Here is a 144,179-nt window from a genome sequence, read left to right as displayed (position 1 = left end):
GTCTCAGTCATTATCATTTCAAATATTTCTTCTGTTACTTTTCCCTTTCTCTTCTCCTTCTGGTTATTTGCATACATGTATGTTATACTTTTTGTGGGAGCAGTACTTGAATAATCTTCCTTTTTTTCAGACTTTATTCTCTTTGCTTCTTTGTTTCTAGGGATTTATTGATAATATCCTCTAGCTCAGAGATTCTTTCCTCAGTCATGTCCAGTCTACTAAAAAAGCTCATCAACGGCATTCTTCATTTCTGTTACAGTGTTTTTGATCTGTAGTATTTCTTTTGGTTCTTTTTTACAATTTCCATCTCTCTGATTGCATTGCTTGCCCATCTGTTCTTGCATGCTGTCTACTTTATCCATTATGGCCCTTAGCATATTAATCATAGTTATTTTAAATTCCTGGTCTAGAATTCCAACATCCTTGCCATGTCTGGTTCTGAAGCTTGCTCTATCTCTTCAAAATATGTTTTGACTTTTGGTATGCCTTCTAATTTTTTCTTTTTTTCTATTTTTTTAAATGTTTAATTATTTTAGAGAGAGAGAGAGAGATACAGTGTGAGTGGGGAAGGGGCAGAGAGAGAGGGAGACACAGTATCTGAAGCAGGCTCCGGGCTCTGAGCAGTCAGCACAGAGCCTGATGGGCTCGAACCCACGAACTGTGAGATCATGACCTGAGCTGAAGTTGGAGGCTTAACCAACTAGGCCACCCAGGCACCCCTCTAATTTTTTCTTGATAACCATATGTGATGTATCAGGAAGAAGAAACTGCTGGAAATAGGCCTTTAGTAATAGAGTGGTGAGGTGTAGGGAGAGGGGAGGCTTTTTATAGTCTTGTGATTAGGTCTCAGTCTTTCAGTGAGCCTGTGCCTCTGGACTGTGAACATCACTCAAGTGTTTCTCAGTTTTTTTCTCCCCCTTTAAATAGGACAGAATGGCTAGCATGGGCTTACATTAGGTATTTCCCTTCTCCAGGTCAGTTAGGATCTGATTAATACTCCAGCAGTTTAGGCTCTGGTTAACTAGATACTCCTTAGGGCAGGCCTCATTAAGAACAAAGTCCTCTGACTTATATCAAAATGATTCCCCTCTCTCTGCTGGAAGCGCAAGGAGATTTTTCCCCAGTATTTATACTGTGGGAATCTAGTTGAGCGTCTGCAGGTAAATCTCACAATATTGTTGGGGCCCACTTATTACTGGGTACCCCTGAAGATTTTAACACTCAGAGTTGTCCCCACTGAGCCTTCAGCAATTCAGCAAGTACAGTTTAGGTTTTACTACTTAGCACTGATTTTGTTGGCAGTTTCTGCTGGTGAGCCCCCACTCTGGTAAACTGCGACTCCCTCTGTTTGCCTGTTTGTTTCTGCAGTCTTGGGGGCAGTGGTTTACTCTCTGTCTTCTCTTTTCTTATGGATCTGAGATGTGTTAACTTTTCAGTCTGTTCATCCTTTTACTTGTTAGGACAGAGTGGCTACTTCCAAGCTCCTTACATGTGGGATGGAAATTGGAATTGTCTCATTTTTTTTTATTGTGTAAGATAAATGAAACATAATATCTACCATTTTAACCATTTTTAGTTGTACAGTTCAGTGGTATTAAATCTATCCAAAATGTTGTGCAACTGTCACCACCATCCACCTACATAACTATTTTAACTTGTAAAACCAAAACTCTATATCCATTAAGCAATAACTCCCTATTTCCCCCTTCCCCAGTCTTTGGCAGCCACCAGTCTACTTTATGTCTGTATGATTTTGACTACTCTACCTTGTATGTAGGTAGAATCATACAGTGTGTATCTTTTTGTGACTGGTTTATTTCACTTAGCATAAGGTCCTCTAGATTTATCTATGTTGAAGCATATGTTAGAATGGCCTTTTTAAGGCTAAATAATATTCCATTGTATGCATATACCACCTTTTATTTATCCATCCATCTCTAAATGGACACTTTGGTTTCTTTCACATTTTAGCTACTGTAAATAATGCTACTATGAACATGGGTGTACAGATATCTCTTTGAGACCCTGTTCTCAATTCTTTTAGGTATATACCCAGAAGTGGAATTGCTGGGTGATATGGTAATTCTATTTTTAATTTTTTGAGGATCTGCCATTGTTTTCCATGGTATAGTGGCCAAACCATTTTATATTCCTGACAGTGGTGCATAAGGGTTCCAATTTCTCCACATCCTCTCTAACACTTATTATTATCTGTTTTTAATTTTTCCTTTTTTTTATAGTAGCCATCCTAATCAGTATGAGGTGATATCTTATTGTATTTTTGATTTGCATTTCCCAAATGACTAGTGATACTGAGAATCTTTTTATGAGCTTATTGATAATTTGAATATCTTCTTTGGAGAAATAATCTATTCAAGTCCTTTGTCCATTAAACTTTTTTTTTTCATTGAGTTTTAGGAATTCTGTATATATTCTGGATATTAGTTTTTTATTTGATATATGACTTGCAAATTTTTTCTTAAATTTTTAAGTATATTTATTTTGAGAGAGAGAGGGAGCAGGCAGGGGAGGGGGAGAGAGAGAATTCCAAGCAGGCTCCACACTGTCAGCACAGAGCCCGATGCGGTGCTTGAACCCATGAACCATGAGATCGTGACCTGAGCCTAAACCAAGAGTTGGTCGCGTAACCAACTGAGCCACCCAGGCTACCCTGACATGCAAATATTTTATCCTATTACTCTGTTGATATTATCTTTTGATGCACACAATTTTTAAATACTCATGAGGTCCAGTTTGTTGATTTTTTTTTATTTTGTTGCCTTTTCCTTTGATGTCATATCTAAGAAATCATTGCAAGATTCAGTGTCATGAAGTTTTTGCCCTCTGCTTTCTTCTAAGAATTTTATAGTTTTAGGTGTTACATTTAGGTCTTTGATCTATTTTGAGTATATAGTGTTAGGGGAGGGCCTAGCTTTTTTCTTTTGCTAAGTGGCCATTTAGTTTTCCTAGCACCATTTGTTGAAAAGATTGTCCTTTTCCAACTTAATGGAAGATCTTAGCACCCTTGCCAAAAATATGAGTTATTTTTATTTTGGGGCTCTCTGTTCTATCCAGTTGATCTGTATGTTTTTATGCCATTACCACACTGTTTTGATCATTGTAGTGTTGTAAGTTTCGAAGTGAATGTCCTGGCTTTGTTCTTTTTCAAGATTGTTTTGGCTGTTTGGGGTTGCTTGAGCCTCCATATAAACTTTAGAATGTGTTTTTCTGCAAAAAAAAAAAAATCATTGGAATTTTGATAGGGATTGCATTGAATCCGTAGATCTCTTTGGGTAGTGTTGACATATTAACAATATTAGGACCATGAACATGAGATGTGTTTCCATTTATGTCTTCTTTAACTTCTTTCAGCAACATATTACAGTTTTTGTTGTGAAGTCTTTCACCTTCACGGTTAGCTCCTATTTTATTCTTATGCTACTGTAAATGGAATTGTTTTCATAATTTCCTTTTCAGATTGTTCATTGTTAATGTACAGAAATGCTATTTGATTTTTGTGTGTTTACTTTGTGTTTTACTACCTAGATGAATTCATTTATTATTTTTAACCTTTTTTTGTGTGCAATACTTGTGATTTTCTACATATAAGATAACCTGAGAGGGGTGTCTGGGTGGCTCAGTCGTTTAGGTGTCTGACTCTGACTCAGATCATGATCTCACAGTTCGCGGGTTTGAGCTCCACGTTGGGCTTTGTGCTGACATCTGAGAGCCTGGAGCCTTCTTCAGATTCTGTGTGTGTCTCTCTCTGCCCCTCCCCTGCTCATGCTCTGTCTCTCTCTCTCAAGAATAAATAAACATTAAAAAAAAATAAGATTCCCTGAGAACAGAGATAATTTTACTTCCTTCTTTCCAATTTGAATATCTCATTTATTTATTTTATGTAAATCATTTTTATTTTTATTTTTATTTTTTAACTTTATTTTTTATTTTTTAAAATTTACATCCAAATTAGTTAGTATATAGTGAAGCAATGATTTCAGTAGATTCTTTAATGCCCCTTACCCATTTAGCCCATCCCTCTCCCACAACCCCTCCAGCAACCCTCAGTTTGTTCTCCATATTTATGAGTCTCTTTTGTCCCCCTCCCTGTTTTTATATTATTTTTGTTTCCCTTACCTTATGTTCATCTGTTTTGTCTCTTAAAGTCCCCATATGAGTGAAGTCATGTGATTTTTGTCTTTCTCTGATTGACTAGTTCCACTTAGCATAATACCCTCCAGTTCCATCCACGTAGTTGCAAATGGCAAGATTTCATTCTTTTTGATTGCTGAGTAGTACTCCATTGTGTGTGTGTGTGTATGTATGTGTGTGTGTATATATATATATATATATATATATATATATATATATATATATATATACACACCACATCTTCTTTATCCATTCATCCATTGATGGACATTTGGGCTCTTTCCATACTTTGGCTATTATTGATAGTGCTGCTATAAACATGGGGGTGCATGTGTCCCTTCGAAACAGCACACCTGTATCCCTTGGATAAATGCCTAGTAGTGCAATTGCTGGGTCGTAGGGTAGTTGTATTTTTAGTTTTTTGAGAAACCTCCATACTGTTTTCCAGAGTGGCTGTACCAGCTTGCATTCCCACCAACAATGCAAAAGAGATCTCTTTCTCCACATCCTCGCCAACATCTGTTGTTGCCTGAGTTGTTAATGTTAGCCATTCTGACAGGTGTAAGGGGGTATCTCATTGTGGTTTTGATTTGTATTTCCCTGATGATGAGTGATGTGGAGCATTTTTTCATGTGTTGGTTGGCTATCTGGATGTCTTCTTTGGAGAAGACATTCATGTCTTTGTCCATTTCTTCACTGGATCATTTGTTTTTTGGATGTTGAGTTTGATAAGTTCTTTGTAGATTTTGGATACTAACCCTTTATCTGACATGTCGTTTGCAAATATCTTCTCCCATTCTGTCGATTGCCTTTTAGTTTTGCTGATTGTTTCCTTTGCTGTGCAGAAGCTTTTTATTTTGATGAGGTCCCAGTGGTTCATTTTTGTTTTTGTTTCCCTTGCCTCCGGAAACGTGTTGAGTAAGAAATTGCTGTGGGCAAGATCAAAGAGGTTTTTGCCTGCTTTCTCCTCTAGGATTTTGATGGCTTCCTGTCTTACATTGAGATCTTTCATCCACTTTGAGTCTCTTATTTATTTTTTGCCTAATTACTCTTGCTAGGACTTCTAGTACTATGTTGAAGAGGAGTGGCAAAAATAGGCATCTTTGTCTTGTCCTTATCTTTGAGGAAAATATTTTAGTCTTTCACCATGGAGCATGATCTTCTCTGTGGGTTTTTTATATATGGCTTCCAGTTTGTTGAGGCAGTTTCCTTCTAATCCTAGCTTATTGAATGTTTTTTATCCTGAATGGGTGTTGAATTTTGTCAAATGCTTTTTCTGTGTCCATTGAGATGATCATGTGTTTCCCCCCGCTTCTGTTAAGATGGTGTATTAAATTGATAAATTTTCATATGTTGGGCCATCCTTGTATTCTGTGAATAAATCTCGGTTGGTCATGGTGTATAATCATTTTAATATGCTGTTGAATTTGATTTCGGAATGTTTTGTTAAGGATTTTTGCATCAAAGTTCATAAGAGATAATGGTCTATGGTTTGTTTGTTGTTGTTGTTGTTTTTCCTTGCAGTGTTGTAGTCTAGCTTTGGTATCAGGGTAATCCTGGCCTTATAGAATGAGTTAGCAAGTGTCTCCTCTTTGTTTTTGTTTTTGTTTTGGAAAAGTGTGAGAAGGATTTGTAAAGATAAGTATGTAGTTAACCACTTAACTCTAGTATAGATGTTAAAGAACAATAGTATTAAAAACTATAGTTACAATAATTTGTTATGAATACCCAATATAAAAAGAGGTAAATTGTGACATCGATAAAAGGTGGGAAGTAAAAGAGTAGCATATTTGTATGTGATTGAAAGTAAGTTATTATCAGCATAAAATAGGTTGTTGTATCTACAGTGTTTTATGTGAACCTCATGGTAACTACAAAACAAAAACCTATAATAGATACACGAAAGACAAAGAGGAGAGAATCAAAGCATACCAACAAGAAAAATCATCAGTTCACAAAGGAAGGCAGCAAGAGAAGAAAGGAATAAGGGAACTACAAAATGGCTAGAAAAAGAAAAACAATAAAGTGTCATTAATAAGTTCTTATATCAACAATTAATTCTAAGTATAAATGGATTAAATTCTCCAGTGAAAAATCAGAGCGGCTGGATGAATAAAAAAACAAGACCCAACCATATACTTTCTATGGGAGACTTAAGGATACACATAGACTGAAAGTGAAGAGATGGAAAAAGATATTCCATGGAAGTGGAAACCAAGAGAGCAAGGCTAGCTGTATATCAGACAAAATAGACTTTAAGCCAAAAACAGTAACAAGAGACAAAGAATGTCATCATATAATGGGGGTCAATATATTAAGATATAACAGTTGTAAATATATATGCACCCAATATTGGAGCACCTAAATATATTAAGCAAATACTAATATATCTGAAGGGAAAAATAGACAACAATACAATAATAGTAGGGGAACTTCAATCCTCTACTTTTCACAATGCATAGATAATCCACGCAAAATCAGTAAGGAAATGGTGGATTTGAACAACACTAGACCAAATGGATCTAACAGACATATACAGAATATTGCATCTAACAGCAGCAGAATACACATCCTTCTCAAGTGCACACGTAATATTCTCCAGGATAGATCATGTTAGGCCACAAAACAATTTTCAACAAATTAAAGAAGGTACAAAACATTGCTGAAAGAAATGAAAGGAAAACTGAATAAATGGAAAGATATCCCATGTTCATGCATTAGAAGACAATATTGTTAAGATGGCAGTATGTCCCAAAGCAATCTACAGATTCAATGCAATCCCTATCAAAATCCCGATTTTTTTTTTTTTGCCAAAATGGAAAAGCTGATCTTAAACTTTTATGGACATTATGAATCTATTAGCAACAAATGGATATCTACTTCTCACCAAAGCAACCTGACTGTAGCCTCTGCTGAGTGTCCAATCTGCCAACAGTAGAGACCAACACTGAGCCCTCAATATGGCACCAGTATGATCACATTGGACTGCTTCCAACATGGAAGGGGCAGTGATTTGTTCTTACTGGAATAGACACTTTGGACACAGGTTTGACTTCCCTGTACTATGCTTCTGTCAAAGCTATCATTCTTGGCTTACAGAATCTGCTTATCTATCTATCAATCTATCTAAATTATCTATCTATCTATCTATCTATCTATCTATCTATCTATCTATCTACCATTATAGTATTCCACATAGCATTGCTTCTGATCAAGGAATTTCCCTCACAGAAAGTGAAGCCATGGGCCCATGCTCACAATAATTCATTGGTCTTACTATGTTCCCCATGTTTCTTGTGTCTCATCTCTTCCCTGTGCTGGTTCAGGGGCTCAATATTTAAGCCTCTATTAAGCATTGTAAGAAGAGCACATATTTGGGTAGCAACTCAGAACACCCCTGACAATGCTTTTAAACTAGGTTAACTGAAATTTTATCTGGTTTCAAGAGTTCTAATTACCCTAAAGAAGACAATTTTCACATTTCCTATCACAACAACCAATTAAAGGGAATCTGCTCCAGAAAAGTAAGGGAAGTCAATGATGTATTGGCATTCTTTTGAATCCTCTCATCTTTCACAGAGGGACACTGAAGTTGTTGACTTAGACTCTTCCTTGCTGAGGGATACCAGTCAAGCCATCTGGATGAGGAGACTGGGAGAAATAGGCTCAGAGCTGTGCATGTATGTGTATACTCTCACCTGCTTGCCATGAATCTAGCTTTCTCCATCCATGAACCCATAGGGTACTGTGCTTACTTAGAAGAGATTGGCAGATAAGATGCTGGGATCTCAGCCATACATGGTAGGGAAAACCCAGCAAGCTGGGATTGAGCACATGGCCAGGGAGGTTAACTCATCAATCTGGAGGGTCTTTGTGGAGGATTCTCTAGAGGATATTAGTGGATTGATACTTGATCCACTTCTATTAGCTGTATAAGCCCACTGCAATAACTGAAGTCCCTGGAATATATAATGGCTCAAATACACTCAAGTTTATCTTCATTCATATGAACAGTCTAAGACCTTCAGTGGTGGGGGAACTATGTTCTGCACAGGCATTCAGTGATCCAGGTTGATAGGTTCTGCCACCTTTAATACATGGCTTTCAAGTTTTCCCTGGAAATCAACACCTAGCCACTGGAAGGGGGAAAGAGGCACCTATAAGGTTTTGAAGGGCTAGACTTGGAATGCCATTTCTTACTTTCCTTGGTGGAGCTGAATTATATGGCCACGTCTTACTGCAAAAGAGACTAGGCTATGATCCCAAGAAGAAGGGAAAATGAATTTGGTGAGGACTAGCAATGTTGGATATATAGCATCTATATCAAAGGGATAGGGATGTGGTATCTGGAGCAGGGCAATAGGGTCTAAAGTCAAGCATTTGTTGGACTTCAGATAGGAGGCAGTATTCTCTTTGAACTGTTCTGGCCAATTTGAAGTAAGCCATTATCCACCTGCATGCATGGAGGTGGTTTTGGTGGTGGAAGTATTATTGATGCTAGACCCTGGGAAAAGGGGCTCCAAGAGGGTGGTGTCCTAGGACCTGAGCCAAGAACTAAGATGTAAGTCCAAGTTCTAATGGTGATATTGAAGGCCAGTAATAAGGACAGAGATTTGGGAGTAGGCTTACATGTGAGGCCTTGCCTTGGAGATTCTTTGCCCTTGACTGCAACACTTAATCCCAGGTCACTCCTGCTGGTGGGCATGGAAGTGTTTGGGCCAGGCATAGCTCTGGGACAGTATGAGGATGGTCATCTTCCTGAAATTTTCTTTAACATTGTCTTTTCCAGAGGGCGCTCACTTAAATTCTTCAAAGAGCTTAATCTTAAAAGAGAGCTGTCCTGCTATCTGTGGCCTCTTCAAACAGCCATATTCATACTCCCTAGCTTTTATGAATTTCCATTAAAACAATGCTGGGACACAGGTCTGAATTTCTGATGTCCTGTGATCTCATAGGACACATTCTGTCTCATAGTTTAGGCATGTAACCTACAGGCTAAATAATTACTACATTTTAAATAATGAATAGATTCTTTACAGAAAACTTACATGAATTACTTGCTTTGTTTGCTTTCTTCTTTGGAGGTAGCCAAAAAAAAAAAATCTTAACAATTGTTTAGGGCTTTCTGAAAATTGTCTTTTAAGGATGATACTGCATGTACTGTCTAGAGATGTTGTTGGAACAGATGTTGTGAGGCTCTTACACTATAATATGCTAAGAATGCCCATGTATCCCCCAGGTGTTATCACAGAAAGTCTGCAAACATATTCATTGCACTTCAGGGCGTTGCCTTCCACTTGACCCTTCCATTCTTTTGATTGTTCAATGCACAAGAGTTATTAAGAAGCTGAAAGATGATTATTATACTCTGTTGTGGTTGCCAGCCATATACTGGCAGATTTTTGAAAACATTCAGGAAACCACCGTAGGTTAATGACATAACAGAATATGAAGGTTCTAATCTTGGAATAAGCTAGCCTATTTCATAGAACAAAATATGGGCTAGGAAAGGAGGCAGTATATCAGAGTAGTTGAGCACAGACTGTAGTACATCTACCATTTTTTATTATTAGTTTTTAAATAGAGAACAGAGAAGAGGGGCAGAGAAGAATCGTAAGCAGGCTCCACACTCAGCACAGAGCCCAATACAGGTTATGATCCCATGACCCTGGGATCATGACCCAAGCTGAAATCAAGAGTTGCGTGCTCAGCCAAGTCCCCCAGGTGTGCTGTAAATCTACCCTTTAATGGCAGCTTGATCTTGGGCTAATTTTAACCACTTCAATATCTCAAGTTTTCTCATCTGAGAAATGGGGATTATAGTAGTATTCCCCTCTGTAAGATTATTGATAGAACGAAATGAGACAATGCATGGACACTGCCTATCATGATGCCTGGCATATAGTATGCCTTTGAAAGATATGTTACCTATCATTATAGGATAAGGTTTTTAAAAAATCTATCATCTGAGTAAGAAAAAAAATGGGAGATTAATCAGCCAATCCAAACATTTGTTCTTTTTTTAAAAAAAATTTTTTTTTCAACCTTTATTTATTTTTGGGACAGAGAGAGACAGAGCATGAACGGGGGAGGGGAAGAGAGAGAGGGAGACACAGAACCGGAAACAGGCTCCAGGCTTTGAGCCATCAGCCCAGAGCCTGACGCGGGGCTCGAACTCACGGACCGCGAGATCGTGACCTGGCTGAAGTCGGACGCTTAACCGACTGCGCCACCCAGGCGCCCCCAAACATTTGTTCTTAATGGTTAGCAGTGAATCCTTGAAGTTCTGCTGGTAAAAGGGAACATCTTTGATCATCTCCACCTGCATCAGCCCTTCTAGTTACCCTCTCAGAGAAAATATCAGACCAAATAGGGAGAATAGCCCAAATAAAAGTCTAGAGCAGAGGTTCTCATAGTGTGAGCCTTAGGTCAGTCACATTAGCATCACAGGGAACTTTCTAGGAATACAAATTCTTTGGTCAGGTACCTTAGACCTACTAAATCTGAAAATCTGGAAGTGGGGCCCAGCAATCTGGGTGTTGATAAGCCCTCTAGATGATTCTTAAGCGCAGATTTGGGGACCACTGGCATAGAGCCACCAGCGGTAAATTTGTTGGTAAAACGCAGCCTGCAGTCATTGCAGAGAACTCATGGAGGGTCGTGAGCCCATGCCTGCACTTCCAGCTGCCTTCACTAATCTCCACCTGAGCCCTTCCTGCCCCAACTCTGCCTCCTGTGGCATCTTGGTTAATGGTCCTGCGCCACGCCATCTCTCTGCCCACTCTTCTGGATCCTTCTCTCACTTTTCATCCATCCTGGCTCTAAGAACATGTTGATCTCCCTGCCTGAGTGTTTGTGGCTGTCTGCTCCTCTCACACTGCCTCTCACTGGGTTTAGGATGACAGTGTCACATTTTTGTTGTTTCTGACCTCTTTTTCTTTGGTTTCCCCAATCTTCTCTCTGCACTGCCATAGCGTGGCTTTACTAAAACATGGTCTTATTCCACCTCTTGAAAATCTTCAAATGCTATAGATAAGCTCCTTACCATGATATTCCAGACTCCTCACAACCTAACCAGAGATTACATTTCCAGCCTCCTCTTCCTGCCTGAGTCTCTCATACCATATACTCTAGCCACCTTACCTTTTAGTCAGTTCCAAGCTCTTCCATGCCCCCTTGCTCTGCATATGCATTTGTCCCCTGCCTCGCATATTCGTCTTCATTATCTGCTTATTGAGGTTCTATTTAAAAGCTCAGTGTTGGGGCGCCTGGGTGGCTCAGTCCGTTAAACATCTGACTTCGGCTCAGGTTATGATCTCACGGTTTGTGGGTTCAATCCCCACATCGGGCTCTGTGCTGACATCTCAGAGCCTGAAGCCTGCTTCCGATTCTGTGTCTCCATCTCTCTCAGCCCCTCCCCTGCTCGTGCTCTGGTTCTCTCTCTCTCTCTCAAAAATAAATAAACATTAAAAAATTTTTTTAATAAAAAAATAAAAATAAAAATAAAAAAAAACAAAAGCTCAGTGTTAACATCACTAGTCCCAGAACCTTCCTTGACTCTTCTAAGGAGATTTAGAATCTTTCTTCACCAGGAATATTGCATTTTTTTAAAAGCATTTACTACTCATATTGATGGTTTTCTTACTAGACTTTGAGTTTCTTAAGAGCCAGAAAAAAAAAAGTATTACCTTATTTACCTTTGCATATCCAGCACTCAACACAGTACTTAGGACTTATTAAATAGTTGCTTAATAAATGTTTGCTGATGGAATGAAGGAATGAAAATAAGCATATTGTTATAAGAGAATTTTCCTTCTAAGGAACAAAACCTCAGCTGCCAAGGCATAGAATATTGCTTCTGAGAGAGTGTTTATGTTCTGGATCACAGCGGCCATGGAAGAGGGATACATCTCTCAGGGAAACCATGGAAGAGTTTGGGCAGGTGAAATGTAATTATCCAAGCTGGCCCCAGGCCAAGGATTCTAGGAGCCACCGAGAGGCCAGGGCTAAACACAAATGGGTACGACCTTCATCTCGAATCCCTTCTGAAGTGCTGCCCCTCCGGCAGTGTGGAGCCCCCTAACAGCTTGCCGGGGCCTGGGGTCAGTCTCACTCACAGGGAAAGGGCAGCAGAGCCCTGTGACCCAGCTGAGCCGGCTGCTTGGCTCTTGGCTGCCTTTGGTCTAAACACAGCCTGTTGTGGGAACGGAAGCTGGCCTGTGATCTCTCTTTCATTCTTCTGGGCTGCTCTGCTGCATTCCTTCCAGCTGAAGTTAGCCACATGCACTTGCCTTTGAGGACACAAGACCCCAGCGTGTAACCATAGCTTGACCTCAAGTTACCGGCAGCCAATTCCCTCACCTTGTGTGTGTGTTTGTGTGTTTGTGCTTATTTCTAGAAACAATAAATCCCCTTATCCAAATGATCAGGCAGCACGTGCACAAATGCACACAATTGAAAAGCCTTATTTTGCAGATTACTTCAAATCTTTTCTGGAAGGAGGCTCAGGTTACACAAAAGGTGGCTGAGCTGGTATTTAAACACAAACTCAACTCCAGCCAGCGTCTGAGCTGTGAGACCCCCTGACTTTGCGGCGAGTTGGGCTCTCAGAGGATCTCCCTGGGAGGGGTGGCAGGTAGTAGAGGCCAACAAGCATAGCCAGGACGCCTGGCCCCTGGGTTTTAATAGAACTAAAATCATAGAGCCTAGGAGATTCTACAAGGAAATGACCTTGGAGGTGGCCACAGGAGACAGGCAGAAGAATGCAGAGCAAAGAATGAGGCACGTCCTTTATACAAAGCAATCTCACATTTAGTCCGTATTGTGCCTCTCAACCATTCTCCAGACAAGATTTTATGCCCAGAGCAGAGACTTTCCCCTAAACAGCAATATTCCTGTATGTTCTACTTTTCATTTCCTTGATTCTCCCTCCAAAGGTCTCCAAGCAATTTACAAACTATAGGTTGTGTTTGCAATTTGGACTCTTAAAGTTTATCCATCTTTCTCTCCCCTCTCACTTTTCCTTTGTCTTTTATGATTGTGATTGAAAAAGAGGCAGAGTTGGGAGACCAAAGCTCATGAATGTATATGAAGCCATTACACTGGTGGGTGAGAGGCATGCCCAGGCACTCTCTTTTAAGTGGTTGTCTCCGCATCACCAGAACTGCTTTGGAGCTTTTCCCTCCAATCCCACAAATTCATTATTTACTCTTTTACTGCATCTATTTACAAGTCCACATGGACCCTCTGGGAGCCCAGTTCGAGCTCCAGTAATGAAGCCTGGCTCACTCTACTTTGATATATCTCATTGCTACTGCTGCTTGGGGGATAGAGAGTGTGCCCATCTCTTTTTTGGAAGGTCAGCCTGACTGAGGACAAAGACTTTAAATTGTGCTCTGTGGAATCCTGGAATCCTGAGGAGGCTGCCAAGGATTCTAGGAAATACCAGTAATAAAATCAGCATGGGTGTTTTTTTTTGTTTTGTTTTGTTTTGTTTTTATTTTTCAAGGCACTGTGATTTTGGTGTGGTTGTTAAACTTTTTCTGAGGTTAAAATATATATCTCGTGCAAACAGACTGTGCTCCCTGAAGCTTCAGCGTTTATCTCAGGGATGGATCAAGTGTGTATGGAGGAGCCAGGGAAGAGTGGCTACTGGGGACGTTCTGTGGTAGTAACTTGTCCCAAATAGAGGTTTGCCTATTTGGCTGGGATGTCAGATCCAAGAGGAAGAATACCTGGCCGTCCTAGACACTCAGTAACTGTTAGCTGAGTGAATGAGTTTTCTGGGTGCTCTGTGTCCTCTGATAGCCCTACTTGCAGGCTTCATTATGCTCCAGGCCTTGTGCCCATTTTGACCAAGGGAGGAGTTTTGTCAGCAGCTTTGCTGTATATGTGCCTCACATGCTTAGAGTCACGATCCTCAGGCCTGACTGGGACTGGATGATCCCATCAGTGCTGCCCAAGTCTCCTTTGCCGTGCAACACTTGTCCCCCAGGGGAATCCCTGGTCTCATGGCTCACCTTCAGTCCTAGCTCTCCCCTCTCCCGGCTAGTGATGACTTGGGTGGTAATTCTGGTCCCTGCTCTCTAATCCCCCTGATTCAAGGACAGGAGCTCCGGGGTCCTGTTACCACTGAGTTTTTCTCCAGATAAATGCCTACTCTAACTCCAGAGTCTTGGCCACCAGCTGAGATGATCAGGTTCCTGGAACTGACAGCTTTGTAGCCTGGCTGTTCCCTGGAATATGCTTCTCTAGCTAGTGAAATCTCCCTCTTAGAGCTGAGCACAGGAGTATGGGGACTCTCTTCACCCATATGCTCTAGTCCCCCAACCTCTACTCTGCAGAAAGGTCAAGGTTCTCAAACTAGAGAGAAGGGAATTCCCTAACCTCTACCCAACTGGCCATACGTAAGTTAACAATAACACATGTGCCTCAACTAACACACATCTAGTGACTCTTTGGGAAAATATTGAGGCCCTTGGCCTGTTTGTTCTCTGAGGTTGCATTTGTAACAAATGGGCAAAATCACTACCAAAAAATTTCTTTATTATAATTGCCTTGGGAAAAGCACTCAGGGTGAAAGAGCCCCACTTCTTGGAGGATTTGGTCCCATTCCCTCCATAAGGAGTGAGGAGGAGTCTCATTCTACTGTGGTTCAGTGATGGGGGAAGCAGAAGTCCTGGCAGTGACTTTTGATGAAGATGGGTAGAGAATGACCCACAAGGATGGACAAGTAAAGAGCCTGCATGGACAAAACATGTGGGAAAGGTTCAGGAAAAGACACGGAAGTTTTTAGGGGAAACAGCTGCTGGAATCTAAGAATTACAAAAGAGTACAAAGGAAATTTTGAGAAGATTCACTTGGGTTATGATTATAATCTTCTTTAGTGGTTTTTAAGAGCACAATAAAAGGTTTCAATTATTTTTGGCTGTTGAATTAGTTTACTTGAGTGAGACACCATGCTGGAATCCAACTACTTGAGAACCAGGGATTTCATTCAACAAATATTCACTGCCAACTACTGGGCACAGAGCAGTGAATAAAACAGACCCAAACACCTTTCTCATGGAACTTATTGGAAGAGATAGAAAGTAAATAAAATAAGTAAATTATGTCATAAATTGTAAAGTGGTAAATTCTATGAAAAAAATAATAAAGTGGGGGTGGGGGAGAGAGAGAGAGAGAGAGAGAGAGAGAGGAAGTCCCAAGGGAGGAGCATGTTGAAAATTTTAAATATGGTAGTCAGGGAAAGCCTCCATGAGAGAGTGACATGGGAGCAAAGCTTTGAGGTCTGCAAAGGGTGAGCCAGGCCAGATATCTAAGGAAAAATCTCAGAGTTGGTGCCAGGGCAAGTTTGTTTTACAGCAAGGAGGCCATGTGGCTGTAGTGTAGGGAGTAAGGCAGTAGATGAGTGCAGAGGCCTGCTCACCAAGAGTTTGCAAGTCATTATAAGCCCATGGCTTGTCCTCTGGAGAGCTTGGAGAAGAGGAGCAATAAATATGACTTAAAGACGACTTAAGTTTTAGAAGGAGGAACTTAAAAGGTGGAAGGGGAGGCAGACATAAGGAGAACAGGTAAGAATTATTACAAACCTTCAAAAGATAGTCAAAGATGGTAGCAATGTCTATAGTAAGAAATGTATGAATTTGTTAGCACTAGGCATCCATTTATTCATTAATTATTTAATTTAATCATTTTATAAATGGTTTAATGAATATTTACTGAGTCCTCCCAGAGAAGACAAATAGTTAGTTAATCATAGGAAGCCCATCTATCTCCAGAATTCTAAAAGTCTAAGGAACCAAAGAAGGGTTCCTAACTCACACTTTTCCATCATAGAATCTACAGACAAACATAAACCAGAAGTGTTTGGCAGATGCCATTCACATTCTGTATGGGCAGAGGACTGAGCAGGGGCAGAGCCTCAGAGCCAAGAAAGCAGAACGCTGAAGAACACAATGTGGTTGGGGCCTGGTGTATGGGAGAGGCTGGAGGTTATGCCCCAAAGGCAGGTGGGAAGTGACTGTGGAGCATGGTGGTGAGAAAGCTGCAGGCTAGGTTGGGGTATGGGGGTAGGAACTCCCCTTGGCAACAGACATAGCAGTATACGAGGATTTGCTTCCCTCCTTCCCACCTGCTCTGGGGAAGGATACAGGTAGTGTGCCTGCAACCAAATATGATACTGAGGCACTGAGGCAGATAGTCAGCCAGAAGAGCACCCAGACATCACCCAGCCACATCCACTCATTATCTAGAAGATGGTATGGAAGCCCAGAGAGGGGAGGAATTTTCCAAGGTCACCAGTTAGAAAATGGCAGAGTGGGCTCTTAAGCCTGGGAAGAGTTCTCTCTTACTGCCCTTGAGTGAGCCAGACAGTGTTTTTCAGTCTCTTTTTTCTCTCCTTTATTCATTGGCATGTGGCCCTTTCTCTCTGGCATTTACTGGTCAGGACCCATCCATGCCAAGGATCTAGTTTCTGTCTTGGTAGGCAAATCATGGATAGCACAAACATTGCCTCGGAATCATGCTGGTCTTGGCTCTTTCTCAGGAGTTTTGACCTGCGGCCCTTTCTCACCTCTTGTCATCTGTTGGGACTCATGACTTGCTCTATAATCTCTTTCTTCTATGACAGCACATCTCTACCTGATGACCCATTTGAGGCTGTGCCCAGTTCTGTTCTCTGAATCTACCCAAGTCTCATTTTTCCCGATCCCAAAGTCTAAAATATTCTCTTCTAAACCCAGCATGTAAGGTGTCTTTCATCTCTGCATTATTTCTTTTTCTCTTGTCCTTAGTTCTGTTAGGGCCTTTTCTGTTTTAAATCCTGATATCTTCTCCCTCTTCTTGTTTATCTTTCTTGTTGATTATCCCACTATTCATAAAAACACCTAGGGATTGATTGGATAACTGGGCAAGAAAGAATCTTTTTGGGAATGAGGGGTAAGGAGGGAAAGAGGCTATAAATAGTCACAGCTTATTATTTTTGTGTCAAACCTGTGTCTCTCAAACAGGGGCCTGAATTTTAGGTTTGATCTGGACCGTGTAGAGTGGAACTGTTATGCCTCCTCTCCTTCCTCCTCCTCCTCCCTCCCTTCCTTCAGATTGTGACTTCAGACAGCCAACAGTGTGAGCTTCCTTATCTTTCTTTTATGTACCATTGCTAAATCATACCCTCTTGGTTTGTTGATTGGAATCCCTTTGTGTCATTTTCATGTTTCTAAGTCTTATCAATCTATAACTTCAAATACTACCTCTACTCTGATGGCTACCAATTTTGTACTTCTAACCCATATACCTTTCTAGATCTAAGACTCTTTAGATGGTCACTTCATTCTCTTATAACTGTTACAAGTTTGGGGTTGAGTCCCAGTCCCATAATTTTTTGGCTATCACCTAAGGTAAGTTCCTTAGATTTTGTGCTGCTTTTTTCCTCTGTGGAAAAATGGAGAGAATATGAATATCCGTCTGTGAAATCTGGTGGGAGAATAAAATGAGATAGTGGATGTAGAATTGTCTTATAACTTGCAGTGGATGTTAAAAAAGCCCCCAAATAGATGGCCAACAGACACATAAAAAAGTTTTTAAACACCACTAATTGTCAGGGAAATGCAAATCAAAACCACAATGAGATACCACTTCACAGCCATCAGAATGGTTAAAATGAAAAAGACAAGAAATAACAACTGTTGGGGCGCCTGGGTGGCGCAGTCGGTTGAGCGGCCGACTTCAGCCAGGTCATGATCTCGCGGTCCGTGAGTTCGAGCCCCGCGTCAGGCTCTGGGCTGATGGCTCAGAGCCTGGAGCCTGTTTCCGATTCTGTGTCTCCCTCTCTCTCTGCCCCTCTCCCGTTCATGCTCTGTCTCTCTCTGTCCCAAAAATAAAAATAAACGTTGAAAAAAAAAAAAAATTAAAAAAAAAAAAAAAAAAAAAAAAAGAAATAACAACTGTTGATGAAGATGTGGAGAAAAAGGAACCCTTATTGGTGGGAATATAAATTGGTGCAGCCAGTATGGAAAATAGTATGGAGGTTCCCCCCAAAATTAAAAATAAAAATACCATATTATCCAATAATTCCACTATTGGGATTTACCAAAAGAAAACAAAAACACTAATTTGACAGATATATGCACACTTGTGTTTATTGCAACATTATTTACAATAGCCAAGATATAGAAGCAACCTGTGTCTATTGATAGATGAATGGATAAAGAAGATGTCACACACATACACACACATGCACACACACACACAGTGGAATATTGCACAGTCATAAAAAAAGGATGAGATCTTGCCATTTGCAAGGTGGATGCACCTAGAGGGTATTATGCTAAATGAAATAAGTCTGACTGAGAAAGAAAAATACCATATGAATTTACCCATATATGGAATCTGAGAAACAAAACACATGAATACAGAATATAAAAGCAGAACCAGACTTATAATATAGAGAACAACTGATGGTTGCTAGCAGGAAGGTGGGGTTGGGGATGAGCAAATGTGTTAAGGAGGCGGGAGGTAAAGGCTTCCAGTTATGGAATGAATAAGGGGAATAAGAGAAGTTGAATCACTGAAACTAATTAACATTGTGTGTCAACTATAATAATAATAAAAAAAAAAGCCCACTACAAATCATTGTCTTATGACTTGTATTTGCAACTTCAGCAGATACCAGCTAAATTTAGAAATTGCCCCTGCAATAGACAGGTGTTGCCACCAGGTGGCAGGAGAAACCCGTGATGCAATCACAGAAGGACACGCTCCAAGAGAAAATAAGTTCTGATTGTTAATGGCAGAGAACTCTTCAGTGATTATTAAATAAAAAACAAAGCCTATTTATAAATCACAGCATACCTGAATAAACCAAATATAAATCCTGTAATACAATGTGTTTCAAATAGTTTTTTAGGCAATGGTGTTCATTTTCCAGATAAAATCTTATACAAAATTCCAAATATATAAAATAAATAAAAGTGGCAAGGATACTGGGAATCTGCTCCCTCATGCTCCTGTTTTATTCTTGAGCCACCTCTGCCAAACCTGAGATCTTCATGGGACATAGTTTCATTTTATTATGGTATTTTTGAATTTATTTATTTTATTTTTGAATTTTATTTATTTTATTAAGGTATAATTGACATACCTATTAGTTTCAGGTGTACACATAACGATTCAATATTTGTACATATTGCAAAATGATCACCACAATAACATCTGTCACCATACATAGTTACAGAATTTGGGGGATGGAGTTTTAAACCACTGTTTTTATATTTTCCCAATGCCTTGTTAAAACATTCTTTTATCATTATGAAAAAATACATAGTACTCTTTAAAAATATAGTTTTAAAGTTTATATAAAATTTAAATCATAAATATATAAAGTGTATATAAATTATAAAATTTATAGAGTTTGGGCCACCTGGCTGGCTCAGTCAGTGGAGCATGCGACTCTTTTTTTTTTTTTCCTCTTAAATGTTTATTTACTTTTGAGAGAGAGCACGTGAACAGGGAAGGGGAATAGAGAGAAGGGGACAGAGGATCCGAAGCAGGCTCTGGGCTGACAGCAGAGAGCCTGATGTGGGGCTCAAACTCACAAATTGTGAGATCATGACGTGAAGGAAGTCAGATGCTTAACTGACTGAGCCACCCAGGTGTCTGCATGCCACTCTTGATCTCAGGGTTGTGGGTTCGAGCCCCATGTTGGGTGTAAAGATTGCTTAAGAATAAATCTTTTAAAAATATATAGAATTTATAGAATATACAAACATATAGAATGTTTATAAACTCTATCTAGAATTAGAACATATAAATATAAATTTTTACATTTTGGAATAAAAACATTTTAAGACACTTAAGGAAAGTTTCTTAAAACAATATTCTTAATATTCTCAGCTGCTCTCAACCATTAATTGTTGGAAGATTTCTACTTAGCTTTCAGTCCAAGAGCAGACGGAGGACAAACGTTCAATCCCTTTCACCCTCAAAAGTATCAATATGATTTCACAGAACTAGAACAAATAATCCTAAAAACTGTATGGAAACCCAGAAGACCCCAAATAGCCAAAACAATCTTGAGAAAGAAGAACAGAGCTGGAGGTATCACAATCCCAGATTTTAAGTTATACTACAAAGCTAGAATAATCAAAACAGTAAGGCACTGGCATAGAAATAGACACAAAGGTCAGTGGAACAGAATAGAGAGCCCAGAAATAAACTTACATTTATATAGCCAATTAATCTATGACAGAGGAAGCAAGAATACACAATGGGAAAAGACTGTCTCTTCAACAAATGGTGTTGGGAAAACTGGACGGCTACATGCAAAAGAATGAAACTGGACCACTTTCTTACACCATTCACAAAATAACCTCAAAATGGATTAGAGACCTAAATGTGAGATGTGAAACCCTAGAAATTCCTAGAAAACACACACACACACACACACACACACACACAGGCAGTAGTTTCTCTGACATGACCTTTAGCAACATTTTTTAAAAACAATTTATTTGTTTTTTTAATTTACATCCAAGTTAGCATATAGTGCAACAATGATTTCAGGAGTAGATTCCTTAATGCCCCTTACCCATTTAGCCCACCCCCCCTCCCACAATCCCTCCAGCAACCCTCAGTTTGTTCTCCATATTTAAGAGTCTCTTATGTTTTTCCCCCTTCCTGTTTTTATATTAGTTTTGCTTCCCTTCCCTTATGTTCATCTGTTTTATATCTTAAAGTCTCATATGAGTGAAGTCATATGATATTTGTTTTTCTCTGATTGATTTCACTTAGCATAATACCCTCTAGTTCCATCCACGTAGATGCAAATGGCAAGATTTCATTCTTTTTTTTTTTAATTTTTTACATTATTTTTGATAGAGAGAGACAGAGCACAAGTGGGGGAAGGGCAGAGAGAGGAGACACAGAATCTGAAGCAGGCTCCAGGCTCCGAGCTGTCAACACAGAGCCCGATGCAGGGCTTGAACTCACAAACTGCGAGATCATGACCTGAGCCACAGTTGGATGCTTAACCGACTGAGCCACCCAGGTGCCCCAAGATTTCATTATTTTTGATTGCTGAGTAATATTCCATCATATATATATATATATATATATATATATATATATATACACCATATCTTCTTTATACATTCATCCATCTATGGACATTTGGGCTCTTTCCATACTTTGGCTATTGTTGATAGTGCTGCTATACACATTGGGGTGCATGTGTCCCTTCGAAACAGCACACCTGTATCCCTTGGATAAATACCTAGTGGTGCAATTGCTCGGACTTAGGGTAGTTCTATTTTTCATTTTTTGAGGAACCTCTGTACTGCTTTCCAGAGTGGCTGCACCAGTTTGCATTCCCACAAAAGAGATCCTCTTTCTCCCCATCCTCACCAACATCTGTTGTTGCCTGAGTTGTTAATGTTAGCCATTCTGCCAGGTGTGAGGTGGTATCTTGTCGTGGTTTTGATTTGTATTTCCCTGATGATGAGTGATGTTAAGCATTTTTTCATATGTTGTTTGCCCATCTGAATGTCTTCTTTAGAGAAGTGTCTATTCATGTCTTTTGCCCATTTCTTCACTGGATTCTTTGTTTTTTGAGTGTTGAGTTTGATAAGGTCTTTATAGATTTTGGATACTAACCCTTTATCTGATATGTCATTTGCAAAAATCTTCTCCCGTTCTGTCAGTTGCCTTTTAGTTTTGCTGATTGTGTCCTTCGCTGTGCACAAGTTTTTTATTTTGATGAGGTCTCAATTGTTCAGTTTTGTTTTTGTTTCCCTTGCCTCTGGAGATGTATTGAGTAAGAAGTTGCTGTGGCTGAGGTCAAAGAGGGTTTTGCCTGCTTTCTCCTCTAGGATTTTGATGGCTTCCTGTTTTACTTTTAGATCTTTCATCCATTTTGAGTTTATTTTTGTGTATGGTGTAAGAAAGTGGTCCAGTTTTTCCAGCACCATTTAGCTTTAGCAACATTTTTAAAGGTATATCTCTTCAGGCAAAGGAAACAAAAGCAAAAATAAACTATTGAGATAACACCAAAATAAAAAGCTTTTGCACAGTGAAGGAAACCATCAACAAAATGAAAGGGCAACCTGTTGAGTGGGATAAGGTATTTGCAATTGATATATTGATGAGGGGTTGGATAATTAATGATCACAAAACTAATGAAGGGAGTAAGAAAGAGGAAATGAAAATGAACCAACAGAACTGACTTCAGAGGAAATAAGGATAATTCAAGGAAAAGAAGAAAACTTTAAAAGGATTACTAAAGATGTGAATTAGTCAAGATCATATTTTTTAAAAATTTTTTTCAAGTTTATTTTTGAGAGAGAGAGAGCAAAAGCACAAGCGAGGGAGGGAGACAGAGAGAGAGAAACAGAGACAGAGACAGAGGATCAGAAGCAGGCTCTGCGCTGACAGCTTTGATATGGGGCTCGAACTCACAAGCCATGAGATCATGACCTGAACCAAAGTCAGGCGCTTAACTGACTGAGGCACCCCTTGGTGATATTCTCATTTTGTAAAAATGTCTGTTTATTTATTTGTTTTGAGAGAAAGAGCATGAGTGGGGAGGGGCAGAGAGAGGGGAGAAAGAGAATCCCAAGCAGGCTCAGTGCAGAGCCTGATGTGGGGCTCAAACTCACAAACTATGAGATCATGAGCTGAGCTGAAATCAGGAGTCAGACATTTAACTGACTGAGCCACCCAGGCACACCAAGATGATATTCTTATAAAAGGAGAAGAGTGTATTATGATAAAGAGGCAATCAGTGGCCAAAAAAATTCCAAGGATTTAAAAACCGTAGTTCTTAAATCAAAGCTGCCACACTGTACGATTCTAGGGGTGTAGCTGTATGAGTGGAGCTCTCTCAATGGCAGTGTACCGCCTGTGCGGCCATATACAATGGCCTGAGTTTGGAGGTCAGGCACCTGGATGCAAGTGTAGACTATGTCACAGCTAGGGAGATAGCTTGACTTCTCTGGGCCTTAGCTTCCTTCTGACCCTGAAATAGTGTGGGGCTAGAAATATATTCAAGGAAACCACAGCAAGAGACCTTTTCTTGTGTTTGGTTCCTACAGACGTTAAGAGACTCCTACAGGTGGTTCTGCCCCTTTCAAGGTCATTTAATCTCTGCATTTAGAACCTGGTGCAACTTTTCTCTCCTTTGGATCTGAAGCTGGAAATGTGAAGGAGTTGGGAGGGCACCCTCTTCCACTATCCCTTGCCCAAGCTCTGATTAGTCCAGAAGCAATTCTTTCTCAGCAATCCTTCAGTCCTGGATGAGGCAATATCTCCTTCATAAAGATGAGAATGGAACAAATTCAATATAAAGTTTATGGGAAAATTCTGTTGCACAAGAGAAGCATAGTAATGTACTGTGACTAAGCAAATTCACTTTCCCCTGAGATAGATTTCTTATAAGAAACTGAAAACACATTAAGTATATATATATACATATACATATATACATATGTATATATATATACGTATATATGTGTGTGTATATATATATATATATATGTATATATATATATATATATCAATTCCTAAGAAGGCATGCAAAGATACTTGTTTCTATTAAACTGACCCAGCTGTTATGGGGTAGGAAGGGAATAAGAAAATAAAAGGATGCACAGAAATGAGCAAATATAGTCGCTAAAATAAAATCTACATAGGAATCAAGAAAGTGGAGACAGGATGCTATTTTAAAAAGCAGTTAAGTGAGGTAGAAGACAAACTCTAGGTGTTCTCAGAACACAGAGGAAATGGGCAAAGATATTAAAGCAATATCAAAGAAGATGGCAACTATAAGCAATAGAAAGCAGAAATTAGCTTCATGATTAATACCCATTTGAGGAAAGAATCCACAATAAATGGAGTAGAGACAGTAAATATAGGAAAAAATAAAAACAGGATTTCTGATCTTAAAAAAATCTTTAAAAATTAAAAAAAAATTTGAATTATAAAGAAAAAGAAATAACCCAGCAAACATCCTGAGAATAAAGTAAAAAACCTATTTCTGACAAATGAGCAAAAAGCAGATTGATGCTAGAATTCTTGGCAACACTGAATGCCAGGAAACAATGTAGCAATGTCTATAGAATTTAGTGGAGAAGGCTGTGGTTCCTATGTGAAGGGAATAAGAAGATACTGTCGGATATGTTTGGTATCTGGAGAAATACCCCACCCACATAATATTGCTTAAAAAATTGTTCACATGGTGTCCCAGATCCTTGAGATGTGATATACTGCAGTGAGCATTGACACAGGTATCATTTAAGTAATAGTGACAGAAGGCAAAAGACTATATATAAAGAAATTATACATATTATATATATTTAAATGAGAAAATAATATTATCTGGATTCAAAATAAAAGAAAGCAGAATGGAAAGAATAGAGGCAAGAGAAAATGTCGGTGCTAATTTTCATATTTTCAATAGATTACAGTAAAAATTACAGTCTCAGTATTTGATATAGATTTGAGAGTGCTTTGAAAATTCTCCGTGCAATTTATTACTAGAATTCCAAATTTTTATAGAAGAGTAAAACAAAGATTAGCCTATAAAGAAAAGTGGAACATAAAGGAAATATCAAAGAAAGAAACAAACAACAGAAAGCATAAAATGTCATTAGAAAGATGAGCATAACAAGTATGAGAATAAATATAAATAGTTTAAAATTTCCTATTTAAAAAAGTTAAACTTTCTCCAATTTGATCATAAAATTCAGTGGTTTGCTATGTTCAACAATAAACTAAAAGGCAAAGATATATTAGGAAAACAAAAAAGAAAGGAGAGTGGTTATAGTAGTCACTACTCAGAACCGTTTTATTTTATATTTATTTTTAATTTTTTAATGTTTATTTTACAGAGAGAGAGAGAGAGCATGAGTGGGAAGGGACAGAGAGAGAGAGGGAGACACAGAATCTGAAGCAGGCTCCAGGCTCTGAGCTGGCAGCACAGAGACCAGCTCAGGGATCAAAGTTACGAACTGTAAGATCATGACCTGAGCAAAGTCGGTCACTTAACTGACTGAGCCACCCAGGTGCATCTAGAATCATTCTATACTGCTAGAACTGCTAATACAGACCAGTGGTTCTCTAACTCTAAGGTGCATCGGAATCACCTGGAGGGTCTGTCAACAAACAGATCCCTGGGCCCCACCCACAGGGTTTCTGATTCATTAAGTCTGGGATGGGACATGAAAATTTGCAAATTTAACATGTTCCCAAGTGAGGCTGATGCTGTCAGTCACCAAGAAACACTGATTGAGAGTGGAGATTTAATAGTAACACAAATGTTATGTACTAAGGAACAGTATCAAAATATACATAGCAAAAAACTATGGCAAATACAAAAAGATAAGAGAATAACAAATCTCAACATATTTTTAAAAAATAAAATTACTAAATCTCCAAAAAAAAAAAAAAAAAGAAAAGAAAACACACTCCAGGCTAGAGTAATTATGGATAATCTCCCCCAGTTGACAAGAATTGGAAAATTTTCCTATCCTTTGTATTGTTCTAGAATAGGGAAACTAATGAGTTTAAAGCCCATTAAAAAGTAGCATAATCTAAATATTCTCAACAGAGATGGATGAAAAGGAAACCTATAGACCATTCTTAAGAATCTTAAGTGTTAAAAAGAAAAAGTGAGTGGAGAATGACACCTTAGAACCAAACGAGGTTTATCCCATTAAGGGAAGGATCATTTTTAGGAATTTATTATAATAAAACATTATATTCATATAGTCACAGTGAGATTCCTAAAAAAAGATAAAATATTTTTGCTACCCATTTACTAGAAAACTTAGCCTTATTAAGGGTTGCTGTGTAAACCCAAATCATCCTTGTTAGTGATCAATAATGGTGATCTAGAGTTCCCATTAATCTCACAACATGAGTGGGAGCATTTACAGTTCTCAAAATAGAGGACTTGATTAGGTCAGTTTGCCCCCATTTATGTGGAATATATCTCTTTCCCCTTTCTTTCTTTCTTCTTATTTATTTTTTTGGCAGGGGGAGGGTTCATCACTTACACATAACACCCAGTGCTCATCCCAACAAGTGCCCTCCTTGATGCCCATCACCCATTTAGCACCACCCAACACCCTTCCAGCAACCCTGTTTGTTCTCTGTATTTGAGTCTCTTATGGTTTGCCTTCCTCTCTTTTTATCTTATTTTTCCTTCCCTGCCCCTATGTTCATCTGTTTTGTTTCTTAAATTCCACATATGAATGAAATCATATGATATTTATCTTTTTCTGACTGATTTATTTTGCTTAGCGTAATATACTCTAGTTCCATCCATGTCATTGCAAATGGCAAGATTTTTATCTCCAAGTAATATTCCATTGCATTTGTATACCACATTTTCTTTATCCATTAATCTGTCGATGGCCATTTGGGTTCTTTCCATACTTTGGCTATTGTTGATAGTGCTGCTATAAACATTGGGGTGCATGTGCTCCTTCAAATCAGTTTTTTTGTATCCTTTGGATAAATACCTAGTAATGAAATTGCTGGGTCGTAGGGTAGTTCCATTTTTAATTTTTGGAGGAACCACCATACTGTTTTCTGGAGTGGCTGCATCAGTTTGCATTCCTACCAGCAGTACAAAAGGGTTCCCCTTTCTCCATATCCTCACCAACAGTTGTTGTTTCCTGAGTTGTTCATTTGAGTCATTCTGACAGGTGTGAGGTGGTATCTCATTGTGGTTTTGATTTGTATTTTCATGATGATGAGTGATGTTGAGCAACTTTTCATGTGTGTGTTAGCCATCTTGATATCTCCATTGGAAAAATGTCTGTTCATGTCTTTTGCCCATTTCTTCATTGAATTATTTGTTTTTTGAGTGTTGAGTTTGGTAAGTTTTTTATAGATTTTGGATACTATCCCTTTATCTGATATGTCATTTGCAAATATCTTCTCTCATTCTGATGGTTGCCTTTTAGCTTTGTTGGTTATTTCATTTGTTGTGCAGAAGCTTTTTGTCTTGATGAGGTCCCAATAGTTCATGTTAGCTTTTGTTTCCCTTGCCTGTGGAGACATGTCTAGTAAGAAGTTGCTGCAGCTGAGGTCAAAGTTGTTGCCTGTTTTCTCCTCTAGGATTTTGATGATTTCTTGTCTTACATTTAGGTCTTTCATCCATTTTGAGTTTATTTTTGTGTATGGTGTAAGAAAGTGGTCTAGGTTCATTCTTCTGCATGTCACTGTCCAGTTTTCCCAATCCCATTTGCTGAAGAGACTTATTTTTTCCATTGGCTATTCTTTCCTGCCATGTCAAAGATTAGTTGGCCATCCATTTGTGGATCTATTTTTGAGTTCTCTCTTCTATTCCATTGGTCTTATGTGTCTGTTTTTGTGCCAGTACCACACTATCTTGATGATTACAGCTTGTAATACAGCTTGAAGTCTGGAATTGTGATGCCTCCAGCTTTGGCTTTCTTTTTTAACATACTTTGGCTATTTAGGGTCTTTTCTGGTTCCATACAAATTTTATAATTGTTTGTTCCAGCTCTGTGGTGGACTATGCCTCTTAAATAGTGTCTGTATCAAACGATCTTAAAATGTCCTGGCCAAAAAAAGAGGTTCCTGGCTTTCTTTCAATCCTTTGCAACTGCTCCCTGGTGCCATTAGCTATGGCTCAAATGGTAAGATTGTGTATGTGACACATATGGCTCCAACCAGGGCATGCATCAGGGAAAACCTGCTTGGGTTCCCTCTTCTCAGGAGGAAGGTGACCTGGAACACATTCCTAGGACTTCTTTTGCAATGTAGACAGTTCATGGATATGACTTTCTGAGCCATACAGCATCTATGATAGAAAAGAGTTAGGAAGGAAGAATGATGGAACATGACACATTTTTCCATAGAGGAATCCTTAAAAATACTGGTGATGGCACTGAACCTTCTGCAGCTATGTGGGTTGAAGTTTTGAACTATTTATCTTGCATATGAAATAACACAGTGGCTCAAAAGGCCAGAAGAGGGTCTGGGACAACTAGATACCCAAATGCAAAAGTATGAAGTGAACTCCTGTTGCACAAAATTAGGAAAATCAAAACAGATTAATGACTGAAATGTAAGAAGTATTCCTAAAAGATTCTTGAAGTAAACATAGATATAAATCTCCATGATCTCAGATTTGGCAATGGTTCCTTAAATATGACACTAAGAGTACAAGCATGCAAAGAAAATATAGATAAGTGGGACTTCATCAAAGTTAACCATGGTGCTTCAAAACATTTCAGAGGACACTATCAATAAAATGAAAAGATAATTCACAGAATGGAAGAAAACATTTGCCAATCATATATTTAATAAAGGATTTATAGCTAGAATATTTAAAGAACTCATAAAATTCAATAATAAAAAGGCAAAAAAATTAAAAATGGGCAAAGGATCTGAATAGATATCTCTCCATAGAAGATCTACAAATGGCCAATAAGTACATGAAAAGATGCTCAACATCATTAGTCATCAGAGAAATGCAAGTTGAGACCACAATGAGGCACCGTTTAATACCCACTAGGATGGCTCTAATTAAAAGGACAGATAACAAGTATTGGAGAAGATATGGAGAAATTAGAATGCTCATATACTGCGGGTGGGAATGGAAAATGGTGCTGTTGCTTTAGAAAACAATCTGTCAATTCCTCAAAAATTTAAATCTGCAACTGTCATATGACCCAGCGACAACTCCACTCCTAGGTATAAACCCAAGAGAAATAAAAACATACATCTGCCAAACACAAACAAACAAACTTGTATGTAAATGTTCACAGCACCATTATTCATGATAGCCAAAAAAGATGAAAACAAACCAAATGTCTATTATGTGGTCATGAAAAGGAATCTTGATACATGCTAAATGAATAAATCTCAAAAATATTATGCTATGTGGAAGAAGCCAGTCACAGAAGACCACATATTGTAGTATTCCAGTTATATGAAATGTCCCAAATAGGCAAATCCATAAAGACAGGAAGTATACCAGTGGTTGCCTATATTAGGGCCTGGTGGGGAATGAGGAGTTTCGGAGCTAACGGGTATGGAATTCTCTTGAGGGTGATGAAAACATTCCAAAATTGTTGGGGATAATGGTTCTGTGCATATGCTGAAAACCACTGAATTGTGCACTTCAATGGATGAATGATGTGGTATATAAATTATATCTCAATAAAACTGTTATAAAGTCTAGAATACTATGGACACTGGGGTCTTACATAGATTGAATATCTTCAATGTATTTTCCATATCTTCTTACATTTAAAAATATGTGTATTTTTCCTGCTTAGACTTTTAAATTCTCATGTCCCTTCCACTCTGGTAATCCAATTTTTTGCAGTATCTATCTGCTCCCATTAAAGCTTTAATTCCAGTTTTGTTTTCATGTTCATCAAATCTTTCTTGATGTCAAACTGTTACTTCTTCATGACTCTGTTTTAGTTTCATAGATTCAATATATTCTTGAATATTGCTGAGCAGATGACTCATAAATGCTTCAAAATTTCTCCTCAATTTCTACTCAAAATTTCAAAATTTTTGGAGTAAATCTATTTCATAAAAGCAATTTAAAAAAAAGATTTCCTCTTCTTCTGACCTGAAGTATTCTTATTTTATAGATGTGATGATTTTATTCTGTTTCTTCACTTGGGGCATCCCACCTCCAAGACTCAGCACTCTGCCTGTCTTCCAGAAAGTAACACAAATCAGCCATTTGCTAAATGTAGTACATGCCTTGGGGTAATGCCAATGTTAGTGGTCTTCATTGGGGTCAGTCTACAAATTGCTAATGGAGCGTTGACTAAATTTGCTTGTTTGCGAATGGAGACATCAAATGTTTGCTCTAAGTCACCATCTTAGCCAGGCCCCTTTCTGGTCAAAAGGAAATTTTTATTTTAAGCGTAGACTTGTTTTATTTGGAAATTTCAAATAAGAGTAAATTTTTTATATCAATGAATCCTTCAAAAGTCTTCATTTTGCTGTTGGCCAGCTTGGGACCCTGGTCACTCAAGCAGTGTGTGCTCTCTTCTTTCCGGTCAAATTTATTTGCTAAAAATTTAATGTTGAATTACCTATACATAGTTTAGAGAGATTGAGACTCAAAGATGTATTGATAGGGATTCAAATAATTGGAAAATCATTTGGAAACTTAAACTTTGAGAAAAAACCAACTTATCTTGTAATAGTAATTACAGGAAGAGGCAATAGGGAGGATTTTGTCAGAAATAATGTTAGTTAGACCAGTGGTATAAATTCTGATTACTATCATACATCAAAATGAATTCCAGATGGATTCAAGAGTTAAAAGAATGTACAGTCAGAAAACAGATCAATGTAAAATAGAGTTGTTATCACCTTTTCCCCAAAGAATACCTTACTGAAGCCCTGAAGTCACAGGAAAATAATAAGAGAAAGGGTTCCAGGTTCAGACCCATGAAATGAAAAACTTCTGTTCAACAACAAAAGTAACCAAAAATTTTAAAGGCAAACATATTTTGGATGTATTTGTAACGATAATGACACAGTCATGGTCATGGAATTTCATATCTGCATGGAACCTTAGGAACTACTTTGGTCAAATTTTAATGAGGTACAGTGTGGGATATTAGGTCCACACCGGCCTTGTGGCTAATAGGTGTACTGGTTAAGAGTGTGGCCTTTGGAATCTGTAGGCCTGAGTTGGGTTTCAGCTACTTGCTGTGTTACCTTGGGGAACTCATTTCTTCCTGAGCTTCATCTTCTTCATTTGTAACATGGAGGATAATGACAATCTCTATTTCACAAGGTTATAGGAAGAATAAAATAAGGTAGAGGATTTGGAGTACGTAACAGCATATGGAAAGATCTCAGTAGGTGGTGCCATCATCTTACTCATCACCTTCATCATTGATCATTACCATTCTCATCCACCTCATCCTCATCACTACCTGTGTTTGAATCCTGAATAAGCTTTACCTAAAGCTTTCCAGAAGCTTTTTGGAGTCTTCAAGTTACCTTGGAGGAAGTCAGTGCAACAGGTGGATGAAATGAAAATGAGGTCAGGTAGGGCAGAACATCACATGTCCCTGCTGTTGGTCTGTTCTGGTTCTTCTTTTCTTCTCTCTGCCGGTTTCCCGGTTTGGCATTATTCTCCCTAATTCAGACACTCCATCCCCTGGCCAATTTTGATGTTACATGACACTGTGCAACACTGGAAAGGTTATGAGACTTTTCTTTCTTCCAGTTTCCTCACTTGGAAGTTGGGAATAACAATTCCTACATCCTCATGGTTGTGATGAGAATTTTTTAAAGTGCATGATTATGAAACTTAGCATAGCAGCAGACATACTGTGGGTCCTCCAAACTTAATTAATTTTGAGAGAGGGTGACTTGATTAGTGTCACATATGTTATTGAACCAAGGAATGCCCTTGGGCACAGCATCTAACTATTGTTAGATTTATGGCCTAGTCTCATGTTAAATACGGAAGGACAGGCTGTTGCTTGGATATGCTCTGCTTGACCCATTTTTCTCAGAGCTCCATATCCATCTACTTTTGAAATTCCTGGAGTGGCGTTTCCTCACCCAGTAGAAATAGCCTTTTGGCTTTCTGTGATAGCTTTCTTTTCCTTTTTTTTCTTTCCAAATTACTTATGACCACTTGTTTTTTATACATAATTTAAAGAACCAAAGCTGACACCCCTCCCCCATGTAACAGTTGGCAAAAACACTAAAAATATGCCAAAACTTAATTTTATGTGTGTACTTTTTTTTTTACCCCCTAAGAAATAATAAAAAAATTATACTTGCAAAACATGTAGTGTGGGTCTTGAATCAAGTAATCAAGTTACTTCTGCCAGATGCCTTTGACAGCACCCAAAAAGGTCTAGATTCCTGGGAATTACATTCCCTGTGTGTACCCATCCACATATCTTCTCTTTGTGTGCATGCAAGGTGCAGGCTGGATGTGGCCCGCCCCTGAGGATACAATCCCTGGTATTAAAAGGTGATACTAAGGACATTTTTTTGTGTGTTTCAAACAGCATATTTTTGTCTCAACAGTCTGATGCTGAAGCAGACCTCTGGAAAAGCAAGTCTGTTTCTTGTGCAATTCCTCCTCAACCCCCTCCCACCCTAGCCATATGCTTTTTCTATCTAACTCCCATCTCTTGGATGCCATAAGGTTTGGCAGAATCTTGGCATGGGGCTCAGAGATTTGAAATTATGTTGGGTGTGATGTCTGACCATTCTCCCCTTGTCTGTCCAGCTTAACTTTTTGTGGTAATATGGATGCACATGGTAATATGGGTTTTCATGTATTCCTCTGGTAGTTGGAATCAATCACATCTCATTGATATTGATATGCTCACTCTGATTTAAACACCGCCTCTTAATTTAAAGAATTTTATTGCAAAGGTGTCCTTAGCATATGTTCCCAAATGACATTATTCTTCTGTAACTGTAATTCAGCGGGAACTGGATTCAGTAGGAGCTGCATCATTGCCCCTTGGTTGTGATTTCTCTGCCTCCAAGTCATAGTACCACAGTACCAAGCACCATTGACGAATGGTTGCCCTTGAGTTATATAATACCGAAGATGTACTCACATTGTTATGGTCCCTATGCTGCAAACACTCCAGGGTATGTTGCGAAACACTCTAGAAAGACCACAGTATCAGCTGCCATGTTGATATTAGCTGCCATCTTCTTTCCCTGAGCTCTGCCTTCCTCAGTAACTTCCCATTGGATTTCCTGATATCTTCCCCCTATAGGATCTCTCCTTCCTCAGGTCCTGAGCACATAATGATTGAGAAAGCTCTTGTACTCCTTTCCCTTAACACTACGACCCTTAAAAGGAATTCAACATCTATCCTAGATCCAGGCCCACCAGCTAGCCACCACTCCTTAGTATCTGCTTTACCCACACCTTAACATACCCGCTCAAGTCTGTCTGGTGCTAACCAACTTTTGGACCTATGTACCACCAGGAGCTAGTCCAAGGCACCTATGGAGCTTTTCATTTATCCATTTATCCATTTATTCACTCATTCATCTATTCATTTACTTTCTCATTCATTCAGGAAACATTTACTGAATCCCTGCTCCTAGATAGGCTCTTCTCAGGCCCTGTGATGGGAATAGAAAAATAAGGGGGCAATTATACTATAGTATGATACAGACTAAATTAGAGGGAAGCACAGAATGCTATGAAAACAGACAAAATTTTACATCTGGGGAAGAGGGATGTAGTTTCTGCCTTAGTTCTCTGCCTTGTACTTTATTGGTTGTACTACCTAATTCTTTAGTTCCACCTTTGGGTAGAAGTCCCTCCCTGAAACTCAGTGAATTTGGTTGGAATCCAGGTACCCTGCTTGACTGCTTTGGGCATTCCCTTCCCCTCTGGGAGATGGACTATGCCTGGTCCCCTGTCCATTCTCTGAAATCTTCCATAGCCCGGTCCACCACCTCTAGATTTCCAAGTGTTTGACCTCTGAGTCTTGGACCCCAACCCAGGTGTGTAGAGGACCGGACTTTGGGAGCTGGGCTGGGACCTACATCCCGGTCCACACCAACCTGATCCTGAGCCAGGTTAGCTTCCCCAGGCCTCTTCTGTCTGGCCTCACCTTCTGGCTTCTTCTCCCATCTCAGAGTCCACACTTAATACCTGTCTCCTCTAAGAGTCTAGTATGCCTTGCATCTGAGCATATCTGAATTACAAGTAGAATGGGCTGAACTTGGTAGAGTGAAATCCAAAAATAATTTTTTTTTTTATCAACCACTGCTCTTTAAAGCAGCTCTGTTGGGAACCCTTTTCCTATTCCTAGATAATATCTCAGAGATACTAGCTTTTCTGGCAATTTCAGGCATCAGAACAGACTAATTTGGGGAGTATTAAAAAGCTCAATTTGATTTAAATTAGGTTGGACTCATCTTCCTGCCTTGGAGAAGAGAGACGTGGTCTGTTCTTTTACCTTGCCTCTCAGCTCCTTCTCTACCACTTCTGGATGAGTGGGAAAGAGGAATAAGAGGGAAATCTTAATTCTTATTTGACAGCTGCTGGCATAATTGGCCTTGATGCTGTCTGTGTGGCAGATGCCCAAATGCTCAAAGAGAGACTCTGTGAGTCCTTGAAGCCCCAGCCCTGGCCCTCCCGGGGATCTCTGGCGTGGGCGATGCATCCTCCGGCTGGCAGCCAACAACCCCTCCTCAGCTCTTTCTCAGAAGGAATACCTCCAGACTCTTCCTGCTGGCATCTCTTCAGCCATCCTCCTGTGTGGGCTCTTTTTAAGATGGCTCCAGCTTAGATACTCTGGGTGAAGTCCATTTGACCCATGGGAACACCTATGTCTGCCCTTGCTTCACCTTCTGAGGAGGTGGAGCTCACCCCTGCTGGGGCATTCCTTCTCCGCAGGGAGTCATGGGCCACTCCCTGTGGGTTGAGGTGGGGTGAGTACCCCCCCCCCACACACACACTTCTTTCCTTTGTAGAGAGGGGACAGGGATGTCAGACACTTCCTGCCAGATGGGCAACTCTCTTCAAAGAAACCCTGACTCTGACTCTCATAAGCTTGGCGAGGCTGATGGGGGGTGATGAATTAAGAGATCCGGACCCTGCCAGTTTTGGGCTTCAACAACAAATCTGAGATATCAGGGAAATGCCCCTTTAACAGAGCCACACTATGGGGTGTTTTTAACTGAGAAAATGTACCAGCAGGAATAATGACAGACTTGGGGGGACTTGAACTTCAAGCTGAACTACATGGATTTGTGAACTGAGATTCCCTCACTCCTCAGTGAAACTCCTGTAGCTATAGCTGATGTCATAGTGGACCCTGTTCACCCAAGCTGGTATGAGTCTCCCCCAGAACATTTTGAACCCATAGGCTCTGGAAGGAAACAAGTGGCAAGCAGGAATTGAATAGAAAGATTTTTAGGTGGATCAACCCTAAACAACACTTGTTGCCCACTGTGGGCCACAAACAGGCTCATTGGCCAAAGGTAGTCATGGTGACTGGCAGTGTGTGTGCCACCAGGAAACATCAGGTGGGACTCATCTCTCACCGGGGCCTCAACCTGTGATGATGGGGAGGGTGTGTATTTCAGAGAGAGAGTTTGAGAGAAACAACAAGAGACGCTCTCCTGGAAAAGAATTTGAGTCTGTGAAGGGAAGTTGGGTGTAGGGAGAGAGGAAAAGGAGGAGAAAGAGAGACAAAGAGAAAGCTAGAGAGAGAAGGAGAGAGAAAGAGAATGCAAATCATAGCAAGAGAGCCAGAGAGTAGGTGAGGAGGCGTGAGGTCTGGCCAGCCTCCAGGAGCTGGGTGGAAGGCAGCCTCACAGAGCTGAGCCGCTCCGCAGTGGGTGTCGAGACCACATTTGTGCCACTTCAGTGGGTCATTCAGTTCTGAGCTGCAGGGTTGTGTCTGGCTTCCTGCCCACCCTCATGAGACTCATAGTCTATGTCCCAAAGAACATTAATATGAGGGGTTCGGTGCCAATTGCTTCAAAGGAAGTGTGGATCGGCAGGGGCTGGGGGAGGACCTGGGAGGTACCGACAGGGGAAGAGCCGGTATTTGGCCTGAGGCTCCAAGGGAAGGAATTAGGAAATGTGGTGCCAGGAGAGTGTTTCAGGAGGAGGGAGCAATAGCAGCTGCAGATGGCATGTCAGTGGAAACAGAACCCCTCACATCCAGCAGGAGAGTAGACTGGACCAAGGCCACGAGTGGTCAAGGGGCCAGGGCTCACCGTGGACTTGGTTCCTTGCCTTCTCTGACCTTTAGTGATTTCCAAGCCACCTGGTTTAGTGGGAGTTCAGGTGAGTAGCCGGTCCTATTGTCTCCTACAGTGAAAGGAATCTGATTGTCACCACTGCCTGCTTCCCGCTTCTGCCTGGCTCCTCAGCCAACTTCCCTAGCCGCATCTTTGCCTCTCCAGCCCACCTGCCACAGGTGGATGGGATGTCACAGAAGCTTCGTGGCTTTTTTAGTCAGCGTGGCTGCCTTCCCACCCCTGCCATAGCCACAGGCAGATAGGAGGCCCAGAAGGAACATTCCTTGAATGATGGAATGAAGGATAATGGAGGGGCAAGAGTGTAACTTTGGAGTCAGGAAGCCTGGGTTTGATCTCAACTTTATAATTTCCTCCTGGATGAGTTTGGGCAAGTCACTTACCTTCCTTGTTTCCAGTTTCCACTTAACCCCCTTGGTGACTGTGAGACTTGTATGAAATCACTGTTAAGTAATGCACAAATATCAGTTGTTAACAAGACTCTAGGACAAGGTGTTTAAAAAAACTATATAAAATTGTATTTTTGAGCTAAGAAACTTTCAGAAATTATTTACCATGGCATATGCATGACATCAGTGTTTTCCAACCTTTTCTGAAGGTAAGAATTACCTGAAGCTCTTAGAAAATACAAGTTGCCGGGGCACCTGGGTGGCTCAGTCAGTTGAGCATCCGACTTTTTGGCTCAGATCGTGATCTTCTGATTTGTGAGTTTGAACCCCACATCAGGTTCTCTGCTGTCAGTGTGGACCCCTCTCTCTCTGCACCTCCCCTGCTCACATTCTCTCTCTCTCTCAAAAATAGAATAAAACATTAAAAAAAAGAAAATACAGATTGCTGGGCTTCTTTCCAGAATTAGGATTTTCAAGGGAGAGGCCTGGTGATCTGCATATTTAGCAAGTGTTCCAGATAATTCATATCAGCAGTCAAGTTTGGCAAACTGGCCCTATGATATTATGTAATACTCAGGTGATGGGAATCCAGTAGAGGCAGTAAGAATGAGAAATGGAGGTTGAGGGTGGGGAAAAGAAAGGCATTCAATAATTATTAGAGGTGAGTGCCAAAGCCTTATTTTTTAAGTATTGGGCATTATAGTTATCATTTTTAGTCCTGGTTGTGAATCAGAGTCTGGAACCTTTGCACCAAGGAGGCTGACCTTCTTCTGTCGCTCTCATCCTGAAGATTAACAACCCCATTCTGCAGCAGCTGCACCTGAAGTCTGGGGCACTGAAAGCACGAAGACAGGGAAGGACACTGAGAACTGTTCACTTTAGTAGTTGCTGAAGACAGGGGCTCCTGCCCGTAGGAGAAGGAGTCTGGCAAAGAGCAGAATCCTTTAGTCAGGGTGGGCTTCAGCTTGACCCAAAAGGAGAGCTGGTCCAGCCCCTTCTTTCCCTTGTGGGTACAGAACTCACTTCACTGTTCTGGAATACATAGCCTGACCACTGAGGACAGAAAAACCACCTCTTTTTCTCTTGGGTTGTTGGGCTGGAGGAAACTGGCCCTCCTCATGAGGAGGAATATCACACTCTACTCACCTCTTGGGGAATAAGACACCTGCTGCTTTGTTTTCCAGTTACTTCTCTAGCACAGCCTGGCTGTGTCTGCTCTTCCTAGGTATCCTGTGGTTGGAAATGATGTTTGCCACATCCAGACCTGGGCATTACAACTTCTCTGCAATATTCTTGGCTCTCTTTTTCTTGTCTGAGACACTAGAGGTTAAAGACGCTGATTTGGTGGAATGACACAATGGAAGGATCCAGATCCCTGATCCTGGCATGAACAAAACCTCATAGACCTGCATGGGACTATGAGAGCAGTGAGAAATACACCACTGTGATTTTAGGGTTGTCATCATGATTAATACATCCCTATAGACTGGAAATTTTGTGATGGTGATTGATGTCCAACGCATCTGTATAGCCTCCATAGCTAGAGACAGTGCCTGGAATTGAGTACATGCAAATGAAAATACTGTAGGTTGAGGAAGGGGAGGAGTCATGAATACTTTGGCCACTAAAGCAAAACTGATGAAACTCTATTCTTTGGATAAAATGATATAATATTAAGAGCACAGATTTGGAGCCAGATTTACCTGAGTTCAGATTGCCACTCTGCCGCTGATAAATCAGAAACTTTATCACCTCTGGAAGCCTGTTTCATCATCTGTAAAATGGGCCTGAAAACTACCTAACCTGATTGTTTTGAGGATGAAATGAACTGACATTTTTGACACAGCTACAGGCTATCAGAATGTTCATTAATGTAATATATGCAGACTGGTTCCTACCTGTGACAATCCCTGTATCCATGCATAGATTTTTTTTTCTGGTTAGATTTATATAGACATAAATGTATTGGACCTGTCTTATGCCCAGAGAGGAATCTGTTATAACAGTGCAAAAGTTACTCATGGAGGCTAGAGTGCAGTTAGACTTCAGGGGCCTCTCTCTGCCCTTTAGGAGAGAGTGGCCCCTGTTGGGGCCACTGCTTTATTCTTCTCTCATTCTCCAGACCAGCTTACTCTGGTTCCTGGACCACACCTTCTGCTGCTAGAGTTCTCTATCCTAGAGATCAGCCAGAACAGACCAGTCTAAAGTTTTGGGGAAGGGAGCTCAGTTCACTTTATTAGAACATAAGCTCTGAGACGACAAAGATGCCATTTCAACTATTTGGTACTTGTCTCCCAGATATACAAAATTCATGCTATGACTTAGAAGAATTAATGTTGTTAAAATGTCCATACTACCCAAAATAATCTACATATTCAGGGGATACCTATCAAAATCCCAATGATGTTTTTCACAGAAATAAAAAAATTAATTCTAAAATTTATATAGAATTACAAAAGACCCAGGGTTGCCATAGGAATTTTTGAAAAAGAAGAATAAAATTGGAGGCACCACACTTCCTGATTTCAAATTATATTATAAAACTAGAGTAATCAAAACATATGGTACTAGCATAAATACAGACACACAGATCAGTGGAACAAAATCAAGAGCCCAGATAGAAACCCAGCCATATACAGTCAATATTCAACAAGGGCACCAAGAATATTCAAAGGGGAAAGTATAGTTTCTTCAATAAATGGTTGTTGGGAAAACTGGATATCTACATGGAAAAGAATTAAATTTGACCCTTACCTTACACCAAACATAAAAAAAACAACTCAAAATGAATTAAAGACAAATGTAAGAGCTGAAAGCATAAAACTCCTAGAAGAAAACATAGGGGAAAAATCTCTTTGACGCTGGTCTTTATTGATGATTTTTTGGATGTGACACCAAAAGTATAGGCAACAAAAGCAAAAATAAACAAATGGGACTACATCAAACTAAAAAGCTTCTGCCCAGCAAAGGAAACAATCAACAAAATGAAAAGGCAACATATGGATTAGGAATAAATATTTGCAAACCGTACATGTGATAAGGGGTTAATTTCCAAAATATATAAGGAACTCATACAACTCAAAAACATAAAAGCAAATAACCAAATTGAAAAATGGGCAAAGAAGTTGAATAGACATTTTGTATATGGAAGACATACGAATGGCCAACAGGTATATGAGAAGGTGTTCAGTATCAGTAATCATCAGGGAAAGGCAAATCAAAACTACCCTGAGATATTCCCTCACACTTGTTGGTATGGTATTGCCTATACACGCACACACACACACACACACACACACACAATTGTTGGTAAGGATATGGAGAAAGGGGGACCCTTGTGCACTGTTGGTGGGAATGCAAATTGGCACAGCCATTGTGGAATACAGTATGGAGGTTCCTAAAAATTAAAAACTAAACTACCATATGACCCAACAATCCCATATACTTGTGAGTATATATCCAAAGGAAATACAATCGATATCCTGAAGAGAGAACTGCACTTCCTGTTCACTGCAGCATTATTCATAATAGCCAAGATATGGAAACAATCTAAGTGTCTGTCAATGGAAGAATGGATAAAGAAATTGTGAAATTATATATACATATACACATATATGTATATATAAAACTTTATATTATTCTATAAATATACATAATATAAATATTATCTATATTATTATGTGTATAGTATATATATATTATTTAGCCGTAAAAAAGAAAGAAATCCTGCCATTTTTGAGAACATGGATGAACCTAGAGGATATTATGCTAAGTGAAATAAGCACAGAAAGCAAAATGCTGCATGATCTCACTTATGTATGGAATCTGAAAAAGTCACAGCCATAGAAGCATAGAGTAGAATGGTGGTTACCAGAGTGGGGAAGTATGGCAGGAATGGGAGATCTTGGTCAAAGGGTACAAAGTTTCAGTGTATGCAAGATGAATAAATTCTAGAGATCTAAGGAACAGTATGATGACTATAGTTAATAATACTGTATTATATACTTGAAATTTGTTAAGAGAGTAGACCTTAAGGGGTGCCCGGGTGGCTCAGTCAGTAGGCGGCTGACTTCAGCTCAGGTCATGATCTCACAGTTTGTGAGTTCGAGCCCCACGTCAGGCTCTGTACTGACAGCTCAGAGCCTGGAGCCTGCTTCGGATTCTGTATCTGCCTCTCTCTCTGATCCTCCCCCACTCACACACACACACACACACACACACACACTCTCTCTCTCTCTCTCTCAAAAATAAATAAACATTAACAAAAAAAACATTAAAAAAAAAGAGAGTAGACCTTAAGTGTTCTCATTACAGGAAGGAAAAACAAAGAGGTAACAGTATGAGGTGATGTTAATTAATCTGGCTGTAGTAATAACCATTTCACAATGTGTAGTGTATAGCAAAATATCATAGTATACACCAGTGAGATAATAGAAAATATATATTGGTGTCTGTCTTTGGTTCCTGGCACAGAGTTCCTGAAAACCTTGTAATTTCCTAGGTGATAGGAGTATCAATTTGTTCTAATGAGGCAAGTCTGGGTGGGCTCCTGGATGAGGGCTGGTCCCTGGCAAGACCCAGCCATGATTAAAAGCTTGGAATTTTTAGCCCCACTCACCATTCTCTTGAGAAGGGAGAATGGCTGAAAATGGAGTTAATAATCTGTCATGCCTACATAATGAAGCCTGCATCAAATCCTAAATGAAAAGAATTTGGAGAGCTTCTAGGTTGGTGAATACATGGAGATTTGTGGAGAGTGGGGTGCTCCAAGAGAGCATGGAAGCCCTGTGCCCTTCCCCCAGACTCTGCCCTGTGCATCTCTCCCATCTGTCTGTTCCTGAGTTATATCCTTTTATGATTAACTGGTAATCTAGGAAGTAAAATGTTTCTCTGAGTTCTGTGAGCCACCCCGGCAAATTAATCAAATCCAAAGAGGGGGTTGTTGGAACTCCCAGTCTATAGCTAGGCTGTCAGAAGCCCAGATCTGACTTGTGACTGGCATCTGAAGTATGTGTGTGGAGGGGGACAGTGTTTGAGGGCTGAGCCCTGAACCCGTGGGATCTGATGCGATCTCCAGGTAGAGAGTGTCAGAAGTGAGTTGAATTGTGGGATCCTCAGCTGGTGTCAGAACAATGCTTGCTGGTACCTAGACCCCATGAACATGGTGGATTTGGTACAGAACCTTTTAACACCTTAAATATATACAATTTTCATAGAAAAAAAATAGAGATTCCCCAGTACTGACAATAGTATCTGGCTCATAGAAGGCCTTTAGCAACTGTTGAACAAATGAACAACTAGTATATGGAGACACAAAGTTATTTTGTGATGGCTGGGGGTCTGTCCTGTACTAGGACAATTCCTAGCAAAGGATGGGCTGGGTGAACACTCTGATTATATCTCCCAGGGTTGGTGTTTTACAGGGCAATAATGATGGCCACCACTTACTGATCAAGTGCCACTTGGCAGGCATTGCACTACGTGCTTCACTACAGTCTGTGAGGCAGGTGCTATTGGTGTCATCATTATCCACTTTTTAGACAGGAAGCTCAAAGAAGATAAGTAGCTTCTTGAGGATCCACAGCTGGTGGGAGGGGAGCTGGGTCTTGACCCCAGGCAGTCTGACTGTAGTGTTGGAATTATTAACTGCAACACTTACCCATATCTCAGGTAGCCTGTGAGTTGCTGAATGTCTTTTACCGGAGGAATTAGTTTGGATCCTGAGGTTGCAATTTGAAATGGCACCCACCTGGGTGGCTCAGTCGGTTAAGCGTCCAACTTCGGCTCAGGTCATGATCTCGCGGTTGGTGGGTTCGAGCCCTGCATCAGGCTCTGTGCTCACAGATCAGAGCCTGGAGCCTGCTTCAGATTCTGTGTCTTCTCCCTCTCTGCCCCTCCCCCATTCACGCTCTGCCTCTCTCTCAAAAATAAATAAACATTAAAATAATTTTTGAAATGGCACTTTGTAGACAGCAGAAGATACTGGGAGGAGGGAGACCAGTCAAGAGACCAGGGGAGAGATGTAGTACGCATCAGGCCTGTGGCCAGGGTTCAGAGCGGAGACCCGGGAGGCAACATCCAATCTCAGACCCAGCAGCTTCTGGCTCCACACTCTTGGATGTGTGTCTCTGATGCAAGATCTTCAGGCCTAGGGCATCCCATTCAGCATGGTGGCCCTGTGGTGATCCCGTGGGTTTGCTGTACTCCCCGTGCTCTTGGGCTGGCACCTGGTGACGAGTAATGGAAATATTCTCCCTCTTGCAAAGGACCTTTCAGTGTTGGGTCTGCCCTGACAAACTTTCACTCAAGCACAGCTTTGGAAATTTATGATGTTGTTTTGCTGTCATTGGTCACAATTCCTTTCTGAACTCTCGAATGCTCTCTCTCGACTTCCATTAGAGTCCTCGTCCTTTTCTTCTACTTATATTTTCTCCTGCTTGATTTATAACAGTTGCCCTCCTGTTCCGTTCCATCCCAGAAACCCCTTCACTCTAGTTCAATACTGTCTGCCAATATTGTCAGCTCCAAGTGTTGAAAGAGCCAGGAACCTAGAATCTGGGAAAACCCAGTGTTCAGGGACAATTTGATAATTAGCTTGAATTCCTTGACCGTAAAATGAGGATAACTTACCTCACAGGGTTGTTCCGAAGGTTAAATGAGAAGATATTTGTAAAAGGGCTCTGGAAATCCCGTGGCGTTATGTAAAGGCTCATTAGCTTAAGTTCGATAGTTCATAATTTCTTCGCCTTTAGTAATCTTCTTCCTGGCTCTGTGGACAGGAGCTTCTAAAGTGCACAAACACCTACCTGTATGTCAGGTAGGACCTAATTTAAATCACTTGGTCAAGGAGATCCACTGGAACACTTTATCTTCCTGATTCAAGGTTGGGGCGCCTGGGTGGCTCAGTCGGTTAAGTGTCCAACTTTGGCTGAGGTCATGATCTCACAGTTCGTGAGTCAGGCAGACTCTGTGCTGACAGCTCAGAGCCTGGAGCCTGCTTTGGATTCTGTGTCGCCCTCTCTGCCCCTCTCCCACCCCCTCAAAAAATAAATAAACATTAAAAAAAAAATCAAAGTGGGCTTCTCCGTTTTAATGCAGTCCAAATACTTTCTTTACTGCTTAGATGGGCAGACGGCTTTCATTTCTAGTAATGCTTTCTTTTCTGAAATTAATTATAGCAGTACTTTATTAAAAGTTAATTGTCAGTCACCTTAGGGAGTTGTTTAATGATGTGGTGGTTGCGCTGGCCAAAAATACTTGAGGCCAAAATTAGTAGCCTCACAGGGAGGTGAAACATCTTGAAATTTGCAAGATGGGTTTGAATAGTATCTTCCCAATTTGCCTTGTTTCAAGAATAACCTGGAGTGCTCCGTGAAAGCACAGTTTTCTTGTCCCCACCCCAGAGCCAATGAATCAGCAGGCAACTTTGGAAAGCACTGATTTTGTACATCTGGGAGATATTTTTGATACCCTTATTAGGATTCCTACCTTAATCCCAAATAATAAGTCAATTTTAGAAGCTAAGAAGCTAAACCTATATATTATTTTAACAAATCCAGTGTGTGCATTTTTTTTTTTTTGCATATCCCCTCATATATAGCAAAAGTGAAACGTATTCTCTGGTAGGTAAAAATAAAAAATTTATAATATTCAGTTATGAAGTTCATTCAGTGTTTACTTTCTTCCTGTTTATTCTCAACCTAGAAAAAGATGAGCTTCCTTGCTTTTTTAATTCCACCAAAGAATTTATCCAAGGAACTATTTCCTTACATCTACAAAAGTAATCATGGGCATTAGAAGTTAGATTATCACTTCAATGGTTTCTGACAGTACGGGATTTCCAAACTATTTCCATCAGGCTGATTTGAAGATTCAGATTAAAAAACAGGCACTTTGCTGGGTGATTTCCCATATATAATCTCATTTAATCTACATGGTGATTTTGCAAGATATTATTATCTCCATTTTGCAGGTGAGCAAATAAGGGCTGAACATTTAGGGAATTCACCCCAGGTTCTGACACTAGTAAGTGCTGTGACTCTCTTGAAAACCTCATTAATAAGAATCACCTTTATCCCTAAAATGAATTAATATTGAGTCTGGAGAGTTGACTTCCAATGTGCTTCTTTGGGAGATTAATGATTCATGTTAGTATTAAGAATAATAGCAAGGATATTGGTAACATGCAGAAATATTTTTTCTGTAATAGAAAGAGAGCAGGTTTTTGCGGTCATAAAAAAAAAATACCACTTAGTAACTAAGTGACCTTGAGCAAGATACTAAACTTGTCTGAAACTCAGTCTCTGAAAAATGAAGACAACAGTGCCCAATTCACTCTTCGGAGATGGTTGTGAGAAGTGAATGAGACAAAGGATTTAGGGTCTGTGAGTGTCTGTCACATGGTTAATGCTTAATAAAGTTGAATTGTTTCTTCTTTTCTCCTTCTGCTTGCGATTTGAATATCTTCAATTTAACCCATCCATTATATATTTTCTTCTCAGACTTTCCACCAACCCCTTTCTAACTGTAGTAGGATTCTTAATAATAGTACTTAAATGTATGGATAAGAAGTAACATTTATTGTGTGTTTCACGTGCATTATCTCCTTGAATTCTTACCACAACTTTTTGAGGAAGATATTATTATTTTTTTAAGTTATAGATGAGGAAGAAGGCAGAGAGAGGGAAGTGGTTGTCCAAGGACATTTGAGTAAATGATAGAGATGAGATGAAAACCGGATCTGCCTTTATTATTAACTGCCATGTTGCCATGTTACCATATTGCTTCTGTAAAAATAACTACTTGCCATTTTTTCCATGCCTGGAGAGATGGCTTCCTGGAGGGGCAGCATGGGTTCTCTGCTTTTCCTGAGACCAGGACTGTCAACGTTGGTTCTGAAGGATGAGTCGTCTTCGTTATGTCTTTCTTTGGGAATTGACATCTTGTGATGGTTAATTCTGTGGATCAACTTGACTGGACCATGGGGTGCCTAGTTTAAACAATAATTTCTATGAGAGTGTCTTTGGATGCAATTAGCATTTGAATCAGTACACTTGATAAAGCAGATTGCCTTGCTTAATTTGGGTGGGCATCGTCCAATCCATTGATGGCCTGAATGGAACAGAAAAGCAGAGGTAGTGGGAGTGAATCCTTTCTCTGACTGACATCAGTATTTTACTCTCAGGCTGGAACTTATACTATCAATGATCCTTGTTCTCAGACCTTTTGGAACTTATACCAACAGGAATTTATACCATGAGCTTTCCCGGGCCAGGCTCCAGCTTGCAGATGGCAGATTGTGAGACTTCTTGGCTTCCATAATCACATGAGCCAACTCTTCATTATCTGTCTCTCCTCTGAAAAGTTCTATGTCTCTGGAGGACCCCCACTAATACATATCTAATCAGGCTAATTTCTAGTATGATGCTTAATCTCCTATCATGATTTTTCCTGGAGTTTTCTTGTGACTTTTCTAGGTGACAATAGTAGCAATGGCAGCAGAACCAACAACAAAATGGTTTTAAGCATTTACAGATTCTACAACTTCACCCAGTGTTTCCAGAACAGCAAAAGGGCTTATCAGAAAAAGCCCGCATCTGTGTTATTAATGCCAATGTTTTATCACTGATTTCTTTTCACCTTTCATAAAGGTTCTTTTTCCCAACAAAGCTACCTCCCAGATTCTTCAACTTCCCTCACCATTTGCTCTAATATCTTCACTATGTCTTCTTTATGCATGGTGGGTAATAACAACAAGTAATGTGAATGGAGCCCTTTATACTTTATAAAGTACTTTCATCCATATAATTTCATTTTGTCCACATAATATCATTGCCCCTGCTGTGCCTTCTATCTGGAGCACCCCTTTTAGGTCTGGCAAACTCCTATTCATCCTCTGTAGCCTAGATCAAATATCCTCTGTTTGAGGGTTCTGGACTTCCCAACATTCTGACAATCTGACAGCTTTGCTGTTCCTGAACATGCTAAGCACATCCAGCTTTAGGATGTTTGTGTTAGCTGTTGTCTCAGGTTAGAGCACCCTTTTTCCAGATTTCTGCATGACATCATTTCATTTCAGACTTTGCTGGAAAATCACCTCCTCCAAGGGGCCTTCATGACCACGTGTTTAAAAACATTACTAATGTTCATGAATATTGCTTTCGATTACATTTCAGTGAAGCTGAAAAAAAAAAGGCAAGATAATATTGGTGTCTTCTCAAGTTTTGTGGGTTTGAAGACTCATGTTCCCTGAGTTCTGGAATTAGGTGGAGCTGCTGACTAGTTCTGGCCCATGGGCAGGGAGCAGAAGTGCTGTGTGTCACATGGGATTATGGGTGCTTGCTTCTTATTTCTTTCCTCACCTGCTGTGGTGGACCTTGAAGCCTCATGTTGAGGTGGCAATATTTTAAATTGGTGGACCCTTAGCGGCACTGTGTGGAAATGCCCATCAGGGTCTCCTAAAGCAGACGGAGGAGCAGAGAAGATTGGAGGAAATGATTTCTCAGCTGAGTCTGGAAGGCTGAGCAGGAACCACGCATTCAAACCTCCTAGTCCACTGCACAACAGACCTCAATGAGAGCAAACTATAAACCTATGTTGGGCTAAGCCCCTGAGACATTGGCATTGTTTGTTTTCACAATGCAAGCTCAGTGTATCCTGACAGGTCCGACAGCTCCCATCCCCACTTTCTCTGATTCCTTATTCTGTTCTATTTTTCTTCATAACACTTAATACTACCTGGTATAAAGTTATGTGTTTATTTGTTTGTTTATTTACTTGTTTATCATCTACATTTCTCTAGTAGAATGAAAATTGCATCAGGGCAAAGTTCCATGGAGACTTTGTTTTCTCTACTGCTGTGTTCTTATGGTCCAGTATAGTGGCTGGTACATAATAGATGCTCAATAAATAATTTTGAATGAATAATTGAATAAATGGCTACCCAGGCCTGTCATACACTTACCACACAGCCTGATGGTGTTTTAATTTACATTTATCCATTTAACACACATTTCTCATTCATGCCTGTTATGTGCCCAATGGGCCCTGGGGGATAGAGTGTATTATATGACTGTCTCCCTTACAATGAGCACTGGAAGGCCAGAAGCTGTATTTTTCCTATTTGTGTCCCCAGTTACTGTACTTAGCAGATATCCAGTAACATTTGTTGAGTAAAGGAATGACTCAGTGCTTATGAGGAAGGCACTATTAGCATCTGCAAAAGAGGACATGGGCTGAAATGACTTTCTTGGGCTCACATAGCCAGTAAGAATAAAGAGCAACCTTGACTCTTGTCCCTGTATCATCCTGAAGTATATATTCTTACAAGGAGACATTATTCTCTTCAGTTGTGACTCAGATAAAGTATATAGGTCATTATGGACATCCATAGGGGCTGTAAGCCCCATGAGGGCAGGGTCATGTCTATTCTTTTCATTGGTGTTTCATCATCTGTGCCTGCACAGTACCTGGCTAATAGCAATAGGAGTTCAGTACATGTATGGAATTAATGAATGAGTTCAATTTAGCAACTTTTATAAATGTGTCCCTTTCTTTATGATAAACTTCCTTGAGCATTTTACCTTGTGAGATGTTAGAAGGCCTGCACATGTCCTAAAGAATGTGTCAGAGTATGACAGTCCTGGCCTTTTCGCTTAAAAGCTCATTTGAACTTCTTTCTTCTCTTTTTGGGGTGTGTAAGTTCAGCACTCACAGGTGGCTGTCCATCTTGCAGCTACAATGGCACATTGCCCTGATGATGATGGGGCTTTAAGTTCTGGGATATGAGGGTCAGTCTACTAGATCTTACCCATCCAGAGAGGTCTTTGAGAGAAAAACTAGCTTGCTTTCCTCTCAGTATATTTTTGTATCAAGAAACACAGTGTATGATGGGGTGCCTGGGTGGCTCAGTCGGTTAAGCCTCTGACTTCAGCTCAGGTCATGATCTCTCAGTTTGTGAGTTCGAGCCCCGTGTTGGGCTCTGTGCTGATAGCTCAGAGCCTGGAGCCTGCTTCAGATTCTGTGTCTCCCCATCTCTCGGCCCCTCCCATGCTCATGCTCTATCTCTCTGTCAATAATAAATAAACATTTAAAAAAAGAAAAAAAGAAACACAGTGTATGAAACTTGCAGACTGCCTGGATTTAAATCCTTGTTTCAGCAATTATTAGCTGTGTAATCCTGGTTTGGAAACCAAACTTCTCTGTGCCTCAGTGTTCTCATCTGCAAAATGCATATAATAATTATATCTACATAATAAGTATAGGTGTGTGTGTGTGTGTGTGTATCTCACATGGAACAGTGCCAGGCACACAGTAAACATAAAGTAAATGTTAATTATTACTATAATCAAGCACATAACTACTATTTAATTAAATTTTACTCGTGCCCATTAGGGCTCAGGTACTTTGTTCTAGGAATAAATGAGTGAATAAATGAGTAAGACACAGTCGCCGCCTTTAAATTGTTTGCAGTCTTAAGTGGAAAGACAGGAAAAAGGGCACCTGTTGCATAGTTGATATGTGCTGGGACAACAGAAGTTGAGGCTATCTTGGAAGCATATGACAGGGGCTTCTAACCTGGTTGGTGGAATCAGGGAAGACTAGAGGAAATGATTCTAAGTTGAGTCCAGAAAGTTAAGAATTCAAAGTGTTGTGGTGTAGGGATGGGTCCGGGCATTCCAGGCAAAGGACTATCTGGTAAAAAGACTTTTTGGAGGCTGGAGAAAGTAGGAGGCACTTTCAGAGGAATGCACGTGGTTCAATATCGTTGGAGTTTGACTTCCGGGGTGGGGAATGGTCCAAGATAGGGCTGGAGAGTCAGGGGCTGGATCAAAAGGATCCTAAAGGTCAATGTTTTTCCAAAATTTAATGTGTTAACAAACCATCTGGAGATTTTGATAGAATGCAGATTCTGGCTCAGTGAGTCAGTGATGAGGTCTGAGATTCTGCCTTTCTCACAAGCCCCCATGTGCAGCAGGTGCTGCTGAATCACTTTAAGTGGTAAGGGGGTATGATTTGATTATATTCTGTAAAAATGAAGGATTTTAGGCAGGAGCATGAAGCTGTTGGAAAGAAAATAAGGAAAATGAGCAAAGGAAATCAAAAGAAGTCCTCTTTGTTCTAAGCCCCAAGCCTTGCCTTTTCCCAAATGAGCTAGACTCTTCCACACCCCAGGCCATTGCAAATGCTGGTCCTTCTTGCTGAGATGTGTTTGTCCTACAGATGAATGCCTCCTTATGCATGAAGTGGAGATGCCTTCTAGTTTTTATGTTTCTGAGTTGGACTAACTTATCAGAATGTTTCTTGGAGAATTTAAGGGAACTTCCTGCATCTAAATCACTTGGGGATGCTTATTAAAACCGTAGGTCCTCCTTGCTTATGGTAGCTGACGAGTACCAACTGGTGAAGTTGGAGGGGGGCAACCATGTGGGCACGGCAACATTCTGCCACCCTCACAGTGAAGATTGGTTCAGGCAAGACACATCAACAGGTGGTAAATCTAGGGGAATTTTAATTAGGTGCAGGATATTTACTTGATCTTTAACAGATGGGTTATTAGAAGCAAGGGAAAATAGTTTCTATACAGTGGAGGAGGACAGTACCTTGACTGGATGTTTATAATTAACATCACCCGTGTGAGGCAGATGGACAGTGTACAAGTGTGTCTTTAGATATGATGCTTTGAGAAGGCCACAACTTTGCTTAGATGTGAGCACAGCTGGGAATGCGTAGCCTAGATCTATTTAGGAGAAAACATCAGCACACAATAAAGAATTTGGCCTTACCCAAAGAGGTGTGGCTATTGCCCTCAGTTTTGGGAAATAATCTGTATCATAACTGACAGGAGTGTCTTCGTTTAGGATGGAAACTAGCCACCTCAGAAAGACCAACCTTGTGACTAGAATGGGGGACCTGGGTCACATGACACAGGTTGACCTGGGGACTCAGTTCAACCATGTGGGCGATCAATCAATCGATCATGCCTCTGTGCTGTGATGGAACTCCAGTGCAAGCTCTACGCACTGAGGCTTGAGTGGGCTTCCCTCACACAACACTTGTCTATTGTCACATATCAATTCTGGGAGGCCACTCTATGCTAATTCCTGGGGGAGAGGAAGACAGAAAATTCCTGTTTGAAGCCCTCCAAGACTCTGTCCTATGCATCTATTCTTTTTGCTCATTTTAATCTTTAATCCTTTCCCTATAATAAACCATAACTATGAGTAAAACAGACTTCAGTGAGTTCTTTGAGCCTTTCTAGCCAATTATTGAACTCAAAGGTAGTTTCGGTAATCCCCTGACTTTGCAGTTGGTATCAGATGCGAGGATAGACTTGGGGACTGTGCCTTCACACTTCACAGTTTGGTCAACTCTGGACAGTTGGACAAATCCCCAATGAGGAACTTTCCATTTAAAAAAGGAGATGATGTTCATTTACAAAATGTCAGTGTCATAAAAGACAAAGCGAGGCTGGGGAACTGTTCCAGATTAAGGGAGGTTTATTTTATTTATTTATTTATTTATTTTAACGTTTATTTATTTATTTTCGGGACAGAGAGAGACAGAGCACGAACGGGGGAGGGTCAGAGAGAGGGAGACACAGAATCCGAAACAGGCTCCAGGCTCTGAGCTGTCAGCCCAGAGCCCAACGCGGGGCTCGAACTCACGGACCGCGAGATCGTGACCTGAGCCGAAGTCGGTCGCCCAACCGACTGAGCCACCCAGGCGCCCCAGATTAAGGGAGGTTTAAAGGGGCATGACAACTAAATGCAATCCCTAATCTTAGACCGGGACTCTACTAGAAGAAAAAAAAATCCATAAAGGATATTGTTGGGTCCATTGATAAAATTGGAAAAAGGATGGTAGTTTACAAAAAAGAATTATACATCTATGTTAAACTTGCAGTAATCAAAACTCTTTGTGGTTATGTAAGAGAACATCCTTATTCTTTTTAGCAAAAACACACGGAAGTGTTTAGAGGTAAAGAGCCATAGTGTCCAAAATGGTTTAGAAAAATTATATACAGAGAGAAAGAGATCAAATGACATAGCAAATGGCACAAAACACAATGCTATATTGTAACTTCCTTCTAAGTTTGAAATTATTTTCAAATAAGAAGTTTCATAAAATGCAGGCTCTACACCTAGCACTCAAGTCTTTGTTTCTAAAATCATTCTTCAATAAAAGGTACCAAGGCTCCTTGAAGAAATGGACTAGGACTGGAACACGAAAAATGTAAGATAGGCCTGAAGCATCTTATATTGCTAGAAAGTGAGGACATGCTTAAAAACAAACAAACAAAATCCTAAATTGTTGGGCATGTGTCAAAGGGACACAGAGGCCAACCGGGAGAGCTTCCAATGGCCAAAGCCGGAATAATTTGTGCAACCAAATACAACAGAATTGAATTATAACCTAAAGTTTAAAGTAAAGAGCCATTTATTCATACTGACATAAAAATGATTGAATAAATAAATAGGGAGAAGAGACAAATCTATGCAGAAGTATTCCAAATAATTTGTGTAGGTACTCTGCCCTCAAGGATGGGGAGGGAACCTTCCCATTTCTTAAGTGTGGGCTGCACATTGTGACTTCCTTCCAAAGAGTAAAGTATGGAAGTCATTTAAGAAAGAAAGAAAGAAAGAAAGAAAGAGAATAGCCTTACAGTGGAGAAAAATGACAAACACAACTTCAGTTAGTGACCAAAGTCAATGTCAACAGTGATAAGTCATGTTGATTGATATGATAAAACGGCACTTCACCCTGTGGTCGCCCTCCCCAAACCCACAACCCCAGTCTAATCATGGGGAAAACATCACACAAATTCCAATAGGGGGCATCCTGCAAAGCACCTGACCAGTACTCCTCAAAATCCTGAAGGTCACAAAAAACGAGGAAAATCTGAGGAACTATCACAACGAGGGGGAGCCTAAGGAGACACGACAACTAAATGTAATGTGGTGTCCTGAATGGGATTCTGGAACAGAAAGAGGCATTAGGTAAAAAGTAAGGAAATTTGAATAAACTACGGACTTTAGTAAGTAAAAGTGTATCAATATTGGTTTATAAATTTTAACAAATGAACTGTACAAATCTATCAGTAATAGAGGAAACTTGGGAGAGAGGGCATATGGGAACTCACTGTACTATCTTCTCAATTCTTCCGTAAATTTAAAACTGTTCTAACAAGTAAAGCCTAAAAAAATGCAGGACCTGGGTCTCAAGCACTGAGAGTGGGGCTCAGCAAGCTACAAATTTAGAGTCAGATTAATTACTATCAGTCAACATTTAAAGATCACTGGCTGATCACACATACTTGGTTGCTCTGTTGCTTCCCCAGCTAGACATGATTTAATCAAAGTCGTGGAGCCTGTCTCCTAGTTTCTGAGACCCCAGCTAATAACAGAGCCTGGCTCAGGGAAGTACTCCATAGAAGCCAACTGAATAATTAATATTAACGACCAGTTCTGCGTGTGTGATAGCACCCGGGGAGAGTAACAGTTAAAACAATAACCCCCTAGGTTCAATTTCAACTAATCTTAATGACTGAGCACTTGCTATCCATCAGGAGTCAACAGATACTTACCTTGGGCAGCCCTGCGATTGTTAATGATTCCAGGTTCCCATTGACTGGTCTTTGAAAGGGAGGAGTTGGGGCTTCCTGGCTCTGGGGTGTGTTCTCTGCTCCCGCTGGTGCTGGGGAACTGGGTGAGGGAATGAGGGTGAGCAGTCTGCAGACATCCAGGGTGCCTGCTGGGGGAGCTGCTTTCCTCGGTGTTGTTAACTGAGCAGAGCTGGGAACAGAGCCAGGCCACCGCCTGGGTGACCTCTCCCTGCTCATTCACAGACACTTATGGGGCACTGGCTCCCTGCTGCTTGGCTAGATGCTGGGGCCAGAGAAGCTCAGCGACTAGCTGAAAGCTTCAGGAGTGCTGGTATCTCCTCCCTCCTCTCCTGGCTTCCCTGTGGTCTGGTCTCATTTCTGGTCATTTTCTTCCTCGATCGGCTGTCTTTTCTTGGCTATGATCTTTGGCTCTGGCTCCGGGTCCCGATTTTGTTTTAACTCTGGGGCAGCAGCGTCTCTGCAGATTGAGCCTTTGCTAACAACGTTCTTTGGCACTGCTGTGGGACAGCACATCATGTTCTGCCTTTGTAGAGACCAGTCCTGGAGACCGTGTGGACTATTAAGGCAAATCAAAGAGCAGCTTTTGAAAAGCACTCCTAGAAGTGAAACAAGCATAGCAACTGTTTCACTCTGTGGCAGGCAGTGTTCTGGGTGCTTTGCAAGTAGATAACCTTAAAAAACAACCCTCTGAGGAAGTATGAGTAGACCCATTTTCCAGAAGAAGAAACTGAGGGCAGGGAGGTTCGGTCCCTTGCATCTAGTAAGTGGCAGAGAAGGCTTTGCATGCAGGCAATGTTACGTTTGTTGGTTAACAGAAATGTATGCATTCAGAGAGACTCAATAATGGTGACTTAAGAAAAGAGAAGGTTTATTTTTCTCTTTCATAAATGGCTAAGCTAGAATGCAGGGATGGAGAGGTGGGTAAGTGCAGCAGACACATCTGTCCTGTGGGGTGGGCCAGATCCCCTGCACAGTCACCATTTCTGTGCACGCGGACCATCCATCTTCTAGCGCCTGTGCCTCCCTGAGGGCACTCTCTACCCTCCAGAGCACTCTTTGCCTGGAGTGAGGCAGCTCAAGGTGCTGGCAAATGAATGCCCCCTTCTTCCAACATTCCTATCAATTTCTGCGGATGTTGCTATAAAATCCCTCAGCTCCCTTGCCCTTGAGGCAGGATAACTCTGGGTCATGTTTTACATGCTCCCGGTATTCCCATTGTGATTGAGTTCTAACTGCCCATGGTGGAAATGTCTTGGTAATATACACTTTATTGTTTCTTTCCCTTATCTGCTTTACTCCCCCACTCCCTCCTGATGTTTCCTGGAATCATCTCTGAAATAAATGCACTCAAATCCTTATCTTCAAGGAAGCCAAAACCAAGCACAACAGTGGTGTAGTCTGTAAACCCTCAGGGACCCAAGTTCCTTCTATCTTGTTGCTGTATCATTTCCCAGGGTGTTGTCTTCATCTGCATGGTCAGAGCTGGTTTATTACCAGCACATGTATTTTCTTACCCCTGAGAAAGAATAGAAAGTGGAGAGCAACAAGCTTCTCTTCAATGCTGTATCCTATAGGTAGCAAACATCACTTTCCCTTACATCTTATTGGCCGGAACTTAGTCATATGGTCACACCTAGCTGCAAGGGAGTCCTTGTGCTCAGCTGGAGTTCCAGGGTTCCATTGTCAAAAGGAGTACTTGGAGAATAAATTAGCATTAATTATAGGCCCAGTACTTCATTGTCTTGTTAAGCAATTGAGTAGGGGCAGGGAGCGGTCATGGGGTGGAATTGATATTAGAGAGGTGGCCTGGATCAGAATGTAAAAGAGGTTGTTCTGCAGGTTGAAGGATTCTGGCTTTCTTTGGGGGATGGTGGGATGTCATTGTAACATTTCATCAGGTATGTGATTCCATGGCATTAAGTTTTTGAAAAAGAGCCCTCTGTTGACAGCAAGGAGTTGGGTTGATGAGGCAGGAGATTTGGAGATTTGGTCATTAGGTGGCTGACTTTTGCCTAATGGCAAGGGGAGCCATTAGGTGGCTCCCCTGCTGAGAGCCAGTGGGGGCCCAACCTGGGGCACAGGTCATGGAGACAGAGATAAAGTGACTAATTCAAGATATGTGTAATCAGTATTGAGTTAAGAGTTAAGGAAAGCATTGAGGATAATGCTCCTGAGTTCTGTAATCAGAAGTCCAGAGTACTGTGGCACTCTTTCAGCTCAGTCTAGAGGCAATGTATGCATGAGAGAAAGTTGTTTTTCTGTGCCCGGAAGCCTCACTTGCCAACTGAGGGACCTTAGACATTTAAGTCACTCCCAGCCTCAGTTTCTCCACCTGTGAAACGGGTTATTATTATTATTTGTGGGGCTTCATTAGAGTGATTAAAGAGGTTGAGGTCCTTTGAGGGTGAAAATAATTGGAAGCAGTTTCATACCAAGGAAAAGTCAAGAAAGAAATCGAGATGGCTGAGATTAAAAAGTGGGACACATTACATAGGAACACTTTAAAGAGCGCAATTTCAGAGAGATTTTTTAAAATCATATTTTGTGTGCACTGTTGGAAAAACCCAGACTTTGATATTGAGCACATAAGAAATCCAGATCTGGCTCTCCCACATACTTGGCTGTGTGGCCTCTCAAGTTACTCAACCTCTCTGAGTCTCAGGCACCTTGTTGGTAAAGAAGCAGAGACAAGCGCCTCTCCATTATAGGGTCGTGGGCATTATGTGAGTGTTAGTAAAGTGCCCAGCACAGAGCCTGGCACACAACAGGAACTTTAAAAATGTGAAGTCCCTCTTCCTTTTGCCTAACAGAGATCAAAAGATCTAATTGACTCTGTTGGTTTAGTAAAAAAGGAGTTAATTCAGAAAGGAAAAATCACCCCATTTGATATTTGGAATTCAGTCAAGGGAACCTGGTTGTTTGAGACGAATCTTCTTTTTCCACCAGTTGTGTTGGCATGGTTTCGACACAGCCTTTGTCAGAGCCACTTGCTGGAATACCAAGAAAAGGCTCTGTGGAAATACAAGGCAGGATTAATACGGTGGTTTCAGAAATATAAGGTAGGGTGACATGAAACTGATTAAATAACATTTTTCCCCTCCCATCTCAGGGTAATGATTCCAGAATTGAGGGGAATGGCTCCAACAGAAGGAGAGGGAGCCATAGTTTGCGGTCCATATGCCTGCTTCATTTTGCATCCACTTCTAGCTGCCCATCTGTTTGTGACTGCCTAGTCTAGCCATGGGGCTTATAAAACGGCATCTACATCTATGGATGCCTTCACTCAACAGATGTGAGAGTGAGGGATGTCCACATCTGACACCAAGAACATTCACCATCCCTTTATGCCTCTTTCCACTCTTTTTTCTCCTGTTTGCCTTTCAATTTCACTTAAATATATTTCTCAATTATCGTTATTGCAAAATGTAAAAAGGAAAGGATTCTAGAATTTGTGGCATTCCTGTTCTGTGCTAGGTGCTTGCTGGACATACTGTGTCTATTATATCTCACATAATCATTGCCATTGGATAGGAATGATGAAGAAACTTTGAGCCAGAGAAATGAAGTCGCTTGTCCAAGTTTGTATACTAGGAAATGGTGACCCTGGGATTGAACTATGGCCTAACTGCAGAGATCTGGACTAATGACGAATGATGATTAAAATACTGCCCCCCACCCCGACTCCCACCTTCCACACCACCACCAATAAACCAGCCAAATCCTCTCCCGCTTTCTGTGTCCTCTAGCGGATGACCTCTTGAGAACTTGAGTTCAAATGACTCTGATGCTGAAGGATGAGCTCCCTCTAGTGGAAGAGTATGGTTTGGCCTAACCTCAATTTTTCGGGGACATGGGAACATAAAGATGGCTCTTTGTTTCATGTAGTACAATTTTGTCTAAAGATACATTATTGAGATTCAATACAGTGCAAAACTGGAATCCAAATCTGGGTTGACGCCCACTACAAAGTTAATGCAGGGAGAAAATGTTAACCCCTGTGTACCCCAGTGTAGTAAGAGGACAATGGAATTAGCATTTTCACAGAGCTCTGTGATTTGCCAAGAGCTTTCACATCCCTGTCTCAGGATCTTCACAACATCCCTGGGAGGCAGGTGTTCCTTCTCTATAGTTGAGGGAGCTAGGAATCAGAGAGGTAAAGTGGATTTTCACAGCTGGTCAGTAAAGAAGTCATAATTCTAACCTGGGGTTTCTACTTCTAGACCTTGTTCTCTTTCAACTACATCATGGAAATTTTCCATTACAGAAGTAGATCTACATCACAGTGGATCATCTATCATGTGAGGGACAGGTAATCATGGTGGTGATGTCAGAATTAAATAAGACAGATTCAATTATAGCCGATAGTTAAAATTTCCTGCCGTGCCCCTCCTTCTCAGGTCCATCCTCTCACTGCTCCCGAAAGATAAAAATTAAAATGACAAATTCCATTGGATCCTTGCCTGAAAACCCCTATTGCTCTCCATGACTCTCAGGACAACATCCAAACTCTTTGGCTTGGCATGCAAAAATCTTGCATGGGCAGAAGCCTCCTTACATTTACAGGCTTACCTTTTTCTGTACCTGAACCTACTGCCACATTGGGAAACTCAGCTTTTTCATTTTTCCCTACAAATATCAGCTTCTGTCATACCTTGCTCCATCTGGAGTAATTCTACTAACCTTTTCTTTCCAGGTGAGATATCGCCTGTCTCTGAAGGTCACAGAATCCCATGGATTATGCCCTGTGCTTCCATCCCTGCTCTTCTCACATTTGGTGTGTAATCTTACTTTCTCTCAACTGTTGCTCCTGGCTTAGTTCATCTTTGGGCCTCCAATGCCTAACACAGCTCCTGGGCACACAGTGAGTTCACTAAATGTTTGCTGAATTTCGTTAGTAAAGGTACAGAGGAATATCTTTGAGAATTGTAGGCAGAATCAAAGCACAGTTGATGTGCGAAATGGGCTTTAGGGCCAATTAAAACTCCTTGGAAACCTGCATTCAAATGCGACTACCATGGTTTATAAAAGAGAGTACTTTTAGGGAAAAATGATTGAAATAGGGGCCACTTGGCTAACCTTGGGGTTTTTCTTCACTATACATGTAGAAACTCTCTTGAGCATGAGGAAGAGATAGGAGTTTGTGGCTTCTTGAATGACTCAGCCTTGAAAGGTCTGGGTTGTTTTGCAGGCCAAATGCAGATTAGTGGCTCACTACAAAATGGTGCTGGAGGAAAGCTCTCTCATTGCCCTTCTCCATGGGCTACCCTGGACCATCTCACTTGGCCCTCCAAGAACCCATGAAGATCTGACCCAGCTGGTGTCTACCCAACCTTCCTTGAGTTAAGTTTTTAATGGTTTAATTACCATCTATAAAGTCCTCTGATTCAACAAATCAAGGCAGGGTCATTCACCTCCTGAAATTCTTCTACAGCATTCTTGACCAATGATCTTTTTGATGTTAAAAAACAAGAGCCATTTATTTTACCAGCAAAATGATTTTATTTGGGAATAGCAGAGGAATTACAATTTGGGACAAACAAACTATGGTGAACCATAGGCAAGTCCAGAGAACAGGGGAGATGGGTTTGCTTTTGTTGGGGAAAGGAGGAAGCTGGGAGAAGCTATTTTGCTCAGTTCTCATGGCTGGGCTGTTGCTGGGCAAAGAGAAATTCTTCCTTCCCCCTGCTGGGCTGTGTAAAGTAAGATCCTTCCGGTTGGAGAATGGGAGATAGGTTTCTTGCTGTAAATGGTAGTGTGCGTGAGCTCCCCCTGCAGGGCTTCATGACTCCATTTTGCATGAGGTTTCCTTTATTTATTTTCATAATCTTTTAGCATCTGCTTGAATCCAGTGGGCTCACTACTCTGGAAACAGTCCATCAGTTGTTATTACAAACACTTTGCTTTAAATATTTATCTAAACTCTGCCTCCTTTCACATCCCGCTTACTAGTTGTTGGGTGTGGGAGGCATAAAACCCTCGTTTCTTCCCTCCTAGAAATATTTTTCTCATTGCCCACTTTTGGACCCCTTTTGCTCAGAGACATAGCTAATGGCTGCCTCTGAGCAATCTCTTAGCAGGCTTGGAGGTCTGCCTGCAGTGTGGGCTGCGCACAGATGTCACTGTAAGTACGAGATGGGACGTAATGTCTGCCAGCCACACACCAATACGAACGCATCTGCAGCCTCCTCTGGTGGGAGGTGGTCAAGGCTGGAAAAAAGTATTTATTACAAACTATGATAATAGGAACTAAAATCCATCCATACTCCCTCAATCATAAAAATCAATGGTTCTATTTTCTGTGTTTGCCGCTAGTGTCCGTCCGTATGCAGAGCTCATTTTTAGAGTTACACCAATGAGATAGATATTTCATGTGCTTTTCTTTGCTGAATGAATCCTAACTGTTTTTCGTGTGATTTAAAAATTGCCTGAATGATTTTAAAGGATGTGGAAACACGATGATTTTCTCGTCTGTGCTCTAATGTTGGATAGTCAGGTTATTTCCAGATTTTGGCAATTGTGGGTAGTGTACAACTGAGTGCCAACCCTTCCCATTCCCACGTGGCCAGCAGCAGCTGCCAGGGACCCCGGCCTGCACTGAGTCTGTCATCTTTGAGGGCAATAGTCTGCGGGGCTTTGAACACTCCAGTGAGTCTCAAAAGAATCCTGCTGCCCTTGGGCTGGTATCCACAGAGCTTGAGGAAGGCTTGGCTCCTTCATGCCCCTAAAACCCCCACTGAGTGGCTCCATCTTACACCTGGGCTTTTGTTCTGGTTTCCAATCCCCTCACCAGGAGACTGGCTCCAGCCTTTGTGCTTAACTCTGACACCATCACTAATGGTGCTGCAATGGACACTATGCTGGCCACCCAAATCCTTCTTCGGAAGTGTAGGACGTGGTTCCCTAGCTGCCGGTAGTGTTACCTGCAGACAGTTGTACGAGGTTGCCGCCATTGAAGACAGTTGCCTTGCCAAAGCCATGGCCCCTTCCCTGAGCCACCTCCACGATAGATGAGGGACATAAAGGCCTGGTCCTCTCTCTGCAACCTGGGACAACTCTGAAGGGCCATCCTAGCCTCAGGGCTGAGAGGAGCTTTTCCATCAGGTCTCCATCACAGCCCAACTGCTCTCTCTGCTCATTCTGCTTCCTTTCCCCCCTTCCTTCCACAGGCAGCAATCCCTAGGTCACATCCTAATAAACCTCCTGCACACTAATCTCTATCTCAGAGTCGACTTCCTGGGAAAACCTGTGACACCTCCCTGGTCCCCGCTGCCAGGCTCCACTCTCCCCACAGCAGCTGGCCACTGTGGGGGATGCTGATGCAGGTGGCACGTCCCTACTCCCCTGAGCCACAAGACCGCCCTCAGCTACACTCAGGGCATCACTGGCCCCTGTTGAGGTCGGTTTCCAGATCTTCCTCTGAGATTGTTTTCAATTCTCCTTTCACCCTTAACTCTCCATAAAGAATTACTAAATTCTGGTGACTGGGCGATTGTAGTATGCAGAGATCTCCTGCCATCCCTTCTCCCCCATCCATCTCTTCCTCTCCTCCTACCGTCTCTACTCTGTGGAAGCCTCCATTGTCTGTTCCTCGCCTGGACCGTGGCCACATCCTCCTCGCTGGTCTCCCTGTATCCTCTTATCCATCTGCTATCCACTGCAGCCTGAGGAACCATTTCAAAGTTCACATATGTGCATATCATTCCCTTGCCTAAAGCCTTCAGTGCCTCCTTATAACCTATAGGGCAAAGCCTAGACTCTTAGCAGAATCCTGAAGGCTCTGTGGCATGGACCGACCTGTCTCTAAGCACCTGTAAGCCCTGGCCTCCCTCCTGCAAGCTTCCAAGTCTTTGCTCAAGCATTTTCAGAAATCCTTTCCCTGAACTTCCAGGGAGGGCCAAGAGGCCCTCCTTGGAAGGTGTCATGACCCCCAGTGCTCACCCCTTACCTTTAATGTTGGAACAGGCATTCATTGTCCAGTGCACAGTGAGCTCTTCAAAGGCAGTGAGCAATTCCTGTCTGTACCCGTATTTCCAACACCTATCATAGTGCCTGGCACAAAGTAGGCACTCAGTAAACGACCCAGCCTGAAGCTCTTGATTTATCATGCCACAGTGGTTTGCAAACTATTATATCAATTTAAATTGTTACATGCAATGTGCAGATGAACCAGTTTCAGTATAACCTCACCCAAATTGGGTGTTGCTCGCCTTAAACTTGACGGCTATGAAATGTCCTACATTGTTTTGATTGCGTTTTAAAAATAGATATTAGAACTAAATTGCTGATTAATAGCATCTCTTCTTGTATGGATCTTTGCATTATAATTTACAGTTTCCCATCGGTTTCTTGACACTGGAGTGGGCTTGTCCAAATGTGAGCTGGTTTGAATAAGGCTGTGTGATTTTGAGATAGTTGTGTCCCTCTATGAGCTTCAGTTTCTTTCTGTAAATTAAAAAAATTTTTTTTAACATTTTATTTATTTTTGAGAAACAGAGAGAGACAGATTGAGAGCGGGGGAGGGGCAGAGAGAGAGGGAGACACAGAATCTGAAGCAGGCTTCAGGCTCTGAGTTGTCAGCACAGAGCCCAACGCAGGGCTCAAACCCACGAACTGTGAGATCATGACTTGAGCAGAAGTCAGAGGCTCAACCGACTGGGCCACCCAGGTGCCCCATTCAGTTTTGTTTTTTCTTTTCTCTTTTCTTTTCTTTTCTTTTCTTTTCTTTTCTTTTCTTTTCTTTTCTTTCCTTTCCTTTTCTTTCCTTTCCTTCCTTTCCTTTCCTTTCTTTTCTTTTCTTTTCTTTTCTTTTCTTTTCTTTTCTTTTCTTTTCTTTTACCTTGCTCTTGACAAAAATCACTTGGTAACTTTTAAAAAAAATATGGGGTCGTGGGTTTATGCCCACTCATTTGGACTCTCCCAATGGAATTGGGGATTTTTAGAGCCTCTGGTGACTGTGACACAGCCAGGATCCACAGGCTGAATTTGGGAATCTCTGGTCTCCCAGGTCTGTAGTATGCAGCCTTCTGTTGGTCCCATGTATCTGTCAGGCCAAGGAAAAAAGAAGAAAGAGGAATCTACTCTTTGTTCTTATACCTGAAGGTATCTCGTAGAGCCCAAAGCCTCCTTACTCCATGTGGCTCCAGAGGGAGAACAGGCACGAACGTGTGGAAACTCCACAGAGGCAGATTTGGCTCAGGAGACACAGAAACTCTCTGAAGACCCCCATCATCCAACACAGGGAAGGCTGCCTCACGGGCCATGGGGGAGAATCGGTGCAATAGTGTGTGGCCCAGGCACTCCCAGAAAGCAAGCCCTCTCGAAGTGGCAGCTCCCTCAGAGAGGCAGGGGAGCCGCGTGAGAGACAGGTGTCTTGGCTCTGCTCCCTGCTAGCCGTGTGACTTTAGGGCATTATCGTACCTGCCTGAGCCTTGGTTACTTCATCTCTAAAAAGGGGAGAATAGTAGTTCCTGTTTCACTGAGCTGTTTTTGTTTTTATTTTTTAGAACAGCTTTATTGAGATACAATTCATATACCGCACAATTCACCCATTCAAGGCCCACAATTCAATGGGTTTTAGTATATTTGCAGAACTGTACAACCATCACCCCCTCGCTGACTGATCTGGGAGATAGAGTGAGACCGTGCAGGGGAAACCGTTAGCTCGGTGCCGGATGCATAGGGCATAACGGTAAATGGCAGATATTATTGTTCTTGATGGATTCCTTATCTAGTACAGATACTCACGGTGACGGCCTCGTGGGCGTGCAGGGGACATACACTCAGGCATCAAGGGTGGGAGCTTCAGGTCTGTTCTCTTGTGGTTCGGCATGTCTAGAACAATAACTATAATGCACACACGTGTGAAAATTGTGAAAATTCTCTCATCCCCACATTAGCTCTGTGAGCCGGGCTTTTATCCTCATTTATTCCTGTTCTTCAAAGGTGAAAAGTGAGGCTAAGGGAGGCCGTGGCTTTTCCAAGACCGCCACCGTAGGATCTCTTTATTACAAGAGCAGATAAATAAGTCTGACTATTTACCCCCTACCTTTTTGTTTCTTGGCCACCATTTACATTTGCAAGTTTCCAGAAGAGATAAGATCAAGTAGGAAAAAAAAAACCCAAAAAGAACTGACTTTAAGTTTATGTGCTGATCAGGGACCAGGGAGGTCCCCTCTCCCTGCACCAGGGACCCAGGGGGCTCCCTCTCCTCGTACATCCTGCTTTCTCACCTTCTCCACTGACTGTCTCACATGTGCTGCAGGTCAGGGAGACGCGCTAGACAATGATCTCGAAGACCAGAGACCGCTCTTTAATGAGAGAACAACAGTGCAGGAAGGTCTGGAGGTCGCATTCCAAACTCACTGGAAGCTTGGGCCCTTTGTACGCATTTGGTTTTGGGGCGTTAAAATCCCAATGCTTGGGAATCCCTGATCACCCAGTTTCCACCAGGTGGGTTTGAATCAGTCCCAGCCTCACCTTCTGGGCTATTTTCCTCATTGTCAGCTGCCAGCTGGATGCACTGGTGTCCCCGTGTGGGTGCTTTCTTGCCGCTGTCCCATCCCCATCCCAACGGAAGCAGCGGGGAGGCAGCTGTTGTAGGCACCACCCCTCCTCCCAGGTGGGTGTGCTCAGTGTCGCATCAGCCCCCTTGTTAGAACAGGGAAGGGGCACCACGTTTGGGCTCCTGGGACCCCAGACTGTGGCCTGAGATGTGCCCCGCCACATGTCTCCCTGTCCCTAAATCAGGAGAACTACTTCAGGCAGTGGTTTTACTATTCCTGAGTCTGCATGAACCTTGGCAGGTCCCCTATCATTGGCCTGTGTCCTGTGCTGGGTATTCTCTGTTCATAGGGCTGTCTTCCTCTTCCCCTGCACCTGCCCCCCAGTGCCAACTGTGGACCCACCTTCTGGCTGGGCATCATCTATTTTTGTTTATGGTTAAATCCTGCCTTATGCCTGGTGCATAGCAGGAACTGAGTGAATACTTACTGGATACATTGTAAACCTTCAAGGGAAATGGATATGCAGGAATGGATGGTGATCAGCTGTTTGTTTTCAAAGCCAGGATGATCTGAAAAGTTTGAATTATTTATTCTCACCAAAATCTCACCTGTTAGAGAAACAAAAGACTGATTTCCTTAGGTTTTAAAAGATGTCAAAGGACTTAATTTAACATGCTGAAACTCTTCAAATTTCAGAGCAGTTACCCTGTATGCCGTTGCTGTATAATCCCAAATCCTGTTCACAATTCTGCCATTTAGATTTGATGTGTATTCCCACCTACTTGGGCTTAAATTGCTTTTTAATAATTCTGTAATAAAATGATTCCAGCCATCTTTGCTGTTCAAACCCAAATTTATCCAGATATTTATTTATAAACACAACCCCTCATCCATTTCGAAGGGATTCACATACTCTTTGGAAGTATTTCAAATCTAAGAATTCACTGTTCAAAAATGAAATTTTGTGGTTGTTTCCCTATGGGGAGACCAACGACTTTACTAATGAAGTAAAGGAGAATAATGGGGTGTCCGGGTGGCTCAGTTGGTTGAGCGTTGGACTTTGTTTGGCTCAGGTCATGATCTCACGGTTCCCGAGTTTGAGGTCTGTATCAGGCTCTCTGCTGTCAACATAGAGCTGCTTCAGATTCTCTGTCTCCCCCTCTCTCTGCCCCTCCCCCACTTGTGCACTCTCCCCGCCAGTCTGAAAAATAAATAAACATTAAAATTTTTTTTAAATAAAGGGGAATAATAGTGGCCCAGCATAAACTGCCTGCGAGGCAGACTTGAGAAGGTGACTGAAGGTATAGGGAGTTTTCCTCCTGGCCCTACCTTTGCTGTTCCCTGTTCTTGGGGCCCCATTCTGGGAAATTGGCTTGTGCGTCAGAATACTTCCATTTGCCATAGTGGAGCTGAATTTATTTGCTCAGGATTTTAACACATTCTTCAAACGGGCTCTGTTACGGACAGAAGTGTATTCTCCCTCAAAATTCATATGTTGAACGAAGCCCTGACCCTCAACATGGCTGTATTCAGAGATAAGGCCTTCATGGAGGTAATTAAGGTTCGATATAAAGGTAGAGCTCTAATCCAAAAGAACTAGTAACTAAGAAGAAAAGACACCAGAGTTCTCTCTCTCTGAGCATGCACAGAGGAAAGGTCCTGTGAGGACACAGAGAGAAGGTGGATGTCTACAAGCCAGAAAGAACATCCTCACTAGAAGTGCCATTTCCTCACACTTTGACCATGGACTCCCAGCCTCCAGAACTGTGAGAAATACATGTCTGCTGTTGAAGCCCCCTCGTTCTATGGTATTTTGTTATGGCAGCTCATGTTATTTGGTTTTTGGTGTTTTGTTTTGTTTTTTTCCTTTTCTTCCCCCGGGGACAATGCATTCATTTCCTAGAGCTACTGTAACAAAGGGCTATCAACTTGGTGGCTTTATTAAAGCAACAGAAATTTATTCTGTCAAAGTTTCAGAAGTTAGAAGTCCGAAATCAAGGTTTCAGCAGGGTTATTATCCCTCTGAAGTTTGTAAAGAAGGGCCTTTCCTTGCCTCTTCCCTCTTCTGGTGGCCCCAGGTGTTCCTTGGCCTCTGGCTGTGTTCCCTCAAATCTCCCCTCTGTGGCTTCTGCTTTTCTCTGAGTGTTCTCCTGCTACTAATAGGAACATCTATTGTTGGATTTAGGGCCCACCCGGATAATCCAGGATGATCTCATCTTGGGATCCGTAATTTAATTACATCTGCAAAGATCCTTTTTCCAAAAAAGGACACCTTCCCAGGTTTTGGGGATTAGGATGTGGACATATGTTTTTTTTGGTTCCCATTCAGGCTACTATAGATAGGCTATTCTATGCCACACAAGTGATGACCACTGTGTGTGTGTGTGTGTGTGTATGTTTCTTGATAGATAACCATGCCCCTTTGATACATGTGAGCTTATGTGTTCTCAGTAAATGCTGGGAGAGGTAGCTCTTATTACAATCTCCATGTACAGAGAAGGAAAGAGAGCTAGAAATGAATTGCTCAAGGCCACACAGTGAACAAATTATGTGGCTACATTTTCACCCAGGGTTTCCTGTCTCCAAATTTCATCTTCTTCTCACAGTGCCCCATTGTCTCTGAATCATTGTTAATGAAACGAAGATGATAGTGTTAAAAAGAATAACTATGACCCTGTATGGGATGCTTACCCTGGGCCTGGCCCTGTGCAAAGTGTTTTATTTGCACTAACCCATTTCATCCCCACTGCAATGCTAAAAGGCAGGTGCCATTATTATGTCCATTCTAAGGTTGAAGAAACTGAGGCACAGAGAGCTGAAGCTGGTTGTCCACGTTTCCCTGCTTGGCAAATGGCAGAGCTAGGATGTGAATCCAGATCTGTCTTAATCCAAAACTTAAAATCTTAATCCATGTTAGTACTTCCTTGAGAGAGTGACGTAGTACCTTGGCATTTCCAAGTACCTATGGAATGAAAACCCAAATGACGTACAAATTAACAGTCCAGATTATGGAGTTAAACCTGCATTCTAATCTGTTTGCTTTTTAAGCCCAGAGAGGCAACCCAACACAACATAACAGTTAAGGGCACGGATTCTGGAGCCAGTCTAGGTTTGCATCCTTGTTCTACCAATTAGTGTCTACACAACAATGAAGTAACTTCCCTCTGTGGTCATCTCAGTTTCCCCATCAGTAAAATGGGAACGATTCATAGTACCTACTTTATGGGGTGGCTACATGGATTTAATGAGTTAATGTTTGTCAGGCTTTTGAAACGGTGCCTGGTGCGTGGCTAGTATAATGTGAGTGTCAAACTAAAGCACAAAAAAAACATCAACCTCCCTAGAGTCTCAAGACAGGGATAACACATACCACAGGAAACTCGTGTGAAGGTTAACTATGAAATCTCACGACACAGGCTTGCTTTGGTGTAGCGGACAACAAATGGTGGCTATGGTTTTTATTGCATGCGGAGAGTTGAAGTTTGCCTTGATCTTTTCCCTGTCCCTTCTTTGGCAAAACCACCGCAGCCAGGGTTCCGGGAGATGAAGCCCTCCAACTTCCCACGCCAGCTGGCCCAGAGAGGCACAATCTTTTTGGGTGATTTTAAGGAAGGTGGTATTGCATCAGCCAAAATTCCTGTTAAAGGAGTGTACTTTACTGTCATGGAACTGCAAAGGACCTCAAGGGGACATCTGGCTCTCTAAAGACCGTCATTTCCTTGCAGCACTGGGCTAGCTGTCTTTAGCCCGATTTTCTTGAACTCTGCCTGCCTCCCCCCACCCCCCAGCCTTTTGCAGAGTGAGTGAGGTAATTTACAGGGCACTGTGCATGAGATGGTCTCCAGGGCACATTTGCACTTTAACAGGTCATTGTTCACCCCTGAGATTCTGGGATCTGGAAGGGAGCCCATCCTCCTCGCAAGCCTGCAGGGGAGTAAAGATACACTGAGTTGTTTTTTTCGGATATGCACCGGCTGCTTTTCCACTGTTAGGCTCTGAGCTTCATGAAGGCAAGAACAGGGCACAGGTGAGGTGTTTAGTGAATGGATGTTTCTAGCACTGAATTGCGTGGGGGTAGTTCTGGCTTACCCAGCTTTCCAGAGTGAAGGAGCAGGACCAGCTTCCTGGATGTAGTCATACGGAGAGGCCCTGAGCTTGGCTAATGTTCTGCTATCACTGTCTTGAAATTCTTAATAGTTTTAGAAGGGGCTCCACAGGTTGTGTATCTGCTCTAATGAAGGAAGGCTTGTCTACCTCAAGAGTTCTCTGACCACAAGCCCTCAGGAGCTCTGAGGGCCTGATTTGTCTCTGGGTGGTGAATATCTTAAAAGATGTGCAGAAGTTTAACATTTTTACTTGGCCGATGCTTTCTTTAATATGTATGCCCTTGGTACCACAATTAAAATGCTTCCCCTGCCTTCCCGAGATGATGTGCGTATCTGTTGGTCTTTCTCTTTAGTTAGTGGGTTTATTTTCATTTATCCACCAACCAGAGACTGCTGGTAAGCACTGACTCTTGCCAACCAGAGAGTTATTATTTTTCTCAAGAAAGGTAATAGTACAGACCTGCCAAGGTAGAAACAAATGCACAGTCTGGCCTGCTGACCACCAGGGCTGATGGAAGGATAGACTGGCTTGCATCACTTGGACCAGGGACTAACCTGTAATGTCAAGGGTCCTGGGATCCTGAAAAGACTAGTCTTTCTTCTCAGCATTGCCCTGCCAACTTTGTTCCCTCTGGGAGACAGAGACTCTTGTTGAGTTAGGGGATGCCATTTGGAGGCAGAGAGACCTGGTCTGAATATCATCTCTAGCTTATGCAGTTTCTGGGAACTTGGGCATACAAGAATGAGCAAGAGACAATCTCTCTACCCTTGCAGGGCTCAGAGCCTAGGGGACAGAGCAGACAGAGGAAACCACCTAATAGCACAAAGAGGTCATTGCAAGTGTTTTGGAGTATTTAACAGGGAGGAAATGTAACAGGGGGAAAGGGAGGCATCAGGAGGAATCAGTGTGTGAGGAGACAGAGGAAGGAGGATTTTTCTCAGGTGAGGGGATGGGAATAGGGGAGTAGAAGAAAGAACATGTGCAAAGTCCCTGAGATGGGAGGAAGCAGGGGGCATTTGAGAGGATGAAAATGACCAGTGTGGAATGGCAGGAATGAGAGGCAAGAGGTAGGTGAGGGTGCAAAGCAGAGATTCGGATATTGGTGTTGGTCCTGAGAGCAAGAAGTCATTGAAGCCAGTAAGAGACTTTAAGCCTTGTGTTACTAAAATTGGTCTGTTTGAATTATGGAGGGCAGACTGGATGGGACAAGAGTAGGTAAGGGGCCCAGGTAGGAGGCTGCACCACTGGCCCAGACAAAAGCTAGGACTTGGAGGTGCATCACTGGAATAATCTGAGGGATATTTAAGAAGGGAAAGAATGGGACTTGGTGATGCCTTGTTCCAGGGGGTTGTGATGACTCTTCACACTCTTTGCCTCATGGAGACGTAGGAGTGGAGTGAGATAGCCTGCATGGGAAATGGTGCCTGCACACAGCAGATAGCAGGCATTCAGTGAATATTTGTTGCCCTTCTCATCCTTGAACTTGGGTTTCTGAGGCTCTCCCAGCCCTTGAACAAACCCTTGGAGGTGCCTGCCTATAGCTTCACCTTCTCAGAGAATTCAAGAGAAAGACCTCTCACCTTTCTAGATCCCTGTGCAGCGGTGGCCCTACCTCGTCGTGGGACTCAGTGGGCAGCACTCCATGTTGACATTACTGTCCACTAGGGCCCTTGAGTTTTTGTTCTCATGCTGTTGAGGCACACCTCTGTCACCATGTACTTGCTGTCCACACACAGACCACACATGAGGACAGCTGTGTGCTGGCAGGTAAATCTTATGCTGAGGTGGGGCTGAGGCCTTCTGAGGGGCCCCTGATAACTGAGCCATGGAATAAGCACTGCCTACCCTCTAAGAGCAGGAGACCAGAGGGCAGAAACCATGTAGGCTTCTGTCTTTCCCTAGGTGGTGGCTGGGAGGAAGGGAGGTGCAAAAAGGGCCATGGGGGAGGGTGGGGCTCAGTCAGGGGCAGCGCTTTAATGTATATGCACTTGTGTGCATGAATTTGTGTGCCCATGGGGGTGTGCAGGTGCACGCTTATGAGCAACATGTAATTCTGTTATGTCCGTGTGCTTGCATGCTTGGGTTCATGTCTGCATGTGCATGTATATGTATGCATGGCCCTCTGTGTACTTGGGCATATCTACTTGGGCCTGTGGGATGTTTGCTTTTGTGTGGGTGTATGTGTGCAGACCACGTACCGGGGTGCCTCTGTGTGTGTGTGTCCCTGCAGGAGCCCTGGGTCTAAGCAGCCCTATCCCCAGAGTCACACATGCCCCCAGCTGCCAGCAGGTGGCCCCTGAGCACCGTGTGCTGGGCTCTGGGGAAGGGGGCCAGCAGTGTTCCTCCAGCCCTCTCCTTCCTGAGAATCACCACGGTGAAGACTGCAAGAATCCTTCTCAAATGCTCTGGTCTCTCAGGCTTTATCTCTGAGCCTGTGCCTACCCTGGGTTCCACCCTCAGCCCATCCAGAGCCACATCTAGTAGTCAAGGGAGACAGTGGGCTTAAGGCAGATGATTCTGACCTGTGGCAAGGTTCTGAGAGTGGCAAGGTAGGGTTACTGGGTGACTGCTCTTGGTTCTGTGCTAGACTCTTGCTGAGAGATACTGGCCCTACACCAAGGCAGACAGCAGGTGCATAGGCGAGCCCCTGGCCCAGGCGGAGGCTGGGGAGCAGTGCAATCTGAGTCAAGAGCTACTCCCTCTGGGCCACAGAAGGGACAGAAGACAATGCCTAGGGATGCTTGCTAACCTTTGCTTGAAGTGGCATTGAGCCCAAGCAAGATAGACAGATGGCATTTCCCTTTCTTGGAGGCGGGGTGGTGCCATCATCCATATCTCATAAAGACAGCAACTGAGTGCATGCACAAAGACAGCCAGTCTTTATTTAATCTTGACTGTGTGGCCTCAGGACTATCAGGAAGGCTTGAAAAAGAACCAGGCGTCCAGTTGGTCTTGACCACATTCCTGTGAGAGCCACTAGAATGCCAGGGACTGTTTTGGAATTGACTCTGGCCTGGCTTATCTCCCACATGCAGCTCCTGTAGGACAGGCTCCTGGTCTGCTTGTCTCTGGGTCCATTGTGCCCAGTGCAGGGATGAGTGCCTCCTACATGCAACTCACTGTTCCAGATTCCAGAGCTACGTGGAGAACAAGACATACAACATCCCTGTTCTTGCCATTATATTCCAGTAGGGAAGACAAGTAAACAAATAGACAAGTCAGTTTTGGGCTGTTAAGTGATGTGAACACAATAAAACAGGGTATGTGACAGTGACTTGGGGGAAGGGAGCAGTGGAACTCCTTTAGATCCTGTGTTAAGGGTGGCCTCTCAGAGGTGATATTTGAGCTGAGGCCTGAATGATGACAGTGGGAAAAGCATTCTGGATAAGATTTTGTTTGAAGAAAAAGCTCTGCGGAAAAATGTGAAAATCACTCAGTTAGTCTTCTTTTATTTATATTCATTTATGTAAATTTCAAAGGTAATACATATTCATTGTAACGATTTCAAACCTTATTAATGTATATAAAGTCAAATGTAGAAGTAGCTTCTTTCCTCTTCATCTCCCCTCCCCCAATTGCACTTCCTGGAGAGAATCCCTTTATCAGTTAGGTGGATAACCTCCCAGATTTTTCTCCGTGCATTTGCAAATATATATGTTAATTTCCCACTTTATCTCTACTTGCCTGTCTCATAGGACATTCAAGCTTAACAGTTCCAAAATGGACTCTGGACTTTCTCCACTAAACTTTCTCCCCCTGGGCTTTCTCATCTTAGTAAATAATACCACCAGCCCACCCAGTTGTTCAGGCCCCAAGACTTGGTGACATCCTCAATTCCTTCTTTACTGTCAGACCCCAAGGCCAATCCACTAGCAAATCCTGTTGGCTCTACCTCCAAAGTATGCCCATATCTGGACACTTCTCACACTGTCCCCTGCCAGCAACCTATTCTAAGTCACCAGTACATCTTGCCAGGGACTCCTAACTGTTGGCCATCCTCTCATTGGTATTTGCTGTAATTCATTCTTCACCCAGCCACCAGAGTGTTTTTTTTAAATGGTAAACCTGGTCATGTCTCTCCTTGCTTAGTACCCCAGTGGCTTCCCAAACTCTCCTCTCTAGTCCTATTTTATCCCTTTCTCCTCCTTACGCGTCATCCTTTGTCTCCCTCATACAGTGTTTTGGGGCCTCACATCTGCCGGGCTAGTTCTTTGTCATTATTCTGATCTTAACTCAGTGTCACCCTCCAGGGGAGACATCCCCTAATGGCTCCATGTACCATAGTCTTACTTCTGCTCTGCCCACTCCTGCACCCCCAACGATGCTCTATCACATCACCTTGTTTCATTTCCTTGTAGTACATATGTAATTGGAATGTATCTTGACTATTTGTTTCCTTGTTTATCGGTCTGTCTCCTCTGCCGCCCACTGAATATAGACTGTCAGGCAGAGATCTTGACTCATGTTCTTGTTCGGAGCTCTACTGATGGATACATAAAAGCATTTCCAGGTTGTTGCTAATGAACAAGACTCTAGTGAACATTTTTGCACATATATCTTCCAGTAATTGTGTAAGGGTTTCTGCGGGACAGATGCCTAGAAGTGGAATTTCTAGGTTGAAGATAGCATATTTTAAATTTGATGGATATATCAAGTTACTGGCCAAATTATTGTACCAATTTACACTCCCATTGACGTTGACGGAGAACGCCTTTCTCCAAGTCCTTGATGACACTGGATAATAGAAATCTTTTTCTTGTTTTTGGCCTACGTTATGAGCAAAACCCAAGTATTTTACTTAGTTTTCATTTGTATTTCTCTGATTATATGAGATTGAATATTTTTTCACGTGATTTTTGGTTGTTTGTACTTTCCCTTTTGGGTTATAAACACATCGATGGCTCCATCCTCTAATGTGGTTCTATTTGTAAGAAAGAATAGATTACAGGTAGATAATTACCCATGTTGGCCACATAGCACTTGGCTATTTATTTATTTTTCCTGTTGTTTATCTCTGTCTTATTAATTGGTAAGTGCTCTTTATGTTCTGTGGAGCTAATTTTGTTATATATGTTGTAAATACTTTCCTAATGTCTTTCCTTTATCTTTCAGTATTGTTTAAGATATTACTATCTTAAAAAAACAGAGATGGATCTTTAACTTTTCTATTTCTGTTAGTGTGAAAATAGCAACTGTAAAAAATTTTAGAACAATCTATAAAAAGGTATCAAGTGAAAAGTGATTCTCCCTCCCATTATACTCAGCTAACCTTGGGTATCTTTTCAAATTGTTCGTGTTTACACATACATTCATCATTTATTTATTTATCAGCCATTCATTCCTCTAGCAAATAATTATAAGCCATTTATACTTCCAATATGTATCGGGTATTTACTATATTCTTGGCATCATACTAGGTATATTAAAAAGAGGATAAATATACAGTATCTTTTATTTAAACATTTTTTTTAGAACATGTGCTTTTCTTTATTCATTTTCTTTACATTTCAGATGCTTCTATAATAACACATACATATCTACCTCCTTGTTTCTAATACTTGCTCACTATTCTATTCTATGCATATGCCAGAACATATTTAATCTGGTCCTTATTGATGGACATTTACATTGTTTCCTGTGTGTTTGCAATTACAAACAATGTTGCAGTGAGTATCCTTGTAGCTATATCTTTATAGCCATGTGCAAATATATCTGTAGGGCAGAATCCTAAAATGGAATTGCATTTTAAGTTTGATAGACATTGCCAAATTGTCCTCCAAAACTGTGTTTCAATTCACACTTCCATCAGATGTGTGAGAGTGCCCATTTCTCTACTTTATTTGCAACCCTGGATATTATGTCTTTTAAATTTTTGCAAACATAAGGCTCAGAGTGGTGTTGTATTGTTTCATTTTGCATTTCCCTCATTAGCAGTGTAACTGAGAATCTTTTCATATACTTATTGGTCACCTGTATTTTTTCTATAAATTGCCCATACTCTTTCCTCATTTTTTACATTGAGTTGTCTTTTTAAAAATTTAAATTGACTTGTAAATTCCATAGATTATGAATATTTAAGCTTTGTCTGTTACATGTGCTGCAAATATTTTCTCCCAAGCTGTCTTCACTTCAGTCTTTTAATGTTGTTTATGGTATAACCCCACCTTTTTGACACTGAGGCACACTGTAATTCCTGTGTAGACCACAGTTCCCTAATGTCATCCTGCAGATATCTCAAGGTGATCCTAGTCTGGAGGCTTACTGTTGAATCCTGACCTAGAGGTGAGGAGGGATCTTTCACTGGCCTTGCTGTGGCCGTTTCTCCTGTGTTGATAGAGCTCTTCATCATCGATTCACAAGTTTTCCTGCAAACTAAAGCATTTTTGTTTGTTTGTTTAAACTTTTAGGACTTCACGTCTTTTTCTTGCTTAAAAAATTCCATTACTCAAAACACGGATCACCTCTCATCATTGGTTTAGATCATCATTTCTGAAACTACTCCAGGGTGTCCCGGCAATTCAGTGGAATTGACTCAGGGGCTGTCACGGTGTGCACACCGAGAGGGTGAAGTGCGGCCTCAGCCCCTCTCCAACCTGTCGTCCTTCTGTGTGAGCTTCTCTGTGAAGAAAGCAGCGGTCTCTGTGCCACAGCAATCTTGGAAAATGCAACTGTAGAGTGAGGCCTTTATTTTCTAAAAGCCATGAAGCTTCAGGGCTTTCCAAGAAGGTATCTTTTTTATACTGTAATCATTCCTTCACCCCTTCATAATGAGGCCATCTTGAAGCACCCTAGCCAGATGCTCATGGCTGTGTACAGGGCAGATTTTGGTTAACAGGTCATCATGAATTTTTTTTTCTTTGGTGAAGGTACTCAGTGGTAAGATTCATTAGTATCTCTTATTTTTTTTTAGAGCAACGTTAACCAACATCTGCTCAAGCATATAAGTGTTCCCATCTCAACTGAGAAGTTATCTTGGGGCAAGGGTACAGCAAGAGAGGAAGTGAGCGGAGGGTCGTTTCTCAACATACCAATCTATAATGACTGATAATGACCTGTAGCAGAAATGATGCTTTTGACTATGGTAATGGGAACCCTCACCACGAGGAAAGTAATTACAGTAGTGCCCCCACCCCCGCCCCAGTTTTGCTTTCCTCATTTTCAGCTACTCACTGTCAACCGCAGTCTGGGAACAGACAATCCTCCTTCTGATGTACACTCCTTAGAAGGCCAATAGCCAAACATCCACCAGGTCCTTCAACTCACTCCATCTCATTACGTAGGCATTTTATCATCTCACATCATCACAAGAAGAAGGGTGAGTGCAGTGAGAGAGACCACATTTACATAGCTCCTATACTATCTTGTTATAATTATTCTATTTTACTATTAGTTATTGTTGTTAATCTCTGACTGTGCCTAATTTATGAATTAAACTTTATCACATGTATGTATATAAAGGAAAAAGCATAGTATGTACAAGGTTTGGAACTACCCATGGTTTCATGCATCCCCTGGGGGTCTTGAAATCCCCCTCTGATCAGGTTGGGTGAAGAGTATTGTATCTTTTTTTAAAACAAGAAATCCAAGATAGGGCTGCTTTGGGGTTGCTTAATTCAGCAGGTCAACAAGGATCGAGACTTTTTGCCTCTTGCATAATATGACTGTTGGGGTTCAGGAGTCATGTGCAGATCCAACATTGCAAAGTGTTTTTCTTGCTGGTAGACTCTCCGTCAAACCTCTTTTTAAGAGTGAGGGAACTGTCTCGTGAAGGCCCAGCCTGATTCCCTCATGTCTTGTTTGTCAGAGTTGAGGCACATGTCTGCTCCTGGACCAGTCACTGCCAAGAGAATGGGATTAGTTCAATCGGCTGCTGCCAGTTCACAATTTTACCCTGAAATAGGGAGAGGCTCACCTTCTCTTGAGTGGCGGTTACCTGCTCAAAATTAGAGAGGGCATTGCTAACAAGGAAGGGAAGATGGAGAGGCAACCATCTGTGGCTGCTATGAAACTGCTTTTATTTTAATAAATCAGTTAATTAATTAATCAGTTTTATTTTCCCCAAACGTTAACATGATTATCGCTGGAGCAACCTGATGGACTATTTTGAGGTTCTGCAGTTCACTTCAAATGATTATACATAAGAAAGAGAGTGTGTATGTGCATATCTTAAATCGGGCTCTACTTCTGGAAGGAGCACTTCACAGGGGAGCGAATAAAACTTTGTTGCTCTGAACACGGTGGAGCGTTCAAGAGACTGAATTGTTGGTGTCAAGAAATAAAGATGGAGATTTATGAGAGGGAGAAGTGGTGCACGGTTCCTTCGTAACGTCCTCACGCTCTCTTTGAATATTTAACGCACACTATCCAATTTCACAATTTCATCTGCTTGAGTTTACATCAGCCGAGTTTGGCAACGAAGCTGCCATTTATTAAGAAGAATTTCAATTAATTAGTTAATTATTATTATTTTTTAGATTGGTTGAAAGGAGTTTGGACATGAGGATGGTGGCTAAATAGTGCTCAGCTGGTTCGGGATATTTTCTCTCCATTAAACGAAGCCACAGCTTTTGTTGGCTTCAGATGAAAACTTGCAGGTTTCCCCTGTTGGTAAAGGAGAACAGTGCCGTACGAGGTGGATTGGGCTAAAGGGGTATTCCATGCCTTCATGAAAGTTGGCTCTGTGGCAGGTGAAGGTTGCAAGGTATAGATTCCCATTGACAGAAGTGAAATTGTATGTGTTCTGACTCGGGCTGTTGCTGGGCTCTGAAGACACTGGAAAACTATTAAGTCACATGCAGCGCGTACTATCTGCATCGTGGCAAAGGTAACAAGAAGCATTGCGCACTGGGTCAGGATGCTTGTGGTACCTAGGGAATGCCACAGGCACCAGAGAACATGAATTATGCCATATGCAGCTCCAAACTATCTGAGCTGAAACTGACCCTTCAGGGTCTGGAACCCAGTCCAAATTTCCTCATGCTGTTATGCTGTGGAATGCAGGAAAGGGAAAAGAGAAGGCTTACCCCTTGCTATGTTTTCAGACATCAGAACTGATTTTCCAAAGTAATTTTTCTTCACGCATCCAGACATTTGAACAATGTAACCCGGAGTCAAATCTTGAGCTTCCGTAGCAAGTCATTCTGAAATTGAATGCCGTTCTCAGCCTTGGCAAATATTTTCCCACTACCTCAGAGCTCCAGAGACCTGGTGGTCCTGTCCTATTGGGGGGTGGGGCTGGAGGCATATATTGATGATGGTGGTCTCAGCGTGGGGATGAGTAGAAAACAAAGGATGATGATGATGATGATGATGATGATGTGTGTGTGTGTGTGTGTGAGACAGAAAGAGGGAGAGAAAGAGAGGAGAATACGCTTATTTCTAAGAGAAGCTCTGGTAACAGGTTTCTGGGTAAATGAAAGTTGTATTGTCTTCCATCAGAGATGACTAGAAAATAAAGTGCTTTAATGCTAATACTGCAGATGTCTGCAGGAAACTCAGCACCACACTGAAGACTGTAGTTAGATAGCTGTGCAAAAAAGTACATGAAGGAAAGGGCTAATGTGCAATACTTCTATTTAAGATAGAAGGAGGAAATAGAAATTGTGATAGCATGCTATTTCAAGTAATAATAGAAAGTACTTGATGTTTACATGGTGAATGGATCAATACTAATTCTGTAGTCAGTGCACATACAGTAGTTTGGATTATACAAGTGATAGATGCACTCAGTATAGCTGAAATTTCTACCCTGCAACACTTATTTCTTACTGCGTGTTAGATGGAATTTTCCACCCAACTATCTGGAAGGATTTGCATAAGAATGGTGATAGAGCAGTATTCTTTAATGATGTGCTTTTCTTTGTTAAACTTCAAAAATGTCTATGGTGCATGATGAGGTTTGGGTGAATTGCCAAGCTAATGCTTTTATATTTTCTTTAAAGAGCTTATCTTCACTGTGTTGTGGGAGTTACTTTATATTGTGGTTATAAAGGCAGCGGCAGTAAAGCCGAATTTGTAGCAATCCCCAATAAATGCCTCCTCCTCCTCAAGGGCTTGGTCCTGCTAAAAAGGGAATTTGGGAAGGCACCTGGTTCAGCTGCGATGAGTCAGGGGACTTGTTCAATCTTCCCATACCTGGTTCTGCTCACCAAGAAGTGAGGATGCCTTCTCCTGCTCCAACAACGACCTCTTGTTAGCCTAAATCAGCATTGCCTGTCAAAGGGGCTTGAGATCATCTTAAAGCCCGGTGCTCTCACTGAGGATGAGTTGAATTATTCAGATCAGAGCCTGGGAGCAAATGCTGTTTGGAAAGTGACCTTTTTGTCCTCCCCACAAGAACCTAATGTTTACAATGAGGGGAGGAAAAGGGACTGGAATCTTGGGAATTCCAAGAATGCAGCCACCAAGCAAAAGAAGCTTTCCTTCCTGGGTTGTGCACTTCAAGACTCACTCTCCAGATTCTGCTCCACACCAAGGATTTGCAAGAACAAAGATGGAAAAACAAAACCCCAAAGCTGGAGCCTGCCAGGGTAGTCCAATAGAGGACTTCACATTAACCTCAGTTTCATTGAAGCAAAGAATTTGAAAGCCAAGAATGGAAGGAAATTTAAGGTCACCTAATCTGATCCTTTGTCTAATGCATGAATCTCTTTTCCAACACAGCTTCACGGCTCATTGATCACAAGTTGCTTCTTGAATACCTCTAGGGACAAAGAACTCACTTCCTCTACACAGCAAGGACAACAAATGATGCTATACGTAAGACTTACTGTGTGTCAGGCTTTGTGAGAAGTCCCTAAGATTAATTATCTTATTTAATGCTCACAACCTTATGAGTACGATTCTTGCCACCACCATTTCACAGATGGGGAAACAGGCTGTATATGTTGCAGAGAAAGGATTTACAAGCCTGTGTTCTTAATCCCTGTAGCCTTCTTCCCAGTCCATCCCATCACTGACAGCCTTGGTTGTTACTTTTCTGTCCCTTGGAGACACTTGGAATATACCTTGCCCTTCTTTTACATGATAGCCCTTTGAATATTTGAGGCAGCCTCTCAGTCCAGTTTCCTTTTTTTTTTTTTTTTTTCCTATTCCATGCCAAACATTCCTTTGTTTCAGTTTGGTGAGTTCCTCTAGACCCATTCCTGCTTACCAATGCTCTTCTCAAAACATGTGTCATTTACTTCTTGAACATTTTGAAGAGACCTTCTAATTGTTTTCTTTTATTAGGAGATAGTAGGCTTTGTTAGTGACATCTAACCATGAAGGCATCTATTCTGGGTGCAGAGGGAGACTTTCCAAAGAGTACATGATGAACTTTTTCCATAGCTCTTTTCAGGGAGAAGGCATTTAAAAAATCCAGAGCATTAAAATAAGCCAGGGTTGAGCTTCGATGTCATCGCTGGTGGTAGAGGCAATGTCAGAATAAAGGACAGAAGTCCTCCTGCAAAGTGTTGAGTGGTGGTCCAATGAAGCCCTATGGGAGGCAGCTGCTCTTGGATCTAATTCAGCCTCTGACTTGGATTCTATGTAGCTCACTAGCATGTCACTGTGTCCTATACTAGCTTACCGGCTTGTGAGAAGCGATCATGTTGGTGACACTTTGGCATGTTTCTCATGGAGTTCGAACTCTGATTCAAGCAACCCAGGGCTTGCTGTGTTACCTCGGGCAAATCATTCTACCTCTTTGGGCTTTATTAAGTGTATCATTCTAGCAGTATTAAACTAATTAAAGAAGGAAACCACTAGACTGATGTCTCTAATGCTGTGGGCAGCCTCCCTAAGCAAACCAAAATCTAAGGCTGTAAATGCCTCAAAGTTAGGAAATCAAGAAGCTAAGGACAACCAGTCGAACACAGCAAACCAGACTTAAGCTATAGCTAAGTCAATCATTTCCTTACTTTGCATCTACTTTTCTCTATAAAAATCTCTTCCTTGGGAATGCAAGCTGATGCAGCCGCTCTGGAAAACAGTATGGAGGTTCCTCAAAAAACTAAAAACAGAACTACCCCACGACCCAGCAATTGCACTACTAGTCATTTATCCAAGGGATACAGGTGTGCTGTTTCCAAGGGACACCTGCACCCCCATGTTTATAGCAGCACTACCAACAATAGCCAAAGTATGGAAAGAGCCCAAATGGCCATCAATGGATGAATGGATAAAGAAGATGTGGTATATATATACAATGGAGTATTACTTGGCAGTGAAAAAGAATGAAATCTCGCCATTTGCAACTACATGGATGGAACTGGAGGGTATTATGCTAAGTGAAATTAGTCAGATAAAGACAAAAATCATATGAATTCACTCATATGAGGACTTTGAGACAAAACAGATGAACATAAGGGAAGGGAAGCAAAAATAATATGAAAACAGGAAGGAGGACAAAACAGAAGAGACTCATAAATATGGAGAACAGGGTTACTGGAGGGGGTGCAGGAGGGTGGATGGGCTAAATGGTAAATGGGTAAGGGGCACTAAGGAATCTACTCCTGAAATCGTTGCACTATATACTAATTTGGATGTAAATTTAAAAAAAAATAAGGAATAAAACAAGTTAAAGAAAAAAATCCCTTCCCAAGCTCCTATTAGTGGAGGGCTGCTAACCACTTCCAGTTTGGTGCGGCGGGCTTGGAATCGTGTTTTTGCTCAAATAAACTCTTAACTTTAAAAACTATGCCTCAGTTTATCTTTTAACACTCCTGGTGTCAGAAGAAGACACCGAAGGAGACCTCTGCCTCCAGGAAAAAGGAGCAATCGGGCCTGGGTACCTTTTGAGCCTGCTGTTTCTGGAGGCCTCTGCTGGCGGTGGTTGAGCCCATGTCAGGCAGGCCCTGCTCCGCAGCTTTTGCTAGATTTCGGGCGTTAGAGCACTTCTTTTTCAGGCCTGGGTCTGCAGAGGCTCTGTGGGACCGGGTCGGACTTAAAAAGCGGACTGGATTCCATTTAGAAACGGAACCAGCCTGGGGTTGGATCGGGTCCCACTTAGAAACCAGAGGGGTGCACTTGGAAACCTGGACCGGACTCACTTCCGATTGGGTCCAATTTAGAAACTGGATCCGATTCAGGTCGGACCGGGTTTGGGGGTGGGACCGCCTCCTGCTTAATCTGCCCCGGGCGGGGCCAGCGCGAGGCCTCAGGTGAACTAAATTTTGTTTTAAGGCTGAACACGTGGCCACGGTGGAGAACCTTTAACCTAGACGAGCTTCGAGCTTCGCGATTTACAAAGGTGCCCCGGGGGAAAGAGGGGCCTTCAGCCAAGCACTCCCTGTAAAGGGTAGGGGGAAAATTATTTTTCCTCCTCTGCAGTTTGTGGCGACTAGGATGAGGCCTGCTGAGAGACCCCAGTCTTTCTGGAACCTGCAGCTGCGGCCTTCTGGGAAACCCGCGGAAGCCGCGCAGGCCGAGGATTCTCGCCCCAGTCAGCCCTCAGTCTGCGGTGCCTGCTCGAGGGAGGAAGGTAGGATTTCGCTGCGTCCCTTCCGTTCCGAGTTCAGGTTGGCCAGAAGAACCATTGGTTCGCGATCCTTTCCGTCAGGGGCCGCTACTGCGTCTCGTGTGTCTCGTTTTGTCCCCTCAGGAAGTTGCTTTGCCAGCCGTGGGGTGGGGGGGCCTCGAAACCATGGCAGGCAGAAAGGTGGGGCGCACTCCCTGTGCAGCTAGGCTTCTAGTAACTGTTGCCCGCTCTCAGGGTAACTACCTTCCTTTCTTTCTTTTGGTATCTTGGGAAGTAGCTCTGCATCTAGGATCTTTTGCCTCCTTTTTGAGGATCCCTCTCGTGTCCACGGGATCGGTCAGTACTGCCGGGAATAGTTACTGTTTGTCCAGCTGAAACCTGACAAGATATTTGAAACGATTTTTTAAAAGGTGCCTCTGTGGTCAGAAGTTAGCCAGATTGGAAGTTGACATTCCGAGCCCGATGGGAACTTTTTAACTCACCAGGAAAGAAAATATTCTGAAGCCATTGTGGGAGGATTTATTGAAACATTCCAAAGAAACACAAGTCTAAATCTAGAACATAAGAATTTTTTTTTTTTTTTTTTTAATGTAAACTCAATGCCCAGCGTGGGGCTTGAACTCACCACTGCCCGATCAAGAGCATGCTGTACTGAGTGAGCCAGCTGGGCGCTCCTGGAAAATAAGAATCTTTTGACTTCCAACTTAGCTGAAGATCTTCTCCCGATACAAAGAAGCAAGATGAGGATAATGTAGTTGGATGGCTGGGTCAGTGTCTTGATATCTTTCTGGTTGCAACCCAATTCTTTGAGGAATTAAAAACAACCGTACTTGTTTTGCAAATTGAGGCTTTACAAGAACAGTAACAAGGCTCTACACACAAGGCAAAACCCACCTATCTTTTTTTTTTTTTAAACCAATCTCAAAACTTCCTCTAGTCCAACTAAAGTGACATCCATGGTGTCTCTCCAGCCACGATGAGGGTCTTTATGATGGTCTGTTGCTGTGGGTTTACAGAGACCCCCATTATGGTGAACCTCTTTATAAATCAAGATCAGCACAAGTTAGGGTGCCATTGAGCTAACAAAAGACATTGACAACAGATGATCACATTGAAATAATTGTAAGTTTAAGACACAGACTTGTTAAATCAAGGTTATTTTGAGTTAAAAAATGCTCAACACTAGTAAATTGAGGAAAAAAAAGAAAATCATTTTTAGGGAGCAATTTACATGAATAGCAATTTTCTATAATCCTTGTACTTTTTCCTCCAAATACAAATTACTAAAGAAATTGTTTTCTTTCCTCACCCACCGATCTTTCTTCCCCTTCTGGTTCTGTAGCAAAGTTAGGACAGGGAATGGGAGTGTAATACTTCTCTTTATTGGTTTAAAAATATTTATCCAGTATCTTTTGCTTAATATTTTTAAATTTTTTTTTTCAACGTTTATTTATTTTTGGGACAGAGAGAGACAGAGCATGAACGGGGGAGGGGCAGAGAGAGAGGGAGACACAGAATCAGAAACAGGCTGCAGGCTCCGAGCCATCAGCCCGGAGCCCGACGCGGGGCTCGAACTCCCGGAGCGCGAGATCGTGACCTGGCTGAAGTCGGACGCTTAACCGACTGTGCCACCCAGGTGCCCCTGCTTAATATTTTTAAATTTAAGTTTTTGTTTAATGAGGTAGAAAAAGCACTGGACTGAGTTGGGAGATCTGGCTTCTAGTCCTGGTTCTGTGTGGCCTTAAGAAAAGCACATTCCGGGGCGCCTGGGTGGCGCAGTCGGTTAAGCGTCCGACTTCAGCCAGGTCACGATCTCGCGCTCCGGGAGTTCGAGCCCCGCGTCGGGCTCTGGGCTGATGGCTCGGAGCCTGCAGCCTGTTTCCGATTCTGTGTCTCCCTCTCTCTCTGCCCCTCCCCCGTTCATGCTCTGTCTCTCTCTGTCCCAAAAATAAATAAACGTTGAAAAAAAAAATTAAAAAAAAAAAAAAAGAAAAGCATATTCCCTCTCGGGTCTCCTCTCCTGTTGGAGTTGGTGAAGGGGATTTGTAAGGTGGTCCCCAGGTCTGGATTTCATGCCAGTGCAGTTCAAGGCCAGGCAAGACCAGTCCGTTTAGTCACCACTACTGGAGTTCTTTTAAGCACTAGACCTTGTGCTGGGCATAGGGATACAGTCAGTGAAAATAGACCCGAGGTTCACGCCAGTGCAGTTCCAGCTGCCTGGGATTATATCCCAACACTGCTTATCACTTGCTAGGGAATCGCAGTCTGGTTATTTCTCTTCTATCCCTCATTTTCCTCATGAGATTGTTATACTGGTAAAATAAATGAATGCATGTCAAGGGATTCCTATAGGGCGTGGCACATAGTGGACATTCAAATTATGTTGGCTTTTATTATAATTATTGGTGGAGGAGGCAGGCATTAATTCAATAATCACAAACAGAAATACAACCTTTCATCTATGCTAAGTGCTCTGAGAGCATTTATCAGGAGGATTTCCTTGGCTTGGGAAATAGTGATTAAGGTTAAGATCTGAAGGATAAATTCAGTAGTTGGAAGGGAGTGGAATAGTCGGGGGGGAACAGGATATGCAAAGGTCCCATGGTAAGGGGAGGCACAGATTTTTGGGACCTTACAGTAGGCCAGGGTGAGGGGAACAAGAAGGAGGGAGAGTGTGGAGGTTGGAGATGAGGCAGGGACCAGGTTGTTCTGGGCTCTGTCTGAGCCCAAGATTTAGAAAAACTGGTTTTGCATGTGTCTCTAGGAGGTCAAAGTTCCCAGGTAGACCCATGGCTCAGACACTCTGAAGTGATGTCCCACAAGGATTTGGCTTTCTCCAGAGTGGAACCCAGCTTCTAAGGGACTCTAGGAAAGTGCAGGTGATAAGTAGTGGCTCAGAAGGTTGAAATTACCTAGGCCGTTATGTACTTGGATAGGTCATGCTTTAGGGACCAAAGTTTCTGATCATTTCAGTGTCCTGTTCAGGTTATCTTATGACTGGTCAGATGTGAGTAGTGTTTAAAGATGAAAACAGACTTCTTCCTTGTCTACAGGAAGACAAGGCCTAATGGGTCTTCAGCTTTTGAGATCACATTCACCATTTGAGAATCTGTTAACCTGTGAATTTTCTGTCTTGAGAGATGCATTCACATACTTAAATCCAAATTTGAGTACATCTTGAGGTTGGGTTCTTGGGTCTCCCTGAAACCCATCCATGGTCCCAGGTTAAATGTCCTTCCAGTGCAAGGTGATGTCACACATTATGGATTCTTCCTCAATTTCCCTGCCCCACTGTATCCTGTCCTTTACTTTTTTTTTAAGTTTATTTTTGAAAGGGGGGGGGGGGGGAAGAGAGAGAAAGAGAGAGAGAGAAAATGAGTAGGGGAGGGGCAGAGACAGAGGAGACAGAGAATCCTAAGCAGGCTCTACATTGTCAGCCCAGAGCCCAAAGTGGGGCTTGAACTCCTGAACAGTGAGATCATGACCTGAGCCAAAATCAAGAGTCAGATGCTTAACCGACTGAGCCACCCAGGCTCTCCTTGTTTCCTTTTCTCTTGTTGTTGCCTCGAGTTTGGACCCTTGTAACTTTTCCCTTAGACTATTTTAATTTCCTCTGAATTTGTCTTTCTGCCTGTAGTTTCTCATCCCTCCAACTGTTTCTCCATGTATTCTATGGAAAAAAATTTTTGGGGGGATGTAAGTGAGATAAAGTTGTAACTATTTTCAGAATAAAGTAAATCAGGCTTATAGATACTTTGTAAAATACATATAAGCTTAAAAAAAAATCAGTGGTCTCAGCACTCAGACAACCAGTGGTATGTTTTTCCCTTGTATTTTACTATGGAAAGTTTCTTTTGTATAGTTGTGGTCAAACTGTATGCATGTATATGTTTACATTTATTCTTAACGTGTACTTTTTCTGTAGCTTAAATGTGTATATGTATTAATTTTTTTTTATTATGGGAAGTATGAAACATACACAGAAGCAGAGACAATATTGTAATGAACCCTAGCCCCTGTGTACTCAGTCCCTAGCTTCAAAAATTATCAACATTGTATCCGTGAACTTTTGATGTGTAACATATGGTCTCAAACTTTAGCAGCTTAAAGTAACAAGATTTAACAGTTACTGTAGTTCATAATTCTCTGGGGGAGTAATTTGGACTGGTCTCAACTGTGTTGTTCTTTTGCTAATCTTGGCTGGCCTTAGTTGTGTATCTGTGTTTTACTGCCACTTAGATGACACTTCTTCTGGGATTGTCTGGCTGCCCTGTGGGGCCACAGGAGGGATTGGGTCTGTGTCTCTCTCTTCATCCAGCAGTTTATTCCTAGGCTTCTTTGTATGGTGATGGAAGACCTCTAAGCAGGCAAGAAGCAAGTGCAATGCATAAGTACTTACCAAGCTTCTGGTTGCATCTCATTTACTAACATTTCATTGGTCAAAGCGAGTCACAGGGTCAGTTCACACTCAAGGGATGGAGAAATTGATTTTACCTCTTGACAAGAGATTCTGCAGCATTATATTGTAAGGGCATGGATAGAGGCAGAAGGATTTGTGGCCATTTTTATAATCTACAAGATGTGTTGTTAATAGTAACATTAGTAAATTATTATTTTTTAAAAAAAAATTTTTTTTTTCAACGTTTATTTATTTTTTTGGGGACAGAGAGACAGAGCATGAACGGGGGAGGGGCAGAGAGAGAGGGAGACACAGAATCGGAAACAGGCTCCAGGCTCCGAGCCACAGCCCAGAGCCTGACGCGGGGCTCAAACTCACGGACCGCGAGATCGTGACCTGGCTGAAGTCGGACGCTTAACCGAATGCGCCACCCAGGCGCCCCTAAATTATTATTTTTTGATGTTATTGGTAACTCGACATGAATATAATTTAGATGGCTGAGTAACATGGCACCCAGTGGTTCCACTGAACCTCGTGTGACCGTTGCCTGATTGGTAGTGAGGTCATTGCCATTTTTCTGCCATCATGAATAATGCTACAATGGATGCTTTGTGCATAAAGCTTTTTCTGGTTTTAGGATTATTTCCTCAGAGTAGTCACAAAAGTGATATTACTGTGTCAAACATTTTAGAGCTCTTAGTACACTTTGCCAAATTGCTTTCCAAAAGGATTGTATCAATTTACACTCCCACCAGTGTGTGTGAGAGTACCCCACAGGGATCCTTCTAAAATGCAAATCTGATTATCTCATGCCCAGTTTAAAAGTGATCTCTGCTACCTTCACAGTAAAGACTAAACTATGTAAGACAAACTATGTCTGCTACATGACTGTTGAATAACTAAAAGACTGTTTTAGCTTGATAAGACCCTATATCCAAGGGCCATAGAATCTAGTGAGGAAACAAGTCTGGTTAGGCACAGAACCAAGAAGAGAATCCATCATTCTCCTGTCGTCCTTGAATGCAGGTACTATTATAGGAGAGGAAGCTGAGGGTCAGAGTGTTCTGTATGAAAAGTAGAAACCTAGTCGTAGCTTTCTATCTATGACATTATCTATTTTAGCATCATAGAATCTTTGCAAAGGAGTATACGTATAAGTACATATTTAATCAATGCAAATAAATTATAACACATTTGTTTTGTTGGTTGGAATTCTTTGGTTCCTGAAAACTACAGACTGAGATTTGGAATGAGACATCTTAGTTTGAATTCACATTCTGTCATTTACTAGAATTTGAGCAAGATTTAACAGCTCTATACCTCTGTTTCGTTAATTGTAAGATGTGGATAATAATGCCTATGTTTTAGGGATTTAGTGATGATTTAACATATGCATCAAATGTATAACGGAACCATTCAGTGGAAACTATTATTATTGTTATGTGAGATGAATAAGTAGAAGGGAACCATAAATGTAACTGAAATGAGGAGGCTTTGATACTCCAGGACTATAAATAAAGCTCTGTGACTTTTAACACCAAGTTTCCATGGTTTGGAATTCAGTTCAGTCTCCTAGCTGGAATTCTTGCCTTTTCTTCTTTTTATTTTTTAACATTTATTCATTTTTGAGACAGTGTGAGTGGGGGAGGAACAGATAGAGGGAGACGCAGAATCTGAAGCAGGCCCCAGGCTTTGAGCTGTCAGCACAGAGCCTGACTTGGGCTCCAGCCCATGAACCACGAGATCATGACCTGAGCTGAAGTTTGACACTTAACTGACTGAGCCACCCAGGTGTCCCGGAAGGTTTCTTCTTCCCCACTATTCTTGAGAATCCCCAGGTTCCTGAGTCCTTGGTTCTTCTTGATGCCCACCTCTATGTCCTGCCTGGAAAGGGAGAGCAGAGACCAAGATGCTTTCCTGGAGGTAAAATTCTTCAACCAGTGATCTCCAGGATGCCCTGCCTGTGCTGTTGGGGTGTCTGGTGTCTGATGAAGCTTTTCCTAGACCCCAGGAATTCCGGGACTTGTTTGTTATCCCATTGTGAATGTGTATCTCCTGATTTGCTCAAGCCAACTTGGTTTTCCAGTGCACTCTTTCATAGGCTAGGATATAGTACGGATCACATATATAATTTTAAATTTTGTGGCAGACACATTAAAAAACATATAAAGAAGTAGATGAGGGTGACTGGGTAGCTCAGTTCATTAAGCGTCTGGCTCTTTTTTTTTGCTTTTTCTTAAAATTTATTTTTGAGAGAGAGAGAGAGAGAGAGAGAGAGACAGAGTGTGAGCAGGGGAGGGGCAGAGAGAGAGGGAGACAAAGAATCCAAAGCAGGCTCCAGGGGCTCTCAGCTGTCAGCACAGAGCCTGATGCGGGGCTCCAACCTGTAAATCATGAGATCATGACCTGAACCAAAGTCGGATACTTAACTGACTGAGCCACCCCTCGGGTGCCTGTAAGTGTCTGACTCTTGACTTAACCTCAGGTTATGATCTCATGGTTCATGGGACTGAGCCCTGCATCTGGCTCTGTGCTGTTAGCACGGATTCTCAATCTCCCACTCTCTCTGCCCCTCCCCTGCTCTCACTCTCTTGCTCTCTCAAAATAAACATGTATTAAAAAAAAGAAATGAAATGAATTTTAACATGTCATTTAACTCAATGTAAATATTTTTTGAACATATATATGAAATTATTAATGAAATAATTTACTTGATTTTTTTCATAGGAAGCCCTTGAAATCTCTTATATTTTACACTTCTATCTCAAGCTGGGCTAGCCACATTTTAAGTGCTCGGTAGCCATATATGGCTAGTGGCTACTATATGGGACAGCAGAGTTCTAGAACAAAACTACCTGTATTCCAAGTGCTGCCACATACAACTATTTTTCCTGAAAACTTACTTCTGGCTCCAGTTTGCTGGGTCTGTGAGGGATTCAACTTACTACATGTTGTGCCTAGGATTATTTCCTTTTAGCCTAGTATTGTGTCTCATTTGCCAATTCGGACTCCACTTCCTTTACAGTGAATTCCCTTTTAGGAGTCTCTTGTATTTTCCTACTTTGCTACTACTCTATTAGAGAAAAATGTTTTAAATCCTTGAACATCAGTAGGTAGGGGGCAAGAAAGTCAGAATTTTATTCCCCTTTCTCTCATGAAGTTCCTCTGCTCCCATGTGCATTTGTAGATACAAAGTATATGTGGGAATCTGTAACTCAAGTGCATAGAGATATGATGGAGAATGGATATCTCTTAACAATGGCTGGCAGTGTCTGAGCCCTAGGCATTGGGCTATCTAAAATGTTCTGTTGACTCCTGGAAGTTATGCTAGATGGAGTATAAAGGAATGATGTGGAGGGGCAGACACAAGTGGTACTGTACTAGTATGAACTTCCTGGAGGAGGCATGCACTAGAAGAATTCTCCATTAGTGACAATGGTGTTATGGAGGTCCTGTGCACAAGGGATTCATGTGTCTTGTTTCCCAGGGTAGAGATTATTATCCCTGTTTATGGATGAAATAGTAAAACTCCAAGAGGTTAAGTAGTTTAGCTAAGGCCACAAGAAACGACCCACGTCTGGGGTCTCCATAGACCTTGCTCCTTCCAGTGTCTCACTGCTGCCCTTGATGGCTAAGGATTGGCTCAAGGGACCACTGGAGTGTACCCAAGGAGTTTTGCTGGAGAGCAAGAGGTCTCTGCAGCAAATATTTGTAACTTCTTACAGAGGATATGGTTATAGTGCATTGATACTACGTTAACTATTGCCGTGGAACAAATTACCCCAAAATGGCATAAAATAATTCTTATCCTTACAATTCTGTGGGTCACAAATTCAGTCAGGGCAGAGTGGAATTGGTTTATCTCTGCTCCATAACATGGGAGGCCCCAGTTGGAAGACTCAAAGGCTAAGGGCTAGAAAGATCTGAAGATTTGTTTATTCCCAGATCTGCTGGCTGAGGTTGGCTGTCAGTGAGGTAGGTGCCTCAGACCTCTCCATGTCCTCTCTCTAGTAGACTGGTTTTAGCTTTTTCCCAGCATGGTGGCTGGGTTCTAAAGAACCAGACAAGAGGTATATTGCTTATCATTCCCTTGCCCCAGAAGTCATGCACTTCATTCACTTTATTCAACAAGGTGGTCACAAAGTCCTGTTTGGTATCAGGGAGAGGTGAAACAGACACTTCCTCTCGATGGGAAGTGGCAAGGTCCCAGGTGGGCAAGTAGCACCAGAAATATTTCTGTTGCCGTTTTTGGAAAATACAATCAGTTATGGTCATTATCAATGTTGTTGGCTCACTTATGGATGAGGAAGGAAAGGTGGAGAGGTAACTGGGAAGGAAATGTTTTACTGAGATCTCTAGTAAATGTCAAACTAATGAAGGGGATTAGGAAAATGATGAAAATGCAAATAAGTTCAAAGGAAAATGGGGGAGTATTTGAAGTCTTCCTCCAGCTGGAGATTCCTTCAAAAAAGGCATCTTTGACTTAGTCCACTGGCCTAATGCTCTTCCTTGCAGCCTCGGGCAGCCTCCACTGGCCAGAGTCCTGTCCCTAATAAACTTCCATAGCTCAGACCCAGGCCAGGCCACAAGAGCTGGCCTTCGGCCTGCCCTTTTTTCTTCATGGCTTAACCCCATGCCTCCTTTTACTAGAGATTTGGAATTTCATTAAATCAGGGCTTGAACTGAGAAATAACGACTGCCTTTATATGCACTGGCTCTTTACTGGCAAGCTATTAGAGAGAAGATAAGGTTCTATAACACCGCAGGAATAAAGCCCAGAAAATTATGCGAAAAGCTCCACCATCCAGGATAAATGTTATAGGAGGCATTAACCTTCCATAAAAATCCCTTCGCTAGGCAGGAATTTAAATGACAGTCTCTGTGAGAGGAGATATTTAGCCTTAGAAACATATTATACTGCTACCCTGTCTTAGAATAGCAAGTTTTTTGGTTATCAGCAGTTGGGTATTGTTCATCTTTTTCATAGGAATGTGTGCTCAGTAGTGTAGCAAATATGTGGATGTGGTTTCCTGGGTATACCCCTGTATTGCACTATGTGGTTTCCAAGAAGTTGTATATACATTCTGCTTTTATTTTGGAAAATTGAATAAGAAATTGAATTAGAGTTGAAGCACACTCTTATGATAGTCTCCAAATTACTTGTCTTAAGGGAAAAATAATTTTTCTCCCTAAGGTGTAAGTGTGATTCTCCAATGAATGTGTTAGGCTTGAAAGCGATTATCCTCTCTTTTTATATAAATTCGGCTCTTCAGCAAACAAGCCAACAAAGTCACAGGGCAAAGCCTTCATATAGAGACTTTATGCATGTTGTGCATACATGTTTATATGTGCTGGGGGAGGACCTTAGCTTATGGCCTAAAAATTATTATTCGGCTTTAAATTCTTAATCTCCATGTCTCAACATGGAAAGCATTTGTAAACGGGAGGAGAGACAAGATTCTTTCTTACTGTCTTAGAGACTCAGCTGGAGCCCCAGAGCTGCTTTCTGCTCTTCCACAGTTTGGTGGGGAAAAGGTGCTGAATTTCCCAGTGGGCTGAGTGGATGCAAGTTGTAATCCCTACCCTCTTGAGTTCTACCATGCCTCCTGAGTGGTTACTCCCCAGAAATTAAAAAAATGGCACATTATTTTTCTTTCTGTTGACTGAGTCCCTTTGAAATTATTGTTTGGACCTGGAATTGAAACTTCTCATAATGGGTGGTTGAAAAACCCATAGTTCCCCCTCATTTCCTTTAGTCAAGTTGACGTACTTATGAGGCAATCACATTAAGAATTTTAAGATTTTCTCTAGATTAAATCACAATAAGACCAAACTGAGATTAACTTTGGGAGTCAGAAACAATTACAAAGAAATGAAAGAAAAATAGATTTTTCTAAAAGGCTGTATAGTTATGCATCCTACTAATTTGTTAGAAACTACTTATTTAGAATATTTAAAAGCTTCCAGCCTTACAGTGGACTAAGTTTAAAAAAAATCTTAAGAGGACTGTGTCTGTTCCCAAATGAGATTTGTTATTGTAGGAAAAGTGAAACTAACATTTATGGGGCCAGTATATGCCAGGCACTGTACTCTCTAAATTGCTTTGATCACTGGACAATCAGAATCCCATTTTTACACATAAGAAAACAAAGTCCTAGAGAGGTCTCCCAAGTTGCTCAGACTTCAGATTACCTGGACTAAGCCAGAGTTTGTTACTCATCACCCCACATTCATTCTGGGTCTTTAGAAATTTCTCAAAGTTCTGGAGTGGCCAGCCAGTTTCTTAAGTGACAAAACTAGGTAAAATACCTCCTTTTTCCTTCCAGTTAAAGCTAATCCGTTGAAAATTTTCTCAGTTCTCCTCCTAAACTGATCACAAATCCACGTGTTTTTTTTTCTGTTGTCACCAGTGTTGTCATTAGAGCCTGGGGCACCATCCCTTCTAGCCCATTGCCTTCCCTGGTTTCCAAATGTGCTCCCTGCTTTGGTGCTTGCTCACCGGCATCATGCAGAGCTGCCAGAACCATCTTCCAGGAAATGAAGATAAAATGTGTCTTTCCTCCACTTAGATTTCTCTGTGGATTTCCTATTGTGCCTAGAATAAAATTTGAATTTCTTACCTTGGCTTATGAGATCTGGCGTGCTGTGGCCCCAGCCTTCCCCTCTCTTCCTGTCTCCTACACTGTTTGCTTTGCTCTCCATGCTCCACTCCCCCACAGACTATTTCTAGAAAAGGGCAAGCTCTTTCCTGCTTCTTGCTCTTTTTCTCTCCCTTGAGTATTCTTATACTGGCTCTTCATATGGCTGGAGTCCTGCCCTTCAGGTCTTGGTTTAAAGGCCAGTTACTCTGTGAGACCTTTGACCACCTTATTTAAAGAACTACCCTCCACTGTGTTATTTGCCATCAGGTGCCCTCTTCCTTCATGGCTCTTGTCACAAACTGTAATTACTTGGTGTATTTGCTTGTTATCTTGCCCCTCTCCCTACTCAGACTGTAAGCCACATGTGAGCACTGTATCACGTTCTTTGCTGTTACCTTGGTGCCTGACACGAGGTTGCCACTCAACAGATCTTTGATGCAAAAATCAGTGCATACTTCGGTGGTCCTTCTCTTAAAGTGCCTCCCTTTGCTAAATCACAAAGTGTATTCAATCATCATCATCTTCTCAGTGTCCCATTGGGCAAAAATATTGGAGTTGGCTTCAAGAACACTGGTCTCCATTCCCATCTTGGGCATTAATTTGCTGTATGACCTTGAACAAGTCATAATTTCTCTCCAGATGATCTTTAAATTCCCTCTGATTCCTGACCTCTGATTGTTTGCAGTTTCCTTACTGCTGTCCCCCTGAAGCAATCTTAATAGAAGCAACTTGCTTTTAACCAATTATGCTGGAATGCAGCCTGAAATTTATTGAGGTGGACCCAGGTTTCCCTTGTGTTTGGAGACTCTTGGGTGGTATTAAAGGAGTGTGTCAGGTGATGATGTCTGGGGAAGGGGGTCCCTCCAGATGCACTGCACAGGAGAGGCAGATGGGTTTCATTGCTGGAAGCTATTGTGACAATGGGGAGAACCTGTTTGCCTTTTGTGACACCGCAGCCCGGCTGAACAACCACAGAGAAACCAGTACCTACTAGTATATAGTGTCTTTGTGTTCTCCTCCCTCAGGAGTTCCTCCCTGGGAATCCCAGTTGGTAAAGGTGACTATAGACCAGAGGAAGTGAGTTCCTGTATGTGGGCTGGATCTGGACTGGGTGGCAGAGCCCAATTGGCTGCTCATCTGTGTCTTCTGCTTGTGGGAACCTGCTTTCTTCTGTCATGTTTACCTGGGAATGGAGGAGGAGAGCAAGGTGGGTGTTATTTGCTGTGCTAAATAAACACTCTACATTCATTGCTTCACTAAATTCTGTGGGACAGTTATTATCTTCCTATAGTCCCCATTTTCCAGATGGGGAAGGTGAGGTGTATAGAGAGATTAACTTGCTTGAGGTCCCAGTGTTAGGAAATGGCAGAGTTCTGGAGTGCTCACTGTGTGATCTCTACTTCTCTCTCATGTCATTGGTCAGTTTTTGGTGTCACAGGGAACACCAGACTCCTCAAAAGAAGCCATTTTCAGGGACTGTTTGAAAAGTCAATGTAATCAAATGTACTGGGATTAGATTTGGCAAACAAATTCCCAGCACCTGAACTTTGGAACTTAAAAAATAGGCAGGTTATATCAGATGTTAACATAGAGTCAAATAAGTGACGGTGAAGAAGAATCCTTTGCTTGATAGGAAAAAAAATTTAAGAGTTGAAGTGAACTTAAAAATATATATTTTTCTTTATATCCCTATTGGCATCATGGCTTTTGGATGTTTCAAGAAAGCTGAAGTTTTCTCAAGCCGGAAAACCAACCTTCTAGAAGGTTATCTGGGGTCTAAAGGAGAAGATATTCCACACTGTTTATGATGTTGGTGATGTTGGGCCAGGCCCCGCTGGTCACTGGAGATAAAAAGGTGAAGAAGATACAGCCCCAGGCTGAGGATGGAGGTCAGGGACAGACAAAGTGGACGGTTTAATATGCTGTCATTAGGCTGTGACAGAGCTGAGAACAGGAGCCTGGGGAAAATTCTCTAGAGGAGGCAAATTTTGAGATGAGGCTTGAAGGATAAGCTGGCAGAAATAAAGGAGACAAGTGTGGGCAAAAGTACAGAACCACAGGACATGCGAGTGTCTGGGGTGGTCAGGACGAGGCTGGAGAGAGTGATCATAACCTGCCTGTGGAGGGCCTTGCCGTTAGACTTTGGAGCTTGGATGTTATCCTGTGGTGAGGGTTTTAGAAAGATCCCCCTGGGGGGCCATTTGAGAACGTACTGGAGAGAAAGGACAGAAAGGATGGGAGGAAGGTTGTTCTAACAGTCCTGGCAAGCTGAAGCAGTCTTGAACTAGGGCAGCGCCAGTGTAGGAGAGAGGAGAGGACAGACTCAATCATGTAAGGAATTCTACCATTTGCAGAATTCGTGTATTAGGATGGTGTATAATGAAAGGACCTGGCACAAAGTAGATGCTACTGTGTGAATGGAAGCTGAGTATACAGATGGATTGTATTACACATGCACATATACCAGCTATGTAATTTTTTTTAAATGTTTATTTTTGACACACAGAGAGAGACAGAGCATGAGCGGGGGGAGGGGCTGAGAGAGAGGGAGACACAGAATCGGAAGCAGGCTCCAGGCTCCGAGCTGTCAGCACAGAGCCTGACGTGGGGCTCGAACTCATGGACTGAGAGATCATGATCTGAGCCAAAGTCGGATGCTCAAACGACTGAGCCACACAGGCGCCCCACCAGCTATGTAATTTTTATGTTAAGCATAAATACCTGGGAATTTTAAGTTAAAATATTTACTTTCATTATAGAAAGTGAATGCCATTTATGGCAATTCTGTAGCATCTAATGTTCTGTACGTTAAGATGACAAATTATTCTTTTCCAAATATTCATATTTAGTAACAAATTTTTCTTCTCAATTGCTTATTATTTTATTGTACTATTACAGATGTTGTATTTGATTTCAGAGTGGAATTTGCTGTTCCATATCATTAAATAAATTCTCAGGGATATAATTTATTTCACTCCTCAGAGAATAGAAGGAATTCAGTAGTTTTGAAGCCTGTGCCTGTCTTTCAGGAAGTTAGAAAAGCACAGAATACCTTGTTGAAATTTTTTTCCACAAAGACAGGTGTTTTTGGGGTGGGGGCATGGATATAATGTTGAAGATGGGATATAGTTGTGTGATGAAGATGGGCTGTACTTTTTAAAGTATGACCACTTATGCTTCGGAGCTAGAGAGAGCTCATGGCTGCCTGCTCATCCACTCTAGGTCCCCCTCATGGCACCCTGTTCTCATCCTTCATAGTGTTTTTCACAACTGTGACTTATATATTTGGGGTAGACTAAATACAGCTTCAAATTCCTTCCTATCTCTTCTATCAGTAAGAGTGGGATCCCTATGACCTTTCGTTGAATCTGGGTGGGCTCTATGACTGTTAGGCCGATAGAACATGGCAAAAGTTATGATGTGAGAGTTTCCAGGCCCAGACCTTAATAAATTGGTGGCTTCTACTTCCCATGTCTTGGAGCACTTTCTGTGAGCCCCCAGCTACTGAGCAAGAATCCTGATTATCCTGACACTACCATGCCAGAGTGTGCTTGTAGAGGCACTTGTTCACCTCTCCCTGCTGAGCCTGGTTTTCCAGCCATCCTTGTCAAGGCCTGTGGCATGTTAGTGAGCTACTTCGTACCCTTCAGACTTCTTTGTATCTGCCAGTAGAATATTGTCATGCGATCTCCATCAACACCACGTGGCACAGAACTGCCTAGCTAAACCCTACCCGAACTCCTGACCCTCAGTATTGGGAGATATAATACAATGGTGGATCCTCTAAGCCATCATGCTTTGGGGTAGCTTGTTTTGGCAGTAACAAAAAATTGGAACGATACTTGTTAATGTTTATTACTAATATGTATTTTTTTCTTTAGACAGTAAGAATGACGAGGATAATAGAGACCCTGCCTTGTTTGTTCACATGGTGTACTCAGCCCATGATTAGAGGACCAGAGGAACTTAATATTTAAAGAATGGATGAAAGTTCCATGAATGCAATTGAACAGAGTGGAGTTAGCCTAAACATAGGTGTGGATTCTTTATTCGGACTCCTGAATTATTCCTGTATGCTCTTTTTCATTCTTTGGTTTTCTTCCAATGTGTGTCTGGGTCCTGATACTAAAACTCCTCTGGTTGTTTGCATGCAATGTATTTTGAGGCTAAGCATGCTATTTGTCTTAAGTTAGGGGTATATATTTTTTCTAGAACCCATTACGTGCCTAATTTTCTCAGATTGGTGATTGCAAAAGGGTGAGCATCATCTGGGTCTAAAATGAATTAAGAAGCAATATCTAGATCCATATTTCTTCCTTCCATCCTTCCTTCCTTCCATCCTTCCTTCCATCCTTCCTTCCTTCCTTCCTTCCTTCCTTCCTTCCTTCCTTCCTGTCCATGAAGCCTAATTTTGGCTCTGATGCAAAACTTCAAAAATAACTCTTGGGCTTATTAGCATCTGATGCCACACTGTACACCGAGAAACTGGCATGTTCATAGTAGGATGGAGGGCTTCTTTTCCTGACTTGCTTTGATAGCCAAACTTCTGTTTTCTTAGAGTCCACAAGTCACAAGTATTAGTAAAGCTTTTGTTCAAGTGGAATGCTGGTGCTGGATGCTTTATCTTTTCAACACACAATTCTGTTCCTCTTCCTCCTCTTTCTTTTGTTTGGTTGCAGTCTCACCTTCCATACCACAGCGAATGTGAACATTTGGTGACACTTGGGGCATATTTATTAATTTCTCTAAGAATCTTTTCCATCACCTAGAAGATGGATCTTTTGGAAAGCACCAAGCTGATGTGATAGCTGAGGTAGTTTTAATAGTAGTATTTTGTTTTCTCAGGGCAGTTCTTTGTAGTAAATAAAAAAATACTGTCATGACTTTTTAGCATGCTTTGTTTTAAATGGATTGTCCTGTCTGAGTGGATATCATTAATACTACCCTTTGGCTGGGAGGGGGGTGTGCACCAAGGCAATGGGATGAGGGACCGGATGCTTACTTTCTCACAAATGGGCTGTTTTACATTGGGTAAACCAGGGTCCTAAAAGCCCTTGTTTCATTTATATATATTTTTTCCTGATGGGGATTTTAAAGAATTTCATGGCAGTATAGTCAGAGATAATGCAAAAAGTGGTGCCTGGTAATAATTTATTAATGTGATTAGTACTATGGAAGAGTCAGGGAACAATTCCATTTAGGGGGTCCATTGGGTATAGGTGTGTAAGTGGATAGGGGAAAGGGTACTCATGTTGCCAGTGATTATGTTAAAAGCTGGGATGCATCAAGGGAGTCTTAACATTTCATTCATGATTGAAAGTGACTGAAAAAAGTTGGTATATTAGTCAGGATTCATTTGGTCACAAATGACAACACAACTCCCTGTCTTAAAAAAAAATAAAATTTATTGACACATGTAATTGAAAAGTCTAGGTCTTCAGACATGGTTGAATCCAGGTGCTCAAATAATGTCACTGTGTTGGACTGATTCTAAGGAAGGCTTTTTTGAACTAGTGGCAAAGATATCCTCTAGTAACTCAGGACTTTTCATACAGTAGGGGACACAGAGTAGATTCTTTTCTGAAAGCTCTAGCAAAAATTCTGGGGTGATTCTCCTTGGCCTTATTTAGGCCATATAATTATCCCCAAACCAATAACTGGCCAGCAGGAGGGTGTGTGCTAATTATCCAGGTCTGGGTCATGTGCTTATCATCCTTGGAACTGGAAGCACGGTCAGATCCAAGTGAGTCATGACTAGAAATGGTGGGGAGGTGGTTTCTCAGAGGACCGCCTCAAGACATATTCCATTATAGTTGCTTATTAGTCTTCCAAGATCCTAGGAGCAGAGAGTGAGATGCTTCCTGCACTGACCTTCAGATGGAAGAACTGAGTCTAGATGTATTCTGCTATTCACTCACTAAATGACTTTGGGCTAGTCAGTTTCCCTCATGGGGTCTCACATACCTCATTTGTAAGGTGAGGAATTTAGACCAGGTGATTCTAATGATCCCATTCACCTCAAAGATTCTACAGTTTTCTTTACCCTGGCTGGAGGGATTATTGTAAACATCCAGGCCGACGAAGTATGGTACTGTGCTACATAAACACAAGGGGTTTCTGATTCTGATGTCGGTGGTACTGATGGTGACAACAGTCCTGCACTCTATTAAAAACAGCCCCTAGTCCTCTGCTCAGCATCTGAAGAAATGCTGCTTCGGAGCTCCCCCTACTTCCCCTCGTCAGCTCAGCAGCCTTGCTGGTGAGACTTTCTGGCTGCTTTAAGGTCACTGGGATAAATGGAAAGGTTGGCCCATTGCCTGAAAATGAGTTTGGCTTAAAAGTTCCTTGCCCAAGAAATGGAAAGAAAAAACCTGCTGGGATAGCCAAGGGGAAAGAGAAGTGAGTGACCTCTTTAGAAAGAACTGCAGCCCTGAAAATCTGACTAATGGCTGGAGAGGGTACGTGATGATAACTCACAGTGGCCACTTGGATTTAATTATAGCAACATTTGCAGACAATAAGTGGGTCTTGAGTGAAGCCGGCCTGATGATACGGCAGTGACAGAAGCTAATCTGGATTTCTGGCCAAAAGGATGGATGAGAAAGAACTTGGGAACATTTCTTCTAGGAGATACATGTATGTGGAGATTTTTTTGTTATCATCATGGTCAAATATTTACTAAGTTCCTGGGGTGAAGATGATGATGTTCTGAATTGTGGAAAAAGAAGTGGATTTGGGGTTTGGAAACCCTGGGCTCACTTCTAGAGTTTTCACTCATTCACTGAGCCTCATTTGAATCATTTGCAAAATGAGGAGCTTTGTTCTTTGTGGTCCTAAAAATTAGTAATTTTGAGACTAGAGGTTTGTTAAGGTACATTATTTTTTTTTTCTTCTAACATTCTATGCTTTTTTAGTTCTGTGGCTTACCAATACTACTACTATAGTATTCTTGACATAGTACTCTCAGTAAAAAGGACTTATTAGAATAGTAGAAAACTCAAAAATTCTCAATACTGAGCTATCCGTAGAATTCCAGCAGAAAATACATGGTCTGAACAGCAAAGCAAACATTTTTCCAACTTGCTTCTGTTTATTGAGTGTCGACTATGTGTCTACTGTTGAATGTCAACACTGTGCTTTGTGCTTTATATACAGAGAATGCTGTAGGGGAGGTTTTTCTAAACCCATTTTAAAGGTTAGGATACTGAAGGTCCGATAGGCTAAGTAACTTGCTCAAAAAAATCAATTATGCCTTAACTCTTGTCCTTTAGTCTAAAAATTACTTTTAAGACTAAAAAGAACTCATTTTGAAGAGGGTAACTGGAAACACCAGAAGTGAACAAGATTTCCTAAGTTCAAGCCCAGTAAATAACCTTGCAAGGTATGGAGCTGGATTCAGGTCTCAGTGCAAGGACTGTTCTCTTAGCATTCTGTTATACCTCTGTTCTGTATCTCTTCTCAGATCTTGTTAAATACAGGCATCTTTGGAATTTCTGGTCCTAGGAATCATCTTTTAGCAGTAGATTTCTGCCCGATACCTGTCGTGTCTGAAATCCAAGCTTTGTGAGTTGTAAAAGCACACGGAAATATAGAAAGGCCTGGGGAATGGGGACCCTAGAGGACACTGAGGGTTGTGGTTAGCCTCTTGCACTCAGCCAGCTCTGGATACATATTGGTTGGTAATGATGATTGTTTTTTGTGTCCTTCAAGTGAATTGCATTTTTCATGAGGATAAGTTGCTATGATTTGCTCCTGTATGGAGTCATGGAGTCCAAGATGATGGTCCTAAAAAGATTTTGATTATATTTTATATCTTTGTAGTATTCACAACTCTCAAATGATTATTTTCCTTCGGCTGAATTATTATTTTCAAGCCCTGTGAATGTTCTCAGCTACTGTATAAGTTGACTTTTACTGCTTACAAATTTTCCCCGAATATAGTGGTTTGAAACAACAAACATATATTTATTTAGATTATGATGCTGTGGATTAGCAAGTAGGACTAGGCCCAGCCAAGTGGTTCTTCTGGTCTGGGATGGCCGTAGTCTTGCATGAACTTCCAGTTAGCTAGGTGGCTCTGCTTTTGGGACTTGGTTGGGGAAATGGGGGTCACTGGGTCACATGTCATTCATTATCCATCAGGGTAACCTGGGCTTGTGCACTTGACGGCTGGATGAGATTCTAAGAGAAGAGAACTTCTCAAGTTCTCTGGAGTCTCAGAACCATCACATTACTTCTGCTGCTTTCTTATCTACTCAAGTCACAAAACCCACCTACAGTCAAGGGGTAGGGAAAGAGCTTCCATGTTTTTGATGGTAGTTGCTACAAACTCACATTGCAAAGGTGAAGTCACACAGGGAAGGAAGCCACTGTGAATTTTTGTGAAAAGTCTACCATAGTCATTCCTATTGCCATTGAGCTCATGAATGACTACATAGACTGTCATGGTTGCTGTGGAATCCTAGCCCTTTGCAGTAAGAAAGCAGGACATTGTCTTTAGCAAATAAATGGAGCTTTGATTGAATATTTTTGTTCTTTTTCATTTCAGAAGGAATTTGGATGGCTTTTAGAGTTACATGTAACAAGGTAAAAGAGAAAATGGAAAGTATAGGGAAAAGTAAAGTAGAAAAAGATGAAGCCAGGAGCATAGTATAAGACAGCATGCTCAGAGGTCTTGTATAGTTGCTAGAAGTGAGCATGTTTGGACCTGGGCTCCTTGTAGCCAAAGAGAGGAGAACATGATCAGTTGTGTGAACCGTAGTGCCCATAAGACAGAAGGAAGCTAGTGTCTGATGTTGGGTATGATAGTTCAGAGTTGGTAGGAGTATAGCTCAGGGAGGGAGCTTTTCTTTTTGTCTCATGGGAAGACTAGTGGGGTAGAATGTACTAAATAGAATTTGAAAAGAGACCAAGAGTAATTCAAGTCAATAGGTATATACTGTGTTTGATAATTAAATCTAACAGTCACATTTTACAGGTAATGTGTGTTTTATAGATTATCAAGTACTTGTGCATCATCATTTGTTGCCTTCAACAATGGTGTGAGATAAATAGGGGAAATATGGTAATATGACTTGTACTATCTCACAGGGAAACTCAGAGAGGTCCAGTGACTTGATTAAGGTCCTATAGTAATAAGGCATGTCTTCTGACTTCAGAATCAGTGTGATATGTGGGAAATACTGGATGAGATGCTTTGGAAGATACAGAGGAGGGATATGGTATCAGGAAACTATTAACTCTGGGGGAGAAAGGATTTAATAATGGTAACAGTAATAATAAGGAGTATTTTCTTTTGCCTTCTTTTTTATATGTATTATTTGTGTTGATCTTTGCACAGACCCCATTTTACAGATGGTAAACACAGGCTTAAAGAGCATAAATCACTTGACTGCGGCCTCCCACGTGGTCTCCAATGTTGGTTCGTGACTTTAGCTCTATATCAAATTCTAGGACTTGCCACTAAATGAGTCCAGTAGACTTGATATTAGCAGGGGATGCTGTAAGAGGGTGTGTAATGATATACAAATAGAACCTTAGGAAATCAGAAGAAGCAGACACCAGAGGAGGCCAAATTAGTAGGGGAGAATTAATGGAGGGACACAGAATTAGCTGGAGTCTGAAGGGCTGGCAGTGATGTGCATAGTAAGGGAAGGCCAAAGAGCTAGGTGAAGCAGGGGGAATGGTACAAGTAGGTGCAGAGGCAGGAATGAGTGAGGCGTATTCAGGGCAATAGTGGGAAAAATTAATCTGATTCACTTGTTAAGTGCAGTAAGTGAAAAGATAAATTAGATATGGCTGGCTCCTCAAAAACTTAGTAGACAAACACCCATAAGGAAAGTAGTGGAATTTAAGTTTGGGGAAATACTGGTTGACCAAATATTGGAAGAACTATCAAGATAAGGGCTTGATCTATAGGGACTAAGGGAAAAATCATGGATCTAACAATACCAGGATTCCATGAGCCAGGTCACAGATGTAAAGAGGAAATAGTCCTAATGTCAACTATTAAATAGAAACTCTGGTAGAAAGACCCCTGGCCTGTGTGTCCCGGAGAGGGCTTAGGTCCAGATAACTGGGCCGATCTGTGGCAGAGTTCAAGCATCGTGAATGCAGGAGATGGCATCCCGTTACCTCAGCACTGTCTTGCAGAGAGTATTCAGTGCTAAAGTACGTACTTAACGTGATTTTCTTTAAAAGAAAAAAAAAAAAGTCACGTTGTTTCTGTGATGGTAAATGTGTTCACGGTAGGAAAATTTAAAAACATCCAGAATTTAAAACAGATAATACATTACCTAGGGAGAAACACTGTGACTTTTGAAGAACTTCTAGGGTTTTTTTTTTTCCTATTTATGGGTCTTAAAATAGATGTATTTATTCCAATTCCTCTTATGTATAGATCAGAGAGCTGAGTCCTGGCCCTCATCTCTGATTATGTTTTTAGTGATCCTAGAAATGAAATCACTTGGTTGTATTAATGATCATCATACTGCTAAAATTACTAAAAAGATTTTTTTGAATGTTTATTTTTGAGAGAGAGCATGAATGGGAAAGGGGAAGAGAAAGAGGGAGACACAGAATGTGAAGAAGGCTCTAGGCTCTGAGCTGTCAGCACAGAGCCCAACATGAACTGCGAGATTATGACCTGAGCCAAAGCTGGACACTTAACTGACTGAGCCACCCAGGTGCCCCTCGCTAAAATTATTTCTAAGGAAGGTGTAGCAGGTTTTACTTCCACACTATATGAGAATGCTCTTCTTAATGCACCTTTGTCAGTCTTGGTCACAATCATTAAAACTAAATCTGTTATTCTAAATCCTTGAACCCAGTACTGTATAATCATTCATCAGGCAAATCCCATTAGAAGGAAATTTTACAAAATTCCTGACCAGTACTTCTCAAAACTGTCAAAGTCATTGAAAACAAGTAAAGCGTGTGAAGCCATCATAGTCAAGAAAAACTTAAGGAGACATGACAACTAAATGTAATGTATCCTGGATGGGGAAAAGGCCGTTAGGTAAGACTAAGGAAATCTGAACAAATTATGAACTTTAGATAATAACAATGTATCAATAGTAATCATTTGCACAAATTTGCCATACCAATGGTGTGTGGTATATCTTCACAATTTTTCTGTAAATCTAAAGCTGTTCTAACATAAGTTTATTGAAAACTAAAAAATAAGGTGCACACACACAAACACAGGTGCAACCAATGAAGTAATGAAGTGACTAGAGAGCTATAAATACCTCTTAAAAATTTGCTAAAATGGTTCGTCTATATCTAACAACATGAGTCATTTATGGTCACTAAGATTTTCTTGAAACCCCGAGATCACAGATGAGGTTGCTGAAAAGGATCATATGTTAATCCATATGATATACTATGTTCTATTGGATTGAGAGTATAGTGCTTAAGAGCATGGAGACTGGAATCAAAATGCCTTGGCTTGAGCCCTCATTCTATTATTTACCAGCTGAATGACTTTGGATTAGTTGTCTCATGAATCTGCTCCTTAGTCTTTCAGTCTGTAAACTGGTGATAAAAATAGACTTTAGTAAGTTGCTCTCAGAATGATGTGTTGATATTTGTATAGCACAGAACTATGCCAGGCATTTACTGCCATGAAAGTGTTTGTTAATAAATTAGTAATGATGAAAAAATAAATCTGTTAATTACGGAATAAACATGTACTGATCAACCATCCATGCCAGGCATTGGGTTCAGTGCTAAAAACATAGTTGTAGAAAGACCTTGCCCTCAAGGAGATTAATGTTTAGCAGGCAGATGATAAATAGGTAATCAAATTGCAGTAAGTGTTAGGAAGGAAATAATAAGGCTAAATTGATGCTTAAAAAATGTTTCAATGTTTTAAATTTATATTTCTTTGATTCCTTGTGATAGGAGATGTTTTATTCTATTTGTTAATCACTTAGTTTATTGCTTTTAATTTATGTGTGCCTTTTGTCTATGTTTCTATTGGGCAGTTCTTATATTGATTTATAAGAGCTCTTATTTATTAAGGGTATTAAATCTTCTAGTTTTATATTTACCTTTTAATCCTATTTCTACTTTAAAAATATACACTGCAAGATTTGAATTATTATATGGGCATTTTAGCCACTTACCCTGGAGAATGCCTCCATTGCTTTTATGAGAAAAATGTAAAAGTTTCCTTTAACCCGAAAGCAAACACATATCCATATATATTTTTCTTCTTAACATCTTTTCTTTTTTTTTTTAAAAAAAATTTTTTTTTTCAACGTTTATTTATTTTTGGGACAGAGAGACAGAGCATGAACGGGGGAGGGGCAGAGAGAGGGAGACACAGAATCGGAAACAGGCTCCAGGCTCTGAGCCATCAGCCCAGAGCCCGACGCGGGGCTCGAACTCCCGGAGCGCGAGATCGTGACCTGGCTGAAGTCGGACGCTTAACCGACTGCGCCACCCAGGCGCCCCCATCTTTTCTTTTTTTAATGTTTATTTATTTTTGAGAGAACCAGAGAGAGAGAGACAGAGTGTGAATGAGGGAGGGGCTCTGAGATCATGACCTGAGCCTAAGTTGGATACTTAACCGACGAGCTACCCAGGCACCCCTCTTCTTAATATTTTCTGAGTTCATTTTTTACCCTTAGCTCTTTCTTCCATCTGAATTTTATTTTTTTAATAAGGCATGATGTAAAGAACTAACTGGATTTTTTCCTAAACCTGGTTAATTTCTTGACTAATTCTTTGTTTTCCTACTTTTTGTGATGTTGTTATCATTCCTTATTATTATTTTTTAACCTACTAGAGTCTTACTTCTGGGTATCATGATATGTTTCTCTGATTTGAAAAACACCTCTCACACACTTGATTGCTGTAGCTCTGTGGTATGCTTTACTTTGGTAGATTTACTATTGGCAGGTACTGCTTCTTTTTTTTTTTTTTTTCCTTCTCTAAACTTTTTAGTTATTTCTATCAGTTTTATATTTTGGGTGAACTTTAGAGTTATTTTAACAAATTTCAATAAAATTCCACTTAAGCTGTTGACTAGGATTTTATTAACATTTCACACTGTATTGTCTGTTGGACAATTTTTTTTTTCCTGTTGGTCTCTTTTTATCAGTTTTGACTAATACTTAACAAATCCTTTTGTTCAGTAGATACAAATTTTTCTTCAGTGTTGCCCAGTTTTCCTCCCTCCCTTTAAATCTTTGATTTTTTTCTTCTTTTCTATTTGTCTTGTCTTATTTTTAGAAATATTGTGTGTAGATTTCATTTCTAGTCCCTACCCTCTGTATCTTCTCTCTTTTTGTTTTCTTTTCTGTCCTTGGCATTCTTTTTTTTTTTTCAACATTTATTTATTTTTGGGACAGAGAGAGACAGAGCATGAACGGGGGAGGGGCAGAGAGAGAGGGAGACACAGAATCTGAAACAGGCTCCAGGCTCTGAGCCATCAGCCCAGAGCCTGACGCGGGGCTCGAACTCACGGACCGTGAGATCGTGACCTGGCTGAAGTCGGACGCTTAACCGACTGCGCCACCCAGGCGCCCCTGTCCTTGGCATTCTTAAAGGACTTTTGAAATTTGTTCTTATGCCACGAATTTTTATACCACTGATTTTCTACAGTGTCTATGGTTATGTATTTTGCTTCTAATGCAGATTTTGGCTCTGTTTTGTCATTTTTTGTTGCCTTCTCATCTCCGCAAGCTTATCTTTATGTCTCTGCCTATATTTCACTTGTTTTTTGTTGCATCTGGCACTGGATATTCTCAACTTTTACTTGCTTAATGTTGTCTTTATTTTCTCTAAAAATTAAAATGGATGCTGTCCGAATTTCTTTAGTTTTCTAAGTAAATAATTTTTGGAAAGCAGCTTTTTGATTGAGACGTGGTTCTTAATTTAATGTAAAAGAAACTAACTTTGGAAGATTTCAGTAGAAAATTGGGTTGTTATGGAATTGCTGGGATGGAGAATGTGTGCTGGAGAAGTGGACCCAGAGGCAACATTGTGAGAGTCTTGTCAAGATCACACCATAGAACTGGGCAGTGAGCATTCACTGAGGTCTTTGATAAGCACAAGGTAGCTCTTCCTCTGTCATTGCTACCTCCAGAAAGTGGCTATTGCTGATTTTAATTTGGATTTCTGTGATTACTTGTCATTTGAGCAGTTTCTTCCCCATGTGTGGACCATCCATTTGTTTGCATTCTTTTGTGAAGTTTCTACTCAAGCTTCTTGTCTACAATTTAATTGTCATTTTTCTTATTATTGAGTTGTTATAGTTCTTTATGAATTTCAAATACTAGTTCTTTCTCATAATGCAAATATTTTCTACTATGTAGCTTATCTCTTCATATCTTAAGACTGTCTTTTTTTTTTTTTTAATTTTTTTTTTCAACGTTTATTTATTTTTGGGACAGAGAGAGACAGAGCATGAACGGGCGAGGGGCAGAGAGAGAGGGAGACACAGAATCGGAAACAGGCTCCAGGCTCTGAGCCATCAGCCCAGAGTCCGACGCGGGGCTCGAACTCACGGACCGCGAGATCGTGACCTGGCTGAAGTCGGACGCTTAACCGACTGCGCCACCCAGGCGCCCCAAGACTGTCTTTTGGTGAGCAAAAGTTTTAAATTTTGATAAGATCCAATTTACCGATTTCTTTTAATAGTTTGTGGGGTTTTGTTGTAAGTAATTATTCCTTACCACAGGGCTGCAAGTATTTTCTCCTTTGTTTCTCTTGTTTGCATTACATCTAGATATATGGAAATTTTAATTAATTTTTGTTTATGGTATTAGGGAAGGGTCCATGTTTCTTTTCCCACTTATGCATATGTAGTTGTTTCAGCAGTTTGGTAAAAAATTTTCTTTCTGCATTAAATTGTTACAGTATTTTTGTTGAAAATTGACCATGGTATGAATCTTCTTCTTGATTCCATATTCTGTACAAATTGAACTACATGTTTATCCTTTTGTATTATTGTCTTGGTGACTGTGTCTTCAGACTAACTATTTGAAATCAGTGTAAGAATGCCAACTTTGTTCTTTTTCAAAAATGGTTTTTATATTCTAAGTGATTTTGATTTATATACGTATATTTTATAATCACCTTCTAATTTTATATTAAAGTTCTGCTGGTATTTAAATTGGCATTATGTTGAAACCATAGATAAATTTGGATGTACCAAATGTAATATTCTGTATATTTTGGTGTAGGTGTCCTATATGGCTTTTGTTGGATATTACTATTTTTTGGTGCTATTATAAATGAAATTTGAAAAATTTGTGTTCCAGTTGTTTGCTGTTGGTATAAAATTCAATTAATTTTGATTATCAGGTTTTCAATTTTTTGATTTTCGGTTTTGATTTTAAAGTTTTAATTCCATATCCTGAGATCTTACTATATTCACTCATTAGTTCTAGTAGTTGTTTTGTATCTTCTTGAAGATTTTCTACATAAATAATCATATCCTCTGAAAATAGAGACAGTTTTATTTCTTTTCTGATTTTTCTGATTTTTTTTATTTTTGTCAATGTATTGCAATGGCTAACACCAGCAGTGTTGAGTAGAACTAGTGACAGCAGCCATCGTTACTTTCTTCCTGATCTTAAGAGGAAAACATTCATTATTTCACCAGTAAGTATGATACTGGCTTTAAAGTTTTTTTTCTAGATGTCTTTACCACATAGAGGAAGTTTCCTTCTATTCATAGTTTGCCTCAGAATTTTTATCATGAATGGGTGTGGTTTTGACAAGGGAGTTTTTCTGCATATAATTTTTCTCCTTTATTTTGTTAATATGGTGAATCGCATTGGTTTCTTTTTACCTTGCATTACTGGCATAAACTTCACTTAGTCACGATGTATTATTCTTTTGATATATTGCTGGGTTTGATTTGCTGAAAGTTTGTTAAGAGTTTCTGCATCTGTGTTCCTGAAGCATATAAATCTATAGTTTTTCTTTGATTGTAATATCTCAGTATGGATTAGCATCAAGATGATGTCATTCTTTTCTTCTGTTTTCTGTAGGAATTTTTGTATAATTAGTATGATTTTCTTTCTTTTATGTCTGGTAGAAGTCACTAGGGTGACTAGAGATTTTCTTCATGGGAAGGATTTTTAGCAAAGACTCATTTTCTTAATAGCTGTCAAGTTATCCATTTCTTCTTGATTGTACTTCACTAGCTTTCAAGGAATATATTTATTTTATTAAGTTGTCAATTTTTCAACATAAAACTGTAATTCTTAGCATTTTAATATGTGTAGTATCTATATAGTTGTAACCTCTTTTTTGTTCCCAATATCGGTCATTTGTGTCCTCTTCCCCACTCCACTTCCAATTCAGTCCAGCTAGAGCTTTAGGAATTTTGTTTATCCTTATCATAGAGGAAGCTTTTCGCTTTATTAATTCTATTTATTTTTTCTTTTTTATTGTTTTTTGCTCTTAATTTTATATTTCCTTTTACTTGCTTTGGCTTACTTACTTTGTTCTCCTTTTTCCAGAGGTCACTAATTGTAGATGATTCCTGTTGTTTCTCTAAGAAGTCTTTAAAACCATAATTTTTCCTCCAGCTACTGCATTAGCCTCACCCCACGAATATCATTCCATTTCAAATATTTTCTAATTCTTTTCTAATTTCTTTTTTGACCCTTGGGTTATTAAGAAAGCTGTTGTCTGATTTCCAAACATTTGTGATCACCTTAGCTATATTGTTGTTATTGATTTATAACTTAAGCTTTTAGTAACCAAAGAACATTCTTTGTATGACTTCAGTCCTTTGAAATTATTGAAGCTTGCATGATGGTTTAACGTAATGGTTTATCTTGGTGAATTTACAATATACACTTGAAAATGTGTATTGTGCAGTTGGGTGTAATGTTTTATAAATACAAATTAGGTATAAATCAATGATAAGTCCAGTTATTCTATTCTATGTATTTACTGGTTTTGTTTAACTTTTCTGTCATTTGCTGAAAGAGAGGTGTCAAATTTTCTCACTGTGATTGAAGCATCATCTATATCTTCCTTTCATGTTGTCAGTGTTCAACTCTTGTATTTTAAGGCTGTATTTATTTGGCACATGCCCATTTATGATGTCTATGCTTTTTCTGATCAATTGGCTCTTTTATTATGAAATGTTCTTCATTTTTTTTGGTAATACTCTTGAAATCTATTTTATCTGATATTATTATAGCCATTTCAGCTTTACTTTGGTTATTCTTTTTTACATGGTGTGTCTTTTTTTGTATTTACTTTTAAACATTTTATATTTAAAAACATGTCACTTATGGATAGCATTTAATTGGGTCTTGGTTTTTTAATTCTGATGATTAATTTCTGATGATTTAATTCTGATGATTTAATTGAAATGTTTAACTCATTAACATTTAATGTAATTATTGATATGGCTAGATTTAGGTCTACCATTTTATTTGTGTGTGTGTGTGCACGCATGTGTGTGTGTGTGTGTGTGTGTGTGTGTGTGTTTTAACCCATTTCCCCCCTTTCTCCCATTCTGCTCTCTTTTGGATTATTTTAATATTTTAACTTCCATTTCAGTTATTTATTGGTTTATAATTATACTCCTGATCACTTAAAAAAAATTTGGTCTATCCACTCTTAACTATTCATAGTGTATGTAGTGTTAAGTAATAAAAAGATCTTTAAAATTATCCTACATGGGCCTGAATAACTCTATTCTTAGGACTCAAACCTATGTGAATAGTCTGAAACAATAGAAGTAAACTTTAATAACAATTATTGTCGTCACAGCATTATTCAGTAGTGCAAACAGTAAACAACAATAAAACCCTAAATGTCTAAAAAAAAAAAAAGGTAATAAAAAGAGAGTATTATAATGTATAGGTTCATTTACTCTCTATCCTACCATACTCTTAAGTTATAGTTGTTTTTATATCATACCTACATGCGTTATAAATCCCACAAGACGATGCTGTACTTTTTGCTGAGAATAGTCATATGTATTCAACAAAAAATTTAAAAGTCTTTTATATTTACATATATCTATATATTTGTATACAATGCTATTCATTCATTCCTGAAAATCCAAGATTCCCTTTGGTATCATTTCCCTCAATCTTTATTTATTTATCTTAATTTTTCTAATGTACATTTAGTACAAGTCTGGTGGTGACAAATTCCTGTTTGTTTGTTTGTTTGTTTGTTTTAAATCTGAAAGTGTCTTTATTTCACTTAATTCTTGATGGGTATTTTGCTTAATTTGAAATTCCACATTGGCAGTTATTTTCTTTTAAAATAAAAGATGTTCCACTGTTTCCTAGCCTCCATGGTTTTGGTGAAGTCTATAGTAACTTCTCTCTTGTTTTTTTACACATAATGTAATGTTTTTCTCTGAAATTTTTTTCTCTTTATCTTTGTTGGTCAACAGTTTGACTATAATGTGCTAAGGCATGGATTTCTCTAAATTAATTCTGTTTAAGATTTTTTGAACTTGAATCTATGAATTTATGTCTTTCACAAATTTAGGATGGTTTCTGGTATTTCTTTTTCTTTAAAAATATTTTCCTGCCCTATTCTTTCTCTCAGTGATACATTTTGAAGTTATTTCACAGGTCCCTGAGGGTTTGTTAAAATTTTTCAACTTTTTTCCATCTCTCTTATTCAAATTGAGTGATTTCTATTGATTCATCTTCAAATTCACTGTTTCCTTTCATCCTAAATTTGCCATTAGTCTCATCTATTGAATTTTTAATTTCAGATGTTTTGTGTTTCAGTTCTAACATTTCCATTTAAAAAATATTTTCTACTTCTCTGCTGAAGTTTCTGTTGTTCATTATGAGTGTATTTTCCTTGACCTCACTGAATATACTTATAATAGCTATTTTATTTAATTTAAAAATTTTTTTAAGTTTATTTATTTTTGGGGCGCCTGGGTGGCGCAGTCGGTTAAGCGTCCGACTTCAGCCAGGTCACGATCTCGCGGTCCGCGAGTTCGAGCCCCGCGTCAGGCTCTGGGCTGATGGCTCAGAGCCTGAGCCTGTTTCCGATTCTGTGTCTCCCTCTCTCTCTGCCCCTCGCCCATTCATGCTCTGTCTCTCTCTGTCCCAAAAATAAATAAACGTTGAAAAAAAAAAAAGTTTATTTTTGAGAGAGAGAGAGAGAATGCAAGCAAGGGAGGGGCAGAGAGAGAGAGGGAGCCACAAGATCTGAATGAAGCAGGCTCCAGGCTCAAAGCTGTCAGCACAGAGCCCGATGGGGGGCTCGAACTCGTGAACCCTGAGATCATGATCTGAGCGGAAGTCAGACGCCTAACCGACTGAGCCACCCAGGTGCCCCTATAATAGCTATTAATTTTTTTTTTTTTAATTTAAAAAAATTTTTTTTTTTAACGTTTTTATTTATTTTTGAGACAGAGAGAGACAGAGCATGAACAGGGGAGGGTCAGTAAGAGGGAGACACAGAATCTGAAACAGGCTCCAGGCTCTGAGCTATCAGCACAGAGCCTGACGCGGGGCTTGAACTCACAGACCGCGAGGTCATGACCTGAGCCGAAGTCGGCCGCTTAACCGACTGAGCCACCCAGGCGCCCCAAATTTTTTTTGTTTTTAATGTTTACTTATTTTTGAGACAATGCAAGAGACAGAGTGCAAGCAGCGGAGGGGCAGACAGAGGGAGACACAGAATCTGAAGCAGGCTCCAGGCTCTGAGCTGTCAGCCCAGAGCCCAATGTGGATCTCGAACTCGTGAACTGTGAGATCATGATCTGAGCCGAAGTTGGACGCTTAACTGATTGAGCCACTCAGATGCCCCTATAATAGCTATTTAAAAATTCTTCCCTCATAAGTGACTATATGGACTATCTTGAAGTTGGCATCTATTGTTTACAATTTCTCTTGAGAGTGAGCCACATTTTTTGTATGTTGAATATTTTTACATTATACTGGACATTGTGAATATTATATTGTACAGACTCTGGATTTTGCTATATTGCTCTAGAGAGTATTGATGTTTTGTTTTTGCAGGGAATGAACTTGGTTTGACTTAAACTGAAAATTGTAATGCTGATGATGAGTGGAATTTAAGACCTGAGCTCAGTTCTTTAAGCCTTAACTACTAGCTGCTTTCCATTAGGCCCACTGATACATGGTTTAGGGATCAGGCAGAAACTTAGGCTTTACTTAAGCACAGAATTTGGTATTCCTTCTTCCTGACTCTCTTCTTTCTTTACTCTCTGATTGTGCAGTTTTCCTGGACTTTTTCAGCTGGTTCCTCTAGCCAGAATAGTAGCAGACCTTTTCTTGGAATTTCAGCCATGCCATCTTGGCCATGATTCTGGCTGCCTTCAGGGCATACCTGAAAAAAACTGGAATTCACTCAGTGCTGGTTTCTTGCTACAATTTTGACTGCCTTCCAAAATATGCCTGCTTTTTTTGAGTTCCTGGAGCCCACAATGGTTTGTTTTTTTTTTCCTTCCAGCATTTATAGATGTTATTTATAGGTGGATGAGTTGTTGGGCACTCCTTTAAAAGCAAAACTCTGTTTCCTATCTTTAGAGGTCTGTGATTTGCTTAGTGTTTCCTTTATTAATCCTCAGTTTACTTGAGCTAGCTTGATTGGATTTGTTTCTTTTGAAGCCAGAACAGAAGCCATTAGTTATGGAGTGCAGAATTACTATAGACTTGGCAGAACGGCACAATGGCAAGGGCATAGGTTTGGGAAACAGACATACTGTTGTAGTTCAGCTATATGACTTACCCAAGTATTTGTGTTATCCATTGTTGTATAAAAAATTACCTGAATACTTAGAAACTGAAAACCAGAAACATTTATTATTTCATGTGGATTCTGAGGGTTAGGAATTTGGGAGCTACTTAGATGGATGTTTCTGACTCAGAGCCTCTCACGAGGTTGCAATCAAGCTGTCAGACAAAGCTGCAGTGCTAAAGATTTGACTGGGGCTGGAAAATCTATTTCTAAGTTCACTTACTGTTGGCAGGAGGCTTTTGGCAGGAGGCTTCCATTCCTTGCCACATGGGCCTCTCTCTATAGGGCTGCTGACAACATGGCTGTCCCCAGAGCCAGTGGGTGGGGTAAGAGAGAGGAAGGGAGGGGGAGAAGACAAGAAAGTGGTTAGCATTTAATTCACATAAATAAGCTTCCTTTCTTATACTGCCCTTGGCAATTGGCTTTGAATGGCCTGGAATCTAAGCAGCTAGGTGGCCAGTTTGCTTGCTTACTGTGGCTTTCATAGCTCTTGGTCACATTGAAGCTACTGAGATGCCTCAGCAACATAACCAAAACATTAACCCGTGGAGGTCTTATAGAACTCTGATAAATTTGGAGATACGCAAGGATCTCAAGTATCAGGCTTTGACTCACTGATATCCTGAGAGTCCATTTTGAACATTTGAAGACTCCAGAGGGCACAGGAGCATGGAAGGTTAAGAGGAAAGAATAACTGGGTTGATTCTGGTCCTACTCTGTTTAACAGAATTCCCCACTGCTCTTTCTACTTCCTCCTGAATAATTCCCAGCAGCGCTGTGGTAGGAATACCTGTATCCTGCCCTTTGTCCACACTGTAGCCCCAAATTTCTATTCATTCTATTCTTCTTCCTGAGGAGGAAGAGTTGGTCTTTAGTGGTCAACTCCAGTAAGATTTCCCTGGTTGTCCCCAGAAGTGGGAAGCTTCTTTTGTGCCACCCATGGAGTTTCCTATCCTCAGTCTTCATACATTTTGGATTCATATTATTTGTACTATAGAATTGGTACAGAACCTAGCATTTAGTCATAGCTTGTTAACCTAAGATTGTATTTAAATTCTGTGGGGTTTTTCAGATTGGAGGATTGCTGAACACCTGGAAATATGCTTGCTTTTAACCCTGTACACTTGTGCACTTGTGACGACGACAACAACAAGAAACCTTCTCTGTGAGGGAACCTAGGAAACCTGACATCTGAACCAAGTCTCCCTCTGTTTTTGGCCAGGATGTCTGGCTATATTTCCACCCTTGAGGATTAGACAGTGAAGATGCCTTGACCTGTCCCTTTTATACATCTTCTTCAATATTCATAGGTACCACTCAAACAGTAACACTGAACCATATGCCTCTCTGTTGCTAAAGACTAAAGAGGATGTGGGAGGGAAGACAGGAACCAACTTGCTGCCAAGCTTCCTCAGTTTCCACAATGATTTGGAATTAGTTGATCTGAAGAGGTACAGATGGCAGAGGGTACAAGTTTATCTGGGCACCTTTCTGAACTAGTGAATGTATTAGCACAGCCATTTCTGTATTCTTCGTGTCAGGACAGAATCCTTAAGCCCATGGATTACCTGTTTTATATTCAAAATTATGTCTAGTGCCTCTAGGAAGAAGAGGAGTGTCTACCCTTTAAATCTCTCTAATGTCTTCAATTGAGTAGGTTCCATTTGCTTCTTTGGGTCCTACAAGCAGTTGTCACTAATGCACATTCTGGGGCCATTTCTGCCTGGGTTTGTATCCTGGCTCTGGAACTTACTGTGTAGCTTTGGGTAAATCCCATACTCTCCACCCTGTGCCTCAGTTTTCTTATCTGTATAATGGGTATAATTACAGTAACACCCTGTACCACCCTATGAATACTAAATGACCTGTCCCTTTTATACATCTTCTTTGATATTCATAGGTACCACCTATGAATACTAAATGAGGTAATTAATATGAATAGCTTAGAACAATGTCTGACACTTCGTAAGTGCTGTAGATATTATCTGTTGCTGTTGGTCCTTACTCTCTTCTCCTTTTGTTTGTCCTCCTCTTTCTTCTTGTGTCTTCCAGGCCCTTGCTTTTTCTGTGATTCCTGAGATGCCCAAAAGATGTACCAACACAGGGAGGAGCAGACAGCAAGGCAGAGGGAGGGAGATAGGGAAAAAATTACACTTCAAGCCCATATAACTTGTATTTCCAGAAAAAAATAACTTATCTTTTGAGTCCTTAAAATATATTAAATACTTAATATATATTTTTCTAGTTCATACAGCAATACTGGGAGGTAGATATCATTATTACTGTTTTACAGTTGAAGAAAACCATGGTAACTTGCCCAGAGTACTAGAGTTAGTAAAGACTGCATTGAAAGGCACACCTGACCCCATCTTATTTAAATCCCATGCAGTTTTCCGTAGGCTATTTGGACTTGTGAATTTTTTTAGCTCCTTCCACTAAAATTCTCAATTCTAGTCCTGGGGAGATGAAGGGATGGGAGAGACTGGTATGCATTTGGATGATGCTAGGAGCTCTTTTTGCAGTGAAAGTATGGAAAGGGGCCTAAGGTTTTGTGGCTAATTGAGTGTACATCTCCCAGGTTATCAGGCTGCAGGTGGCACCAGCAGCATGGCCAACAAATCTGCGGTAATTGACCCTTCACAAACCTAATCTTGGCCTTGGTATGTTTCAGACTAGCTACACTGAGTGCCTTTGGGTATGTGTTTAGGTCTGTCCAAGGTGGTATGATGGATGGGAGCATCTTTATTCCTAGAGCTATGGATACATTTTTGCCCCAATACATGGTATATTCCCATCTCCACTGACGCTTTTCCTAGCAACAAAATCCAGGGCCATGAATGGGCTCACCCACATACTTCTCTACTGAAACACATAGTATGACAGTATGATTTTGTGCCAATAAGAGAAGTTGTCTGCTTTTCTTTTCCTTCTTGTTTTTGCCAGGTTTATCACTTGGTGTTCTGGGTAATATGCCTATTGATTGGTGCATATTGATTGGGGGTTGCAGCCATCCTCACACTATGAACAAATGAAATGTAGAGTTTCTCTTTTATCATACAAATTTGGGGGGAGATGCTGAATTTAGATGATGCCTTGGTATAAAATAGTGAGGCTGCTGGCAGAAGTGCTCAGGGGGAGACTTTTTATAATGTATCAAGTTTTAAGTGGTCTCTGTTTCACCAATAAACAGCAGTGTTATTCATTGGATTTATTAAAAAGCCTTCTGAGAGATGGGGATCTGATTCTGAGTTTGAGGATTCCTTGCTGATTGTAAGTTAAGGCTCCTGAATGGGTTTCCTTGTCACCTCCCCTTTCCACCCAGCAGAAGGTAGAGTTCCTGGCAGTTGTATTCCAACTCTGTAATTCCTTATTTTGCCTCCTTCCTCACTAATTCATTCTGAACTCCAGACCCACTGATTTCCCCTTGCTTCAAACTGGTTTTACCTAATTATTAGCCCAGCAGGAAGGATTAACTTTTAACTCCAGTGTTGTTTTTGTGTCTCTCGAGACATCTCAGCATGACTGAGCACCATGGAATCTGAGCAGTGATTTCTGGACCTGGAGTGTGGTGTAGAGGAGGAAACTTGAGGGGTGGCTTGTAACATAAGGAAATCATTTCGATGGGAGTAAGTGTCTGCAAGTGAACATTCACTAATGAGGCTGAGAGCTTATTTATAGCAAATAATAACAGTTATTATTCTTTACTTGCTATGAATCATTCCAGCACTAGGTCCTGTACAGCGTGCCAAGGTTTTTGCTGAGTGTTTTCATTTTAAGTCATATGGACAAGACAGTTTAAACATGTGAAGGGTAATCCAATTAGAGGAGTAGAGCGTTTTCTTGATCTTTTATGTCTCTAAGTCAATAAATAAAGACCAACAGCTAATGTATATATATTTGAAATAATCTATAATCAGATTGTCCAGGAAAGGTGGGTAGAGTCCATTGAGAGGGAGGGACAGTATGTGAAAGAGAATAATAAACAAAGCTAAAAGTTATTTGCTATGAATTTGTAACAATAGCTACCATATTGGCTTTTGGTGCCAGGCAAATCTAGGTGCCACCTGTTTATGTAAATAGAATTTTACTGGAACATAGTTGTGTCCATTTGTCCACGTATCATCCATTGCTGCTTTCACACTATGGCAGCAGAGTAGAGTAGTTGCCGCAGGGAATGCATGGCCACAGTGCCTAGAATATTTACTATCCGATCTTTCGTAGCAAAAGTTAGCCCACCCGTATATTAGCTCAGTTGAATCTCAAAATACACCTTTAGGTGACTATAATTATCACTATTTTTGTAGATAAAGAACCTGAAGCACAGAAAAGTCATAATTTGCCCGAGGTGACACAACTAGGAGGCAGCCGACTTAAGATGCATACTCCAGAGGTGACTCCAGAGCCTGTGCTCTTAACTGATATACCGCACTACCTTTTCTACTGTATAAGACACGATTCTATGATTCTAGTTGCAAATGGAAAGCAATTTGAATTCACCAGTCTGTTGTGTGTCTCCTGGCTCAGACTCTGTCAGGAAAAAAGAACAATTTGAGTATGTTATAGGCTCAGATTGGGAAGTGGTTGAAGATACTGTCAGCAGTGAAGGCACTTACTCTCCACCATTGGGCTCAGATACATTAGACAGAGTTCTGCATAGGCAGACATTGGTCTTTCCTTTATTAAAATGTACCTCCTGCATCGCAGTGCAATTGCACATGATAGGAATTCAAAGGATATTTGTAGAATAAAAGATTGCATGTCATTGTGGGTTTCCTGTCCAGTGTCCATGATCTCTCTTTCCTGATAACAGCACCCTGAATTTTCTTTGAGAAAGCACCTCTCTACCATAGTCATTTATGTAGACTGGGTGGGATTGACCTCACCCCTGACTCTAGTAGTGGGCTCTGATTAGTCTTAACTAACTAAAGTATCTCTTCCTTGTGCTTGTTAGGATGGGTTCAGGGATGGGCACATAATGTAAGCTAGTCCAATCATAGTGAAGCTCACCACCTGCAGTGGAACCGCAGAGGCAGTTCTCATGGAAGCTGGGTAATGTCAGGATCTGAGTCCTCTACCACCAGAGAAGAACCTGTAGTTGTTAAGGGGCACCTTGTGGGGAGAACTTTACCCTGAGATATGAAACCAGACTTCTCTCTGAACTGTATAGTTATGTAAACAGACAAAAGCAAAAAGAGAGAAGAGAAAGAAAAATCACTCTGTTGTTTAAGATTTGAATTGAATTTTCTGCTGTGGTCATCAAAAGATTTCTAATTGATATAGGTGGTGGTCTGATACAGTTCAAAGAGGATGGAACTGGAGTGAAGAAAGCTGGATACATCATGTGTATTCTCAGAGTTATGTTTGAAGGTAGAGAAAGAGAGTACCCCTGGCAGGGTTGACATCTTGCTGACTGGAGTCAGTTCTCTCTAGTACCCTGGGGTATAGCAAAGACTTACAGAACTTTCTTAGTTTTGTTCCCTTGGCAATCATACAATGGTAAGATGGTGCCATTTACGTATCTATCTGGTTTGATGGACCTCTCACAGTATTGGTTCTTAAGGGGAAAGTTTCTTTCATAGGTCTCTCATGGATTTTCTACTTTGGGTCAGGAGTGAGGGACACAGAAGTAAGTAGATGACTAAAGAGAATGCCATGCTGATTCAGGTGGAAGGAATCAGATGATGGACAGGTTCCACACATTAGGATGCAGAGAGAGCACAAATGCACTTGGCTTGGATAAGTTCCTGATTTGTTTCCAGGTGGACATTTTTAAATAGTTGGCTCACTGTACCAGTGGGACAGGAAGCAGACAACCAGGCTTTTGGTCTTGTTAGCAGCTGTCTGTGCAACACTGGGTTGGTGACCAAATGACTAAAGCCTCCTGAGGCCTCAGGTTTTCTCGTCTATTAAATGGGCATCTTGTACCTTCCCTGGCAACCTGACATTGCTGGTATGGAGATAATATGAAAGGATGTCAGTAAAAATGATTTGTATTTGCAGAAAGCCCAATAAGAGAATATATTTGCAAAATTCAGAAGCTGCCCATATTTTTAAGACTTAAATACTTTGCTCACTGAAATACTTTGTAGAGGGAATTTTTACTCTGTGAATTATGCTTTCCAATGGCATATCTCGCAGGGCATGGTAACTTCTAAGCTACTTGTGATCTTCAGGATTCAGTGTGTCCATGTAGCTACTTTCTAGAAAAGGCCCGTGAATCATCATCATCATCATCATCATCATTATCATCATCATCCACCACCACCACCATCACCATCTTGAGCATATGCATCCTTACCACTACTATTCTTTAGTTAATGCCAAAGGTATATCCGTTATTACGGTTGGTTCTTGGCGTACCTTTTCTATGTAAACTTAGGACATCCCTGTGAGATATTATCCCCTTTTCACATAAGAGAAAAATCAAGATTCAGAGAGATTGAGTTTCCCAAGGTCACAGAGTGAATGGAGAGCTGTGCTGTAACCCAAGCCTCTACTCTTTTCACTGCAGCATATTGCCTTTACCAAAGGGAGCTTTGGAATTAGACCTGGAAGTTCTGATCTCATTCCATTGCTTCAGCAATTCAACACAAAGGCTCTGGTCCAACTCTTTTCCTTTTGTGTCTCAGTAAGTAAGTAATATTTCATCCCTCTCCCCTCTGATCCCACCCTCATTGCCAGATTCTGGAACTGTCTGTGTATTTCTGGTCTATAGTTCAGCTTCTCTCCCCAGGCATTCGAGAAAGGCATTCTTCACAAAAAGGGAAAACACATTTTATTAAAGCAAACATGCAGTCCTCAGCACTTTTACTTATCTTATTTATACACTGCAGTGCAGCTTTCTATGACCTAGTGATTATCATTTCCCAGAGCTATCATCATTTTAAAGCTACCTGTTCATCCCGCTTCAGCAGATGGTACTATGCTAGGAGTATTGTAAGAGCTTTAAAGAAAGCAAACAAACAAACAAAGGAAAGATGTGCGGTTGGGTCAGCTTGAGGAAGAACTCACTTGCGTTGTCTGCCAACACTGTTCCATTTCAGCTGGCTCTGTGAGGTGGGAGGTGACTCCCAGATGCCTCCAATCACCAGGGGCATTTAGGTGGTGCGTTTCACTTTTTTTTCTTTTTCTCTATCAACTGGTGAAATGGAATGGGCAGTCTGCATACAGTTGGTTTAAAAAATTCTTATATCTGATCATCCCAATGAAATCTGTTAACGTCATTCATCCCTTCATTTATCCCCACTTTCTGAGTGCCTATCCTATGTAGGGTGCCATTCCAGCTTTGAGTTCTGACTGCTTCAAATCGTTCTGTGTCCTTGGGAAAATCCTTCTCTTTTCCAGACCTCAGTTTTACCTTCTGTGAAATGAGAGATCTGGCTCAGGTCACTGAGTCTTTTCTCAGAAGCAAAGGATTGGAGCTCAAAGAAGTCTTTTATGGATAAAAAATACTAAAGTTGCAAACAAGCCAGGCTGATTCTCCAAGGAAAACTCCCCACAGTTAGAATTCAAGTTAGGTGGGCTGCTCAGGCTGAATAAGGACCAAGCCATCCCTCTTCTCTGTTTCAAATTCTCTGACATTTTTAATTCCCTAGAGCAGTGTTTCTCAACCTTTTTTTCATTATCTCTCCCATAAAGAATCTTTTGAGACTTTTTTTTCCCCTTAATCCCCCCCGCCCCCCCCCCCCCCCCCCGCCATGAAATCTTAATACCACAGAAATACTGGATCTTGTTTATGTATTCATGGAAAACCCACTGTAGTACATGAGATTTTTTGGCCCTCAAGAACCAAATTTCATTCCTTGGGAGTTATATTGCCAACCCCCTTGAGAATGTATGCCCTAAAGCAGTAATTTCAAACCTGTTTTTTATTCTATGCAAATTCTATGCAAAATTCACTATATGAAATTGATAAAAGCAGTATTTTAGTGGTAGGAATGTATTTTAAATATTAAATTATGTAAACATTTTATCTTAAAGTCAGCTAATGAGAAAACTGGTTAATATCTGGTAGTCTCCAAAGGGTTATCATTGAGTATATAACACTTAAATATACTTCTTGTTTTTTTATTATAGTTTTAAAATATTTTAAAATATATTTAAAAGTCAAACATTTGAGGAACTACTAAAACACTGAAAGAGTTTGAAAACCATTGCTAGAAAACCTTTTGGAACATGGGCTTTGGAATCAGATGGGATGAGTCTGAGTTTATTCTCAGTTCCACCACCTACCATTTATCAGATTGTGGGCGAGTCTTAGAGCTTCGGTGTTATCATCTGTAAAATGGGTATTGGAATATCTATCTCATAGGGTAGCTGTGAGGATTAAAAGAGATAATCAGCTGTGCCTGGCACATCTAGTAGGCACTCAGTAAATATTAGTTATCTTTTGCTTCACTCTGTATCTTTGTATTTTCTTCCACTGACCATAGCAACTTGTGTCTGAACACATAGCGGACAATAGCTGCTGAAGAACTTGTGGCCAAATCAAACAAGGAGGGATTCCAGTATCACTCTCAGTGACTCTGCTTTCCTTTTCCTGGACCTCAAACAGGGAAAGGTATTATTACTCTGCCTGAGATCATGTTTAATTGGCATGAAACCCAACTTTTTTTTTTTTTTTTTTTAATGAAACCAGTGGGCCCAGCTGTTAACTCTTCATATTCTGAGTAATGTAAATCTTATCCTGTAAAAAACAAAAATTACATACCATTAAATGGAGACCACCCAGTTTTATAGGTGAAAACACTAAATGTTTCATAACAAACTTTCTCATAAAATGTGCTCCATTTTGATAGAATTTAACAGTGCATACGATTTTTTTCTTTGGACATAATGGGTAGTCTTATGCTCCTTTATGGGTTGGGTGCATCTTGAATGTAATGAAAACCATTAAGTATCATTGACCATATCTTTTTCAAAGCTCTAGTTGGGCTTGCTCTTCAAAAGGTGAGATGACTTCATGGGGCTTGGGACCAAAATAATTAAGAATATTACCAGATATAGACATTTTAAAGGCAATTCAGAGAAGTGGGCTATAGTCTATTCCCATTTGAATTGCTTCTGGGATTTTGCTGTGGTCATCTGTAGAAGGGGCAGTGCGAGTTCACATAAAGTGCACTCTTTCAGATCCATCAATGTGAAAAACAGAAATAATGATCCCAATGACTCCCTCCCTCATTCTAACATGTTTTGAAGAAGAAAAAATGATGGGGGTGGAGATGAGAAAAGAATGCACAACTGGTTCACTGGGATAACTTTAAAATTTCTGCGAGGGAAAAAAAATATGTATTTCTTCTTTTGTGTGTGTGTTGAAGCCTATGGTTGATAAAACTGAAGTTCTACATCATAAATTCCCATTTGGACATTCAGTTCTGAGAACCTGCATCCAGCAGCCTTATCACTTTGAAGTGAAGTCACAATCACTAATGGAATCTGCTAGCTTTTCACACACTGAAATTAGCTTTGATTCTTTCTCCCAAACATATTTTGAAAAGCAACATGCACATACTGTATACTGGCCCATGAAAGCAATTGATGCCATGGAGGAGGCTTGTGGACTTACCTATTGGGGTTGAGAGACATAAATATATTTCTTTTAGGAGAAGAAACAGGATTTCTGAACCTTCTTCTGGCCCCAAAGAAGGGAGAGCCTCCTCCTTCCATCCCTATGAAGAAAGAGAAAGTAAATGCCATTTTCCTTTGCGACTGTGAATAATAACATTTATGCTCTGAGATCGGTTTGCTTCTTTAATATGAAAAACGATATCCTGTTTGGATGAGACATTTCCTTGAATGCTTAGCATAAATTGAGCCCTTAAGCTTTTAACAAGAAATTCTGGGCTATCTTGCCTGAAAACTCAGAGTGGATCTTGGAAACATTGCAGGTTTCTTGATTTGCAAAAACTAGCCTTTTCCATGAGATTACTAACAGTGTTCTTTGTTTGATATTCAGGAAGAGCCATCTGAAAGAATCCTTGTTTGTCTATCATTTTTCTCTCTGTCTTTGTCTCCTTGTTTTTCTGATTCTCTCACTTGGTCTCTCTCTGTCTCTGTCCTCGCCCCTTTGCTCTTCCTCTCTATCCCTTTCCCTCTTTCTCTCACATGTTCACACACCCACTTCTTTTCCTTTTTATTTTTTATCACACTCTCAAGTGACACAGGCCCAGTTAAGGTATTACAAATCTGGGAGATAAGTATGTTGGAGAAGGAAATGCATTTTTCGTCACTCACAGTGACAATTAAAATGACAACAACAAGGCCAGACTCTTCCATCATTGTTTTTTAATGCTGTCAGCACCAACTTTGCCAGAATTATCCTGTCTGATGCATGAGTGGACTTAGTCATTTTTCACATTTTGCCATTCAGTACCTCGAAATCATTTAAGAGAGTAAATTAGTCTGCGTCTCATTTAAATGAGCATTTAAAAAACCCTTCTCAGCAACCTGCTTCCCCCTGCCAGAGAGAGTTAATTTGGTGGGCTGGGATGTGTCTTTAGATATAAAATCTCTCTCTTTGTAGATCTTGGTTTGAATTCTGGTGTTAGGAGAGCAAAGGCATTTTGGTGAACCACATTTTGATTCACTAAGAGGACTCTGTGGGTAAGTTATAGCCACTGAAACTGAGATTCTTCTATATTTCTTCTGTATGTATATAGATTCTTATATATATGCACACACACACATATATGATCTCTAATATATACCTTGATCATTCAGTTCTGGAGAACACACATAGGATGAGTGAAGCGTTTGAAGTCTATCCAAGGGAACATAAATGGCTAGTTGTTTCACAGTGTGGTTTGCATGCTTGTGCCAGGCAGGATGTATCCTCATGCTAGTCAGAGACTGGTTGAACCTCTTTGAAAAAGGGGCTTTTTCTTGCGACCTGGGTACTCTGCCCTGCCTCTGACTTCTCGTTTGGATACCGAGAATTGGTAGTTCACCGATGGACTGAATGGGGTCCAAAGAGGACCTGTATTCATGTTTGCAGCTGCCAGAGACCTCTGAGAATTTTATTCTTTGAGCAGTTTTCTGGAGAGGGAATGAATTGGAGAGATGGCGGCCGGGCAGAAGCTGTGCCCACTAAAATCTCACTTGGAGAGACTGAAGTCTGACCTTTCTCATAACATGTAACCTTCTGAAGTCGGCCCTTGGGTGACATAAATCAATTCTTGATCAATAGAAAGCATGGATAATAGAAACCCAACAAATCTGACTTGGCAAAGTCAACATACTTTTGTGTTCCTGGAGGTAGTTGTATTTTAAGCTATATTTATTTGCTTGTCTAGAGATTGTGACCTCACTCTAGGCCTGTTTCTTTTGTCCACCTCTCCGAAGGTTAATATCTTTAAGCCTTAACTCAAATGACCTTTAAAGAAAGAAATCTTAAAAAAAAAATGGATACCTTTCCTTCTGGGTGGTCCCTTCTCTTTAGTTATCTCTGCTCTAGCTCTTGTTGTATTACAGTCCAGGTATTGGTTTCTCTCTCTACTGGACATGAGCTCTTTGGGGGCAAGGGCCATGCCTTCCTCATCTCTGATCCCTGGTACCTAGATAGCACCTGACACATTCTAGATGCTTTGTGGATGCAGAATTGAACTCCACAGACCAATTTAGGAAAATATTTTGAGAAAAAGTATGATTTTGTGCACTTGTGCCAAGCCTTCCCAACCTTAGTTCAGGTGCATGCTTGGAGCAGATTTAGAAACCATGATGCAGAAGGGTTATAAATCATTTAAGTAAAGTCAAAGGAAGTTGAATATCCCTGGGAACTCATCAATCCTAATTTAATAGGAGTGGGAGATGTTTCACATTTCAAATTCTGGCTTTCTGGTTTTCGAGGGTAATGCCGTATTGACCAATTGTTCATGCCTAACATTCCCTCCCAACCCCCCCTTTCATCTGTGAATAGCCATCTCATTGATGTTGGGAGATGCTCATGGACGTTGAAAGCATTTTACTTTGTTGTTTAAAGAAGCCTTTGTCCTGAAGGCATGAGATTATTCTTTCACATGAGGTGGAAAGGAAAATAAGAAAGCCTCCCTCTGTCCTTGGGTTCACATGGTAGGAACTCTTTCTTGCAGCAATAAAAGCCTTTGGAGGAGACCTTTCATTATAAGGGTTTCGTGTTAAGTACTGCACATGGGGACGGAAGCTAAATCCCAATTTACTCAGCTGCATTTCCCAAGATTTGTTCCCTTGCGGCACAGGAGCTCTGTGCAAGCTCCATCAGGCCACTGCAGACCAAGCCAGAGGATTTGAATATTAATGCCATTCAGGTTTCCTTTTAGAGGAAGCTCTCTTAGTCACAATAGTGAGACACTGCCTGCAAGTCTATGACTGAACATGAAAATAAAGAGTTCAGAGTGTATTAAAAAAAAAAAAAAGGATCAGGAAAATGCACACAAATCATGCCCAACCACCCAACCTGTCCCAACTTCTTTCTATCAGTGTGTAGAGAGTGCTTTCTCCAGGGACATGCTCATTGCATAATGAAGGCTTGTCATTTAGAAGCCAAAAGAAAATCAGTTTTCCGTGTAGTCAGATACATTCTTGATGAGATTCCGAGTCTCACAAAAGAATGTTGCAGATTCCTTCCACTCACATCAAGCATCTAAATGTTGATCTGGAGAAACAAAGAAATGGAAAAAGAAAAATGAGTTTGTTGTCAAATTGAAATACCACATTTTTGTATCGCTGGCTGATATATCTGTAATTCTCATCTGCCATTCCTTCATCGTGTGTGTGTGTGTGTGTGTGTGTGTGTGTGTGTGTGTGTGTGTGTGTAATTTTCCTCTCCAAACCTGCAAAACATTGCAAAACTAGATTTAAATATTTCAGGCGGACTGCGCCCAGCATTTGCATTCCTCTGACTCATTCAGAGAAAAGACATCTGAGCAGAAATACAGAAGATAAAAGAGAAACCATTAATCCAAGGAAGATTACTGGCACAGAATCTTTATCCTGTATCCTTCCTGAAATGAGACAAAGATCTCACTATGTACATCCCTCTGGCTTAGCTTCAGATAGTAAGCAATATAGAAGTATACACATGGTCCTTTTTAAAGGCACACTGCATTTGTCTGAATTCTGAAGCAGAATCATCCTTTGGTTAGATTCTTGTTCTCTTGAGGATCTTCGTTTCTCCAGGGCCTTCTGCCCTTGCTCTCATTCTTTCAAGTGTAGCTTTCTAACTGGAGCCTTTGCCTTCCTGTGGATGTTGAGCTTGACTTTTAAAAAACCATTACATAAAGTCCAAGGTAGTACTAAGTGCTCTGGGCCATAAGGCAGATGAGACAGGGTCTCAGCTTAATTCATTAACTGCAGGACACTAGGTATAACTACTTTCTTCATCTGTAAAATGGGCCTTATACCATAGACGCGGAGAGAGACGGAGTTCATTTGAAAAAGCTTTGGGAATAGAAGCAATGTGAAAATAAAAGGTATAATATTTTTAAGCATAATATTAGAAGCAAGTTGAATACAGATTTAAATCATTTTGGGAGTATTAGCCCTATTTATTAAGGAAATTTAAATCAGCCTTGGGAAAGAACTCTCCTGCCTTCTTAGTTGAAGCCAAACACAGTAATGATCATTACCTTTGCCATTTCGTGAGCATTTACTGCAATGTGCCAGGCATCTTTCAGGAATTATCTCATTCAGTTCTTACTGCAACCCTGAAAAGTGTATCTGTTAACACTTTTATTTTGCAGATGAAGATATTAAAGCTTAGGGTAAGAAATTTTCCCAGAGATGGATAGTTAATGGGTGTCTGGATTTGAACTCAGGTTTCAATTTGAACTCTAAATTATTTTTAATATACTATTCTGCTACTGTAGTTTCTAAGAGTCCAATTAGGTTAATGTTCTCAACTTTTATGTTTCTTCATTTACATATTTCCACTCCAGATGGATGAGAATATCATACTACATATGTATATGTAATATAAATATATTAACATACGGTGGTTTAATAAGCAATTTCCAAGTCTAACAACCTCACCACCACTTTCTGATGGATCACCCCAATTTATGGGTCAAGCCCATTGTCTTTTAATCTTGTTGAAAGCCAGGAGCACTGGTCCTCACTCCCCATGCACGAAGCAACATCCTTACTCCAAGCGTCCCATGAGGAGGCAGTGCCAAGTCAGAATCTCTCATAGAGAAATGACACTGGTCTGAGGTGTCTTTGGGCACCGCATTTGTCTCCATCTGTGCGTCGGAAAGGTGTGATCAAGCAAAGTGTATTAAAAACCCTCTGGCACCCCATGCCCTCTGCAAATGGAAGGGATGATGATGATAATGATGATGGTCTTTTAAAGCAGGGATTTGTAAACTGAGGGGTTAACTAGCAAATATTTTAAGCTCTGCAGGCCACGTGGGTCTCTATCATTAACTACTGAACTGTCATTACAGTGCAAAAGCAGCCACAGACAATACGTAAATGAATGAGTGTGGTTATCTTTCAATAAAGCTTTATTAACAAAAATAAGTAGTAAGCTAGATTTGGATCATGGGTGTAATTTGCCAACGCCTGACGTGAAGGAAGGAGAGCCAAGTGTTTTTGAGCAGCCGTGATAGTCAAGAGCTGCTCATTTTTATTTCTTCTCTCTTTTTTTTTAATGTTTGTTTATTTTGTGGGGGGGGGGAGAGAGAGAACGCGCGCGCGCGCGCGCGCACACACACACACACACACACACACACACACACACACACACAGGAGCAAGTGGAGGAGGGGCAGAGAGAGGAGGCACAGAATCTGGAGCAGGATCCAGGCTCTGAGCTGTCAGCACAGAGCCCGATGCAGGGCTCAAACTCAAAAACTGTGAGATGATCTGAGCCAAAGTTGGATACTTAATTGACTGAGCCACCCAGGTGCCCCAACTCATTTTTATTTCAATGGACTTTCTTGACTGGAGGTAATGAGAACATGAACAGTGGTTTTCCTCTCTGGTCATTGTCCTTTCCTAAGATTACTAGACAAAAACAAGGCAGGATGGTGTTGATGATGTTGATAAAATCACAGAGCAATTCATAACCATCTGAAATCAGTGCAAGCACTTGTCTCCATCAAGCAATAATTGGAAGTCCAATATTTTTCTGACCATTGTGGCTGTTGAGCTGGCTGTGGCCATTGGCTGTTTAAATAAAATAATTTATTTCCATGTTGCAACAATAGCAAAACCTACTGTGTCCAATTAAATCTCCACTTACAGCAGCCCAGGGAGTGTGATCGTTTTCTGGAGATAGATCCGTGTTCCTGTGACCTTATCTTCTTATACTTTGCATTCAGCTATGAAATTAAATTGCAGGAAATGATTCAGTTTTGAATCATTCTGTTCAAAAAGGCAGAAGCCGCAAGTTCTCCAATGAGTGACAAACGTGTGGACTGCTTTTTAGATGGGAAACATCTTTAAGCAGACTCTAAACTGGGCCAGAGGTTTCAAACATCTCCAGGCCTGATGGGGCTTGAGCTTTCAGATTTGCTCCGGCTAGATTTTATTTCTGACAAAGGGCCTTATTCAGATAAAGGGAGTTTGCCTTCCTCGTTTCCTAGGAAACTTTTTTTTAAGTTCTCTGGGAAAGACTCTTCTTGAGGTATTCTCAATCTAACCTCCTCTCTTGGCTAAGAAACTGAAGGATGACATTAAAACTTGAGGTTATGGAGAGTTATGCCAACTGGGACTAAGCTGTGATTATTTTGTTGATTTAAACTGACAGAAAGGTGAGGTCAGAATAAAATCTTGTTTCTCCTGTAATTTAGAGGCAAGGAACCATCATGGCTCCCCCCCCCCCCCCCCCAATAATGCTCAAATTATCCATTCAGAGTGATTTGATTTCAGGTTTGAAGCTGGAGATCGCAGTAATAATCTTTCTCAGTATGAAGCACTTATTTATGGAGTAGTCTTTGCCATTTTTAATTGCACTTTCCCCTCATGCCCTTATTAATTATCTCTCTAGTTCCTCTTAGGTCTTGTCACGATGCCAAATATTGAAATAGAAAGGTTTATTTATTTCCAAAGACATACAGAAGAGGACAGGCTTTCGAACTTTTTATTTTGACTCTTAAAGGTTCATACTTTCAGAAAGTATGCTTCATGCAAAGTGGGTGCCCCCTGGATTTCCTGATGGTAATGGCCCCTTGGGACCATTAATTGCTTAGAGTGTCCTTGGAATTCTTACAAAGCAAGGTGCTTCATGAGCCTAGTGAGGCTGCGATTTCCAGTTAGGATCCTGCTTTGCTCAAAAATGGTCAGTAATTCCCCCATGTTCCTGGGATCAGATATTATCTCCTCTAACATGCCCTCCCCTTGCCCCTGCCCCTAAATTTCCCTCTGTCTTCCTCTTTGCAGACAAACAAGTCTCTCCAGTATGACCAAATTAGTATGCACACTTTTCTGTACCAGTGCTCATGGTATGTCCTGCATTTGGAACATCCTCATCCATGCTCCTGTTAAAATCTTAAATATAACCCTTCAAGGCTCATCAAATTTTCCTTTTTCTTAGAGCCTTTTATAAACCCTCTTTGACTCTGCAGAGTGCTTGGGTTATGCTGCTTTTATGATGTCATGTTGTCCTGCCTTACATTGTAACCATTGGTAATCTTAACTGTCCCAGCTTGATTGTAAACTCCTTGAGGACAAGAAGGTACTGGCTCCTATTTGTAGTCCCCTGGGGCCTTTGCAAAGTGTGTCGCGTGCAGTAGGTGTAGCCTCAAATTCCATTGCAATAAAATATTCCAGTTCAATGAGTGAGGATCTGTTCTGGAGAAAGTGGGCTTCTCTGAAAGAACAGGTCTAACTGTCCTACATGGGCTTTGAAACATAAGGGAATTAGGTAAGGTCTGAAACAAATTTGATTCTAAAACTTGGAATAGCAACCAGAAAATTCCATTCTTCAGCTCCAGGTGACAGGGATGCAAGAAAATGCGACAATCATTGGCAGTATACCAAAACAACCCCCCACCCCCTCGCCCCCAACACCCTCTGTGGCTGAGAGGCCATAGGGGCTGAATATATATAAAAGGCTTAATTTTTTTTTATTTGAAATATCTATAAATTATAGAAGAAGCATTTTGGAGTTACATCTGTATCTTTTTGAGGTAGATTACAAACTTCTTGTGTAAAAGTACCTTTTGTGATGAGTGTTAGAGATGAATGTTGCTCAGAGAAGCAACTTTTGTGTTTTACTCTTTAAGAATAATTTCAAATCTCGAACTTAATCTCCTCTAACGTGTAGGACAGTTGAATGTCTTCTAACTGAATGATCTCGGCAGGACATCCTGAGCTTCTTAGGAGGTTAGCATTCCAGCAAACATTTGGTTTAGAGAATTCCTAAAACAACAAAATGTACTCCGAAGGGCAGTAAAAATTTTAGACGCCAGTGGAAACTTAGTGTGTGTGTGTAATGTGAGAGATGCTGTTCTCCCTCACAATTTGTTTTTCTCTCTCACACTGATGGCACACTCAGATCCAATATGTAATAGGGTGTATATTATGTTATTTTCAGACTTTTTAAAGGAAACTCAGCATTCCTTCCTTCATGAGTCAGTTTCCTAGTTGTGGTATAGAAAAAAAAAAACGATCTGTCAGAGAAGCTGATGAAGTGACAGATTATTTTTTTTAATGGGCTTAAATTTTCTGTGATATTCTGAGTCTGAATCATCAGCTGAGTAGCTTTTCCTTTTTGTGTGTGTATCTTAAAGTGCCAGTCATGGTGGAATGTTAATAATCAATCTAGCCATCGATCTCTGAAGACTGAGTATTTTTCCAAATGTGCTATTATGTTTAATACAATTTTATGTTCTTGGTGTGGAGTGGAAAGAGATTGGTGGGATTTGTTTGTTCTGGCATTTTGACATTTTGAATTTTTCCTTGTATACTGGTATTCCTCTGTCCATTGGCCCTCCATCCATCCAACATTTAATGTATATCTTTGCCATGTGCCGGGCTCTGTGCTAGAGAAGTGTCTATGAAAAAGCAAAGACCTTGTGGGATGCAACTAGAGAACAATTTCTAAGAAAAAAAGGCTTCAAACAGTTCCCTGATAACTGACCTTCCAGAGTCACTGTTGTCTGCTACTGGCCTGATATAAACCCTCTTCCCTCCTTTTATAACCCCTGAGCCCCAAAGACCTTTGCGTGTCTTAGAGGTCAGCTCACAGATGTGGCCCTAGGACGCCCTTCTCTTTATCTATATTGTACTTACAAGAGATGGAGGCACATGGGTCTTTTATAATTTTTCCCCTTTTTTCTTTTTTGATTAGCATCTGCACAAATGGCCTCAGTTCATTGCTTTAAACTAACTAATCCGGCTTGTTAAGACGGAGATTGTCATCCACAAGTTGTTATTAACAGGGTTCTAAAGGAAGAGGGTCTCTGTCAGAGCAGGGCGGGCTTGGAGAAAGGTTATATAATATAATATGTTCTTCAGGCACCATACGAGAGGGAGACAATGCTGCCTTACAGGACCTGTTCTCAAGTGCTACTTAGAGGCTTACATAGTTCTGCCTATTCTACCTCATGAAAAGGGAGATCCAATCATTGCTTTCTGGAAACTATTCTCCTCATCTCTTTGGCTGTCATATGTATTTAACAGTAGTGCCCTCAAGGACAATGGGGTGGGTAAGCGTGCTAGGGGGCTCCAGCCTACAGCCTGTATTTTTTCATTTCACATTGCCGGGTCTGCTAAGAATGGCCTTCTTTGTTTCCATTTTGAGTCATGGCTGAATTCTTATATGTTGTCTGATCTTCAAGCTCAAATACCCAAGGGACCAGGCAGCTGTGAATCAACCCTGTGTGTGTGTGTGCATGTGTGTGTGTGCGTATGCACGTGTGTGTTTGCTAGCAGGTACTATAGCAAAGAAGACAGTATACTTTTCCTTATTTCTTTAAATCGATAGGGATTTGGAGGAAAAGACTTTAATAAAATAGAATTGTGACTGATTATTTCCCCCCTTTCCGAACACTGCTGTAAAATACGAAAGTTCTGAATAGTATGAGGAAAAAAATAATAAAAAACCCTTTGTAATGTAGTCCTACGGGTTTAAACCCAAACCTTCAATTTATAATGAAAGCTCAGTGTCTATATACTAACCTCCACCTTATGAGATGGCTCTCCTTTTCCGATTGCAGAGTATAAGGAAATCTTCCACATGCTTTCACTTATTGGGAAGGTACACAGTTAGTTGCTTATCTGTTATTTTTCTTCCACATAGTCTGTTATGATTTGGAAATTCGACATCATGTATTATTTTCCCCCAGGCCAGATGTTTTATCCTTCTATGTTAAGTCATCTTGACATGTTGCCATGAAATGGAAACAACTGCTAGTTTTAATATTGCTCCATATCTTTATTACAAGATACGTCTCATGCATCTTAATTCCTCGTATTCTCCCTCTCTGTTGTTCTCTGATCTTCTCCATCCCAACCCCCCTTTACTCCTGAAGAAGGCATATTGTAATTGTATGACAGTCGTGTCCCAGTAGCTAAAAAGGTTCTAGATAGCATAATGAATATGCAGCGCATTATCTCCCAGGATGTGTGCCTGTGTCTTTAATCACAGCTGGAATGCAAAATCGGGCTCCACCTTTCAACTCTATCTCCATCATGCTGAGAGAGTGAGAGAGAGCGAGACGGAGACTGCTAGACAGCTCGAAAGAGATTGCAGCTCAGATGTCCTGAAAAACAGCAAATCCCTCAGACCTGGCAGATTCCGTTACCATGAGAACTGCAGATATTTCCATTGTGATGGTTTGCTCCAGCAGCCATCTGTTACACCCATTTGATTAGGAAGTACAGTTCAGCTTGTATGGGATTTTCATCACACCTTATCCCAGGGCAGTATACAGAGGCTCTTGCTTTTTTATATGCTAAACTCCAAGGCTTCAAAGTACTGTAATTTACCGAGGCGGAGGGCATTTAATGAAACAGTACGAGAAGGTCACTGAAGACCGAAGCTCCAAGAAGAAATACACACAGGAGAAGAGAGGATCAGACCCCACAGCAGAAATGCGACCAACTCAGAAAATTAACCATATTTAGCAATGCCTTCTTCTCTTGGTGGAGGGGAATGAAATGAAGACTTAGGTCCTGAAACCTGGATTCCTAGAGGGAGGAAGATTTTGTGTAGTCAGGTCATGATGCTACTGGAGCAGTAATTCTCTCTCAGGACTCAAGGACAGTCAAGAGAAAGGGAGGGAAGGTAGGGCCTCAAATACATCTCATCAGTTGAGATGAATTCACTGTATAAAGATTACATTAGCTCTAAAAATTTTATGATGCCATCTAACTTTTCCGTAGACACAAAACGACCTTAAAAGTTCCTTGAAGCAGTGCTGTAATTTACAGATTTAAACCAGTTATTTGGACTAGTTGCCCCTCTGTGTATTTTTGTAGGGGAGGAAATGCTGATGGTACATCATATAGACATAAAAATAGGAATTCCCTTCAATTAAGACTCTCCAAATCTCCTTCCCAGGCAGTAGGCATGCTAGGTCCAAGCTTCCAGGGGGGTTGGCGTGGTCTGGGAGGAGCCGCCTAGAGTGTCTTAAATTGACCAGGGTTTCTATAAACCGGGGAAGCTAATTAAATGCTTACACAGCGACATGAATTTGTGATTGCTGCACAGGGGGCCCTTGATGTGGCCTCCCTTTGTTTCCCAGCCTGTGTTTTCTAGAATGGACTCTGATACTGTGTCACTCTGGTTGGGCAAGGGCTGCCAAATTTTTCCAAACTTGCTAAGTTTGCAAGACCCATTATGTCACATTTTGCCTGTTGGTTTGGTTTCTGGGTAACTCTTTGAAACAGGGGAAATGTTCCCTGATTGCACTGCTGGCTAGAGAACTTTCCCTCAGACTTATTTCTTGGCCTGATGTCAGGTTGCCATCTAGGGAGGCTGGGATGTCAGGAGGAACCAGAGAATTCATTCCTTGCTTTGAGGCCAAAGATACATTTCTGGTGAGATAAAAATCAATGATCAGGACCATGGAGGTTAAAAATTGGGACAAGATGTTGGTCTTTGTTGCTGAAATGGGGTGGATTTTGTAAATCTTTACAGTGGAAAAGCTCAAACCTCATAGATGAGGACCTGTGTTTTTCTTGAAGAAGCACCTTGCCTGGCCGGCAGCTGAAGGTACAAATGAATCCTAGTCCCTCCCCTGAGAATGGGTAGTTAGAAGGCTCTCTTCCTCCATCCCAGCAGCAGATGCCTGGCCGTGCACATCTTCCAGTGGTGTTGACTTTCCCATTAAACCCTCAATCCTGCACCCTAGAGATTGCCTTTTCTCCAAGGCTTTTGAGACAGGGCCCTGGTTTTATGAACGCAGCGTCTGTCTCTGAAAGGCAGCAGATGCAATGAAGGCCCGAATGGAAACAATAAATACCATTCAGGTTTCCTGCACAGAACCTCTTATAGTGGTGCCTTTGTTAAAGGAAGTGTGGACTAAAATGCCTTCTCCCTCCCTCACCTCTCCCCCCAGTTCCCCTGCAATGCTAGGATCCCAACCACCTTTGGAAAGTAAAGGTTAAGTATTTGCGGCAAAATGAGTAGACACACAAAAGAGACTAAAGCAAATGTAGCACTCACTTGCCAGCAAGAGGGTGGGGCCGAGAGCTTTTGGGGAGGGGAATGCATTTTCCTTGAAGCCAGAAGAAAAACAGCCCTTGGAGGGGAGTGCTAGCTAGAAATATTCTCCTCTGAGCTGGGATGTTAACAGTGGCACCTTCTGACTTAATGTGGCATCTTTCTTCATCGTTATCAATCTCATGAGAGCTTTCCTGCCATCTGTACCATCCGTGCTTCAGGCTCCCATATGAAAGTCCAATCTGGCAGCATAAATACTGGCTAATGAAGAGTAGGTGTCTGACTGACTGGGAGAGAAGCGATCCTGTGTCAATGATGGAGCAGAATTCATTCATTTAGAAAAAAAGATCTGCATTTATACCGCCATTCAAGATGAAATCCTCTCCCCTTCTCTTTATCCCCCTTCCTACTCTCTCTTATCCTCCTTTCTCATTTTCTTCCTGTGTCATCCTACGTTAATGGAGTTCATGCAAAAGTCAGCATAAAAATGGTCTTTGCCTAGATTGTTATACCTTGGAGATTAAAAATAGGAACGTGATGTGGACTTGCCGACATGTGGTGGGTTATTTTTTCCCCTTCAGTGGGAAAGCTATAACTACATAGATTAGCAAAACTTGTGTAAGAATGGATGTAAAACAGATTTATCTCTGTGTCAGCTTTATCTGATCCATTTGGTCTTGCAGAGTTTGGATGGCTTCCTTTGTTACAATAACCAGCTTTCAAACATCTATATCCTTAGGGTATTAAATGTCAGCCTCCTGATGTACCAGTCAAGGAGAGAAGGTTGACAGTCTGTAGGCTGGAGAAGTGCTCTTTGTGTGCAGTGGAGAGGGGTTGCTCCTGCACCAAGGCCAGTGCCTGGTCTGACCTACAGGACTCCCACCACCTTTCTGCATCACCGTCACCGTGTTGGGGTGCTAAAGCTTACCACCACCATTAATATCCTTTACAAAGAATTCAAAAAGATTTCCTGTCACTGACAAGGACAGATTTGTTAGAGATCTCTCAAGGAAATGGACAATAACTAATTAATTGAGCTCTCCATGACTTTCCGTGCTGTCGTTTTTCATTTATCTGTTCTCGTTTCTCACCATGCAGGTCTAGCTCTTGTTCGTCCTTTCCTTCCTTTATCTACCTTTCCCAGTATTTCTGTCACTCTCTTCTTCCCTCTTGCCTCATTTTTCCCAGCTTTCTTCTTTTTCTTTATTTTACAGACTCTGTACCTAAAACAAAACCCAAATCTATAGTGACCTACTGAAGTGGTACATTATTTTCATTATTATTATTACTATTATTAGTATCAAGGAGTGACATACTATATACACTATAGAAAATAGGGAGCCAAGCTAATTATCTCAATTTAGGGAAAAACTATCTTATTAAATGGAAATGTCATGAGAACCTGCCAACAGTTCTCTGAGATCTTGAATACTCCATGTAGATGTTGCTTCCTCTTCCTCCTTATAACTGGGCTGCCTAGCTCAGTGGGTTAGAGGAGGTCACCAATGAATTCAGGGTCTACTGTTCCCTTTTCCGTCACTCTGTGTGCAGAGAATCTGAATTCTTCAGTGTGCCTGCCCCACTGCCTCTGTTCTCATGTCCATCTGTGCAGAGAAACACAGGGCGTGGAGTGGGCTTGTTGGAGGTCACCCTCGATGAAAGTAAACAGATCTGGGACTGAATCCTGGTTTTGCTGCTTTCTTTATATAACCTTTAGCAATCATTGGACCTCTTACTGCCTCAGTTTTGTCATCTAGAAAATGGAGATACAAATATCTTGAATCTCAGCAAAATTTATTGTATAAATCAAATGACCTAAGTCTGTGAAAGTGCTGAGAACTTGGTGCTGACTCAAGGGTGACTACTGTCCCAGTTTGCCTAGGACTGGGTTGGGGCACAGGACTCTCAGTGCTAAAATCAGGACAGTTCTGGGAAAACTGGGATGGATGTTTATCATACTCAGTAATTCATCCCCCTTAGGAGGGCCCGGACCCAGCTTAAGCAAGTACTTCAGTGGGTAATGGAAGTTTCTTCATGGTTCAAAGAAGTCTTGTTTTCTTCTGTGGACTAATTGCCTGCTCTGTTTTGGATCTATGGATTCTTAACTGTGGTTTGAAGAAGGTTTACTCATGGTCCCTCTTCTCAATGTCTTAAGGGGTGGCATGAAACTTTAGGAGTATGAAACATAAAATGAAGTAAGCACAAATTGCTTCCTCTGGGTTGGAGCTTATTCATTCGTCAAGACCCAGTACGTTTGTCGCCATTCATGAGCCATTAGCCCATGCTGATGTATCTCCTCAGAATGACTCTGAGCTTTCAAAGTGTAATTAGGTTACTGCTTTATTTCCAGGTAGATTTTTAAACACCTTGAAGGCAGAGAGCTTTCTTTATATTTTCTGAGTAACCACTGAATGAGTGAATGAGAGAAGGAATGATCTATAAGTTGGGAAAAGAGTCCAAAAAAATAAATGGGGAATGAGGGTGTGAAGAAATGAATGAGTGAATTAGTGATTTTTTGTGTTTATTTCTTTACATTCCGTTTCAGTCTTGGTCTGGCCCCGTTGTGTATCTTACGTCTAACATTTTTGAACTTCAAATCTGGGATCCCTAGCCTTACTTCTCAGCCTTAGCTGCTATATTAAATTCCTAATACCCCAAATAACCCAGCTTACCTTGGAGGCACTACTCATTTGACAGACTGGGGGAATACAACTTTTTTCCTCTAAAATTTTAAACATTAATTTAAAAACTAAAATAAAACCTGCATATAGCAAACAGAGAAATCATTCAAACTACCCAAGTTTAAAATGAAAAGCAAAAATCTTTGTTCTACGTGACCCACTTCCCATGCCTTTTGTATGTATTTCTCTGAAATTAACATTTTTGATTTTAGTTTTTCTGTGGCCACCGTGGAAATTCTAAATAGCAGGATTTTATGTTTTGAAAGTCTCTCTTGACATTCTATTATGTAAATTTGAGGTATTTGGTTATTTTTAGTGTTGTCTACCTTTCCTCTCTTCTTTACCTCCTGAGATACATAATTCTAATGGTTAGCTTTATGCATTTACAGATTCTCTCTTTTCTGTTTGTCGGCTTACGTTTAGTTGTTATATATGGAATTCCCACTATTTAGTACACTTACATTTACTTCTACATCTACCGTCTCCTGATCTTTGTTGTATTTATTTTTATGATGTCAAGTTTTACAATATCTACTTTCTGTTCTGTCACTGTAATTGTCTTTAATAGTGCTTTACCTACAAGTTAATTCTAGATATTAACCAAAGAATAATAATATTTACATAACTCAATTGTTAGGTAACTGGATCCAAAGGGAAGGAAATGTACTCCTAAATCACTCACAAGAGATCCTAAGCCACAGGGACCAGAGGTTTCTCTCTTGATTTCTTTGGAGCTGTCTTTCCTTCTGGGCCATGCTCAGCTGCTTTTTCTTCATGTTTATCTTATTTCATTTTCTTCTTACATTACATTTTTATTTTACTGGAACCTCTCATTAGGAATTTTTTTCAAATGGAATATAAGGGCATAACATTTAAAAGCCTTTGTATGTCTTAAAAATGTCTTGAGTTTGAGTTCCCAGTTGACTGATAGTTTGGCTGGGTATAGAATTTCAATTTCAAACACTTCCCTCACAACTTTAAGGGAATGGCTATTGAAGTATGCTGTCATTGTGATCTTGTTACTTTGTAGGTTACCTTTCTTCTTCAAGATAATTTTTAGGACTTTGTCTTTACTCTTATAGTTCTGAAATTTCTCAGAAATTTGTTTAGATGTATGCTGTTCCTATTCATTTTGCTTTTAATTTGGTAGGTCTTTTCATTATAAAGATTTATTTACCTCTGGGATTTTTACCCCCCAACCCCGTTATTTATTTGACTACTTTCTCTTCTTTAATTTTTACTTTTAGAATTTCATTAGATATATGTAGACTTCCGGGCTCTGTCTTCCACAGCCTCATGTTTTCTATCTCTTTTCATTTTTTTCTCTTTTTATTTTTTATTTTATTTTTTTGAGCAGTAGGCAAAAGTTTATTAGAATATAAAATTAGAAAGGAAGAATAGTAAGAAAGCTCTCTTTACAGAGAGGGGACATTCGAAAGTGAATACCCCTGTTTTTTGCTTTTTTTAAGGGGGATTTACCCTATCTATCCAATCTTCAACTGTTAATTCCTATTCTATACGTTGATTAAACAATTTTTTTTTGGTAATCTTTTTTCAGTTCCAGGAATTTTTCTTGCAATATGATTTCATAGCAATTACAATTTATTTATTCATTTATTTTGGTGTGTATTCAACTCTGATGTCTCTGAAAGCACGTATTAGAACATTTTAAAAATTGCTTTCATTTTCCTTAATCATTTCTATTTCTTTTGATGTCATGTTAGTTCATCTTTTTAATGAAAATCAATTTTGTCAAATGTCTTGTGATCCTCATTGTAAATGAAGGAGTGGTTTGATTCATATGGAGAGCTTATTTAAAAACTCTGCAGTTTTAAAATGTCTGTTTCCTCAATAGGTGTCTACCGTGGTCTTTGGGCTCCAATAAAGGTGGGTGGCTAGGCAGATTTTTTCCATAGAATCCTTGAACAAGGATGAATTGAGTAGGTTGGGGACCCTCACCCTGACAATCTCCAAAGTAATAGAAATTTACTCTGGGGTTAGCACTCTTTTATTTCATGCCTAGGTGGAGCTAATACCTTCTATATCTCCCCTCCATCTGGTCTGATGTGCAAGTCTACAGTCATTTATTCAAACTCTTTCAGGCCCTACCTACTTCCTACACTAACTTGCTTTCCCAGACACATTCCCTTTATTCCCAGGGAGAAGTTGTTATGCTTTACCTTAGGGGCATAAAATGCTGCTGCTAGTCTCATAAGCTCTATAAGCCTGGGGACAGAGCAAAGGTCTGATTAACATTATGATTCCTATTCTTGTTTTGTAGTTTATTACCTTGATGATGAACTGTCTGCCCACTCAGGCTCTGTTGTACTCTTGGGAAGGACCACTCTGTCTTTTGGGCAAGAGTTTTCTCAACTCTTATTCTTTATTGATCTTATCTTAGCAGCTCTATATTTTTTGGGATTTCCTTAATATTTCTGATGACAGTTGGCTCCTTTTCTTATATTTGACTTGGTCAAGAAAACATTTTTTTCTGTCATATCTATATATCAATAGGACTCAGTAGATGGGGAGGTGATGCACATGCTTAGTCTATTAGATAGGAATAGTAGGCAGAATAGAATTTCTGGGAAAGCCTATATGGGGATGGTGGGTTACCTGATGAACTTAAAAATGTATTTCATTTAAATTTGCCCTTTTCTTTTGGCCAAACAGCTTCTTCATTTCTCTGTAAACCTGTCCTCCTTTGCCATCTGCTTCAAAAGCCCAGATGCCTTAACATTTTTCTCTCTGAAATTTCCTTTGGTTTCTCCAGCTCACCTAGAATCTGTTTCTGAAACTCCAGAAACACCTCAAAGTCTGGGTTGGAGAGGTAAATGCATGGTATTTGTATAGCTTTTTATCTGTTTCTACCCCTAAACTGATGGTAAAACCGCTTCACAACTGGACCAAGTGTTCCTGTATATTTATATAAGAGTGTGTGCGGTGGTGGGGTTTAGTGGGTGAATGTGGTCTGCTAGCCTCACAGAGTATAGTTACTGAATACTTACTGATGAATTAAAAAAAAAAGTGAAAACCTATCCTCATAAGAAGCTTAACTATGCATTGTTTCTCTTCTGTAACTCTAGGAACATGCTAGAATTGTGCTACTGAAACTTTGATTAAAAAAAAAAGTTTTTAATGCCTATGATTTTTTTTTAACATTTAAAAATAACACATTTAGTGCCAAAGAGGTTTGAGTTTGTAATATATAATTAGGAGTTTCCTCTCCCCCCCCCCCATTTCTGTACATGTTCGTGGGAATTCAACATCTCTGCAGTCTGCCTTTTTCTTGTAATCTCTTCTTTCTTGCACAAGGAAAGTTGAACTATTGATTGCTGTATCAGTCACTTTAAGATTTAATATTTTCCCCTTCTATGAGCTGCATACTCCTCTGTGACTTCTGTCTATTCTCACAGTGCCTGAGAGATAAGCAACTGTAAAGTCTCTGGAGGTAATCTGTAAATTATATTCAAATTCATGTGTCCAAATGATGATGCCTAAAGTGACTCTCCTAGAGGCTTGCTAGTGAACTTCAGTTGGAAAAATTATGTTTTCCACCTACTCATATTCTTGTCAAATATGTTAGTGTTAGAAAAGAATGAATAGAACTGATGAAATAGGCCTTCATGCTCTCTTCCAGCTAGAAAGGTGTCATGGGTACAAGGGGGCACCCTAGTTCAAGACAGTAATCCATTGCTCTTGAAAGAAAAGCAGAAAAATGAGAATGAGAATTAAATTATCTGGTTGCTGCTGGAAGAGGCATCTCTTGTGAACTCTATTTGGTACACCAGTGCTCTCAGACATTGAGAAAGATTCTTGATTCTAATCAATGTATAATGTTGTTTAACTATGCCCAAGAGAGAGTATAAGGGCTAGGTTATCATAGTAGAATCACAAGGTATCCATTTCCTATGATTTGACTGAGTGGTATCTCAAGTTTCATACCCTCTGGCCTATCTTACCAATTTAACCTTGTCTCCAGCCTCCAGTCCTGGTGGGACAGAGTCCTTACCATTCTCAGCATATGCCATGTTCCTCATTACCACCTCCATGCCTTTTCCCCTGCCACTTCCACTCCTGGTATGCCTTTATTCTTTTCCATCAAATAAATAACGTCTCCAGGCTGTCCCTCAAAATCAAAGAACTGAATTATTTCTTACAGAGATCCTGTTATGTTCCTAATACTCTGTCAACTGTATAGGATGTAGAGAAAGATTTATAATTAACGTTTATTCAACACCTACTATGTGCCAGGCACTGGATGGGGCCATTTTCATGGAGCATTATCTGGCCCAACTCTCCTATCTTACACAATTTCTAGTTTGTAGATGAAGAAACAGAAGTTATCCATCCAGTAAGTGTAAGAACTTACTTTGAATTTATGCTTATCTTACTCTAAATTCCTTGTTCTTTTCATTACACCCTGATATCTGTGCCAATGGATTTCTAATCTAGTTGGGGCGCAAGATAGAGATACACAGAATCATAAAATATTACGATCTCAGAGTTGGGAGGGTTTTTTGGCATCTTCTAGAGATCAGATAGTCTATATGACATCTTAATGAAAAAACAGCTTCATGAAAAAACAACTTCTATCTGAAACCTTCAGTGACATGGATCCCCTACCTGTCATGTTGCACCTGGGTGAAACACCTTAAATTTGTCCCTATTGAATGCTTTATTGCCAGTGTTGGCCCTTTTTCTAATTAGTTGATAAAAAAACTTAACTTTATTTGGTCATTCTTTTTTTCCTTCAAGTCATTTTTTTTTTTTTTGTTTTTTGTTTTTTGTTTTTTTTCCTCAGAGTGCAGTAATTACTACCATCCTGCCATTGACAAACATGTTCTTAGGGTGGACCTGTGAGCATACCACTGCTGCTCTCCTTGCTAGTTGATAACTTTGCAATAATTGACATCCTTTAGTTGTGGTCATTTCATCATCTAGAAAGTTCATCAAGCTTATTGTTGCTCTTAAATTTGTGGTAAGGAGAGCTTTTGTTAAATAGTGATGAAATGCAAGAGCATTGCATTTATTCCATTTTCCCATTTTCACCTTTGTAAAGTCCCTGAACACCACAAAGCCACTCTGGTGTGTGACTTGTTTTTGCTGGGCTTAGGTTGACAACATGGCATCTTTTCATTTCTTTCCAAGTCTGCATAAGCTGCCTATTTGCTAATCTGTTCTAGAATTCATCCCAAAATGATACAGATGACTTATGACATCCAAATTCTTGTAATTTTGAAAAATTAGGGCACTGTTTGTAAAAGAACATAAACAATGACCTGGTGGCAGTCAATAATGAAGCACCTTACTTGACATAGACCATAAGTACTTGTGGGAGAGCAGAAGAGCATGGTGTAATTATGAAAGTCTTTTGAGGATGGTTAGAATTGCGTCACAGAGTGAGAATATGAAAGAGAATTCCAAATGATGGGAATGGGTTGAAGGTATGGAGGTCTAAGATATGAATGAGTTTGGTGTGTTTGTCTGCCCAAGAGGCATGGGTTTGGTAGGAATGGTAAGTGCATGCTGGAGAGTTTCAAGAATGCAGTGGGGCAGGCAAGGTGGGGCTTGCTTGTGGGATAATCGTGAAGGTGACACAGAGAGTGTTGGCTGTGGATGTTGTAGTAGGACAAAAGGTGTTGAAGATTTTTGAGCAGTGACCTGGCAAGAGTAGCACCGAAAGAGGATGACCTTGGCTGCTATGTGTAGGAAAGCATAATATGGAAGAGCTACTGGAATCCAGGAGGCCTAACTGGAAATGACACAGTGATCCCATAATGAGAATGGAAGAGTCTTGCCTTACTGTAGGGACATTGGAACTCAATAAGAATGGACACAGAGCCATTTCAATGGGAAACTGGCTGTATTAACTATAATGATTAATTTTAAGTGTCAACTTTTTTTAACAATTTATTTATTTATTTTGAGATAGAGAGCAAGCATGAGCAGGCTCCATGCTGTCAGTGCAGAGTCCGACATGGGGTTTGAGCCCACAAACCGTGAGATCATGACCTGAGCCAAAGTCAAGAGTCACTTACTGACTGAGCCATGCAGGCACCCCAGTGTCAACTTAATCTTAAGTGTTAGTTTATTTGGGCCATGGGATGCCCAAGTATCTAGTCACACATTATACCTGGGTGTGTCTACGATGGTGTTTCCAGGAAAGATTAGCTTTTGAATCTGTGGACTCAGTTCAGATCACCTACCCCAGTGTGGGTGAGCATCACTGAATAGAAAAAAAAGGCAGAGGAAGGGAGAATTCTCTCTCTGCCTGACTGATTGAGCTGGGTAAGCTAGCCTTTTGCCCTCAGACTGGGACTTATATATACCATTGGTGCTTCTGGTTCTAAGACCTTTAGACTTGGCCTGGAACTTATAGTATTGGCCTTCCTGAGTTGGTCTGCAGCTTGCATATGGCAGATTGTGGGATTCCTCAGCATCCACAATCACAAGCCTGTTCCTCATAATACGTTTCTTTATATATCTGTCCTATCCTATTGCTTCTGTTTTTCCTGAGAAGCCTGACTGATATGGGATGTTTGACTAGCTCAGTGATGGAATGATTGAATGGATGCTATGAGGAATGAAGGGGGTAGTGAGTATAACTTTTTCCAGTCTACTTTTCCTCTGGAAGGAGTCTGTTGTCATGGAAAGTGATAGTATAGGGGAATAATGGCAGGCATATATACTTTGGTTGGGAAACTGGATTAACTGAAAATGAAATCGTGTATAGAAATGTTACTTTCAGAGGCATTCTAAACACTTCTCTACCAAAACTTACATTTGGAGGTTAATTCATTGTAGGTATCTCTTTAAATATATATGTAGAGGTAGCAAAATAACCTCCCACCTGTAAGAAAATAAGAGGCCCTGTAACTATTGAGGAAAAATACATTCACCTTCAAATTATATTGTTTTAGAGGTTAAAAGTATATAATTTCCCAGGGAACACATCGCGATTCAGCCTGCTGGGAGGCTATTGCTCAATTACTCCCAGCAGTGGGGAAGGTGCCTACGATTCCTCCAGCTCTGCTTAAGTTAGTGGAAGCAGAGGCCTTGCTCAGGCTGCAGGCTGACAGGGCAAATTCGGGCCTGCCAGGGCACATGGGCCTGCCCCTTGGGCCGTGGTCCCTCT

The sequence above is a fragment of the Prionailurus viverrinus genome, chromosome D4 (genome assembly GCF_022837055.1).
Source record: "Prionailurus viverrinus isolate Anna chromosome D4, UM_Priviv_1.0, whole genome shotgun sequence".
In the NCBI taxonomy this organism is placed as follows: Eukaryota; Metazoa; Chordata; class Mammalia; order Carnivora; family Felidae; genus Prionailurus; species Prionailurus viverrinus.
The sequence above is the reverse complement of the archived record's forward strand: the minus strand, read 5'-3'. Positions refer to the sequence as shown.